This window comes from Oreochromis niloticus, linkage group LG4 (genome assembly GCF_001858045.2).
Source record: "Oreochromis niloticus isolate F11D_XX linkage group LG4, O_niloticus_UMD_NMBU, whole genome shotgun sequence".
Taxonomy (NCBI): Eukaryota; Metazoa; Chordata; class Actinopteri; order Cichliformes; family Cichlidae; genus Oreochromis; species Oreochromis niloticus.
Window position 1 is genome coordinate 34357521 of NC_031969.2, and position 110778 is coordinate 34468298.

A 110778-nucleotide genomic window follows, 5' to 3' on the forward strand; every position below is an offset into this window, starting at 1 on the left:
TTTCTATGTGGAGACAGCGTTTACACTGGAATCTGCCTTTGACAGCTTTTTTAGATCAAATATGAAATTCAGCAGTCTAACCGACACACAATACAAAACAATAACTACACAACAAACTAACTATAGACTCCAAACACGCTAAACGTCACTAATGTCTCACATATGAAAACTCTCTCTCTCTCTTTCTTTCGCTCGCCCGCTTTCCGTCGCGGGTGTCACTCCTAAAAACTTCCCCTTCTCCCTAAACAACCAAATGTCACATGTTGCCTTATCATTTTTTTGATTGGCTGACATGGTAAACTCTAACACCAATAGGGAAGGGGTGTTTTTTCTTTTTCTTTTTTCACTCGCAAGTGGAGAGCGTATGCTAGGCTGTCTGTAGAAAACGCCGTTTTTGTCTAGCATCCCTGTTGAGAATAACCTTTGCAAATAAACAACAGCTAATAATATAAGATCAAAGTATTTTATTTGATGTATTGACATAAATGACAGAAGAAAAAGGCCATGTATAGCAGGACTACTCAATTACACACTAAGGTGGGCCAGATTTTCTAACCAAAAAAAAATTTTTTCCCTGGCTCAGACATGCAAAAGTTAAACACGACCATACACTAATTGCAAATTAAACACAGTGATTTTGAATTGTGATGTGATGGTAAAATAAATATTTGTCAGTCTAAACTGGGTTAAATCTACGGGGTTAATGATGGGGAGGAGACGGAGAGAGACTGAGTACAGCTACAGAACCCACTTTCTGAAACGGACCCTGCTCACCATTCACCGACAATTCTGAGCTAACAAGTTGCATGTTATTCTTGGATGCGCGTGCAGGACCAGATTTAAAATAGCATGACAAACATATCATACCTGTTAAAGCCAAACAGTATCATCAACGTAGCCCGAAGAACATTTGCTAATAAGATGAAGTTAGCTAAGTCAGCTGTCTCATCGTAGCAAAAAAAAAAAAAAAAAAAGCACCACCTACCGTTCTTTATGCAACTTCAAATGTCGGACAAAGTTGGAAGTTGTTCCATCTCCGTCTGTGATTCTCTTCTTGCATGTTTTGCATATTGCATTTCGTTTTTTGTTGACTACTTCGTAGTTTATGTACCCGAAAGAAATTACTCTTGGAAGCATTTTTGGCTCCAGCGTTTTTGTTCTTGTTTTTTTCAAATCTGGTTAATTTGATTGGCTGTGCTACAGCCCACGCTCACATACATACGGAGTGTGGTAAGAATGAATGAATGAATGAATAAAGTGAATTAATGGTCCGCACTTTTTATATAATATGTATGTTAAATTTTAGATTTGGGTAAAATATCAAGTCTTTTCAAGTAAACAGGTTCAAGTCCAATTCAAGTCCCAAGTCACTGGTGTAAAAGTCCAAGTCAAGTCACAAGTCTTACAACCTTTTTTCAAGTCAAGTCTAAAGTCATAAAATTAATGACTCGAGTCTGACTCGAGTCCAAGTCATGTGACTCGAGTCCACACCTCTGGGTAGTAGCCCCGTTAACCAGCCTTGCCAGTCCTAAGTCACCATTCGTGTGGTCAGAGACATGTCAGTTTGCCTTTGAAGCTGCCAAGGCTCTCCTCTGCAGTGCTCCTGTACTTGCCGCCCCGGACTTTACACGTCCCTTCAAGCTCGAGGTAGATGCCAGTGCTTTGGGGGCTGGTGCAGTGCTCCTGCAGGAGGATGAACATGGCCTTGACCATCCCGTCTGTTTCTTTTCAAAAAAATTCATAAAACACCAGCTACATTACAGCACGATTGAAAAGGAGGCTTTAGCCTTGCTGCTCGCCTTGCAGCATTTCGAAGTGTACCTTGGGTCCAATCCTCTTCCAACAATGGTATTTTCTGACCACAACCCCCTTGTGTTCTTATCTCGGATGCAGAACAGCAACCAACGCCTCATGCGCTGGTCTTTACTCCTCCAAGACTTTAACATTGAAATCCGTTACAAGAAGGGCTTAGATAATGTCATGGCTGACGCGTTGTCTAGATCATGAATCAAACTTTCTGTTCAGGACGGAAAGTTTGTTCTTGGTTTGGGGGGTATGTTATGATTCAGTGTTATGGATATTTTTTGTACTGTGTTTTTTGGTCTGCCACACCAGAGGGTGGCATAGTTTGTGTCCTGTGTTATTGCTGCTATGTGAGTTCCAGGTGGAGGCTGACCATTGGTGGAGGACTGGGAGAGGCCGGCTATAAATGAGGACCCTTCTCAACTGGCACGCTGCCCTGCCTACTTCCTGTTCCCAACGAACTGTGCATGTGGCTGCGTGTGAATTTGTATTCTGGAAGCTTTTTCCGTGTTGTAAATAGTGTTGTATATAGATGTACATAGTTGTCAATATTTAATTTAACTCTTTAATTTTACTCGGTAGCTGTAGGGGTGAGAAGCCATTTTTCTTTGGGAACCTTTTCTCCTGTTTTTGGTTAGGGAGGCAGGTAAGACACCTGTAATTTTCTTTTGGGGTTTTCTGTGAAAGTAAGCCCGCTGCATTTCATTTCTAGAGTTTTTGGTTTGTTGTTTTGGCCATGCTCACCCTGACGCCCGCTACCTTTTGGGCCTTAATAAACTGACTGGCTGTTGTGAAATCCGTGGCAGTTGTTTTTTTGGTTCGTCTTCCTTGAGAGCAGGGAGTGTGGGGGCAGTTCTCCTTATTTTTATTTTCCTTATGTTGCACGCCGGGTTTCCCTGGGCTGGGGTGTAACAATCAAATCTGATGGTCTTTGTTTGAGAAAACTGTCTTTGTTCTGGCTAATGTTAGCTTCACAGTACTTAATACCCAACATAGCAGCTAGCTGGCTAATACTGTCTCTGTTTGAAGCTACATCAGCGTTAGCTTTTGTCTTCATTTTTCAGGGGTTGGGTCTGTAACCTAGTGTTTTGAGTTTATTTTGCATTTGTTTTTCTTATGTTAGATTGCATTAATGTTAAGTTCTTGTGTTATTTATTCAAGGGATTTATTCTAGTTTGTGTTTCTTCCGTGACTCGTGTTTATGAGTCTTTTCCTGTCTTCTGTGTAAGTCTGTCTTGTCCTCTATGTTAAATGTTTAGTTATGCTTTCGTCTCCCTTATCTGTCCCCACGTGTCTCTCCTTGTGTTTCTGTGTCTCCCCAGTCTGTCATGTCTGCGTGTTTCCATGTTCTACTGTCATGCTTGTATTGTCATGTCTACATTTCACAATGTTTCCTGTTTTATTTTGAACATCTTGTGTTTCCATGTTCAGCGTGTTCAGTTTTACTTCCCTTGTCGCATCAGGTTCATTTGTGTCAGCTGTGTTTCCCAGGTGTTTCCCTCATTACCCTTCTGTGTATTTAAGTCCTCTGTTTCCCTCTGTTCGGTGTCGGGTCGTTTGTTTTTCTAGCCTCGTGTACTTCAAGTCACAGGATTATTTTTGAGCTTGGGTTCAGGTTCAGATTCAGTTTTCATGGTTAATCCTGGCTTCCTCAATTTAGGTTATAATGTAGTTTGGATGTTGCCTTTTGTTTCTACGTTCCTCTATCAGCCATAATTAAAGGCTCACTTTTTGTTCAAATCCAGTTCTGTCCGTCGTGTTTACCTGCTTTTGGGTCCGCACCACAAACGCAGTTTATGTTTATGTTGTCAATTAGTGATTAGTAAACTGTATTTTATCATGAAAGGACCAAAGATTTTCAAGGCACAAAAACACATTTAATACCACAGTAAATATGTTCTGTTGCAGTGGTTTTCCATCGCTCGGGCAACGTTGCTTCCCCAGAAAGGAAGACGACTCTGCAAGGGCATAGATTTGGCATGGACGGAAGGGACATGTCCCCACCAATAATTTGATCTCTTTGAGTAAAGAAAAACAAACCCGATAGAAGGGGAAAAAAAAAAGATCTGTCAACGTCTCATTCACCCAGCGTTACAGAAAGAGTTAAATTACGTTCTCTACTGGAGTCCTACCTCATGTGATAAATATGGCCAATGTGATTGGCTGTGCCTTTCAGGGAGCTCTGTTTAGTTTTAGCAGCAGCAAGCCTGCGCTGCGAGGACCTGCAAGGAGGAGAGGAGGATGGCAGCAACAAGGAAGAACCTGATATAAGAAAGTATATTTCAAAGAAACCTGTAAGTCACTTAAAGTCAAGTTCACTCATGAAATGTGTCCGTCATAATAACGTTACAGGCTATGCTAGGCTTTGGCCCACATCAGTCTAAAATTGTATGTAACCATGAATAACGTGTTTTGGAAACTAACTGCACAACAGGCAGCACTATTAGTTCTCTCAGTCTCAGAGCAGCATTTCTAATTTTGATTGAAACTGTCAGAGAAAACGGCAGCCTCGAGCAAGCCAGGATATTAGTTTACAGAGGCTGTTAGAATTATATGTCTAACGTTAAAATGTTGGTGACACAATAATTTCATCCTAATGGTACTTATATTTTCATAGGGTTAATTTTTGAGACAATATATCATGAGGTAGTCATGATTTTGCAAATATTCCACCTTGTAGTGCAGTTTGCACAAATTGTTTTAAAAATGCACTCACCTTACAAACATTACTGATGAGTCAAGATCTGCACAAATTGACAGAAACACTGAAGCAGCTCCACATTTTATTCTTATTGTCATGTATGTCCTATTTGTCAGGTGACAGAAGAACCAACACAAAGCTCAGAGAGTAATGGTGATACAAGATCACAGTTGATGACTTGATGGTTCATGACTGTATTTGAAGCACATGCGTGACTGCATGTATTTGGAATGTCTCACTGTTATTCATCAGGTGACAGAGGCAGCTCTGCCATGTTGTAGCTCGGACAGAGGTGGAGAGGCGAGGTCACAGGTGACTGACTGATGATTTGGTGCTATAGATTAATGAGAGGAGCAGGCATGTGTTTGGCTCCTTCACATAGTGGACATTGAGGAGTTGTGTGGGGCATGTAGTCCATGTCTGTTGCTGTAACAGTAGTTCATGTTTAGAATAAACAGCTCACTGAGTTGATCGGGGCAGTAGTGCCTAAAATGTTGCATAATTTTGCTGAGAGATCTTTTACTTTGTGGTAATCTTAGATGAGTAGTTTTATGGACAAAAGCCAGCAGGTCATTCAGTGTTCCCTTAGTGCTAATGTGTCAGAGATGTTGGTGCACTATAACTGAAGTTAAGTCATTATGCAAATGTCCTGTTTATAAGATTGGAGAAACCTGCAGTCAGCTGAGACTGAAGAAGTCACTTGAATGAGTGACGAAACGTTTCTCCCACAAAACGCTACGTCCGGATGAACAGAATCAACTTTTGGAAAATTAATTACCTGGATGATTGAGCATGCATCAAGATGATATAACTGAAGTAATGTTGTTAAGTCCTTAAAGTCATATTCTTTTATTGTCATAAATGTATTTGAAGCTATTTTTATTTTTGTATGATACCTGATTTATATGGAATATGGCTGAAGTAAACTGAAGTCTAAAATACTCAGTCATTTATTTAATAGTAATTTAACATTATATAATTCACATATAAAACTATGAATTGTGATTTTAAATGGTTTAAAAGCATGTAGAATAGCATATGCAGGGAAGTATATTTCTCCTTTTTTTTATCCTGAAGCAAAGACAAAAAGGAAAAAGAGAAACAGGGCGGGGTTCGATGGTTGAATCATCCGTCCCCACCAATGCCAAAACCAAATCTACGCCCTTGCGACTCTGAAATCCTGAGTTTACTTTGTCTTTATAATCGAGATTAAAATCTGAGCGCTAAATAAATCTTAGATCATCGTTGAGATGCTGATGAAACACTGACACTGGAGTCACACTGGTTCATACCTGTTTTGATCATAATCGATTGATCATCTATTAATAGTTGAATCAGTAATAGCAATGAGGCTGAGAAGACGATAATATACAGTTGACAGATTAAAGCTGTTACCACGGGGACTATTCCATTGCAGTCCTCTCGCTTTGATCAGGAGATCATTTTTAAAAGTAACTGATTTATGGTTGCAGTGTTTAATATCCGCTGAAATAAGTCTTTGGTAAGTATGTCCACGTTTTCATTTTTACTGAGGGGCCAAAAAACAAGAATCGATTTAGCTCTGATTCAGTTAAATGAGAGCTGACAGTGGAAATATGGTCATGTTTTCCACATTATTTCAGTAATAAACGAGGGTGGGAACCTCGTTAAAGTTAACATCAGAGTTCAGTGTTGATTCTTGGAAATTCAGGTGAAAGGAGGACGTTAATCTAACATCGTTTCAGGGTGTGGGTCGAGCACTGTCTCAGGTGGGACTTTGAGTTATGTGAATTATAGTTTCAGTTCTTTTTAATATTGACACTGTTTGCTTCTTTGTTCTGACCCTCCATGCAGGTCTGGTGTTTATGACGGAGGTTTGTCTCTGTCATCACTGTGGAGGGGTTTTGGTCCACTCGTCTTTGCAGCGTTGCTTCAGCTTTGCAGCATTCGTGTACGCACAGCCTCTCAGCCAGGTTGAGGTCTGGACTCTGGACCACCGCAGCACCTCGATTCTTCTTTTTTTTTTTCAGCTGTTCTGTTGCATATTTGCTGCAGTGCATGGACTTCTGTCCTGCCCAGACCCTGACCCTGATCCAGTTTTCTCCAAGTTCTCTCAGTGACTGCAAGACGCCCAAACCCTGATCCCTCCACTGCCGTGCTGACAGCTGTTGTGAGGTGTTTGGTTTCCTCCAAACGTGGTGCTGTGCATTATGAACAAACAGCTCCACTTTGGTCTCATTTGTTCTTCCTTCAGGTGCAGCTCTGCAAAGTGAAGCCGTGCTGTGATGTTCTTTTTATTTTTTACTTTCTCCTGCAACCCATCCAAACAATCCATCCTCGTTCAGCCTTTGTCTAATTGTGCTGTCATGAACGTTAACCTGCTAACTGTAGAGTCTGGGTTTGGGGTTTTCTGCACACTTAGGAAGATTTACACACCTGAATGTTCCAGACCTTCAAAATGCCAAAAATTTCAGGTTTTACAGATGCTGATTGATTAACTGATCACTATCAGTTAATCAATGCAATTGATTAGCAGCACCTGGCTGCTGCTCACCCTCTTAATTCCTGTGGAAGCAGTAAGGATGGATGCTTTCACAGGACTGCACAGTCAGTCAGCAGGTCCCTCGGGTCAGGAGAGGTGGGGCTGGTTATTCTCAGTTACTGTTTCATTTTGCAGTTTTCTCTGATCTGAGTTTCAGCTCTGTAAATAAACGACTAGCCTGGCAGAGTCACCTCACCTGCCTGACTTCCCTTCACTGATAGCTGAGTCAGACTACATAAAGCAAGTCGCCTTTCATGGTTTTAAATTAGTACGTAACACAGTTTCACGATGAAATGCAGAAATTTCCTTCAGCGACACAGGAAATGATCAGTCAGAAACCAGAGTTCAAACAGGTTAATCTGCTTAGAAATTTAATACGAGCTCAGAAAAAACAAATAAATGTCCTGCTCAGGGTCAAATATCAGGACTTACAGAAGATTAAAACAGTTAAAAATGGCAGCCAACAGAAAAAAGCAGAAATAAAGTTTCTCCTAATCTATAGTTCTGATGCTTATCAGATAAAGACAGACTGAAAGCTTCTGTCAGCACTGTGAGGTCTGAGGGATCTTCCAGGAAGGGGGACGCTACTTTCCAGACATCTGATTGGCCAGTGGGTGTGGGTTTTGTTCCTGCAGGTCGCTAATCTCGAACATAACTGACAAACAGACCCCTAAATTCATAAATGACAGGTTGGTCCAATTTCAGCTGATCAATCATTGTCATTTATTCGTGACATACTACACAGTTACTGCAAACATGTTGAATTTGTCTTTGTTCCTGTTCTGCTGAGGAGTCTTCAGCCTCAGCAGTGAGTAACCGACAGTTTACCGCAGCCTGTGTGTGTCACACTGTCAGCAGTGTGTGTTCGGACTGTTTAACAGTCAGGACTGCTGACAGCGGCTGAAATATTCACCATTTCATTACATCTGTCATCACTGTTTGAGCTCTGTGAGCTTTAAAGTGGAGTAAACACTGTAAAATACTCCATCATGTACTTCTGTCAGTCATTCAAAGGCTAAAAAACTTTCTGCACATTTAGAAGGTTTTACTTATGCAGCTGATTCATAAAACCAATTATAACCAAAGGAAATCCACCAAATATCAGCCTGAAGCTCCAACTGCGTGAAGCTTCCCAGCAAACATGGTGGAAAAAAGCGATGTATCGTCCCAGTAAAAACTGGTCTCTGTATCACTGCGAGAACCGAAGCACAGATGGACACATGCTGACTCTGTTTCCACACTTGTTTTTGAAATGATTGTGATCAGAACCTGTTTTTATATTTAAGCCACACTTTGAGGATATTAAGCTTACCTTACATCTAAATTCTATCCTACTTGTTGCCATGGTAAACTGACCATGTCTGGACTGTCACAGGTCAAAGGTTATTTGATGTCCAGCAGATGGTGAAATTCCTTCTTTGTCATCAGCACAATTTTCATTTTGGAACTCTTTTTCAACCCAGACTAGACAGCAAGAGAAGCAGCTGTTGTTTGCTGGGTTATATCGATAACGATGAAGCTCATTTTGATTTGAAGTTTTTGTTGGTGTTCGGGTCATTTTACACCAACCTGCTGGTAAGTTTCCATGATGTGAGCTCATTCTGCTTTGGAGACGTTTGAGAGGTTTAACATCTGGATGCTACGCAGAGGAAATTGTGATTACAAACGTAACAGTAGCTGAAGATTCCCAAACAGCAAACATTTTGATGTTCAGCAACCATCAGCTGATCTTTTCTCTGTGTCTGATGTTGGTTCCAAAATGAAAACTGGGCAGATGTTTAAGATGTTACGTCCTGGACATCCTGCTTGAATGTCCACCTTGAACATAGCTTGATGTCCTTCATGAATGTTGCTATAGGTTTTTCTTGAGTGCCTTCTGGACATCCTTCTCTGCCTTCTGATTCTGATCTGATGTTTTTATTTAATGTCTGCTGAATGTCCTTCTTGGACTTTCTAACAACAGGAAATATGTGTTCAAGTTGTTGTTTTTTAATTTAAACCTTCTTGATTGAGAGAATTGAGCAGCGGGGACGACTCAAAATTCCAACCTTTGGGGGATGTTTGTCCTCCCAGTGATCTGACAGACTACACACTGCTTAGGTCATATAACTGGTTTAATATCAATGATATAGGGGACAGAGGGTGGTTCCTGTGACAGTCCAGATATGTTAAATTCACCATACAAATGAGACATTTTACTCATACATAACCATAACTGGTTTTAAAGTCTTTGCCTCTGATGATACTGATCTGTCTGTGATGGCTTTTTGTGGCCAAATTACTGATCAATCAAATTGTATTGGGTTTAAATAGACAGAAACATGCATTTTGTTTCTACATTAGAATGACCAAATCAAAAGTTTTGTTCCATCTGTGGTTTGGTGTTGGCGACCAGTTTTGAGATAACATCAATGTTTCATGCCTGCTTGGATTTTATCAAATTATTTTGTAATCCATGTACTGCTTTTTCCTCCAGTTTCAGTTACCCTGGTGGTTCTTCACATATCCCATCACGTCCTCGTAGGTAGGCGAGGGGATGTAGCGCTCGCACAGCGACCCCTCCAGGCTGGGACCGCACACAACAGACAGGCGGACCAGCACTGAGCCGTGCTTCAGCTTGAACTTCTTGTTGATGTTTCGACCCATCGTGGGGATGACAGAAACTTTCCCCAGCAGGTCATCGTCCCAGATGCTGTCCCGATCCCAGACCTCGAAAACAACGGGTCTGTGGAGGAAACACAGAAGCACTGCATCAGAGATCACCTGATTCACCTGATCATCTGATTCTACTTGTGTTTCTCTAAGCTACTGTTTAGGAAATCTTTTATTTTGGTTCTTGAACACCTCACACTCTTTTTGATTTGGACATTTTAACATGCGAATCTATGAGGACTGACTCACAGCTGGAACCTCAAGTGAACGCTAGAGAAACTGCAGGTTTTGGTTTACAACCCTTAGAGTGGCTGTAGGTCTCAGATCTTGCAGAAACTGAAATTGATTAGTAATAATCGGTGTCGCTCACTTTCGTTCTTTTAGGTTGATGCTTCCAAAAGTAAAAAGGGAGTTCCATTGGGGGAAGTTGTTGTTCCAGATCACCGGCGTCGTGCCTCCTTGCTTGTTGTAGAAGACTTTAACATATCCGTCTGTCTTGCTGAAATAGTCGCCCCACAGTGCCTCAGCTCGGACCACCGTCACGTTCATCTGAGCTACACCTGCCGCGGCAGGACAGCAATTGGAGTCAACCATTCGATGACCTTGGCACTGGCACGCACAGTTCTGCTTCCGGTGGCCAATCTTGCAGTTGGCCGGGCAGTGGAGCGACTTGGCGCTTGTGCGAATGTAGTCACTGATGGCGTCTCGCAGGCTGGCCTTTAGGATGGGATTGTCTCTTATCTAACAAAGAGAATAGAGAGCTTTTACATAATCTGGTTGAGGCTGAAAGTAACAGATTAAGAGTAAAACCAACAGACTGAATGAGGCTCAGACTGATGCTAAAAGGCAGCTAAACTGATGCAAGTTATATTTAGTAAAAAAAAAACAAACAGTTATGCTCTTAAGTTTCTACTTGATATCTTTAAACTGTACACATGTCTATATGCAGACAGAACAAATGTGACCTGAATATTGTGACATTTTTTGTAAACATTGCTTCGGCCTTTAAAATGTGAGCAGAATATAATGCTTGGGGATGTAATTGGCTATTAAAATATGTTACTAAAACTTTAACCATATTTGTATAAATTGCAGATAAAAAAAGCCCAAAATAAAAAAATACATGTAAGCATCAAACAAAAACGCCACTTTAATAAGAAAAACTCAGGAATTGGTTGGACTTTTCTTCACATGATGCATAGATATATTTTAAGTAGTTGTGAACATAACATAAGGAGGAGGTTAGGGTGGAGAGATGGGTCACCCAAACAAACTTTCATTTTTAATTCATAGTCAGCAGTCAGATTTCTTTTAACCGTGACTTTTATGACTCAAACTGCCATGGCTACCCAAACCCTAACCGAAAGAATTGCATCTGAAGACATTTAAAGGGAAATAATAACTTTATCAGCTCAGTTTGCCCCTTATTTGTTCCTCACCAATAAGTGCAGAGGGCTGATCTGGTAGGAAACCACTCCTGGGACACTCTTCAGAGAAGCAAGCCATTTCTTATACCCTTCAGACCCTTTGGGATTGAACAGGATGTCCGTTATACCCCCATCTCCGCCCAGCACCTTGGTCTTCCTGTCGGAGAAGGCCGCACTGAAGGTTGAAGCGGTTTTAAGGCTCTTGCTCTTCCGGCGGCAGAACTCACTGGAGGCGTGAACAGAGATGCCCTTAATGGTTGCGCTGGCTTCGGCGGACAGACAGGTGCTGACAGCCTGGATTGACAGTCCAGACATGGAGGTTTGGCAGGTTCGGATTGCGGTCATGGAGTGAACCCGACCCCCAAGTTGAACTCTGCGGATAAAGTGGGTCCCATAGATGGAGATGAATTGACGGAAGGCGGAGGTGTTTTTGTGATCATAGGTGGAGGGAAGGTTCATCAGGGAGCCCTCAAACTCTTTGCTCAGTGGGGGATGAGAGTGAAGACGGAAGCTGAAGGTAAAGAAAGTAAGGGTTGACTGAGGCATGCAAGAATCCAGCCACACAGGAGCACAGAGGAGGGACACCTTTTCAGGACAGACACAAACAGTCACCTGGATAGGTGACGTCAGGACGACAATATCAAACTCACGTGTAGTATTTGCATTTGAATTCGTGGCTAGTGAAGCTGAACTTATCACTCCGGCTGCGAGACTCTGCAAACGTTGATGACATGGAGTGTGATCCTCCGATGGCAAAGCCAGCAATTCCCTTAATGCCGAGGCCCACCTGAGAAGAGGCATCACCAGAAAACATGAGACATGGTACTCAAAGAGTGTTGAAATCAGCATCAACAAGAAAATTTAGCATCAGCGAGGATCGTGTTTTAACTTCCAGGCAAAAGCAAAGCGAAGAGTTTGATGTGGTCCATTTGATCTGATTTACATGTTGATTCTATGTTTTATGGCCGGAGGGCAGGAAGTTTGAGTAGCCAGGAGGTCAGGGTGGAGCAGAGGATCGACAAACATCAAACTTTAACTTGTTTTTCATTTCCTGTTTCAAATTCATAGTCCAATATTTCTGTTAACCATGGCCGCGAGTGCTGGACTGAGACCATCAGAATTTACTGAGCTCAGAGATCACGTGAGTGGTAGACTCGTTTTCTCAATGACTTGTCAGGATCATTCCGAGTATTTCATGCTGTCTCCGTCCACATGACAAAGTGAGTGTATTTTGTTCAAAAATGGACCAATATCTATTTCCTAAAGCTTGTCTTACACCATCACCCCCTCTCTACCATAGAATAGATTAAAATTAAAGCGCTAGGGTGTAAATACCCGTGATTAATTTTAAAGCTGCTGAAATAATTAAATTGAGCATTTTGTTAAGAGATTGATGCTTACATGAGTGTTTTATTGTGACATAAAAATATAATACTAATGAAAATGATATTTCATCATCCAAAGCACCCCATGGTCTCTCTCTGGCTTACTAAAAACGTTTTGCGGCTCTATCTTTATTATGGATATTAATCGCCTAGTTCAGTCAGTCAACTGGTATAGTTTCCATGTCAACCAATACAACCAATGTAAAACTAGGAAATCATTAATTATCATAATAATCTTTATTTCATTTAAAAGTTAAATGTATGCCAAAAACTAATACAAGTGTCCATGAAACACTTAAAATTAAAAAATAATGAAGTACTGCAGAAAATATGAAAGAGTGTTATTAAAAGTTTTAGGACTATATATTAATTCAATTTGGAAACTTTGAAACGTTTACAGGATTATAATTTTCTTAAAGAGGGGGAGTTAAGGATGATTGGGGCATGAAGTTGAAGCGGCATTTCATCTACTTAATGTAAATCAAATTACTTTAGGGTGGGGTAAATATTCATAGGTGTGTTATCAGCCCGTTATGTCCTGTCCACCCTGTTACCTGTGGGGGTTTTCCCCAAGGCTCAGGTTGCCCCCTGCTGGACATTTATAGAATGCAGCCTTAATGGGCTTCAGTCCATCTTTTATATGCAGTTTGTGTGTGTTATTTGCTGAAGTCAGAAGCTCCTCAACCTTCCAGCTGACTCCTAGAGATGAACTCCTCTCCTTCATCACTGACTGGCTGGATTCAAAGAGCTTGCTGCTGAGGCTGTGCTGGCACTGCACCTGAGGACAGAGAGCACGCTGGGAAATGCTGTTCACATCGATATAAACACTATGTTTACTCTCCAAAGAGGAGAAAAAGGGGTTGGCTAGAACTTTTGTAATGTGGGCCAGCTACCTACACAAGAAAAGAGCAGCAATATTATGAAGGACTCAGCTCACCCAGCTCACAGTGTTTGTTCCTTTAGCAGATAAAGTGCTAAAAAACAAACTTCTTCAAGTGAGAGAGACAAGCGATTGTAAAGTGGATACAGCTTGCAGGACAGAAACAACTGGATTATACTGCTAACACATCTGTACAGACACATGCTAACACAGAGCTAGCAAAGAAAACACAGTTAAAATAAGCATAAATGTATGCAGACCCGAGCACAGCAGCCAGAGCCTGAACGTCAACAGGTAACAAAGGCAGTGATGATGAGTCAGCCTGCAGCTTCTGTTTCTACCTGTTCATGTGTTTACAGTAGAATCACCATGGCAACCGCTTTAAAGTCTCTTTGAAGTTCATCTTTTCTTTGTGCTTTCAGCTTTGTGCTCATATGTGCTCATATATAAAAACTCAAAGAAAGCTCGTACGCGTGTCCTCATTAGCATTGGAATTTGTGTTGGTCTGTGGGGCTGTAGCTTCATCTTTATAGTGTTAACTACTAATTATGTGACAATAAATTATAAATTTTTGTCACGTGATGCCTGCTGTGACTGAGGGTTGATGTTACGATGACAAACTGATGCTGCCATACAGAAGATGCTGGTTGGCAATTGTTGATTAACTCCCACGGAGACGCAGAAGGAACCGAACAAGGTGGCCATGGATTTAGGATTCAGGTGGGCAGGAAGGATGCTTAACAGGGTCAGGACCATTCATTTACTCCATGGTGATGATGTTGAAAGATTATAAAGAGATTATAGAGATTATACAAGATTAGAAAGAACGACTTCATCAGTGATGTACTGAAATGGTTGATGACACAGGGTGGCGATGAAGATGGTGTCAGTTGTGTCATCACCTGTAATGTTTAACCTGAGGCTGGTGATGATTTTAGCACTGTGTGTCCAGTAAGAACTCCAGCAGGCAAAGCAGAAACAGCTGGAGAAAGAAAAGAAACACTCAGCAACCTGCACTTTGTAAAACCATCAACTCCATGGCCGAGGAATATCAACCACCTCCAAGGAACTTGGTAAGGCACAGGGAAGAATCAGATTTTACTCTGAGCACATCCCAAGGACATCAGCAGACAACATATGGTGAACCAAAGTTGAGACAATAGTGATTTTTTACATGAGCTTCACATCGGCTCCCTGACAAAGTTTAGTGCAGCCACAAGCCGAGGAGGAAGCATCTGAAGGCATTTTCAAAATGTTCCTATTTGAATGGCGTTCCAATGTCTGATGGGAATCTTCTGGGGCATTTGCATATGGAGTGGAGGCCAAAGCCAGCAATAGTGACTGTTTTTACTTTGTGAAGCAGCTCCTGCATATGGATCCTGAACGTGGTTATGATGTGGCAAAAGATTATTGCATTACGCTTTGGTAATGAGTGAGTTCTGCTGGTTGGACAGAAAGAGCTTTGCTGCTGTCAGTGCTGAAGATGAAGATCCCGAATTTCTGCTGAAGTTGACACCAAATGCAATAAGAGCAGAAATGTGAAAGCTGAGGAAATAAGAATCGGAATATTTAGAGACATTAACCTCAACTTTGTTTGGTTTTATTGCTTTCATTTAAACATCTATTGATTTAAAAATATGACACAACACAGATAAAGTCTGATGACGAGATGCCACTTTCTTTTTGTTGTTGTGATCTTACAGATTTCATTCTTATTTTTTTTCTATGTTAGCACATGTAGTACATTTTTAATTACTTTTTTTTAACCCTGTTGGAATTATTTTGAAATATTTAAAACATAAAGTTTAAAGAATGAAGTCAGTCATGCAAACACGTGTTGACAGTGTGAGAATGACATAAAATAGATGCGAATATTATTTTTTCTTTCAAGAAGTCAGTCTTAATAGTTCACATAAGCTGTCTGCATAAATAAAACGTGTGAATGTGCTGACCTTGATGCGCCAGTCGAGCACTGAAACGGGCAGCTTCTGGGTCTGTGGGAGGAGGACAGCATTTCTTTGTGAGTGAGCAGAAACAGCAGCAGCACGACTGAAATTGCTGAAAGAGCTTCGGGGGGGGGGGCACCTGGTTGAGGAGGCGGTTGTAGCAGACGGTGCAGTTCCCCTGAGCGCCCCCCACCATGTAGTCCTTCATGTTGATCACAAGGGCCCCGCTGGTCTGCAGCTTCACCACATCGAAACCCTCGCCGACCAGATTGTGACCTGGCACGAAGGGAACCTTCTGACACTCGGTGAACGAGCTGGTCTGACACCCCAGACAGGGAGGGAGGAAGACGAGGAGGAGGAAGGAGGACAGCATCGCAGCTGGGAGGAAGAAGAAAATCAATCACTTACATGTTTCAGATCAACAAGCACATTTCAACATTAGACAAAGATAACCCGAGTACCGGGCTGGACGGGTCATTCCTAATTCATTTTATAGAATAATTCCAAATCAATAAGAACCCGGAACAGTGCTGAACCTTCCCAGGAATGACTCCAAGACGGCACTGGCGACTCATCCAGGAGGTCACAGAACAACATTCAACGATCCGCAGGCCTCACTCAGTTAAGGTCAGAGGTCGTGATTCAACAATAAAAAAGAGAATGCCACCCCACATGAAGGGTTTGGGCTAGAAGACTGAGATGCTTCGTGTTGGAAAACCCTCCAAGAGTGGGCTAAAAATCCGCGACAGTGACGTGAAAAACTCACTGAAGGAATAACTGACTGCAGCCGTTGCTGCCGCGGGGGGAACAGCCATCAGGGTTGGGGGCAGTTTGCACACAGGGCAGGAAGGTTTGATATCTTTGTTCCCTTAATGAATGAAATCGTCCTTTAAAAACTGCATTTTGTGTTTATTTGTGTTTTCTTTGTTCAATATTACAATGAGTTTGATGATCTGAAACAATAAAGTGTGAAAAACATACGAAAAATAGGAAATCAAGATTTTCTCACGCCATCGTTTATGAATGTGTGATGAGCTACGACTACAGATGACACATGTATGTAATCATTTATACTTCAGGATTTAAAGGATTTGGTTTTGTGAGAGCAGGACATGACATCATGTAAAACACAATTCAGATACAAAATCAGAAATTTCATTGATCTCTGACATCTCTGTCGATCTATATATAAAACTGTTATGTGAATGAAATCATCATTTTATATTTCAGAATTAAAATTTATTCATGAGAAAATATTTAAAAATAACGTTTCTATTTGTTTTAAATGTAAAGTTTTAAACCACATTTAAACATTTTATTTGAATTCATTTTTGTATTTCTATTTATATCCTGTTTTCTGTCACATAAAAGCATATTTGACATTTTATAACTTTGACATATACGATGCAAATTTTAAAAAACAAGTATAAGTAATTTTGTGTTTTTTAGATATTTAAAGTTACATTAGCATTAAAAACATAAAAAATATGAAAGGTGGCTGACCTGCTGATGATGGTGATGGTGGACTCTGATCAGTGAAGTCTGTGCTGTGTGAGGAGCAGCGTTTAAACCAGACGTAGCTGCGTGATCACACCTCCACGCAGTAAAAAAACAGTGTCGCACTTCTTCAGTGTTTGACATGTTTGACAAAATATCCGTTTGCAGTTTCAGCTTTTCTGGTCTGAAGTGTTTTGTGGTGGAGGACTGATCGGACTGCCAGAACCGCCCAAAGAACCTTTGATGGGACTTTGGGAAACAGTCTAACCATCATCCCCTCCTTTATAAACTACTGCCTTTTCCACTCATTTGGGAATCTAATATTTCTGTTAAGTCTACAAGGTGTAAAGTTTTTAGTGAAACACGTGTCTGAACCATATCTGTCCGTTGCCTTTGAACCTGATCATCCCTGAATGATTTCTGCCTCACTAACCTCCTGAATGTGACGCTTCTACAGTTATTAGTTATAAAATACTTTGAAAAAAGATTTGTTAAAGTCATTAGCTGTGGAGTCTCAACCTGCAATAATCATAACATTTATATTCACTTTATTAATTCCCCTCTTACTGGATGATTAATAATTTAATTAAATGACTGAAACATTGCAACCTTTGACCTTTCTGTATTTCTCATAACTGATTATCATCAGAGTGAGCACCTCTGCAGTTTGCAGGTCTGGAGCGTTCAGGTGTGTTAAAGCCCAAAGGTCAGCTCCATCTCAGACTCCACAGGCCTCAGTCAAAGGTTAAAGGTTAAAGTTCATGACAACACAATTAGAAACAGACTGAACAACACAGCTTGTTTGTAAGGGCTCTTCACTCTGCAGAGAACACGGCAGCCTTATAGGAGTGAAGGAGACCAGAATGCTGTGTGCGTGTGTGTGTGTGTGTGTTTGTATGCATATGTGTGTGTGTGTGTGTTTGCAGAGACTCAGCAGAAAAGTTGCAGTTGTAGTCAAACTGTTGTCACGACTGTGAAACCACAAAAACAACTTCCTGAAGAAGTGATGACAGTTTCTACACAGCACCAATTCACAACGACAGTCACCTCAGTGTGTGTCAGAGAGAAACCCACCAATCAGACGATTCCACCCGAGCAGCACTCAGTGACAGTGGGGAGGAAGAACTCCCTTTTAACAGGAACAACCCCGGGATGTTAATTAATTAAATTATTTATTTGGTTTTTTCAATGTAAAGATTAATTAAAAATACTAATTAAATTAACAACATGTTTATGAAACATCCAACAGGACTTCAAAAAACTTCAGAACCAAATATGTAAAAACATTTAAAAATTTTACAATTTAAAAATGTCTCAAAAATATGAAAACACCTTTAAAAAACAAAACAAACAAAAACAAAACATGGTGAACAACATGAAAAAAGCCAAAAAGAAAACAACTAAAAGAAAAGTCAAAGAGACACTTTTAAATAAAAGAGCGAATGAAAAGTGGGATTTTCACAAGAATATTAAAGTTTTATTTTTTAAAACTTCACCATGTTTGAATTAAATCACAGCTGCTAAACATCCTCCTGTCCTGCTACGATACAGCTTTAAACATGAGGAGAAACATGAAAGGAAGAAAGAAGGGACGAGAGCTGAAATTTGGAGCTCAAATTAAAAAATGTAACTAAACAGATGGAGAAACGTGTAGAATCCTGATTTCAGAAAAAGTAAAAATACTCCAAAGATTACAGTTTAGGTCATTTGAAGACTTCCTCCTCCTAATGTCTCTCTGCTGTCTCTTCTGCCCCCTGCTGGTCTGTTGTCACATTGCAGCAGACATTCACCTTGGAGGAGGCTGAAGGGCAGTGTGCGTGCGTGTGCGTGCGTGCGTGTGTGTGTGTGTGTGTGTGTGTGTGCGTGCGTGTGTGTGTCCATGTTCTTCCATCTCTGTGAGGACTCTCTTTCACTGAAGCTAAACCTGTTCCTTGAAGTCAGGTGTGCGCCCTCCAGCAGCTTCGTATGTGAATCCTGGACTCATTCCGCTTTTATCTTTTGTTTCACGTCCACAGTTCATGTGTCTTCGTGGAAGCTTCAGACTGAAATGTCCAAGCAGCCGACATTCCCGCTCAGGATGGAGTACTGGAGCTTTAACTGAAGCAAAGCCAGAAATTTAAAAGCCAGAAATGAAACTGAGTGTGTGAGCTTTGATCTCAGAGTTGAGCTGAACTGAGTTTTCTCTCCTTATACTTCACAGAGGACACTTCAGCGCTGACAGTCTGAGAGGAGCAAACACAGCTTCACAGTTTATTAACCAGATGTGTTTTTTATGTTTTAAAATGTTTAAAGATGTTTGAACAGACTTGGAAGAAAAGGTTTTATTATTCATTTTACTCCTAAAACCATCATAACACTGTAACTTATTTTAATATTTAAATTAAGTATTAAGTTAGACTGAACAGATGTCAGCTCTTCCTCATCATTTTAACCTTTCAACATCCCAGAATCATCCAGTCGACTGGACTTATTTTGTAAATTTGGCTGTAAAATTACAAAACAATTCTCATGTTTTGGGAACAATTTAAGTTTCCTCCCTGGTGTAAACAGTAACGGAGTTACAGCCATTAAAAACGGCCGAGCACCGGGCCGATGGTAACAAAGGCTAACCTCTAAACTCGTTTGGCTTCTGCACTTCGTTTTTTTCCCCGTCTCTGAGCGTTCGTCACCTGGCAGCCGGTTTCTGCACGCTTCCTCATGGCCATGAGTCAAAATTTCGTCTTCCTCTCAGAGTTCATGGCTGATGTGGAGGCTCATGTGGAGCGGGCAAGGGGCCCCGCTCCGTTTTACGAGGCCTGCGTGCGCTCGGCTCCTATAGTTACAGGGATTTTACTGCGTGTGCCTTGGACACCGGCCCGGGAACGCTCGTCTCAAAGTCAGAAATGATCCGGAGAGAAAAGAGAGGCCCAAACAGCCCGGCTCCTCCGGGTTTCCTGCTGCGACATGCTAATGGAGACAAATAAAGGCAAGAGTTCATATGTGAACGCGGCCGGGCAGATAAAACTGGAGGAAGGAGTCTCCACGAGCCGACCCCGTCCCACCGAGTCCTCTGAGACAAGGTCACTCGTTCACTCTGACCTCGCTCACCATCAGGTTTCTATCAAGTCTCAGCTTCACTATGAATTATGGGATGGCATTATCTCCTCTCCTTTCATAAAGGATGCTTCAGTGTTACCTACCCTAAGGAGGTAATGAAGGAAGCACTGAAGCTCCTTATTCAGTAAAAAAGGAAAGAAATGTGTCATAGTCCCAAAGGTTTCCTACTTATGTCATGATTCTATTTACCTTCCTTCTTTTGCTTCCTTCTTCCTTCCATCCTTCCTTCCTCCTGCCCTTCCTTTCTCTTTTTTTCCTTTCTTGAGTCCTTCCTTCTTTAATTGTGCCTTCTGTCATTTCTTTTCTTCTTTGCTAACTTTTTTCTCTCCTTCCTTCCCTACATCTGTCCTTTCCTTCTGCTTTTCTTTCTTCCTTCCCTTTTTCCTCACTTCCTTTCTACTTTTACTTATTTCTTTCCTCCTTATTTCTTCCTTCTTTTTCTGTTTTCTAACTTCTTTCCCTTAATCCTTAATTTCTGTCCTTCCATTTTCTTATCCTCGTTTCTCTTTTTCTTCCTTCCATCCTTCTTTTCCATATTTTCCTTAACAGCTTCCATCCTTTCTTCCTTCTTTGCCCTCCTTCTGTCCTTCCCTCATTAAACTCACTCTCATTAGGCTGCAGATACTTCAGGAAGTAACTAAATTCAAAGGCAGGAAGAAGTGGGAATATTACGTGGACCGTGAAGCGTTGGTGGGCACGTTCTTTAATTCTAACTTTAATTCTCAGTTTGTTAGAAATAAATCCGACGAAGCTCCACCTAGTGAAGTCTGACGCTTGTGGCTTTAATGAAGCTTAAGTCTGACGGTCAGAGGGTTTATTTTTCCCTCTGTCTGCTGTCTGCAGGCTGAGCTGGCGTGCTTGTGCCTGCCTTCTGCACAAACACAAGCGTAACAGATAAAGCACATCTGTCACAGCTGGCGTTACGCTGACAAAGAGGAAATTGATTTTTTGTTCCCATCATACAAGAAAGCAGCAGATGGGTTTGTTTTGAGAAGGACTTATGAATTATTGGTGAGCGCCATCCTCCACCAGCAATCTGAGGAGGTTTCCGTGGTCTCGGAGAGAAGAAAAAACCAGCAGCTCAGAAACAACCTAAAGTGATGTTTATAGTTTCATAGACTAACTGTTAATTCAGACTTAAAACCCAATCAGTGGAATAAAAACGTATCATTTAAGTTTATCTCTAAACATTTTGAAATAAAAAATTCAAATTTAGGTTCATTAATTCTGACTTTAAGCCCTGCTTTGAATTCATGAGGCTAGTTTTAAAGTTAAAGTCTGTTTATGGTGCTGATGTTTTATTTCAAAACAAATTTAACATAAATTAAATTGTTTGAATTATTATTTATGTTAAGATTTAGAATGAACTATTATCAAAAACAATTTTAAGAAACAGTTTAAAAATGTTTACCTTTCACTTTATTTATCCCATAATTCTAATTTTAAAAGTTTAATTTAAAAAAAAAAATTTTCAATTTTGACTTCTCCCGTCAGTTAGACTGACGCAGCATTTTTTAACAATAGCTTGAGAATTAATTAAAAAATATACTTTTTCTTACGCTCGAAAAATCTCGTCACGAATGAGCTTCCATACTGTGGCTATGCTACGATGGGGCTCGCGACGTGTCTAAGAGCGTTTTCGTGGATCTGAGGCCGGAAGTGAGCTTCTTCCTGCTCAGATTAAACTGAAGCTCCTACATTAAAGCCGCTCGCGGCCTTTTCCTCCTTTATGTAAGTGACGCGGTAAACAACACAAATAAGGAGGAAATGATGAAACCACTTCCCGCGGCTCTCCGTCCCACCGACCGAGCCGCCGCTGCCTCTGCGGCCGGCGGAGGGGAGCCCCGCGGCGGCCTTGAGCTCCTGGAGGCCGGGTCGGTAGGACGGAGAGCCGCGGGCGGGGGACAGGTGTAGCTCGGCTTCTCACGACAACAAAGCCGCAGATGATCAACGGGAAGGCCCCGCCCGCTTCTCGAGCACCGATTTTACGTGATTGCCGTAGTAACTCGAGAAGAGGCGCACGAGACTTTAGGGGGCGTGTCGCTTCTCTGCGGCATGCGCTCAATCAGAAAGAGAGGAGGGGAAGAGGGGGGGCACCTTATGTTGTAAGTGACGTAATCCTGAATTAAAGGAGCAAAAGCAGCATCCCTGCAGGTCCCTGACACCAGAGCAGGGCCCGCCTGTGGGAGCCGGCCTCACCCAGACCTGCAGACACAGATCACATCTCCCAGCAGCCAATGACAGTTAAATACACCCATCTGCATCAGGTCGCCATGAAAGCATCTGATCCTGGTCTGTTCTGTTTCAAATCCATGTTAAGTGTAAAAGTCTGTCAGCCGTCTGAGTCAAACCAAGCCTCAGATGTGAGCGGTGAAATGAATCACTCCACCTCCTCCCAACCCTCCAACACATAAATATCCACTGCTTCTGCCTTTAACAGTGAAAATTAGCAATTTTATGGACATGGATCAGAGTCCTGGTTATCTAACACATCGATACACAACAAAGATCCTTCCATCTCTGACTGCACGTTAAAGATACCTTAGCAGCACACCTCGATCAGGCTTCAGGTGACTCCGAGTCAAAGCTTTATGAACTCTGTGAAACACGTGTTTGCACGTGGCTTCATTGGTCGACAGAAAAGAAAGATGGCTCTTCACTGAGACTGAGCGTGTCTCTGGTGGACGGGCAGCTCTGTCTACAGAGCTCAGGCGCTTACATAAGACTCGTTTTTACTGCACAAACAAAGGCTGACTCATTTCCAATGCAAACCTGCGACGCATGTGGCTTAGAAAACCGACAGAAACCAGGCGCCTGAACACCGGCTTTTATGTGAACCCCGGCATGCCCTCAGCCTGAACACAGAAACCTGCAGAGGCATCGAGCTCCTCTGATTTCACTAACTCCCAATTTAAGACCAGAGTTTCCCTGATGCATCCATCAGAGAGTGTGTGTGTCTGTGTGTGTGTGTTTGTCTTGGTGTGTCTGTGTGTGTGTGTGTTTGTCTTGGTGTTTCCTCTCAGAGGTCGATTTGAGTCTAACGAGGAAACTTTAACGGTCGTATAAAGGTGCACCACTTCACCATGGTAACGCTGCAGGTGTGAGGCTCTGTGCAGTCTCACAGAGCGTGGATCGTGGCCTGCATGAGCGGACAGTTTGCACATTAACATCATGAGCTGCTGGCTCATTGTTAGTCAGTGCTGCTGGTTTCAGTTCTGCAGCTGTGCTGTTTATAATGTGTCAGCTGACACGGAGGGACACGCTCAGAAGCAACTTCCTGTTCTGTCTCACCTGGATTACTGAGCATGTGGCGGGAAAATTCCTGTTCGTGTGCGGCACTCAGAGATGGCAGCATTTCAAAGCTAGCACTGCTCAGCAGTTTCAGTCTTCATGGTTATTATTTGTAGATGAGTACACGGTGAGACCTATCCCACCATCCCAGCTGCTGAACAGCGACAGGCGGGAATGCCCCACAGAGGTCGCCCATCTGCACCATGCTGAGAAAGGTCACAACACATCGGGTTGGAGCAGACCGCAGCTACTGCGATTGGTCTGCACAGTCGCGTCCTCAGGAGAGTTTCAGCCGCTGTTTGAATTTATCTGTGAATAAGAATCAGCAGAGAGAATCATAATCACAGCTTCAACGTGAGGAGTCACTAATACCAAAGCAACTTCAGGCAACTGTTGTTGTGATTTGGTGCTAATAAGTAATCCTGAAGTGACTTGAACAAAGAGACTAATGAAGCTGTCGGGAACTTACAAACTGGAAAACCATGAGGGACAAATATGTTTGACTGGAGAAACCAGAGAGCGAGGACCCAGGAGCAGAGGAAGTCCCATTATTTTATTTTTCCATCATCTGATATCGCTTCTAAAACAGTGAGAGATGACCACATTAGCACAGAATGCTAAGCATGAACAGAAATGCCAACAGTGATGCAAAGATTCCCCACAGAAGCTTGAATCCGCCTTTGTATAACATTGGGAGGCTAGCATTAATTAGCATGTGTCTGTGTGATGCTCCCTGTGGATCAGGAAGCTTGCACACCTAGCATACTAGCATAAGGTCAAGGTCAAGGTCAAATTTATTTATATAGCACATTTCAAACAGCCGATGCTGCACAAAGTGCTTAACAATATAAAAATGGCATTAAAAAGCAACAATGTAATACAATAATGATAATAAAAAACAATAATAGGACAATAAAAGAATTAAAACAATAACTAAAACTAATTCAAATAAGACCAAAATGCTTGGATCATAGTGTGTTAAAAGCCAGGGCATAAAAATGTGTCTTTAGTAATGATTTAAATTGCTCAAGTGTTTGTGCAGATCTAATATTTAAGGGGAGACTATTCCAGAGTCTGGGACCTGCCACAGAGAAGGATCTATCACCACGGGATTTGAGATAAGTCCGTGGGATGGACAGCATTAATTTTGAGCTAGACCTCATGGTTTTTCTTGGAGCATAGGCAGAGAGGAGCTCAGACAGGTAAGGAGGGGCTTGGGCATTAAGTGACTTAAAAACAAAAAGTAAAACTTTAAATTGGATCCTGTAGGAGACAGGAAGCCAGTGTAAAGAAGCTAAAACTGGAGTTATATGCTCTCTCCGTTTGGTACCAGTTAGCAGGCGAGCAGCTGCATTTTGAACCATCTGAAGACGATGGATGGTGGCCTGATCTAGACCATAATACAATGAATTGCAGTAGTCCAATCTGCAAGTAAGAAAAAGGTGATAACTCCACCCTCTCTTCCAAACACAGTCACTTCCGGCTCCAAGATCCAGCTCGGTGACGGAGGCGAGGCTTCAAAGGACGGAGCTCACTGGCAACAGTAGCCCGTGGCCATCTTTTATATACAGTGTGTGTGCTGCGGCTCCACTAAATGCATAAGGTCATAGAGTTTAGGATTCACATTAATTAATAATGGCGCTTTTGTGTGCTGGAACACATCTGAGAGCAGCTGCAGCAGACGCTGAGGCTGGTCCCGGGATGTTTGGGAATGACTGATGTTATTTTCTCACAGCCAAAATGGCGTGACTGACTGCAAGGGCGCGAGCGTGGGCCAAGACATGTGGGCGGGAAAATGCTGCTGCGCCTCTACTCGGGTCTTTCCGGCCTCCTCCGGAGCGGCTGAACACGCGCGGCTCACAGAGCAGCAGCAGCCGCAGCAGCAGCGCCGAAGAGCCGCTGGAGCAGCTCCGCGACCCGCCGCCGATTTTAACCCAGATTTCCGTCGGGGACTCGGGCAGGCGGTGGGCTGACGGCTCGGGTACAGAAGAATGAGAGAGCCCTCTCACCGCAGGGCGCGCAAACATGAACGGGGCCGTGTATATGTCGTTCTTCCAGGGCCAGCTGGAGTCCGTGCTCGAGCAGGTCGTTCAGCTCGCCGTTCAGGAAATAAGCAAGACGGTGGGCTCCAGCCTGAACGGCCTGCTGCTGGAGACGGCCGTGAAGGAGCAGGAAAACCGTCGGCTCCGGCTCCAGCTCCAGGCGCGGGAGAAACGGAGCCGAGCCTCTGCTTCAGACGACGGAGGAGGAGGAGGCTCCCCGGTGGGTGGTAAGAACAAAGCCGGGGAGAAGGCGGATAGCGGACGGGCGAAACCCGAGCAGCAGCCCGGGGGACAGGGCATGGGGCCCGGCGTGCCCACCGACACACGCCGCCTGGAGCAGAGAGGACGAGTCGTGGGTAGGCACCCGTTACACAACACACACACACACACACACACACACGTTTCACTTCCTATTAATCCCGTTTTCCAAAAAAACAAACAAACATGCCTGCTGGCCAGCAGGAGGCGCTGTGAGGCAGCCCTCGTCCTCCACACTGTTTCACTTTAGTTCTGACAAATTCAACGTAATTATGACGTCATCCGTGATTGACCAATCAGCAGATAGTCGCAGACTGATGGCATTTAAAAAGCGTGGCTCTGAGGAAGAAGGCCGAAAACCTCGAGCCTCCAAACGATAACACCATCCGACACGGTGTCGGTTCTCAGGTGGACGACAAACGACATCTCCGACACTACCTCGGCGTCCTTCCAGGTCAACTTACTTGGACCTCGCCTGGACTTTTTAGTTGATCCTTTTTTATCGATTGTAACAAATAAAACACGTCAGCCTTCAACAAGAAACCTTAAAACACTGTGTGGTGGGACACCTGAGCGCCCGCTGAGCCCTGATCCAGGTGAAGGAGCCTGCAGTGCTCGGTGGACACGAGTTACTCGATGATTCATGAACGATTCCACATGTTTTGGTGTTTTTTGGGGTTTTTTTTTGTGACATTGGACGTGTGGTGGAAGCTCGCTGGATTTGACATGTATTTCACGTGCTCATACTGGTTTCCATGGAAACACCACCACTGTAACCAGGCTGAGAGCAGCTGGCTGTGGCGTTTGGAGGCGGTGCTAATTGTTGTCAGGTGCAGCTGTGATGTCATCTTTTTGATGAAAAAAGGTGACGAAAACTTCCAGAAGAAAAAAAAGTTTGTGCTCTGCAGACTCTGCAGAGAAACGTGAACTCAGCGGCCTCGTTTGCGTGTAATCGCCCGTCTGAGTGTCACGTCAGAGACGATAACGCTGCAGCTTCACGAGGAGAAGTCGAGGAGCTCGAGCGTGAACTCTGCAGGGCTGAAAATAAAAAGCGAGGTGTGCAGCCTAAGGATCGTAACCCCCCCCCCCCCGGCAGGAAAGGAGGGGTGCTGGTGAGGAGGAGCGGGGAATCCAGAAGACCGCAGGAGAAAGGGAGGAAAACCTGCTCTGAAATCCTCCCCGGTCAGTGTTTCTCTGTGGATGATTCACCATGACGCTGAAGTCGGACCCGTGGATGCAGAAACTGAACCCACCCTCGCACGGTGTGTTCGCCTTACTCGCCATTACAGTCAGGTCCCCGCCGATTCTCCGGAACGGTCGCTCGGACAGACCCGCCAAAGAGCTCTGAGCTCTGCTCATGTCATGTTTGCAGGTTTTAAACTGTGAGCACTTGGATTCAATAACGTGACTTTTTATGTCAAACAAACGGCTTTTTTCCAGATGTTTACATAAATGATCCCACTGCACAGCAGATTAGAAAAATGTCTGATGAGCAAACGTCCGCTTGCTGTTCAGCAGCTGCCGTGTTTAAGGATGAGAATTTCATTTATCACACCAGTGGGAAAGACGTCAGGAGTGTGAGGGACTCCACTTTATCCTGAAGTTCCTACAAGGACTCAAGGAAAAAACAGGAAATGATTTAAATCAGTGTAACCCCACGATGAGCGCCGGCTGTCCTGAGGTCATCATGCCACACTAGAGCTGGGCGATAAAACGATAACGATATGTGTTGCGAAATAACTTTTTCTCGATAGAAAAATTAAACTATTGCGATAGGCCTCATCTCTCTTGTCCTCTTAAAAAAAAAAAAAAAAAAAGAACAGCCAATCCAAATTAAGTAGCGCAGAGCCGAACCAATCACAGCCGCAGCGTCACGTCACGTGACTTGTTACGTGCAGCACAAGCGCCAAGGCGCACATGTGTATTTGTTTTTGCAGCCGTGCAGCCCGGGTAATGAAGGAAATGAGTTTGCCGACTAGAGAAAAATCAACCGAGAGCGTGAGCGAAGGTTACCGAAGAAAAAACAGATGATGGTTCCAATGCCGGAGAGCTTGTCGAACGGAAGGGCCACAGAAGTTCCGTAGTGTGAAGGTATTTCGGCTATTTCAAGTCTGACAAAAAACAGAGTAGCGCGCACTGTAAATTGTGCCGAAAGCAAGTCTGGAAATAGAATAAAGCGGTGCATGCTCAATCTCTGACTGAAAGCGCTGATTCGTCATTCGGCTTTTGTCAGACTAAAGTAACTGTTAAAACTGTTTGAAAAGCTAAGCTATACAACAAGGAGAGATTGAGAATTTCCTTTCAGTTCTCAGTTTATTTGATATTGACAAAAGTTAGTCAATTTTGTCTGTTCTTCTGTAAAACGACCTAAGATTTATTTTTAGAATTAATATTTTGTTTCTAAGTGGAATTGACAATTTAGTCTGTTTTGTTTGTTCTATTTTGAAACTCAAACTCTTTAGCGGCTGCCTTTTGTGTAGTTTGCAATATTTGCCTTTATTTATCTGAAACTGAAGTCTCATGTTCCTTAAGTACATCTACCCTGTTGAACTTATTATGGGAAATAAATATTTAAATCAAAACAAGCTGCTGATTATTTCACATTTTACTTGTGAGCAACGGCACATTTAAATCTTACAAATATAGTTATTTGGCTTATATCGTGATATATATCGTTATCGCCTGAAATGAAAAAAACATATCGTGATATGAAAAAATCTTATATCGCCCAGCTCTATGCCACACACACACACACACACACACACACACACACACACACACACACACTCTCTCTCGCTGCACTGCAGCAGCGTCCACATGCAGGGACACGTGAGCAGGAGATAAAAGACGCTCTCTCGCATGCCTGCACACATCTGCCAACTGCAGCACGCAAACACGCTGCTGAGGCCCCCCCACCCACATGCTGAGATTACCAGGTCACCGTCATGCACCCTCAGAGTTCAGGACATCAGCGGTGGTGGCGTCAGAAAGCATCAGTTCACTTCCTAACCTCCTCATACACACCCCACAGGTCAAAGGTCACACTGCTGTGTGTGGATAGAGAGGATGACAATGCTGAAGGGAAAAGCTTTGACAGTCAGGCGATGCTTGAAAGCTGGTGAACCTGGTGAAAGGCTGAGTTTCACAGAGTGTCACTGAAGTATCCCCGACTCGTAGCGTGCTGAAAGTCCTCTGATCCGCGACGTCTGCTCGCTCACGGCTGCTAGCAGCTTTAATGAAAGTCGTTGTCACTGTGACAGAGCCATCAGCCAAAAAATCAATCGATCAATCACTAAGTTTCAGAAAATAGTTGTTTTAGTTGTGTGAATAAGCTCCGCCCTGCTGGGTGCTCTTCAGCCATTAGAGGGCCCTGCAACCTGTTTCATCATGAACTGTGATTTCACAGCCAGTCTCTCCAGTAATAAGCCCCACCCCATCTCTGTCCCACAGACCAGCTGAAGTCCGTCATGGAGCAGGTCCTGGACTTTGCTGTGCGCGAGCTAACGAAGATCGTGGAGGCGTCGTTCGACGACCTGCTGCTGGAGATCACCAAGATGGAGCGAGAGCAGCAGCTGCTGGAGAAGAGGCTGGGAAAGGGTGCCGAACGAGGAGGCGGGGACAAAGGGAAAGGTGGAGGCGGAGGAGGCAGGGGGAGGAGGGGCTCGGAGAACGACTCTGTGTCCCCGAGCGGCTCAGAGGACGCCCGCGAGGAGGTCGCTGTGGTCACTGCATCCAAAGAGACGCCGCAGACACACGGTGAGTGATCAGCTGGAAGGAACTGAGTGTCGTACTTTGACCGGGTCTGGTTGGTTGTGATTGGCTGTCAGTGAGCCTGACTGGGTGTGGCTGGTGTCCTGTTTTGTGTTTCCACAGGTGTGTCAGATCAGGTGTGTGGAGTCACTGTTATTTTAGCTGAAGCTAACCTTCTTCCTCCCCCTCTTTACTGTCCTCCCCCCCAAGTCCCGGAGCGTCCCCCCGTCCTGTCCGTCTCTCAGGACTGGGTTCCCATCCTGGACAAAGTCTTCGGTCAGAAGTGGTGCAGCGATGTCTGGGACGTCAAAGAGGTCGGCGGGGGTGGAGGAGGAGGAAGTGGGCGGGGATTAGGAGAGAGTGTGACTCATATTGTCCCCGCCCCCACCCCAGCAGTGACCCTGGAGCCCTCCCCCTCCTCTCCACAGCAGGACCCCCGCTGGACTCCTTTGGAGGACATGGAGGTGTTTTCTCCTGATGAAGATGAAGCTGCGGGCAGTCTGATAAGTGCCGCCGTCAGACCGCCGCCCGGACCTCCACCCGGACCTCCCCTCAGCCCCACATGTGAGGCACCTACAGTTTATCCTCAGTGCTTCACAACAGGAAATATGTAGTGTAACATTAACAGGTTTATGTATGAGTAAATAAGAAGGAAATATTCAGTAGTAACATTTTTAACATCTGAAAGCATGAAAGTGACGTTTACACACAGCTCCTTTTTAAATTACTCCACAAAAGCACCGTCAGTGGAAACAACTGAATAAGGATCTTAAAAAAAAGAACGACATTAATAATCATTTATATATATTAATTTTTAATATTGCATGGCTGTGTTTTAGTTTTGGGTGCGACCTGTCCAGGTGTGCCCCGCCTCTCGCCCAGTCACAGCCGTGAAAGGCTCCCCCCCCCCATGATCCTGATAAGGAGAAGTGGGAGAGACGGGATGGATGATTTTTAGTTTCATGAATGAAAAGACAGAAAACTTAGTGTTTGTAAAAAGATCTGATGATATTTTTACTGACGCTGAGAGGAATCTGAAACTGTGACCTTTGACCTCGCTCCCTCCTTCAGGTCAACGCTCCTCAGCCTCCATGCTTCATCGCCTCCTCACGCTCCCCTCCCAGCTGCTCGATGACGATGAGGAAGCCGCCGCCAAGGAGACGCTTGGGTCTCTGGCGTTTGACGGCTCCATCAGGCTGCAAGACGCCGTCGAGCCGCCCGCTCAGACTGGCAGAGAGGAGGAAGAGGAGGAAGAGGAGGAGGGAGAGGAGGAAGATGAGGAGGATAAAGGGAAGAAGGTGAGGAGCGCACAAGAGCCTGGAAAGCAGACAAATGTTGATTTTTAATGTTTAGATGGCGAGCTGACATCTCTTCCTGTCTTTCAGCGGAAGCGGCGGCGGGTTTGGTCTGAGTGTGAGGAGTGTGGCCGCAGGTTCAGCCGGATATCCCTCCTGAAGGCTCACCGCCAGACTCACAGTGCTGGAAACGCCGCCTCTTCGCCGCCTGCCGGGGCCGCCTCGCCACTCCGCTGCTCCGACTGCGGCAAAAGGTTCTCCTCAGCAACCCGTCTCCACAGCCACATCCGGACTCAGCATCACAGCGACCAATCCTGATCCGGGACCAGACGGTACGCAGGCGAGAGCGGCGGGGACATTTTATTCTGTTACAAGGACACTTTTACTCTGAAAGGCCACAGGAAGTAACTGCGAAACTGACCTCTAATCAGAGCTGCCTCGCTGTCATCGGTACCCCCGGAGCGGGATCCCGGGTTCTGAACGATCCGGCTCAGCGACAGGAAACGTTAAAACGAAAACGTCCTGCCAAAGTTCTTTTTTTTAACTTTGACGTTTGTTTCTTCAAATATTTAAAATTCCTGAAAATTTTCAGGTCTAACTTTTTTATTTCTTAACCAGAAAACCTTTAGACAGTGGAAACAAAACACGGTCGCAGTGCTGCGTCTGAAATTCGTTTGGGTTATTTTCAGATTATTTTTCTGAAATTTGAGCTCAAAACAGAAAGAAATCTGAAATTGTCACGTTTATTAAAGTTTCGTCTGGAACAAACTGCTGAAAGCTGAAGCAGTTTGATTTTAGTTTGACAGGAAGACGAGCGAGGACGGACGCAAAGAAAATAGGACATTTATTAGAAGTATTAGAAAAATTTCAAAATTAAAGCCTCAAATTCAGGAGGAAGATCAGCGTAAAACCCGTGTCTTTGGGTTTGTACGGAGGTGGATTCGCTCATTTGAGAACCTGGAAACGTTTTTTGGAGGTGACTCGGACGACAGCGTGAATCTGACCCAGCGTAGAAACTTTTTGAGGAGGAGGTGGTCAAAGGTCAGGGGTAACCGAGGGAAAACACACGCACACATCCTCCTGCAAATTGTGGGCTTGGTTTTTTGCTTCTTTGCTCGCTGCCTGCTGGTTTGTGTCTGTGCAGCGTGCACACGTTTTCTACTCGTTTGGTTTTAACGTGCCCTTTCTTTAGGTTTCTCTGGATTATTGTCGAGTGCATGTCTGTGGTTTTATCAGCGTTCCTCGATCAACTCCGAGAACCAAAACAAACAGGGACTTCCTGTCCATTGGAGATGTCTTCAGTTCCAATGTGAAGCTCAGCGGTGGGCTCCTTCCTCCTTCCATCTCACTAACACAAAATGTGTCACACTAGCAGAATTTCTTTGTTTTCTCATCTTTTGTTGTTCAGACATAATTTAAGTCCATGAAGCTACGAGTCACCTCAGCGTTAGCATTTTACCCACAGCTCAGACTGGTTAAACCAGCCGACCTCACAGCAGTCATATTATGGGGTGAGCTGGAGCTAGCAGCTACAGCCACCTGTGTCACCATCAACCTATCAGTCACAGAGGCCACGCCCCTAACATTGCAAATTTTAAACGGGTGACTTGTAAAAACATTCTGCCCCCGTACAGGTGCTACTAAGGAGGAAATGATACACAGAGACTAAACGGTTTGTGTGTCAGGCTGCCAACGTGTTTATTTTAACATGGGAGTCTATGGGGACTGGCTCACTGTTGCCTCTGCTGGGTGTCAGAGGAACTGCAGCAGTCAGTTTTTATCATTAAGGCTGGATTATGAGATCTAAACTTTGATTTATTCTTCATTAATTCAGGATTACGTAGGCTGTGAAACATTTTGATTTTATAAAGTCAAAATCTTCACTTTTCTTGCACAATTGGGCTTCCGTAGATCATCAGCTGGAAATGATTTTAAAAATTGATCTTCTTTGGTAAGTCTGCTGTGTCCCCTACGGAAGCCCATTCCTGCCAAAAAAGATAACTTTGGGTTTCACTTCGAGTAGCAATTTTTTTCCCCTTGAATTTAATTTTTTGCTGTAACATTTGCATATTTAAATTTTTCATTGTTTATTTCAAATTTGCAACGTAAACATCTGTTTTAAGTCTTTTAGTGTCCACCAAGGCAAACTTGGAAATAAGGAAATCTAATGATTTATTCTGCTTGTCATTTTCATGTTTTGGAGGAGGAAGAGGATGGAGGAAGGAAGGATCAGGTGACAGGAAGTGATTCATCCTGAGAGTTAGTTTTTATCCCTGATGTTGGCACGAACAATCACAGAATCCGTTGTTTCACGCTGTGTAAATGTGCGAACCTTTTTTAAACTCTGTTTTTACTCATTTGAACAAAACGTCTGAAGCAATACGATGGCGAGCTCTGCAGAGCTCCGCGGTTCAATTTGAAGAAGAAGCAGAAATGCACAAAATGAAACCGTCTGCGAGCCGAAGGCGTCTGATCGTTGGAGGATCCAGAACTCTGGTCTCCTCAGGGGGAAAATCAGACTTTTTTACTGTCCTTTCTTTGCTTCACTGACCGCGTCGTCTCGTTTTCGTACCTCATTTTTCAAGTGTTTCTTTGACTTCCTGTTTCCATGAGACCTCATTACCTCAGCTGAAGCACGGCGGCGAAATCTCAACAGATCAACGAGCAGAGTTTAGTTTTCTTTCCAGGCCTGGTCTGACATAAAAACCACTCGACATGAGACGTTTCTTTGTGTTTTATGTGTTTTTTCTTTGAAGGTTTGATTCGTACAGAATCCAAAATCTGATTAAAAAAAAGTTGTTTTTTTTAGTTTTTTTACATTAAGCTGAATTTAAGTAAATATTTGTTTACATTGGTGAAGAATTAAAACTCGTATGTAAACACAGTAAACCAGCTCCCCCTATCCCAGCATCCTCCTTTGCTGCAGCCTTTCCATCAACTGTGTTGGCCAATAGCAAAGTGGCAGAGCACCCTCTGGTGGACAGACTCCAACATTGGCACTCCTGACATGGCTGCGGGGCGTTTCTTTGTTCTTTACTTTAGTTTTCATGTATCAGTGGCAGTTAAAGCTGCAGACAGATGAGGAATGCCAAAAACCGGGCGGCGGATAAATCGGGACGTAAAAGCTTCTTTCAGCTGCTCCGTGAATCCTCGGGGTCTCTGTGGCTTCCCTGACAGAAGCCCAGAGCTCTCCTTTTACTTCAGATGTGTGAAGCGCTTTTAGGGTTCTGGCCCTCTAAACTGTACATATATGAATAAAGCCACAAAACTGCTTTGTTCAAATTTCTACATTTCAGTAAAAACTGATAACTTATTGGAGTTTTGAAAACCTTGTGTGGCTGCTTGTGCTGACAGAATTAACTGAACCCAGAACCTAAAGTCCAGACTGTATTTTTCCCATCGGTCGGGCCGGATCGCTCCATTCGTTACGTTTTACTTCCTGAGAGTTGAAGTGTGAAGCAGCTTCACTCAGCACAGCGGGACAGAACTCTGGAAAGCTGAGCGGAGGGGCCAGATAAGACGACCTGAATGAGAGATCACACATTTATGATGACGTCAGTCCTTTTTTTTTTTTTTTTTTATGTCACACAGCTGCCATCACAGATCATAAATAGACTGTATGTAAAAGATGGACATAAACAGTGGTCAGCACATTTAGGAAGCGTTGAACTGACTGATTTTACCGTGTCAGCTTTCAGAAAGCAGACGTGATGCAAGACGATGGATTTCTGCACTGACTTCCGTACTTCCGCCCCTCCGAGACCCTGACGGGACCAAAATCTTCCTGTTTTTTTTCAGTCAGACCTGAACCTTAAACACATCAGGACAGGGTTTACTGAGCTCAGATCAGCTGAGCAGGATGCTCATTTTCCCATTTGGACCAGAGGAGCCGCCTCCTGCTGGACACTAGAGAGAATGCAGCAGCTTTATGTCCATCTTTTATGTACAGTGAGTAGGAACAAGCTTCGTCTGTTTGAGTTTAATGCTGCCCCGAAGAGTCGCACCACTGATCATTGATAGATATCATGTGACCTGTTTAACCAATCACAACTCCTCCTGTCCTTGTTTACACAGAGGAATGCATCTGCCTAGAAACAAGCATGATATTAGAGTTAACTTTGAGGAGGAGTCACATAACACTTTGTGTTTAAAAACCCGGATATCAACATAAACGCGTGCTAATACTGTCATCATTTGTTTATATGCAGTTTGAGGCACGTGTTGGAGTTCCATGAAATCTGATCTTATCTCAACGTAAAATACTGATATTTTTTTTCCTCCAGACGACACACACAGCTGTAAAAATCAAGTGAAACACTGAAAGTCTTTTAAGTTATAATTAATGAGTAACATTTCCCTGCTGGTGGTCTTTATTCATTTATTATGTTTGTAGCTGATCAGATGCATTTCTCTTCCAGAAAAGGTCAGTGGCTGTAACGCGTCGTTGTATCATTTCTAGTACTGAAACATTTGTGCAATGTCATCTTTTTTTTCCTCTCTCTTTTTTTGTTAGCAGTGAAAAGTGGTTGTGTGGTACTCGTACTTCAGTCCTTTGTAGCTAAAACTTGCAACTAGCAAAAAACTAATAAAAATCCTTAAGTTGGCAAGGAGTTCCTCAGGGAACTCTTCGTGGTCCTCTGATTGTTGGATGGAGACGTGTGAATGAGGGGTGAACAGGTTTGTTTTCTTTTGTTGTTTTTTTTTTTTTTCATGTTAATATTTCCAGTTGGAGGTTTTCCTGTAAGTCAGGCTCTTAGTGAAGACACAGGGGAACTTGTTTCGGGGGTGGGTTTGTTTTAAACTTTAAATATGGATTTCTACTTCCTGTTTAACCTTGATGAACGCTGTATGTCAAAGAAAAGTTCATCTCATTTTTTGGATGTGATGCAATACTTTTGATAAAATGTGCCCTGTTTTTTATTTTATTTTGTTTTTTAATGGACACCAGCCAAATGGTAGACTGAATGCTTCAGGATTTGTTTAAAAACAAAACAAAAAAACTTAGACTTGATGTGACCAGTGTCAGTTCTGAGTGAGTTATCAGACTCTGATGTGTTGGCTGTTTACTTTGTGCCTGGTTTTATCAGCGCTGTGCGGGCTGTATGTCATTAAACACCAACTTACAACTGTCTGCCAGGATGATGATGATGATGAAGGCTACGGTGACTTTTTTTTTTTTTTTTAAGAAATGTATTGCCTGTTTTAGTTGAGCAGAACGGGTATTTTGTAGTGTTAAAATTCAAAGGAAACAAATAAATGTTCATAACTACCCGGCTGGGACGTTGACTGTTCTTTAATGTTATTTCACAAATGTTCAGCAACTTGACCTGGTTGCTTCAACATTTAAACAAAATGTTGTTTAAACAGATTTTAAAAGAAAACAAAACCCCCCTCAGAGACATAAAAGTGCTTTCTTGAAATATTGGTAGTCCATGTATGTATGAGGTTAGTTAAAGTGTTTCCTAATTTAGACTCAAATATGAAATGTTCATAAAGGCTAAATACCAAACTTTGATACAAAGCTTCTATATTATATTCTATATTGCTTCCCCTTGTCACAAGGGGGCGCCACAGTGGGTAGCTCCACCTGTTTGATTTTAAATCACCCTAAAGGGGATTTGGGTCTCTGGAACAAACCACACTCTTCACTTTGCCCTGAGACAAACACTTTGCCCCCCCTTCCTCAGCCAGTATTCACCTGATTGGCAGGTTTAAACAGTAGGTGGGTGGGGTCTCTTAAGATGACCATATAGGGACAGCCAATCTCTGTGACTGTGATCAACATTAACAATAAAAAACAAAACACAGTTCTGCATTAATACAGGGTGTATCAGAGTCATCTGATTTCAAAAGGCTTTGAATATATTTTACGTTTTATGTACACCTACTGGCAAATATGTGAATGTCAGCTGTTTCATACACCCTGAACTTGTTTCTGTAAAATTCTGAGCTGGTTGCACGACACATGGCGTGCTCTTATGTTTCAAATTTTTTGCTGAAAAAAAAAAAATCTTTTATTTGAAAGATTTTTTTTTAAAAATCCCCACCTGATTTTGTTCAGCTAGCTGACCCCGGTTTTAGCAGCTGATACCCGCTTTAGGGAAAAAAAAAGAAAAGACGCCCACTCCATGGACACGCTGATGTCACTCGGCTGCACTTGACTGCCGTGACCCGGCTCAGCAGGGCGCGTGCTGTTCCCCATTCATTCATATTAACACGCTGGCGCGTGCGGATGGAAGCAAGCCGAGATCAAAGGGAGTGCGAGGTGACGACGGTGTCTCTGCTGCAACAATGTAGCGAGCGCATACCCGCCTTGCGCGCGCACACATCGAGAGCTGTACCCACCTACTACCGTTGTCATAGTTACCTACATACCCGACTGAACGGGTATGTGCACGAGCGAGAAGGGAGGGAAGGAAGGAAAGGGGGGGAGAAGCGAGAGAGGAAGGAGGGAGGAAAGGAAGGTAAGAAGGAGGGAGGGAGCGGAATTAGTCAGTGATAGAGGGGAGGAGAGGAGGCGAGGCGGCGGGTGTTCTGCCGAGGTGGACGTGGCGGGTCCGGCGGAGTGAGCTACGAGTGACGGGCAGCGGAGCCGAACCGAGGTGGACAGCCAGCCGGCCATGAAGCGGACCACCCGCAGGTAACGTCCCGCCGTTATCGGCCGCCTGGTCGCCGTGCCGCTCGCCGCCGCGTCGCTCCGCTCGGTTTCCTGCCGTTTTACCGCGCCGCCGGACGCTCGATGACCGCCGTGCTGCCGCTCGGGCTCCGTAGTTTGTTGGCTCCTTTTGTGTTGCGGTGTCAGCCGCTCGCCGTAGCGCCGGAACCCCGGGGAGGGGGCCAGGCTAACTGCTGCCCCCGCTGCGGCGCCCTCTCCCGCCTCACTCTCACTTTCTCCCCCCGCTAGCAGCAGCAACAGCGCGCTAGCTTAGCAGGCTGCAGACGATAAACAAGATGGCCACGGGCTAGCTGCTAGCCGCTAGCTAGCTAGCTAGCCAGCCAGTCAGCCAGATAAACATGGCAGCCTGCCCGTCTTTGTAGAGCTGTGAGGCGGCGGCGGAGCGTGTCCTTCCGCTGGCAGCCGTGGGTTTGTGTGTGCGAACCGCAGTAAAAGTTGTGCACAGTTGGTGAAGGATGTGGAAGTGTTAGAGCGAGAGCGGAGAGGTGCAACCTCCGGGGAAAACCACCGCCAGCAGCCCGGGAGGCAGGCAGTGCGGCGGCTGCGTGGCGAGTGGAGGGGCCACCTGAGTGCTCGCGGGGTGACAGGTAATGTCCACCTGAGAGGCAGGGAGGATAGGAAGCTGCAGCATTGTGCACAGAGCGGCTGCTCTACTTTACCTGAAAACTTCTCAGAGTGCATGTGTGTGGGAGGCCGCTGCACACGCGCACACACACAGCTGCAGCAGCTGTCTGTCTCCTCTAATGACATCCTGCTCCTGCAAACAGCACACCTCTGCAGGCCGACCTGTGCCCCATTTACAGCTGCCACCACATCAGCTCTGTCTGCATGACGGCGGTGACCGGCTGACTGCAGTCTTACTGTGGTCCTGCACCAGTGCAGAAACGGAACCGCAGCAGCTGTTGATGGGGATGTTCCCAAGAGTCATCTCTAACATTGCTGCTGGTATCTGCTCCCCTGAAAGTGTAAAAATGCTTGCTGTAAAGTTATTTAGTCTGAGTTTTTCAGGCGTGCTCATGCTGCAGGTGCAGCCTCAAAAAGTCAGTCTCACCAATTGGCACACATTAGGCGTCAGGGCCAGACACTCACGGCGCCCCTGGGGGGCGGGGGGAATCCTGGTTTCAAAATATGCTTGCATACCTGGCTTTCATGCTCAGAGGCAGGGATACAGGTGCTGTAGTGTTTTGGGTTTCCTCAGATTTCATCACCAAGGACTCTGGCTTTAGTTGCTGTTGTCACGGTAATCGACTCCTCTGTCTTCTCTCTGCAGGCTCGTGATGGTCAGCCGTATCTGCTGACATCTGGCTGATCTTCCACTACGTCATTGTTTTCCAGAGGACGCTCTCAGGGACTCCCAACCCCCCAGCCCCTCCTCCTGTGAGGGCTAGCAGACTTCACCAGCAGGAGGGGAGTGGAGGAGGAGGAGGAGAAAGTGGAGGAAGAAGAAGTAGGAGGACTTTTACCAACCTCAGCGATACCTCAGGTGTTGAAACGGAGCAGGTGAGGAGGATTAGCTCCGCCCCCTCACCATGACAGACTTGGAGAGTGAGTGCCTGAGCCTGGGCCTGCCCCCCGAATGTGGCTCGCCTCCCCTGACGCTGGACTCCTCCCTGCAGGTGGACTGTGGCGCTGCGCCCGTCGGCTCAACCCCGACGCCCACTCTGGCCCTCCTCTCCTCCGATTGTCCCACGCCCACGCTCAGTTCGCTGGCGGCGGAGATCGCGGAGCCGCTGGTGATGCTGCCGTGCGTGAAGAGCGAGCCGGAGGACGGCGACCTGGAGCCCATCAGGACTGTGGACCTGTCAGAGATCCAGCCGCTGTCCACCGCCGAGCTGGGCCAGGACCAGATCAAGATGGAGATCAGCGGCCTTGACTACATCAAGTCTGAGCATCACGGTCACCACGGCAACCACCACCTGGGGGTGTTTCACCACAGTGACGTAACAGAGCTGGACTACAAGTCGCACTACGAGCCAAGCTCAGTGTTCGACTACATCTCCCAGGTAAAACATCAGAGGCTGGCAGCTGAGAGTGACGACGCTGTTATTGTGTTATTATCGTTATTATCATTCATGCTTTTTCAAAGTATCTTCATAAATTTGGTATAAATAAAGTTTTTCATATTCTGTGAATAAAAACGCCCACCAGAGTCCATTTAAAATTCTGCCGATTTAACAGAAACCCTGAGGTTGTTTATCCTGTCAGAGAGCAGCGTAAAAGACTCAGTCCAACTCAGACATCATCAACGCCAAGCTGTTTATTTAATTATTTTCTTCTGTTGTTTTGAAAGGTCAGAATATATTATATAAACACGTGGTGTGTGTGTCGTTGATGGCGGTATCTTTGTAGACGTTTTGCGATCCATCCCAGGCACGCTGTGAGTGTGTGTCCACTTCATGTTGTTAGTGTGCTGGACACTCTCACCTTTATACCTTTATGGACATCTGAGGTGATGCCGGGCGCTTCACGATTGCAGCTGCTGCCTTGTTTTCCTCATCCTTCGTGCAGTCGTTATGCTGCAGATTGTCATGTATTGTTGGGCGGTCCAATCAGTTACGCGCTTTGTGAGCGCTTCACCTTCTGCTGTGGCTTTTGGTCGCGTCCTGTTTGTTTATCTGACTTTAATCTGGTGTGCAGCGGACAGCTGTGATTGGCTCATGTAGGGAGGATGAATTATCACTATTGGTTAATCATGTTTAATTAAGTGCGGGGAGACAAAATCACGGCGGAGATTAAAATTAAGTAAATTTGCAACCCTGAGAATTTTGCCAAAGCAGGAGGAGCCCAGGGGTCAGCTCAGGGGTCAGGTGTGTGGTTGGCAGGTGACTTGTCGCACACCTGAATTTCAGAGGAGTGTGAGGAAGCCCTGTGAGTAAACCAAAGCATACGGAGGTTATTAAAAGTGGTAAAAGAGCAACACAATGAACTGAGAACTGTGACTTGAATAACTGAGTTTAATTTTGCCATATTTGAGAAGTCGTGGTGTTTTTAGACGTGCTCTCCCTTTATGAGACTCTGGACCTCATCTGATGACTGCTTGTACTAAGAGAAACTCCTGGTGATGACGTTCACAGAACTCTGGTGTTTTCTACAAACTGACAAAAGATTCATCCCCAAAGTTTAAACCAGTTAGGAGATCAGAGCATTTTGGAGATGACCTGGAGTCAGAGCTGTTTGTATATGAAGGAAAGGGGCTCAGTGCTTCCTTTATGACAGGGGTGGGGGGACTCCAGGCCTCGAGGGCCGTTGTCCTCGATCCAACACAGCTGATTTAAATCTCCTGAAGTTCTCCAGAGGCCTTGTAATGAACTAATCATGTGATTCAGGTGTGTTGACCCAGGGTGTGATCTAAAACCTGCAGGACACCGCCACACGAGGCCTGGAGTTCCCCACCCCTGCTTTATGAGCTCCTTTAGTGTAGTAAACACTGGAGGTTCCATTTATGAAAAGAGATATTTCCATCCCATAATTCACAGCAAGGCTGTGTCAGACCGACTGAAATGTTCGATAACATCAGGCTGTAAACATCACGCTGACTGAACGACTCTGAACTCAGATTGGGAAAGCACTACACAATTAATCATAATCTGGATTTATATTATCTGACTTTTTACTACAACCCTCATTTACAAACACTCTTTCCTGTACATAAGCACCTTGTCTAACATTCCCACTCTCGCACTCTGGGTTCAGTATCTTGCCCGATGGTACTTCAGTCCACCAACCTTCTGATTGGTTGACTCCCTACCAATCAGAAGGCTGTGGCTCAGGGTCAAAGTGCATATAAGGTTCTCTGCAGGTCAGTAGTGTCTGCTGTTGTGTTGCTGTCTTTCATGATTGTTGTGACTTTTCTCTTTTGTGAGTCGGGTCAGCGATGGAGGAAATTTTAGATAACCCAAAACAGTGGCTTCCCTCCGCTGGTGTCCTTCACTGTGTTCATTATGATGCTTTTTTATGTTGGAGGTTCCTTCTTCATTTAGATGGTTCCACATTTAAGCTGTTCAGTAAGAAAATGCTGTTTTCCTCGGATCAGTGAGCCGCTGCAGGTCTGCTGCTGTGGCATGGAGGGAGCTGAGGTTTACCAAACTGTGGCCTGCAACAGCCGACACGCTCACTTCCACTCACTGTGTTCAGTTACAGAGGCTTCATAGAAAGATGCTGGCGTGGAGTCTTTGGCTCAAATATTTTACTGTAATGAGCAGCAGTGATGAAGCAGCGGTGTCTCACTGTGAACGATGCTCGTGTCGTCACTGTGAGCTGATCCCATGCCTCTTTATCTCATTTAAACAGCTCAGAGGGACAAACCAAGCACTGCATCATTCTGACCCCTTATTTGAATATGAAGCAGAGCCTGAGCTTTAGCCCTGAGGCTAGCCATCAGTTTAGTAATTGAGTATTCTATTGATTAATCAAGTAATTGGATACTTTTGTCTTTGAAAATGCAGTGTTATCTATAAAAACATTTTATTGTATTTATCTGCTATATTTCTTTTAAAGAAAACATCTTAGTAAGAAACTACAAGTACAGTGATGTTAAAATAAGATACACACAGGCAGCCAAAACTAAGGTGTGTGTGTGTGTGTGTGTGTGTGAGCCTTTAAAGAAGCACATGGTGGCTGCAATGAAGAAAGTCGAGCGTGTCTGCATTCTGAGGTCTGACTGTGCAGATGTGGGTGTGTCTGCATGGTAACGATCAAGCGCCATCGAAGCAAAAAACGTTGGTTTGAATAATCAAGTTACGTGATGACTCGTGGTGAGGATGCTGCTTCATTGTCTGAGTCTCAAAGCAGATCAGGGCTGAAACTCAGTCTTTAATGGAGGTCGGAGGTCACACGAGACTCTCTCAGCGTGTTTTTATCACAGCCATGTGAAATTTGTCCTTTTAAACAGCTGAATTCACAATAAAGTCGTTCTCACACTGTGTGGGCCACGCCTCTGTGAACTCAGGTGCCTGATTGGCACAGGCATATAAAATCCAGCACCTGCAAACTGGAAGTCCACAAAGAGCGGTCCACGGAGGTACTTCAGGCCCGTCGGACCTCAGCGATGGATGATGTGAATGTCCCCCAGACACTGACGTCTCGTAGAAAGCCTTCCCAGATTTAGTGGGGGGGGTCATAAAAGCTGCAGGTCTATGTAGACAGAAAGGGTGTGATTGAATCCCCGTCCACATTAATGCTGTTTAGTACTGACAGCTAGAGCTGGGCGATATATCGAGTTTTTTTTAAAAAATATCGATATATTTTTTATACGAGATATAAGATGTGACAATATCCTTTATATCGATATAGTCTATGTTACGTTATAATTATAGTTGCGGAGCCACAAGTTTGCCTCTCTTTTGTCCACTTTTGTCTTTACGCAACGTTACTCGACCTCGCCTCTCCTTCACTGAACACAACTCCCCCTCCTCCCCCATCGCTTCACCTGCAGGCAGCGACAAGATGGACACGGCAAATCTCCGTTAACGAGTTACTGCGCATCGCCCTGTGCGTGGGGCTGGACGGCATCAACTTGTTAACGAGCTAGCCACGCTGACGCCATGCACGGCCTGAAATCCTTTCATTTTCTCAAAAGTTGACTGGTTCTGGTTGTGCTTGATGACCGCGAACCGATTTTATGTGATCCACAGCGCTCAGCAATCTGTCAAAAAATGTTTTAGTACGACTTTGCTAAGCTACGGAGCTGCACCGCTTGATGGATTGTCGGAGCATTACGGCTACCGAGGAGCCTCGCGGAGTGATACGTACTGTGCTTCAACGTAATATTACCGTATTGTGTGTGTGTATAAGGGCCATAAATGGCTCCTGTTCAGAGACATGGTTACGAAGCGGATTTCAAACTCCAGGCTGTCAGTCACGCAGTAGAAGTTGGGAACAGAGCAGCTGTGAAATCTGTCTTTGTTATTATGCTCAGCGTCTGTTAGTTTACATTTTGACTGCACAATTGTGAGCTCTTTGTTATGCACAAAACAACATAGTTTTCTTTTATTTATAGAGCATCATTATTTAATAAATGCTCATAATTTATTTTTGAGTAGTTTTTTTCATGTACATCTATGCTGTATGTTAATAAAAGTGCCTGTGTGACATCTGGGACACAGCTTTGACTAAGAACTCTCTTTTTGTTCTTACTTTATGGCTTTAAAAAAATATCGAGATATGAATTTTGGGTCATATTGCCCAGCTCTACTGACAGTGATGCTTCCTCTGCAGTCTTTTATCATGCAGTTTACTGCAGAGTCAGTTGAGCGATAGCAACAAAGAGCAGAGAAATGCAAAGATTTGTGTCTGAGAACAGAGCGCAGACACGCAGCACTGTGGAAACAGCAGAATAGCATCAAACATGAGTGCATGAACATCTGCTGGCACATTTTCTTCCTTCAGGTTTTGTCACTGAGAGCAGACCAGAAATCAGAGGCTGATTTGTTGTTCTTTATCATTTAGCCTGGAGAAATAGTTTGTTGCTTTATAAGAAATCATCACTGATTGAAGAAAATAAGAACAACCCTAGGGTTTCTCTTCAGCACTGTAGCCAGGCTGACAAACAGACAGAGCTCTGTTGAGCCAACCATCCCTTTAACGTTAACTAGTAATGACTTCATGAAATTCTTCACAAATAAAATGTTGGTCAGCAGACCTGATGTGCTCGATGCTGAGAGAAGTCTCAGCGTGAAGTGCTATCGTGCTCAGGTTGAGCAGATGTAACTGCAGCTTTTTTCTTGTTGCAGGTCACCGACACTCTGGAGTACATCAAGTCGGACCACCACGTGGACCTACAGTGTTACTACACCACCGAGCTGAGTGCGCTCAAGTCGGAGTACCCCGAGACCAACGCCATGTCCGCCCACCTGCAGCACAACGGCCTCGAGTCCATCCACATGGCCGAGCTGCGCACGGAGCTCAACAAGCTCCGCCCTGACTCCCTGCTCATGGACGGCATCGGCAAACCAGACGCTGAGTTCGGAGGGGGGGCGCTTTACGAGCTGCAGCCCGCACACGTGGGGAAGTCCTCCACGGAGGCGATGATGGCAACAGGACAGGCGGGAGGGAGTCTGGTGGTCACGACTAAAACGCAGAGCCCGACGGTGAGGAAACCTCGCAACATGCAGGGCGAAAAACCGTTCTCCTGCACGCAGTGCGGGAAAAACTTCAGCACACTGGGAAACCTGAAAACGCACCAGCGCATACACACGGGCGAGCGGCCGTACACCTGCTCGCAGTGCGGCAAGAGCTTCGGCCAGGCGGGCAACCTCAAGCGGCATCAGCTCATCCACACAGGCCAGAAGCCGTACGTCTGCGCCCACTGCCCCAAAGGCTTCACCAAAGCCGACGACCTGCGCTCACACCAGCGGCTGCACACTGGCGAGCGCCCGTTCATCTGCACCACCTGCGGCAAGAGCTTCAGCCAGTCCAAGGAGCTGAAGGCGCACCACTTGAGCCACACGGGCGAGCGGCCGTACTGCTGCCAGCACTGTGGCAAGAGCTTCACCAAGGAGACAAGCTACCGCAACCACGTCCAGATCCACACCGGCGAGAAGCCCTTCACCTGCTCGCAGTGTGGAAAGACTTTCAGCAACTCGGGCGTCTTAAAAACCCACGAGAAGATCCACACGGGCGAGCGGCCATTCGGCTGCACGCAGTGCGGGAAGAGCTTCGGCCGTCTCGGCCACCTGAAGGCGCACCAGCAGATCCACACGGGCGAGCGGCCATACGCCTGCCCTCACTGCGGGAAGACTTTCAGCCAGTCGGGCCACCTCAAAGCACATGAGCAGATCCACAAGCGAGAGCGAGTGGACACGGCGAGCACCAGCAGCGACGGCAGCAGCAGCGCCGTGGGCAGTGACAGTAGCTAACTGCAAACCCTTTAACCTCCGGAAAAACAAAGTATTATTCCTCTTTTTTATAAATACGATATATAAAGCTTTTCCTCATGAGTTTTTCTTACATTTTCATACCTTTTGTGCTCTTTTTGCATTTTATCTGTGGGCAGGGCGGACTGACGCATTTGCTCTTATGCAAGTGTCTGTGTGTGTGTGTACACGTTATATACCGTGTGTCTGGGGGACGGGTGGGTGGGGCTGTAGATAATCTTTAAACTGGACTGACTGTAGAGTATCAGGACTTATTTTTGGAGACCTTAACAAGCACAAATACTTCAGAGACCAACAGTTTGAGTACTTCATTTTTGTATTTCCTGTTTTTTACTGACTCAGACCAGCAGTTCCTGACAGACCGTGACCCCGTTTACTGAAAAACTGCACACTCGCGGCACGGACACGCCGTCTCGGTACGCTCTAAAGGAACATGAAAGGGTCCAAAATCCCAGCCTTCCATTCTACGGTGCACTAGAATCGGGCTTCGTAGTCCTGTCGCTCTGTGGTGTCGCTGATAACTGATGGAAGCTTTATCCTTTCTCTGTAACTTAAATCTATGTGATTCGAACCGGACCCGAAGTTCCAATTCATTCAGATTTCTGTGAAATATCTCACAAGTCCGCTGTGCTCTTCACCGTCTCTGCACAGAGATCAGCCTGGAGAAATAGTTTGTTGCCTTATAAGAAAGCCCTCTGCAAAGCCAGAACATCATCACTGATTGAAGAAAATAAGAACAACCCCAGGTTTCTCTTCAGCACTGTAGCCAGGCTGACAAACAGTCAGAGCTCTACTGAGCCAACCATCCCTTTAACGTTAACTAGTAATGACTTCATGAACTTCTTCACAAATAAAATTTTTATCATTAGAGAAAAAATTACCAATAATCATCCCACAGATGTAATATTATCTACAGCTACTTTTAGTACCATCGGTGCTAAGTTAGACTCTTTTTCTCCAATTGATCTTTCTGAGTTAACTTCAATAATTAATTCCTCCAAACCATCAACGTGTCTTTTAGACCCCATTCCTACAAAACTGCTCAAGGAAGTCCTGCCATTAATTAATGCTTCAATCTTAAATATGATCAACCTATCTCTAATAATCAGCTATGTACCACAGGCCTTCAAGCTGGCTGTAGTTAAACCTTTACTTAAAAAGCATCTCTAGACCCAGCTGTCTTAGCTAATTATAGGCCAATCTCCAACCTTCCTTTTATATCAAACATCCTTGAAAGAGTAGTTGTCAAACAGCTAACAGATCATCTGCAGAGGAATGGCTTATTTGAAGAGTTTCAGTCAGGTTTCAGAGCTCATCACAGCACAGAAACAGCTTTAGTGAAGGTTACAAATGATCTTCTTATGGCCTCTGACAGTGGACTCATCTCTGTGCTTGTCCTGCTAGACCTCAGTGCAGCGTTCGATACTGTTGACCATAATATCCTATTAGAGCGATTAGAACATGCTGTAGGTATTACAGGTACTGCACTGCAGTGGTTTGTATCATATCTATCTAATAGACTCCAGTTTGTACATGTAAATGGAGAGTCCTCTTCACACTCTAAGGTCAGTTATGGAGTTCCACAGGGTTCAGTGCTAGGACCAATTCTGTTTACATTATACATGCTTCCCTTAGGCAGCATCATTAGAAGACATAGCATACATTTCCACTGCTATGCAGATGACACGCAGCTCTATCTATCCATGAAGCCAGGTAACACACACCAATTAGTTAAACTGCAGGAATGTCTTAAAGACATAAAGACCTGGATGGCCGCTAACTTTCTGCTTCTTAATTCAGATCAAACTGAGGTTATTGTACTCGGCCCTGAAAATCTTAGAAATATGGTATCTAAGCAGATTCTTACTCTGGATGGCATTACCTTGGCCTCCAGTAACACTGTGAGGAACCTTGGAGTCATTTTTGACCAGGACATGTCCTTCAATGCACATATTAAACAAAATTGTAAGACTGCTTTCTTCCATTTGTGCAACATCTCTAAAATTAGAAATATAGAAGCTGATCACAAACTTAGTTACTGATCAGAGCTCAGATTAAAGAAAGAAATGTGTGTTTACGTTATTCCAGCAATCAGATTGATGATGGCCAACTGTTTTCTTAGTTTTCCCCTCCTACTTTTTACAGGAACTGTAACTTTTTACAGTGTTGCTGTTGTAGTAAAACCTACGAAGTAGCTGGAATGGTTTGGTGTACACCGGGCTTTTATTTTGAAACTCGGTGGAATCTCTGTGCGTATTCTGTCCAGGTGGGGGAATGGTTAGTTTTTTGTTTTCTTCTCTCATGCTTGTCAGCCGGCAGTGGCTTGAACGTGCGGCGTTCACTGACAGCAGAGCAATCAGCGATCCCGCTCGTGGAAAGGGGAGCTCGCTGTTCTTCCAGTGTTTTTTCCTCGTTGATTCTCGAGGGTTACCCTGCGGGAGATAAACGGATGTAGTGAGGTTGAGCCACAGCTGCAACGTGAAGCCCCTAGCAGAGCCTTCAGTATTCTCATAACTGTACGATGTTCGTGTCTGCGAGCTTGCGTGAATCTGACCTTGGACCAACTCTGTTACAGCATTGTAGGTTTTATGACGTGAAAAGAAGAAACGTCGCATTTCTCGGTGAACGGGGTCCAACCTCTTCAGGTTCATCCATTTGTGTTTTCGGCAGTCAAAGTACTTAACCTCAGGTGAGAGTACTTCCTGCCAGTTTACTAGTATTTCACTTGCAGGTGTGGGTACTCACAGGATGTGGATGTACTGTTAAAGTCTTTGATCTTTTCCACGTTTTTATTGAGCAGTATTGATTGATCGGGACACGCCAGGCGTCTTTTTGTTGCTGATGATAATCACGTGATGGTTCATTATCATCATTATTATTATTATTATTATTATTATTATTGTTATTTTAATAATTTGTTAAAGTCAGTTTTTGCGTCGTTGGGCTCCAGAGGACCAAAACTCATCATCAGCACAAAGGAGCCCCCCCCCCCTCCCCCTCCCATCTAGATCGCTCACTGTGTACAAATCTATTGATTATGTCATTCCTACAAAATAAAAGTTAGAAAAAGAGAAACAGAAGGTGGAGGCGATTGAGCATCTTGTACTGGAAGAAAGTTAATAAAGAAACTAATGACATGTGTTGGAGTTTCCGTCTGTTTCTACTGGAATGTGTCGACTTGTTTTCAGAAACAGGAAGTCTGCCGTCCTCACAGAGTCATGAAGAAGGGGGGTTATCTATAGAGACCAAACAGTTTGTATGGAAACACGTTTGTTTCTGCTGGAGAGCTTTAACATTAGAGTCTATAGCAACTCACTGCTGCCTCCACTGGACACCAGAGGAACTGCAGGTATGAGCTGCTGCTATTTGGTCTCTGACGCCCAGTCTACAGAAACATGTTGAGAACTAGTTTTTGAAACATCCTACAGGTATCCAGCTTTTCAGAGTAAGAGCTGTACAATAAAAATATGGATGATTGTGAATAATAAGCTGGAGTAGTTTGGGACCTTTTATTTTCAAAGTTTTTAGAATTCATCTTACTGTTGATCGATTTCCTTAACAGCTGGTGCAAAGATGGATCTGTTTTGAATTTCAGTTCATGAAGCAGAAAAAACAGTTGCTACGAGGTGAAAAGGATGTGAAGGTGTGTTTTAAAATATTTTTTACTGCCTTTGGTTAATATTTGAGAGTAAAGCCGTTTCGTTTGAGTAGCACAGAAGTTTGTGAGCGCAGACATTAATTTCAGACACTTTTGCGGTTTTGTTGCGTTTTATTTGTTGAAGCGGTACACAGAAGACCTGCAGGCACGGCAGTAAAGTTTCACCATCATAAGCCAAGAAAATGCTTCCCTTCACAAACCCTCCAGCTTTAGACCAGCTGTGGTTTCCTGTGAAGCAGAAAACAGGTGTGATGTGAAGGTGAGAAACGATCTTCAGGTGGAGGTGTACGCTCATCCGGCATGCAGAAAGGTGAAGAAAGGTGGAAATCCGACTCCAGCCCCGGGCAGACAGACACGTGATTGGCCTCAGATGGTTTCCTCCACAACCTTGGTGATGACTGTTTTGGTTGTGGTGGAGGTAGAGGAAGAGAGCGAAGATCTGCGTGGGAAATGAGGCAAAGCTGGTCAGAGATGCTCGTCTGAAAGGCAGAACCCGCTCACGCATGTTTACAGGTAGGGGCTGTAGTGCAATTCCCGAGTTCCCAACATCTGTTTAAAACCAAAATGAGCTGAAGCCGAAACATCTACAAACTGAAGTTAAAAATGACTACCATACCATGCTTTGGTGTAATGCCAGTTTGCACCACAAGAGGGCACAAAGAGGCAGTGCAACTTCATGTTACCAGCATGAGAGGAAGAGGAACATTAATGTGAGCAATCTGAGTCTGGACACTTTCAGGCTCCTTAGATAAACACTCTTTTTCTTCAATGCTAACGAAAAGCTTAAATTCCGCATCTTCAGGAAACTTTGTGGCAAACAGTTTACTTACATTTTACAGAGGGGAATTACACAATGTACAATTAAAGGTACATTAATCGGGACTTTCCAGATTGAACTAATGTTAGCAGCAGATGGTAACACTAAAACTCAGGATATTTCCTCTGCATATTTTAGTTTTCCAAGTAACCTCTGTAAGGAGAAAGAGGAGAGAGCAGGGGCCACAGAGAGCTGAGGCTGTCCTGGTGAGCTCCTCTTACCCGCCTCCCTCTCCGTCCAGCAGCCTCCTGTACTCGGCGATCTCCAGCTCTAGTCTGGTCTTGATGTCCAGCAGAATCTGGTACTCCTGTCCCTGCCTCTCCAGGTCTGCTCTGAGCTGCACCAGCTGCTCCTCCAGACTGCTCACCTGCACAGGTGAACCAGGTGTGAGTGTAAAAGCTGAAAGCGGCTGACGGAACATTTGGATGCGACCCCATGAAAGCAGGACTCACCCTCATCTGGAATCCTTCCATCTTCATGCCGTAGCTGCTCTGGACTTCGGCGAGCTGGGCTTCAAGGGACATTTTCTGTAAAAACACGAGCCGGTCAGAGGCAGAACCCTCTACCTGTGGATGAGGTCATGACACTGGGCTACATTTCAGCCACCTCTCTACGACTCAGGATTTTAGGAATCAGAGAAAACGAGGCCACGATATGAAGATGTAACTGAACCAGCCTGATGTTACTCCCGAGGCAGGATTTTCTAAAATCCAGAACTTAGTACTCTTGCAATTCCTGTTCTTTGACTTTGTCCTTTGACATTTTGAATGAAGTCCCATCTGTGGCCTTTTCTAACTCCCTCTGTCCAGCAGCCTCCAGCACTAAGATTAGTAAGACTAGTGGCTGCTGTATTCTCGTTTATTTTCAGGGATCAGAACTTACCCCAAGCTGGCTTTCCTCTGGTTAATGTTAGCTAACACTATGTTACCTGCTCATATGGATCAGCTCCAAGCTAGCTAACACTACAAAACCCTGTAAAGGTGTCCTTTGTCAGCCCCTCTTCTTTTGTACTTGAACATAAACTCATGAATTTTGAAGCTTTGATGAGTGTTAAAGGTGTTTGCTAACAAGCAGCTAAATCAGACAAACTTCATCATGGAAAACAAAGAAGCTTAGCGGTGGTGATGTTGAAGTCATGTGACTGTGGTGTATTTAGGTTGCTATTAGCATTTAACTTTTTGCACTTGTGTTTTAAAATCTGAAAATTAACACTGATTTACCATATTTTTAAGACCATAAGGCGCACTGGATTATAAGGTGCATTAAGCGAAATAAAACAGTCAGATAAGTCAAATTTTACTGAACTCATTCTTTTTGCATTGATTCAGTAGTGCTGAATTCTCTGGCAGCTGCTCTATTCCCATGTTGTTGCAGTATATTAATGACTAACCTCGTATTGTGGATGGATTATCTCAGTTGTTCTCCTGACTGAAGTTTGGTCCGTTTACAGCATCCTGCCATGCGATTGCATTTGTTGCAATTGCATAAGTTAGCGTTCATCGTCCAACTTAACTGTTTTTATGGTGAGTATGATAACATAGTAACATAGAGTCGCTAGTGATCACATAGCACATCATTATATACCAGCTAGCCCAACTTCAGTAACCCTACAAACTTCCTGCTAACTTCTAACTCCGTTAAATTTAATAAATCCTGTTTTCATGGATCCCTGGATGTTAAACTTAATTGTTACACCTGGTAAAGCAGCAACGTGATCATTTTATTACAGATGAAAGAATTTAGACAGTTTTTAACTCTCAGTGATGCCGCAGTGTTCGTTTGACTTTGGGACCTGAAGCGGACGGAGTTTAGGACCCAGATTACTCCGCGAGGCTCCTAGCCGTAGTGCTCCAACAATCCATCAAGCGGTGCGGCTTCGTAGCTTACCAAAGTCGTACTCAAACATTTTTGACAGATTTTTGAGCGCCGTGTACCACGTAAAATCGGTTCGAGGTCAGTAAGCACAACCAGAATTCATACATAAGGTGCACCGGATTATAAGGCACACTGTCAAGTTTTGAGAAAATTAAAGGATTTTAAGTGCCCCTTATTGTGCAGAAAATACGGTAAGTAAACCCTCAGAGGGATGGAGTTCCTCAGGGCTCGATGCTTGGACCACTGATATTCAAGCTCATCATTAACCGTTTGACATTTTTAATAAGTTGCTCTCATTAGATAAAGTTATTATTAAAAATGTATTGATGTAATTATGAGTTAAACGGTTCGTCTCACCATGCTGAGCTGAGACTGGAGCTCAATCTCCAGAGCCTGAAGCTGACTCTTCACTTCCTTCACTTCCACGGTTGATGTCTTCAGTGTCATTTCTGTGGCTGCCACCTCCTTGGTGAGGACCTCCGACTTAAAGAAGAAGAAGAGGAAGTAGTGAACAAAAACAAGCTGCTGCAGGTTTCTGTTGAAAGCTGACGTACCTTGGCCTGGAACCAGCCCTCTGCTTCTTTGAGCGCTTTGGCGGCGACAGTTTCGTAGTGCTCTCTGATCTCCTCCATGACTTTGTTGAGGTCCTGCTGAGGAGCAGCGTCCACCTCCACATTCACCTGACCGCTCATCTGAGAGCGCATGGACACCAGGTCCTAAAGGACGGGGAGGCGAAGCTAAGGATACCAGTATGGGCACTTGCATGTTTCAACATTGCGTGTGAGACGGATCTGCTTACCTCCTCGTGGTTCTTCTTCATGCTTGCCAGATCGTCCTTCAGGGCTTCGATCTGCATGTTCAGGTCAGTCTTGGCCACGTCCACCTCTCCCAACAATGCCTTCAGCCCGGCGATGTCGGCCTCGACCGACTGACGCATCCCCAGCTCGTTCTCGTACCTGTTAAGTTAAAGACACAGAAAATTATGGGTTAGTTCTGATGAATAAAATCAAAACAACAATTCTGTGAATAACTTTTATCAGCATTTGGTGTTTGTGCTGATTTCGAGACAAAAACCAGAATTCTATTCAACACTATTTTTTTTCTTTTAGTAATCTTGAGGCTCGTTTCTACGGATTAAACAGTTAAATGTTCAAATAAACTTTAATAAAGAGAAGTGAATCTTAGACTTTCTGAGAAACAGCTGCTAAAATCATCTTTAAATTCTAACAAATGAGCTCCAAAGAGTTCTCATGTTTATCTAATCTATATACCAAGTCTAATTTTTGCTCTTGCCGGATGATGTTTGGGGGATTTTTCTGGATGAGAGAAAATCAAAAAATCAGACTGAGGAGTTTGTCTGTTCTTGATGTTTTTCTACCAGCAGACAGCAGAGGGGGCTGAAGAGAGGTTTTCACTGTCAGGACATCTATTGCAGAGCACGATTATTCTGTCAGAAGAAAACAGGAAGAGAACTAAAAGGTAAATAAAAGAGAAAAAAAAAAAGGAGCCACTGACTTCAACCTGAAGTCGTCTGATGCGAGCCGGGCATTGTCGATGCTCAACATGACGGTACCTTTGGCGATGATGGCATCCTGGATCTGAAAACCAGCACAGAGCCACAAAAAAGGGAAATCAATCAATCAAGCGTAGATTATCAATAATGCTAATCAGATGATGTCATTCAGTAAAGAAGGGTTAATAAATCAAACATTACAGAGAACAACAACAAAGCCAATGAGATCTCCTCACACCGTGCCACGCCCATCAGTCGCAGCAGCTGCTTTTATGTGAAAAACCAAAGCTCGAGTTTCCTCTTGGAGCTAAACGAAGACCAAAAACAAGTGACTGGTTTACAGGTGACATCAGTCTTGAAGGGCGTGGTTGCTTCACCCAGAGCACTCTCACACAGGTGTGGTTCACCTGAGATTTCCATCCACTCACTGGGAGCCTCACACCACATTACTAACAGTACTCTTCTATTTCCAGCCTCTCGGCCCTCTTCCCTATGGAAGTCAAAAGCTGCTGCAATTACAAAGGTTTTCTATTCTTTCTTGAAGTCACCAGAAGGTTTGAGTGCTTTTTTTTAAAACTGTAAAAGTATGAATGAAACACCAGCAGTGCAGACATCTGTCTGGACTGCACTGTGAGTGGATTTGTTTAAAAAAAAAAAATCAAATGTAGGTTTTCTCCAACTTTGAATATGAGTGTTAAAGACACAACAAAACATTGTTCACTTGAGATAGTTATTGCAATCTTGGCTGTTTTGAGCTTCCATACATTTTCAAACTTTATTTTCACGTCTTTTCATAAAACATTATCTGTTTTCATAAATGTAAACTTTAAAATGTGGATAGTAGCGGAGACCCCTGAACACCATCTCTCGTGCTGCCCCGCTTCCTCACCTTGGCATGCAGCTCGGCAATGGTGGTGTAGAAGGTGCTGTAGTCCCTGGCGGCTGGGCCAGCCTTCGTCTCCACGAACTGCTTGATCTTCAGCTCCAGCTCGCCGTTTGCCTTCTCCAGCGACGCCACCTTGGTGAGATAGTTGGCGAGACGGTCGTTGAGGTTCTGCATGGTGAACTTCTCGTTGCCGATGACGCTGTCGTCCATCCCTGCTCCTCCGCCAAAGCCACCCCCAAATCCTCCACCTGCAGCAAAGCCTGCACCAAATCCTCCACCTGCACCTGCAGCAAATCCTCCACCTCCACCTGCACTGAAAGCTGCACCAGCTCCTCCGCCGAGGCCGCCGCCAGCGGCGAAGGTTCTCCCGGCCTGTGAGACCCTGATACTACCGCCTCCTCCAGCAACGCTGAACGAGCTCATGCTTCTGGATGAACGGCTGCTGCCAAAGCCTCCGCCGATGGAGCTTCGTGAGAGCATCATGGTAGCCATAGTGATGGAGCAGAAAAGAGGAGGTGCTTGTGAGTCTGTCTTCCCCGGTGGAAGAAGCAGGAGAGAAGTGAGGAGAGAGTGAGGAGGTCGCTGCTTTTAAAGCTTCTCAGGTGGGCTGAACTGCAGGTACAGGGGCAGGGTTAGGGGGGAGGGTTGGGGAGGGCAGGGTTAGAGGGGAGGGTCGGGGTCCACAATGTCCTACCTCCAGTTTGAATTCTTTTCTCCGACTTCATTCGGCACTTTTGCACACCATGACATATATTTACACACATATTTTTGTCCTTTTATACTTTTATGTATATTCATGTTTATATTTATACCTATAGCTCAATATTTATCTATTGATATCTCTGTTTCTGCACTTCATTTTATATGAATGCTTGGTATTTGTTGTATGTGTGCTGCTGTGACCGCTCAGTGTCCCTCTGGGATTAATAAAGTCTCTCTGATTCTGATTCATGAGACACAAACGGGGGAGGCATTTTCCGTGTGAGGCACGGCAGAGCTCAGAGGCTTCATGTTTCCATGTTATCTGTCTGAACATGACGGCAGCTGAGACCAAATCTTCGTCCTGACCCGGCTGCTCTGACAGATCCTCAGCTGATCTGCAGAGAGACAGAGATCACATTCCTCCATTATTAACTTCTCCTCTCGTCGTTTGAGGGGAATTTTTGCTTCTTTCTCATTACACTCGTTACATCCATCAACGCACACAGCTGCCCCACCCTAAGCCTGCAGTTCCTCTGACGTCCACTAGAAGCTCCAGCAGTGAGTCAGTCCCATAGACTCTCATTTTAAAACCTTCCAGCAGAATGAATTCATATTCATTTCATCCATTTTCTTCTGCTTCTCCGAGGTCGAGTCGCTCGGACAGGGACAAGGCGGACAAGGACAACTATATGCTTTAGCAAAAAGGAAAGTTTGAAGCCTAATCTTGAAAGTAGAGATAGTGTCTGTCTCCTGAATCCAAACTGGAAGCTGGTTCCACAGAAGAGGGGCCTGAAAACTGAAGGCTCTGCCTCCCATTCTACTTTTAAATACTCTAGGAACAACAAGTAGGCCTGCAGTGTGAGAGCGAAGTGCTCTAATAGGGTGATATGGTACTACAAGGTCATTAAGATAAGATGGGGCCTGATTATTTAAGACCTTGTATGTGAGGAGCAGGATTTTGAATTCTGGATTTAACAGGAAGCCAATGAAGGGAAGCCAAAACAGGAGAAATCTGCTCTCTCTTTCTAGTCCCTGTCAGGACTCTTGCTGCAGCATTTTGGATCAGCTGAAGACTTTTCAGGGAGTTTTTAGGACATCCTGATAATAGTGAATTACAGTCGTCCAGCCTGGAAGTAATAAATGCATGAACTAGTTTTTCAGCTTCAAAGCTGTCGTCTAGTCTTTATTGAAGTAAACACAGCTGGGTTGAAATGAGCATGTGTGGAAAAGCATTTTACGCATAAAAACATGTTTTAGAGGAAAGCATGCAGAGCGCATTAATATGTCCATGTTTTCACCACTTTACAGTCACATCTGCAGAAACACAGATTCTGTTTTTCAAAGGTATGAAGGTGTGATTGCCTCGGTGCCTCTGGCCTGCGTGCTATAACTTTATATAACATGAAGTGAATATCGTGTTCCATCACTCAGCACAAAGAGTCTTCAGTTTGATGATGGCAGCAGCTGGAATGCCCTCTGGCACCCAGTGCTCATCTATCACCTGCCAGCGTCCTATTTAAGGTGCTCACTGTGGGAAAACGCCCCCGGCTTAGTGTCTGTTTGTAGGATCGTCATGGAGAGCAGCATCTTAGTGACTCTCTTTTGTCACAAAGAAACGCTCTTTGTTGTATAAACTGTGTGAAGTTAACCTCTTCAGCCCAGCCACCACCTCACAGCAAGCAACATATACACTCAGCATTTTATCAAGTACACCTGTGCAAGTGAGTGCAATCCAACAGCTGAGCCATAAATTCAGCTTTAATGGAGTCTGTGGTTAGAGGAGATTATCACACTTCAGGTTCCAGTGCGTGTGGCAGGCAGTGGGGCTCTCAATGCACAGGTCAGCTCCAACACAGGACCATTCAGTATCCACAAATGTAATAATAATTAGTTAATTTTCTGTGCAAGTCACCAAAAGCAGTCAAAACAAACTAGAAAGAAATAAAACTTGTTTAGAACTTAAAATCAATTAAAACAGAACACGACTGAAATGCAACATGAAAGCAAGAACAAGATTCAGCGTGACTCCAACAACGTAAGAATAACATACGAATCTAAAAGTAAAACCCCCCCCAGAAATATCAAATCTGAACAATATAAATGAGGCTTTAGCAGCAATTTAAACAAAGACATTGACGAGATGAGTCGGAGTTCCTCAGGCAGGTCATCCAGCAGCAAATGCTCGATCACCTTATATTCATACCTATGAACCCGAGGATCTCGTGCTGCCTACGCTGGAGACTTGAAGCGCTTAAAAATATATGCTAGATTCTCTTATTTCCTGTAAGAAGTCTGGCTGCTGCGCTGTGAACAATCTGAAGTTTACTTAATGCTTTCTGATTGACAGCTGTTGGAAAATTGTTCCCATGTTGACGAAATAAAAGCATGAATGAAATCGGAGTGTCACTAAAACTCTGGACTGATTCAAGTGTCAGGACTGGGTGAACTGGTTTAAATGTTTCTCAAAGGTGAGGTTAGACTCAGCTATTGCAGGACTTGATGCTTGGATGCAGGTAGTCTGAACCAATTATAAAAACTTCTGTTTTATATGAGTTCAGTATCCTTTTCTTGTTATCAGTCAGACTGTCTTTAAGGTAGGAGAAGTTTGTTAAATCAGCTGGTTTTATTGGGATACAGAGCTGCGTGTCATTGGTATAGTGGTGGAAGTCACCTGTCAGTACAAGATCGTTAACTTCCAAGTTAAAAAGCTGAAGAAGACCACAAAGTTTGTCTTCATTCAATTCAGTTTTATTTATAAAACACCAAATCACAACAACAGTCGCCTCAAGGCGCTTTATATTGTAAGGTAGATCCTACAACAATAGATACAGAGAAAAACCCAACAATCATATGACCCCCTATGAGCAAGCACTTTGGCGACAGTGGGAAGGAAAAACTCCCTTTTAACAGGAAGAAACCTCCGACAGAACCAGACTCAGGGAGGGGCGGGGCCATCTGCTGCGACCGGTTGGTGAGAGAAGGAAAACAGGATAAAGACATGCTGTGGAAGAGAGACAGAGATTAATAACAGATATGATTCAGTGCAGAGAGGTTTTCATGAACACCGAAGTCAAGTTACAGAATAAAGAACTGCAACAAAATCAGCAATTTACCCGCCAAAAACAGTCCAAACCAAGACAAGCAAGTCCTGAGATTTTTACCAACAAAACTATCAGGACTCTTTTCCAGTTTATTGTCAACAAGTCTGAGCTTGAGTTTCAGATTATTCAACATGGAGAAATCCCAACTGAAAAACAAAGACAGATCTCAACCAAGAATTTTTACAGCAAATCCAAATCATGATGAGCAAGACGAAATTAAAACCTCGAAATGAAGCACACCAAGACAAAGAGCTCTCACAACACATGCAAAGACCAACCCAGAGGTGACCACCGTAAAACCGTCCTCAGGTCAGAACTCTAACCTGTGCTTCATTTTCTTTAACCACGTTAAAAAATGAATCTTGCTTTTTATCATCACAGAAAACCATAAAAAGAGCACTGTGTGAATATGTGGAAGGTGCTGGGTGTGGACGAATCACAGGCAGTGACAGAGTGCACCGCAAAGCTCACCAAAACATTACAACCTGTTAATGTGTTTCAGGCTCCACTGAGTATAATTCAGGGTTTGCAGAAACCCCAGCAGACCCTCTGTTGTCTTGTTTACAAGTCACGTAAGCTTCTAGGTCATGAAATTTGATTTAAAATATAAAGCTGAACTGACTGCAATAACTCCACCTGCTCATTACTCCTCAGGTGGAGTTATATATTTATAATATATATGTAATAATAGCAGACTGCTCCAAGTCAAAATTAAGAAGTCGTGAGACATGATGAGATCACAGAGTTTCTGCGTGTGGTCAGCTAGTCAAGAAATAATACATCATTATTATTTTTCAAATAAAATCCCAAAATAACAAAATTCCAAAGGAAATCCTGAGTCGTGATCAGCAAGTCCTGTCCAAAGGACCATTAAGCTCCAATATTCCCAAATCAAACACAATAAGTTACAGCGCCAAAACAGAACCACCGTGTCCTGAATCGAGCGCCCACACAAAGGTCGACCACAAACTCTGTAGCTTTGTCAACAGGTTGAATCTCCACGGCGACATACTTATTCCAAGTAAAGAACAAAGACAGAACCAACATGTTTCAAATAAACCTCCAAGATCAAAACCCAAGAATTTCAACAAGTGGCTGGACAACACCAACGAATCAAGTCCCCGTCAGAGCTTGGTACTGCACTGTAACCACATCGCTGATCACTTTCTTGTCTGTTTATATTTGATTTGATTTTTTCTTTTATAATGTTTCTCTCTGAATCTCTGCACTGTGCAGTCCATGTACGGGGCTCGTGTTCAGGCGTCAGTCTGGGGAACGCTTCAACTGCACGATCACTCACTGGGAGTCAAAGTGACTGACAGCAAAATGAGGTCTGATCTTTGGAATGAAAAGAAGTGGATGTGACTGGCGGTTGAAGATCTGCTGTCACATGTACCAGCCTGAGCCCTGCAGCTGAAAACGCCACGGCTGATTTACAGGCTCATATTTCTCTGCATGCAAACCTGCAGGCATGTTTGAGCCCATTTATAAACTACTATTGCTGAAAGTCAAATCTCCAGGTCTCTTTTTGTAATCTTCCACTTCAAAATGTCAACTCAGGTTTAATTTGAATTTAATTTAAAAAAAATTGTCACATACTTCTTTGTACACGGCAGCATGTTCAGGCTGCTGGAGGAATGAAGCCAACAGGCTCACAACCTTTCCTGGTAAAACACAGTACTTGTACTTTACAGACAGACCAGTCTCAGGATGAACCAAACCAAAAGCTCCAACAATGAGTTACAGGTCAGAGACAAGTCCCGTCCACAGCTCTGTGAGAACATGATGCTGTTTCAGAACAAGAGCATCAATGTCCAAGTCGACTCCCGTCAGTTCAGGTGATTCTAATTTGAAAAGTCTCATGTAGCTTAACTGGCTCGCCTTATTTTAAGGTTTTAACATATTACCAGATGACCAGCTGCCATTTCAAGATCATGTTAAGCTGCAGGCTAGACATGTGCATTAAAAAAGGCAGACAAACTTTATGTGGCAAAAACACCGTTTGGCCTTACAGTTCGTCTGTTAAAGGTCAGTCCATTGGGAAGTACCAAGGAGGTGTCACTGGTGCGCTGAAGTTGGGACATGCTGATCAAACACAATTTGAGAAACTGTGTTACCTTTTAGATGATCTCTCCAACAACAAAAGCAGACATGAGCCTAAAGCTGAGCCTAAGTGGGCTGAAGAGGTGGACTTGATGCATGTGAAGCATGTGAGTTTGCTGAGCTGGACGAGTAACTGTGAAACATCAGCACAACTGATCTCAGGCTGGTGTGAACGAGAGGAGCGAGCGCAGATAAAAATATGGAAACCAACAAAACCAAACCGATGGTTCAGCTTCACGTGGGCTCGGCTCAGCACTGCTTCAGTCTGCCTGTCAGCCACATTTGCCACTTTTAGTTCAATTCCTTGCTCAAAGGCACTTTGTGGTGATAGGCAACCCTAGCTTTCCCACCTATCGGTGTTTATCGTTGCTGCCTTCAGGTTATTCTCTGGTAATTCTGTATAATCAGCTCCAACAATGAGATTAACCACAGTGAGAGAAACAGGTGGAGAGAACATGAAACTGAACTTTCCCCGGAAAGTTTAAGCCCTATGGGAGTGTCCCCAAGAGGGTCATGGACCCCCTATTGATCCTCTACCTAATCACACGAGCCAAAACTAAAACTAAAACTTCTTGATGCATGCTCAATCATCTTTCACCATCATACAATGCTGTGATTGCAGCCATTCCCCAACTGTCTGTGAATGGCACTCATGGATATTGATCAGTGGTTGTTGATCAATCATGAGAATTTGCATAATTATGATTAAGGAACTGACCTCCCAGCCCATTGTTTCCTCAGTGGGCTGGTTTCAGTCATTATGCAAATGTACTGTTTATAAGATTGGAAACCTGCAGTCAGCTGAGACTGAAGAAGTCGCCTGGTGATGATGAAACGTTTCTCCCACTGAAAACGTGACAAAGATCAAATTTAGTCCAACAGTTTCTTTAAAACAAAAACCTGACGTTGGCATCATTGAAAATATTAACTTCTTTCATAAAATAAAAATGACCGACCAATTAAAAATGCTCCCTCTAATTTAAATGTTTGCAAAACAATGAAAGTGTTTATTTGGAAATAGAAATGTCATTAAAGATGTTTTTGTCCTGATGAGATTTGAATATGATGACAAGTTTTCACCGAGTCAACAAGAAAGAACAGTTGTGAAATATCTCACAGCTAATTTGGATCTAATTAGCAACACGCTCGGCTGCCCTGAGACGAGAGTCAGGTTTATATTGAGCACACAGTCATTTAAATTCAGGCTTGCGGCGTGGGAGTGGACGGAGGGTAATGACACTGTAACTGTCACACTGTGTTTAAGTCGTGTTAGTGCTGCACAGGTCAGCACACCGCTGCAGGCCGACTCCCATAAACTATAATTATGAGTTCACAACCATCAGATTAGAGATGTAAACGTGTTCAGTGCCAAACAGCAGCTCACTTTATCGCTATTTTTAGAGCAGTTTTATTGACGTGTGTTGATTTGGATAGATGTTTGAACCTGCCCATTAAACCTCAGCGTCATTCTGTGTCGTGCTCTTTCACATCCTCCTTTATGGGAACCGAGTTTGCAGCCAAGACTTTGAGGAAGGAACATTTTAAAATGCAGTGAGAACGGCAAAAGCAGTAGAATCACACACAGAGCCAGAGGGTTACTGAAACCAGTGTTCAAGTCACCGTATTTATGTTAAAGTCGAGTTTTTATGTATGTGAGAGAAACCAGCGTGCCAAAGCAGGAACACGGTTGGGAAAGATTTTAAGAAAGTCACGATGTGTTGGACACTTTGTGACACTGATGATCGCATAAAGTTACAACATTTGTTAAATGTAGAGGTCGTCTTTGAAAATTAAATTTCTATTTCTATCATATTTTCAGGATAATTAGAAAGACTTCCTGGATACGGAGGTGGTTTCTGATTCCTCACGCTGTTATTGTCAGGACACGTTTTGATAAACGTGTCCTGACCCAGTTTCATGGAAATTGGGTGAGAACACCTTTGTTTGTGTAGCGTCTTTTAAATAGTGACACACACAACGGGACTGTGGACGGGAAGAACCGGGAAATGAACTTTTCCAAACTAAAGACTCGTCGTTTTTCCCTCGCAGAGCTGTGTGAGGGCTAATATTTGGATTCAGGCTTATGTTTAGAACTAGTTTTAGGTTCAAGTTGGTTTGGGGTTTTAAGTCCTGGTTATCAGGACCGGGAGGGTCCTCATAAGTACCGTAAATGAGTGTGAGTGTGTGTGATCCATCGACACTGACTGCTGCAGTCATGAGGACTGTGTTCAGGACTTTGCGATTTTGTGTTTCTACTTTTACTTATTTTATGAAAAACTTGTGTTGAAACACAAAAACATGATGACACAGTCCAAACCTGCTCATCCTTCCACTCTCATGGGTTTTAAAACAAGTAAATGGTAAAATGGTAAATGGCCTGTATTTATATAGTGCTTTACTAGTCCCTAAGGACCCCAAAGCGCTTTACACATCCAGTCATCCACCCATTCACACACTGGTGATGGCAAGCTACGTTGTAGCTACAGCCACCCTGGGGCGCACTGACAGAGTCTGATTAAATGTTTAAAAATGATGACTTCCTATGGTAAATGGACTGGTTCTTATGTAGTGCTTTTCTACTCTTCTGAGCACTCAAAGCGCTTTGCACAACTTGTGCATTCACCCATTCACTCCCATTTGCACCAGCACATTTTCTAAGTGCTTTCTAACTAACATTCACACACATTCATCCTCCGATGGATGCATCGGAGTATGGAGAGCAATTTGGGGTTAGCATCTTGCCTAAGGATATTTGGCTTGCAGACTAGTGGAAGCCAGGAATCGAACCACCAACCTTCCAATCAGTAGATGACCTGCTCTACCGCCTGAGCTACAGCCATAAAGTGCTTTGCTTTACAAAGTGTGGACATCGAGCCAGCGTTGGCTTCAGTAATCCTCGTGATGGTGACAGGTACAGCTGTGCTGAGACCTCACTAACAAATATAGAAACTTCTTAAAAAAGCATAAAAAACATGTCAAACTAATGATTTTTGATTTGTGCATTTTTTTATACAATCATATTTTTGCTGCCTGACGCTCTGATTTATATAAGAGCCACTAAACTCAACCTGAGCAATGACGCCCTGAGGCATGATGGGAGGAAACTAAGGCTGCAGCGGTGCAGGGCATGAAGCAGCCTGCAGAGTCGCTGCAGCTGCTGCCAAAACCCTCTGAGGGGTTTGAATAAAGTTCGAATGAAGGGCGAGAACAATGACGCCAATATGACTGTGCAGGCCCAGCAGGGGGCAGCACCGTCCTTCAGACTGACACCTGCTGGGCTCACCTGACTCTGAGTTCAGGTTTTTCTGCCATTTTGTACCCCGAATGTTTTACATATAAAAAATGACCTTATTAAAAAATGTATTTGACCCAGAAGGAAAAACATAATCAGTTGTCCCACACTTTACCCAGAATGCACTGCAGGTACGCTGCAGGTTACTCTGATGCTTCTGACTCCCTGATTGGAGGAAAACTGAGTGCTCTTCTTCTCTGAGCTTAAAGGCGTGGAGGTCAGCTGTGCTGGCGCTGAAATAAAGACACACTCTGAGTTTTTATGTGGACTCTCGGTTTATTGTCAGCACTCTGAGAAGATACGCTGATGCTGATCTGCAGTGGCTCAGCTGGTCAGGACAGAGGAGGTCGTGGAGGAAGAGGAGGACACCACCTTCCCGTCAACCACCTCCTGGACCACCGTCACCACCCGCTTGGTCGTGGTGCTTGAGGAGGACTTGGTGGTGACACTGTGGACCAATCAGAACAGAGCACAGGTTAGCATCTGCATCGCCCATTAGCTTCAGCTCCACTCATCGAAGCGCGAGTCTCACCTGCTGGTGGCTTCTCCGTCCAGCAGCCTCCTGTACTCGGCGATCTCCATCTCCAGCCGAGTCTTGATGTCCAGCAGCATCTGGTACTCCTGGGACTGCCGCTCCAGGTCTGCCCTCAGCTGCGACAGCTGCTCTTCCAGTGACGTCACCTGCAGGACAACAGAGTCACAGGTGAGACCGAAGAGCAGCACGCTCAGGTACGACCCGCGAGCTCAGGATGAACGGCGGCTCACCTGCATCTGGTACCCGGAGAGCTGCATGGAGTAGCGGTTCTGCGTCTCAGCCAGAGAGGCCTCCAGCGACGCTTTCTGCAGAGGAACGCAGCGTTTGTGAGGTCAGCTGATCAAAACCTACACCTGCAGTCAGACCCTTACTCTGATTTGACTCATCTCAGCTGTTCCTATCCTAAAACTTTGGTTTTTACTGATCTTCCTCTCTGCTTTCGGTTTCAGTCTAAGTCAAACCTCGTGACCCGTCAGTGTTCAGACAGAAAATTATAAACACCCTGAAGTTCATCTGACGTTTTTCACCCGCCTCAGTTCACAGCTCGCCCCTCTCTCTTTTACAGTGAATATACTGAAGCTTCATCATTTGGGCTGCTTCGACTTCATCCTCCAGCTGCAGAATGGAGGTCATGTGACACTCACCATTCCCAACATGGACTGCAGCTCGATCTCCAGAGACTGCAGCGTGCGCTTCACCTCTGTGACCTCTGACCTGGACGTCTGCAGCGAGGTGGTTTGAGTGATGACCTCTTTGTTCAGAGTCTCAGTCTGTGCAGGAAACACACACACAGGTTAATACACAGGAGACATCTGCGGTCACAGGAAGTGATGTCATGGCGGTAGGTACCTTGGTCTGGAACCAGGACTCGAGCTCTCTCTGGTTTTTGGCGGTGACGGCCTCGTAGTGCTCTCTGATCTCAGCCATGACCTTTGTGAGGTCCTGCTGTGGACCGGCATCCACCTCCACGTGCACCTGACCACTCATCTGATTCCGCATGGCGAGCAGCTCCTACACACACACACACACATAGACACACACATTCAGTGGAGTCACTGATTAACGGTTTACCATTTTTAACCATTTTCTCTCAAATATTCAGCGTTTGAAAGTTACAAACCAGCATCACCAGATTCAGACACTCAAGTTCAGCTAAAAACAAGTTTTCTTACAGTAAACGAACAAAGTCTGTGTTTAAACATCTGACCCCACACTCCACTGACAAAAACCATGATTTGACTTCATCTGCTTTCTGTTCCTCTACGTGTTTGGTGATGCCCCTGTGACTCAAACCTCAGAGATCTGAATCTAAATCCTTTTCAGAAGCACTCACCTCCTCATGGTTCTTCTTCAGGAAGATCAGCTCCTCCTTCAGGCCCTCGATCTGCATCTCCAGGTCGCTTTTAGCCAGCGTCAGGTCATCCAGGACTTTCTTGAGCCCGCTGATGTCAGCCTCCACCGACTGACGCATGGCCAGCTCGTTCTCGTACCTGCAGGAGGAGGAGGGATCACAGGTGAGGCTCAGTGGGGATTAAATCTGAGCTGCTGTGGCGCCACCTGCTGTTCAAACTTCCTAATATCATTGGACCTTTTCCCCCACAGTAACAGGAGTATTAACAATGACACTCATGTCAGAGGAGATCCTGCTCCTGTGCATGCTTTGTTTCAAATGTTCACCATGACACGCCGCTCTGATCTGCTGCTGCTGATGGAGACTCGTCATCTGAAGCTAGGGTTGCCAATTTTTTAACCATCAAATAAGGAACACAACCAACTGGGCACAGTGTAAATATGCACTGTGTGTGACATTGCAGGTAGAATAAGGGATGAACCAGATTTGCTCATTATATGGAATTTCCCAGTTGGCAACTCTATCAGAACCTCGCCGATGCTCCATCGATGTCTCCACCTGAAGCCTCATTTTGTCTCGAGAACCCAAAACATCTCATATTAGCACCACGTGGCGACAGTGGGGAGGAAGAAGTCCTTTTTAACCGACGACTGCTGTTGCCGCCATGTTGGATTTGTTGGAATGCTAAGTTATGTGCTAACATTAGGTAGCCTGGTTAGCTTTGATCTCAGACTTGTATCAGACATGTGGACTGATGGCTGCAGCAGCCTCTGCTGGGCGTCAGAGGAACTGCAACCCATTCTGCCAGTTCCTGCAGACTCACTTTGTCCTGAAGTCGTCAGCAGCCAGCCGGGCGTTGTCGATGCTCAGGTGAATGGCTCCGTTTTTCTTGGTGGCTTCCTGAATCTGGATACAAAAAACATCGTAATGGATGAAGATCAAACTTTATTGATCCACAGCTATTTATAAAGAGCAAAATAATTCCACATTCAGTCAAATAGAGCACATTAAGGCACTTTTATTTTGTAATTAAAGATGCAGTGCAGGTCTTTTACTTTGAAGAGTACAGGAAATATAAGGTCATGATTCCAAAATAAGATAACTCTCGGCTATCATTGAAAGTCAGCAGGGCGCAGGGCCACAGGATTACTGATTACTTCCCCGCCCCTCTGCCAGTTCTACCAATCAGACAGAGCTGTGATACTTTCCCATTTTCCATTTTTATTTACTTTTCATTTTCCAGGTATTTCAGAACTTTTAATTAACCAAAGTTCATTCTAATTAAAACAGACTTTATTCATCTTTGTAGGGAAAACCCAGATTGTCAGAGATGACTGAGGTTCAGATCAGAAAAGTAAAACCTCCTCAGACTGTGTGCTGCTTCACCCAGTTGGAGACTTCCTGCGTGATTAGATTTGACAGTTGTATAAATGCATTGTTTTACTTTTAGCTTGTATTAACTGAGCTACACCGTGTTAATCTCAGGTTTGAACTCAAGGTTTATGTTCTCTTTTCTAATTTTAGATCAGGCATCCTTTAGTCTCTGGTTTCTGAAGGCACCTCTCCGGTTAAACGGGAGATTTGCTGCCTTTGTCTGCGGCCCTCTCTGGGTTTTGTTCAGATGCGGGGTGAGGTGCAGCGCTGCTGAATGAAGCCTTTTGTAGTCATGAACTAAAAGCAGCTTCCTGCAAGCATAATCCTCAGATTTAAAAAGATGTGACCGTGGGGGCTGATGACTTCATTAAAGGGCAGGTTAGCAGAAAGTTAAAGATCTAAGCTGGAAAGAAGGCTTCATTCAAAACAACTTTATTGCTCTCACCGAGGTCAGTGAGTGCTGATGAAAAACATTAACAAAATGTTTCTGTGAGAAACAAACTGAAGATGAGTGAGAAGTAAAACCTGGCCTGTGGTGTGGAATATGGCCTGTAGAGGGCGCTCTGTGTCACAGCTTGTAGAGAGTGTAGAAAACTAAAATTCTGCAGAGGAACAGATCCTGAAGATCATGATGAACGACGTTCAAAGGAAGAGGATGAAGCTCGCAGTGACATCATCATTCAAAATAACGTAAACATGAAATAAACAGAGGGTTAAACATGGAGCGCAGCCAGGTGAGGAACACCTGTGGGATCAGCTGTCAGAGGGAGGATGAAGAGGCTTTACCTTTGCAGTGATGTCGCTGATGGTGACGAAGAAGGCGGTGTAGTCCCGGGTGGAGGGGCCGACCTTGTTCTCCACGAACTGCCTGATCTTCAGCTCCAGCTCGGCGTTGGCCTTCTCCAGCTTGCGCACCTTCTCCAGGTAGGAGGCCAGGCGGTCGTTCAGGTTCTGCATGGTGAACTTCTCGTTGCCGATCAGGCTGTCGTCCATGCCAGAAACTTTGTAGCTGATGGTGGACGAGTAGCCTCCGCCGAGGCCTCCGCCGAGGCTGCTATTGAGCCCTCCACCCACAGAGGAGGAGGAGATGCGGACTTCGGAGCCTCCAGCTCCACCGTACACACTGCTGGTCCTCATGGAGCCGCTGCTGCCCACGGAGGACCTGACGGAGCGGGAGTATGAGCGGGTGAAGGAGGCCATGGTCGATGCTGCGTTCCTGCTGTAGCTGAAGGCGACAGAGAGCAGAGTGAGGAGCTGCAGAGCTCACCTCCTTTTTATAACTCCTGCAGCCTAAGAGCTGTCACTCAAACAGAAGGTGAGGCTGGGCGAGGCAAGGCGGGGGGAGGGAGGGGGGGTCAGGGAAAAATGTAACCTGTAACACACTAATGCTTTTATCAACCCTGCTTCACCTGCAGGCTCAGCACGACCTTTGCATCCTGAAAGGAGGGAGATTAATGAGCAGACGACGCTTCAGCAAAAGCCTCAGTAAACATCAGCAACTCCTGAGGAATGACGGGTGGGGAGGGGGTGGTAACACCTCGAGGAACAGCCCGACAGCAACAGCAGGCTGTGATCAGGCTCTCTGCTGCATGCACGGGCCAAAGCTAGAATAAGGAGGCACCCTGCAGAGGAGCGATGACAGTGAAGCAGTTTAACACAAACACAGCACAAAAACATGAATCTACAAAGTTACAATCAGTGCAAATCATCAAATATTCATCAAATAACCAGTGAAACGTTCAGAGCTCAGATGTTTTTAATGAAAGCTGTAAAAATGTGACAGTCTGCTCTAAAGTGCAGGACATGGCTCGGTGGGCTGAGATCACAGAGGCAGAGCCAGATCCTCGAACTGGAGGTCGGAGAGCGTTTCTGGACCTGAAAGCTGGTCCGCCTGTGAGCCCAACCTCATGTTCAGGAATGAAAACACTAAACCAGCTCTGTATCCTCTCCAGGATACTTCAGGACCTACCTGCAGGACAGATTGTACCATTTTCATCATGTGAGACTCTGAAGGTGTCAGAACAAACACGAGTTTAACCTTTAAAGGTTAAAGCTCTTAATCTGAACACACCCTAAGATCGTTTATTCAGTCACATCAAATCTCTGCAGGGATTTAGGAAAGGTTAGTCCAAATCCACCTGGGACCTTCTCCAAGTCGCTCCTGCAGACTCTGACATCACCTCTGTATGTGTTAACATATTTTTATGTTTATCTTTACTCAGCGGCAGTAATCAGAGTACTCACACAGAGCTGTACTGAGAACTCGGGGATATTAACACAGGTACGTTTTGCAGTGAGCAGAGTGGCTGATTCATTCACAGAACTTCTGGGGAATAGCTGATCACAGAGTGTTTTATGAGGCAGTTGAGGATTGAGAAATCCAAACACGGCTGGCATGTCGATGAGCTCTGGGAGAAATGATCCGAGGTTATCAGGTACGAACACACCCGTGGAGTCCGAGCAGGTCGAGGGTCGCTGCCGTCGGAGTAGAAGGAGGGCAAAACGCACGTGGGCGTTCAGGAACGCCGTTCACTCAGAAACACACCAATAATTTCTAATTAAAGCCAAAAGAACATGTTTTAATTTATGCTGCTTCAACATAAAGCTGCTCTGTGAGTATCGTTCATGTAACCCTCTGTTTTCAGGCCGTTACATAAGAAGACTCTATGGGGAGGACTTGGCCGTCCCAACTGAGGAGCCTCCCTGCTGCTGTAGAGCCTGGGGTGGTCTGCTTGTCTCCACCCTGGGGGAAAGGGCAACATCTCCTGGGTCTAGAGGCAGTTTCCCCCTCTGGGGGCGAGGGTACCTGGACCTGGGGTATAGAGTATGTTTGGGGGGTATGATTGTGTGTACAGGGTCCATTTGTCTTTGTCTCCATGTTGGGTGAGTGCTGAGTATTTGCATATGTGTGCATGAGGGTGGGAATGCGCGTTTGTGTCTGTGTGCGCCTGTTTGTCTATATGTCAGGTGGGGTCTCAGACTCCACCTCTCTGGGAACATCTCAGGCCCTCCAAAGTATGGAGGCCTATCTCCCCCCACCACACTCCCTGCTGGTGGCTGATGCCCTCAGGCGTCGGTGCGTTGGTGGTTCTTGGTGTCCGGGGCTGGGCGCTCAGGTATGTACCGGCTCATGGTGGCTCCATGGTGGGCCTCTTCCAGGGGGTGGGGGGGGCCCTCAGGCCTCTGGGCCTGCGGCTTAGTTGACTCTAGCTTCTGCTCCGTCGGTGCTGGGTGACCCCTCAACACCTGTGTGGACACAGGTATACAGACAGGTGTTCACTGTTCACAGCCACAAACCACACCTTTCTTGGCTGCTACCTCAAAGCAGTCGGTCATGCGTGCTGCACAACAGCATTCAATATTTTGTATTTACTGTTATTTACACTTAGCTAGAGTACTGTGATGGTGTTGTGCTTATTATGTTGCTCTCTTTTTTTTGCATGTTTTTTCTTTTTTTTTTCCTTTTTTTTCTCTCAACAGGTGATCTGGGAGATGTTTTTTTCTTTCTAAGTGTCCTCTCTCACTGTCCCTCTTCCCTTCTGTTTTTCTTTTCCTTCCTCTTTCTCTCTCCCTCTCCTCTCCCCCAGCCATATCTGTCCCGTCTGTAACAACTGAAAATAAAATAAAATAAATAATAACAACAAAGGTCGATCAAATGGACCAATGTGGCAAGGCCGTGATGATCCATTTGGTAAAGTAACTCCGTTCCTCAGAGGAGACTTTCTCTGCTCTCACACAATCGCCTGTGTTTGCCAGCTGAATGTCATCACTTTTCTTTGGAAACCTCCTGAGCTGGAATACTTTAATCCCCCGCCCTTTGCACCTGTTCATTACTCTGACTGTCACTGTGTTTATGACCACCCCTCCCCATTCCTTTGTGAAACCCCACGCCCAGCTCGTAGCGTCCCATCTTTCATCGCCGGGGCTTGGAGCCGATCACGCCCTCCTCAGGACTGTAAACCTGCCTGTTTCACACAGCGAGAGGAGGGCATTAAAATCACAGTGAAACTGCCCTCTCGGTTCGCTGCCATCAGTGAATGTCGCCTAACCTGCTTCTACACCCTAAGCTGACCTCTGACCCTTCCTGTCTTTCTCCCAGCGTGATGCTTGACTTTCACTGTATGACACGATGACAGCCATCACTCACCGAGACGTCTCTGACGCGCCCCGCAGGAGAAGCCGAGCCGGTCTCTGCTGATCGCTCTGGAACAAAGCTGAGGTTCCAAAACTCGACGTGTGCGCGACTGTTAACAGTCTTATTGCTAATGATACATTTCTGACATGGAAGGAAAGTTAAGTTGGCAACAATCATCAAAATGTTCTTAATTTATGTTTCTTAAAAAACACATGACACAATAAAAACAGAAGAGAGTGATTTTCAAATCTCCTAAACTCGTGTTTTATTAACAAAAGAACAGAAAACATGTCAAATGTTTAAACTAAGAAACATTTTAAGAATTTTTCAATTTGATTACATAAACATGTCTCTAAAAGGTTTAGATGGAAGCAAAAAGTCTGGAAAAGTCAGCGGTGCTAAAGCATGTTCTAATCGCTCTAATAGGATATTATGGTCAACAGTATCGAACGCAGCACTGAGGTCTAGCAGGACAAGCACAGAGATGAGTCCACTGTCAGAGGCCATAAGAAGATCATTTGTAACCTTCACTAAAGCTGTTTCTGTGCTGTGATGAGCTCTGAAACCTGACTGAAACTCTTCAAATAAGCCATTCCTCTGCAGATGATCTGTTAGCTGTTTGACAACTACTCTTTCAAGGATTTTTGATATGAAAGGAAGGTTGGAGATTGGCCTATAATTAGCTAAGACAGCTGGGTCTAGAGATGCTTTTTGAGTAAAGGTTTAACTACAGCCAGCTTGAAGGCCTGTGGTACATAGCCGATTATTAGAGATAGGTTGATCATATTTAAGATTGAAGCATTAATTAATGGCAGGACTTCTTTGAGCAGTTTTGTAGGAATGGGGTCTAAAAGACACGTTGATGGTTTGGAGGAATTAATTATTGACTCATGTTCCTCACTGTGAACATCTCATCATCTACACAACACGACATCATCAGCATGCTCAGAGACCCTGGAGGAACCTCTGTGCGCAGGGATGAGGCTGATAACCGTGACCTTTAAACACCACTCTGTGATAAATCAGGAATGCTTCCAGAAACCGGCATCTATGAGCAGCTCAGCGTGCCGTCCACACTTGCAGGTTACAGCTCCATCGTGCAGAAATGAAGCCACACGTCACCACGATGGAGAAACAGCGCTGTTGAGTGTAAACGTCCTGAAAGGCATAAGCAGGTGTTAGAGCAACATCTACTCCAACATCTGCTCGTGCAGGTGTGTGTCTCAGGAAAGGCTTCATGTTTGAGCTGCACAGCCGCTGAACCGGCCTGCCTGCAGTCCAGACCCCTGAACAGCTGCTGTGTTTTTATTTAACTGAAGAACTCATTTCCAGCTAAGCTTACCTGAAAAAAACAGCAATTTGTCAGGAGAGACAGGTGTGCAGGGCATTACACTTTCAGTAACCAGGTGACAGTGTTTCCTGAGAAGGAATGCACATACCATCCCCAGCCTGTCACTGGGGAAAGTTCCACAGTTGTGGAAGACCTCCTGTGTGGTACCGGTACCAAAGACCTGCCATCCCAAGGACCTCAGCAGCTACAGGCCGGTAGCCCTGACATCACATCTGATGAAGACCCTCGAGAGGTTGGTTCTAAACCATCTGCGCCCCCTGGTGGGGTCTTCATTGGATCCGCTGCAGTTTGCTTACCAGCCTGGCATCGGGGTGGAGGACACCATCATCTACCTCCTGCACCGAGCTCTGACTCACCTGGAGAAGCCTGGAAGCACTGTGAGGATCATGTTCTTTGATTTCTCCAGTGCTTTCAACACCATCCAGTCACGACTTCTGAGAGACAAGCTGGAGCTATTGGGAGTGGACCACCACATGTCCCAGTGGATACTGGACTACCTCACAGAACGTCCACAGTATGTGAGGACACAGGGCTGTGTCTCTGATACGCTGGTCTGCAGTACGGGGGCCCCACAGGGAACTGTGCTGGCACCGTTCCTCTTCACCCTCTACACTGCAGACTTCTCCATCAACTCCCCACGCTGCCACCTACAGAAGTTCTCTGACGACTCTGCCATAGTCGGCCTCATCACAGGTGAGGATGACTCAGAGTACAGACAGTGGACTCTGGACTTTGTTGACTGGTGTCAGCAGAACCACCTGCTGATCAACGCCGGGAAAACCAAGGAGTTGGTGGTGGACTTCCGGAGACGCAGACCCACCACACGGACACCGGTGAACATCCAGGGAGTGGACATTGAGATAGTGGACTCTTATAGGTACCTGGGTGTTCACCTGAATAATAAACTGGACTGGAGCCACAACACTGATGCTCTTTACAGGAAGGGTCAGAGCAGACTCTACCTGCTGAGGCGGCTGAGGTCATTTGGAGTACAGGGAGCGCTTTTAAAGACCTTCTATGACTCTGTGGTGGCATCTGTCATTTTTTACAGTGTTGTATGTTGGAGCAGCAGTTTATCGACAGCTGAGAGGAAGAGGTTGGATAAACTCATCAGGAAGGCCAGCTCTGTTCTGGGATGCACCCTGGACCCAGTGCAGGTGGTGGGAGACAGAAGGACTCTGGCCAAAATAACATCTCTGATGGACAGAGTCTCCCACCCCATGCATGGAAATGTTGCTGAACTGCAGAGCTCCTTCAGTGACAGACTGCTGCATCCTAGATGCATGAAGGAGCGTTTCCGCAGGTCCTTCCTCCCTGCAGCTGTCAGACTGTACAATCAGAACTGCTCCCAACAAACATAGATGTTTACATCTGCACTTTAACTTGCACATTATTTTTCTCAGTTTATATTTTTTTAAAAACCCTATACTTTAATAACTGTACAGTACTCTGTTTTTGTAACTATTGTCCATGATGTAAATATTTTTTCTGTAAAAATTGTTTGTGTCTCTGTTCTGTTTGTATATGTGCTTTTATTCTGCTGCTGTTACAACCAAATTTCCCCTTGTGGGACAATTAAAGGATTATTCTGTTCTATTCTACCAGAGCTTAAACCACAGTGTGGCTTCACTGAAGGTTTCCAGAAACAAGCAGCTGTGGTACTGAGAATGTTTCGTTTCCATGTGAGCAAACAGTTTAACAACTGGATACTAGTGATGTGCGATGATGCATATTTTGGTATCGATCTGATACCAAATAAATATGGGCCAGTATCGCTGTCAGGAGTTTTCCTGTATTGCAACCCAGGTTGGAATAAAAAGGCTCAGACAGGTTTACGTGTACACGGTCGAGACTCACGGAGACTCGCACCCTGCAATAGTTGTCAGCCTTTTATTCATAGCATTCTCAGAGACGTACAGGAAGAGATAAAATAGAACTGTGCTGCAGGCTTCCTGTTGAGTCTGCACAGAGTGTAACTTCCCCATTTAAGCTGAATACTGAAAGAGCAAACACATCTAGGTAATGAAATGTACTTTTAAGCATAACATAATAAAAATCCTAAAATCCTAAGAAATCCCTTAACATTCCCTCCTGTTGTTTGATCTTTCCTCCTATATATGTACATAGCAACCACTAACAGTGCATCAGTCTACGGCCACTTGTAAACATTTTTAGCCAAGACATCATAAAATAGTGGGTTCTGTGAGTATGTTATATCCAAGTGTCTATCTCATTATCATCTTCATCATTCTGTGATAGGGTGATGTAAGCATGAATTGAAGCAGTTACCATTCTTGATACCATGTTCTTCAAACAAGGTATGACACATGAAGTGAAAAGACACAATAACAGTATTATAACACCAACAAAACAAGTCCTTTAATCAGCAGGGATTAAGAGCCATGTAAGCCAGTCTTCTGTGTTTGTGGCATAGTCTCGTTGTTGTGTGTCCTGAAGTGGTCTCAGTGTTTTCAGAGCATCAGTCATGTGCGGTGAGTGCACATTATTTGGAATGTATGTGCAACATGTGTTGCTAAAGAGAATGTATGAATGAGTGTAAGCTGCTTTCTTCATTGCAAGTGTTTATTGCCATAAGGTTTAATTCATGCGTCATATCACTGAGTTCTAAGTTCAAATTATCTCTTCTACTGACCCTTTCCAAAAATGATTTCACATATAACAATTTGAGTATGTGTTGTCTATTCATTCTATTCATAGAGTCTATTCATAGAGTTCTGTTTCTCTCTGTGGGCTGTCTTGACACACCACAGGCACACATATATATTTATATACATATTTCCTGTTTCTGCAGACTAATCGAACTCTTTTGTTTCTCTTTGTATTCATAGTCTATAAACCCTCTTTAATTCTGCTAAATCTTGATCTAAAAACAATACACCTTTATTTCACACACACTTTTAAATTGAGCTCTTTCAGACATCAGGAATCATCACACACACTGCCTTTTCTCTCAAACACTCAAACTTCCTTTGTAGTGTTATACATTCTTTTTCCTTTATTATTTTTGTGCAGATCACACCCAGTCACTCAAAACCTACTACTCACAGCATTTACACAGTTAAAATCACTCAAAATATGCTTTCATACGAGTATTTCAGACATGCTTTTCAAGATATATAGAGGTCACTCACTGTACATCCACAGTACTGAATTCAAACTCTATTTATACAATTGTAGTGAGCAAAACCAGCATCTCCATGCGCGTCACCGCTCCTCATTAGCTTGGTAGTGTCCACATATTTATTTATTGGACAGGTCCGATACCGATACTTTTCAATAAATAAGGTGGATGCGTCATTGAATTGCTAAATATTGATTAATATTCATGATCTTAAGTGTTTTTTGTGTTTGTTTCCTTTTTATTTTAATTAGTTAAAACCCAGGACATAATTAGGACAAAGTTTATAATTAAATGGAAAATGAATATTATCAATTTTTTTTTAGAAAAATCTTAAATAAAAAGTGCACGCAAACCAAATCACAATAAAAATTCTCAACAATAAAAACAACAACTGCTGAAAATATAAATAACAGGCTCTTGCAGTGCCACTTCCCCTCAACAGGCTTCCTCTAGGAGCCCTAAATAAATTAATTAGCCGCTCTGAAGTCTTCGGGTCCTTGATATTCCAGACCTGAACGATATGGAAACCGCTTTCTTTCAGTCTCGAACAACATTACTCCAACAGACCAAATCACCAGTTAAAGTAAAAAGCAACTCTGGAAATGCCCTTGAGCAAAGCAAATATCCGAGCATATAAGCAGCAGACGTCTTACCACACAGCAAAGCTAAATGCTGTCACATGACGCCTCTACACGAGGATCCCAATGTGCTACACCGAACACACCAAAGTCACATGTGACCTGCACACAGAAGCACAACAACTAGACAATTATAACGCAAATCAAAAGTAGCAACAAACAATCTCAACCCAGTGATCTTTGTCTCCACCCCACAGACAGTCGTGTACCATGTGGTCCTACACCATCAACGCACGCCTACAACTACGCACTCTACACCAACTCAACCAAAGGCCCACCTGCTTCAGGACCATAACTAATGAATGATCTCAACCTGCTCCCAGTTTCCTGCAGAGGTCAGTCCCACTGGTTTATTTTGAGCAACTCCCAATCTGATACACAATACCAACAACAGTAACCTCACTTTACCTGCCGAGTGTTCAGAGGCGCACGGGGCTCAAGGAAACTAAACGCAAACTCGAGAGCGAGCTACCGAACTCCTCAGTGTACCCCACCCAAGATAACCAAACAATTTAATTTATACAGCGACAAATCACAACAAGCCTCAAGGTGCTTTATCTTGTAAGGTAGACCCCACAATAATACATAGTGAATGCACATACTTCGATGGAAGGGCAGCACAGCCACCCAGCTGAAACACACTTAGTAAAAAGAGTTTACTCAATCACAGTGAACACATGAACCATCAGTCACCGAGTACAAAAACTCAAAAATATCCAACATCCAAGTATCCCGTGTGAGGCCCCGTGGAGGTGAAGACGATTTGCTCTTCCTCAGCCTCCCTTGATGATTCACCATAAACTGAACATCTGAATAAAAATATTGTTAAAATATTAAAACATCCAACTCGAGTTAGAACATCATATTTAAGATTTAATTTACTGAGCAGTTCGTACCTTGATGGATGATTGAGCATCCATCAAGACACGTCTGAAAACAATCATCTTCCTCTCCTTCCTCTCGTTGTTTCTCCAGCTGTCTGGGTGGAGGTGCCACATGTCCGGCGAACTCCCGCCTCTGTACGTCTGCTCGCCACGATCCAAAGTTCACAGAAACTGTTTGTTTGCTGAGCTGATTGAACTAAACTGGGACTAAATGCCACTCTAAACTCAGATACAGTTTATGAACTTCCACAGCCTGACTGATGTCTGCAGCATGAACGAACGGTGGTGATGAGGAGGTGAAGACGACGTGTAGGGGTGTAAGCGATCCTGGGACGAGATTATGCTCTGATTTGTTGAGCAGTATCTCCATCTGCAGCACCTAAAAAGGCAACTTGATTTATATTTTGAGGCAGCAAACTGCCTTCAGATTGAACTCATCGTTGACTGAAAGTGTTTGAAAGATGCTCCAGTCCAGCCCACTTTTCTTTATTCTTTAAAATATTAATTTGTTTCTATTCCGTATTCACTCATGTTCATGTTCATGCTGCAGACATCAGTGAAGTCGTGGTTGTGGCTCCAGCTTAGCTTATTTCAGAGAAAGTTTGGAGTAAGAACTATGGAGGACGCAGAGCTGAAGCAAAGTTCAGCAGACAGAAAAACAAGCACTTTGGATGGATTTGTAACAGGGAACTACAAATATGGCTCCCATCGAGCAGCAACAACATGGGTTCATGATAGAAACTGATATCAGCTACTGGAGCTGACACTGGTTCAGCAGACTGACACTAAAACCTGCTGTTCCTTATTTCCTGCCAGGCATGATGTGGTTTATCCCTGCAGAGCAGCAGTATGAAACACAGACGAGTATTTACCAGCTGAAATCACTCTGCTGAATATTTTTACTATGACCTCTGAGTTCACTCTTCCTGGAACTCATGGAGTCTCACTGGTATCAAAAAGGCTCAAATACCTCACTGATAATAACCGACACAAAGCCTTCCAGCCAGTTTCTAAGCCTCAGGACTGTTGGACTCACTCCAGCATCAAATGGCACAACCAGCTATTATACAAACACAAGTGAGACAGAAACGAGGCTGAAAATAGGCAGACAGACGGGTTATTTACTGACCTCAGCCCCAGGTGTGAGCACACTGCTCTTACTCTTTAACTGCTGCTGTTTATTAGAAGGATTTCAGTCTTTTCCATTAGTTCAGTTTAAGGAGCAAATGGAGACGTCGCAACTCTTTACATGAGTCCTGCTTTGACTGTGCAGGCTGTCACACAGGTGTGCTCACTCACCTGATTCAACAACACAAAGCATGCACAATCATTCAGCCACTGATACAGAAGCAACCACGGCAGCTTTCAGAGCACTGAAACAGAAACATCTTTGTTGGAGTTTCAGAAAGAAGCTTCTGAACCGGTGAAGATGCAGAAAGTGTAAAACCGAGTGAACAAGAAGCAGAGTTTGCGTCTGTGACTAAAAATCCCTCAGAGCTGTCTATGCGTTAACGAAGGCACCGTTACTGTGCACGTGTGTGCATCGCTCCTGTTTCAGTGCTTATTAAAGACCGACACGCCAATACAGTCACATTAAAACTGCAGTTTAGCACACGTTCAAACAAACGACCTGTAAATCGCTCAGTGTGTGCACTGCTGAGAGAAGATCACTTCAGGATCAAACGTCTCTGCATCTGCACAGAAATGAGACTGAAAACCTGAAACTCGGTTTCAGTAAAATCCAGGTTTTCCCATCCAAGTAGTAACCGGGCCCGACCCGGCTTAGATCAGCCGAGCTCGGGCGTGCTCAGGTGGTGTGGGCCGTATGCCATGGTTTATTATCGAGGACTCGGCTGTGAACGTGCAGGGTGAGGACTGAGTCAGAGTTCAGTCACAGCCATCCACCCGACACAGTTACACCCCCCGTTTGTGCAGTGTTGGTGAACCTGTGGACTCAGTTATTACTGCAGACGACCTCATTAGATATGAATTTCAGAGCTGTGGGAGAGTCATAATACAACAACCATGCAGGGAATCAAAGTGAGTGATAAATTCACCAAACCGTGAATCTCACAGTGATTAATACTTTAACAAACACCTGACGCTGAAACTGCCTCAGAGCCTGATGTGGACGTGAGGGACACCCTCTGCTACTCAAACAGAGACACCTGTATGTACACCACAGCGCTCACGTTCACCTGTTCCCTTAAAAATATGGAAAACTGAATCAACTATAGAGCTAATAACCAATAATAATATTGATATTTATCAATATTTATTCTGCAAACGTCTCTTTGACCTGAACCATGAACAGGATCTCCACACACCGAGTGGAGGTCTGATGGTGGATGGTGGCTCTGACATGTACTCAAAGTAAGAAAATAAAAGTAGCTCTTTGGAGGATGTTTCTATTTTTGTGCAAAGCTAACTGAACCCTGTGCCTTATGTAATAACAAAATAATATCAGTAGATGGAAAAAGAAACTTTATTTCAGTCTAAATTTTCATTCTAATAAATGTGCTCAGCTTGAGTCAGTTACATAGAACATGAGCTTTTCCTGTTGCCTGTAGAGGGTGACTTTGACTCTAAACAGGAAAATGTGAACAGTCAGAGGTTAAAGTGGATTCAGCAGGTGGGGGAACCTAAAATCAGCTGTAATGTCTCAGTGTGGGAAAATAATCATAACTCACAGTCATTTCTACTGAGAGCTCCAGTGGAGCTAAGTTTTCTTACTGTGCAGGCTGTACACACAGCAGGTGTGCTCGCACCTGAATTCAACCAGATGTGAGCAGATGTTTCATGAGTTGTCCTGGCTGATTTCATCCTCCACACTGACAGTACACTGTGTATGCTGTCTTTATATTAGACAGTCACTCACTGATCTTTACTTTAAACCATCACAGGGCAGCAAACTCACCTGTTCATCCTGCACTAACCTGCAGCCTTTAAATAACACAGTCAGTCTGCCTCAGTTTGTTTAGCAGCAGCTTTATGAACAAACATCATGTGACACGTACAGATTTAACAACATGAGGACTTCCATGTGAGCTTTAAATGAGCATCCTTCCTTTGACTCTAAGCTCTCTGCTTCCTCTCCCGTCCTTCTTTCTTATCTTTCTCCATCTCTGAGTGAACTTAGCTCTCTGTCTTTCCTCTCACTGTCAAATAAGCAGCTGGACCTTTAGCTGTAGCACACTGTGAGACAAACTGCACACACACAGTTTGTGTGTTTGCTGATGTTTGTTGAGCTCATAGAAATGCTGCACTGCTAATGACCTGACACTTGAAAACGTTACTCCCTTTGTGCTCACTCCTTTCTGTACCAGTAGCTAGATGCCGAAGTCGCTTTGATGATTGAAGGCTCACAGTGACGAAATAATAACTCGACTCAAATGTGTTAAAGCAAAAGTAACAAGTCTGTTTTAAAAGTGTGAGGAGTAGAAATTACAGATATTTGTTTAAAAATGTAGGGAGTAGGCGTGGGGAGGGGGAGAAAAGGGTTTGGGGTAACGTTCTGGGGAAACTCAACATGTTGTATGTTTGCTGTGTGCTGTATAAGACAGTTTCCATTTGTTCTAAAAACAAATAAACATTGCATTACAAAAAAAATGCAGGAAATAAAATTAAAAAGTTGTCACAGAAAAACTACTCAGCTAAAGTACAGATACCTGAAAATTCTACAAATACTTGAAGTATTTGTACTTAGTTACTTCCCACCTCTGGATAGATTCCTGTGTCAGTGCTGTTGCAGCTCTGAGAGGCTGAAGCTGGAGGCTGTGTTTCCTCCTGTGAGCAGCAGAGGGCAGCGTTTCACTGAACAGCCCAGCTTCACAGCTTCACCTCTGAGACTCTGCTGTGAGTAGAAACATGTTCAGTTTGTTTCTGCTGGGATGTTTTACTGTCTTCATGCTGAATGGAGCTCCTGGTTCACTCTGTGAGTCACAGTTTGGTCCCTGAGGCTGGTGACCACATCAGAGGGTGACGAGCTCATCAGGGCCCAACATTTGTGTGTTTTCTCTTCTTCTTCATCATGTCTTTTTCTGCTGTGATGCCTGTTCTGCTCTGTTACAGTTTTACTCCTTATGCATGTAAAATGGATGCAATTAAAACACACTGATTTGATCTGAAGTGAAACTAAAGCTAAGAAGCTCTGCAGAAGGCTAAAGTTACCTGACAGCGCCCTCTAGTGGGAGCTTGGTCAAATCATTTGACACAAATTATCAATAAATTATAACAAAAGAAAACAAAGTTAAAATACTGATGAGTAATGTTTAAATTAAGGGAATGAAGATGGATTTTTGTTTGTGATAAATTCTGTTGACGGACTTCATCTAAACTAATGCTAATAATCTGTTTTTTATGCAGCAGAAAAATGTTTGAAAATCAGAAAAATGTGAAACGGAAGAGATTATCATTATTTATATATCTATAATTTATTGTATTTTTGTTTTGGTGAAATCTGATTATAAACGTGTTGCTGGGATATAAAAGTCAGTATGTAAATCAAGCCTTTTCACTCAGTTAATGAGAGTTTGTGTTCCTTCCATTTAATTCAATTATTTGTTGTCATTTATTTATTTTTGGGGACATTTTGTTTGTTTTGTTTGTTGTTGTTTTTTGTAAAAAAACAAAACAAAACAAAAACACCCCAAACAAACCAAAAAACCCCAAATCATTGAAAGACTAACTGTAATAACAGCAGACTCCCCACTAGGGGTCAGTGTTTTACCACATGCAGGCTGAGGCTGAGGTCGGGTGGTACAGAGGTTGCAGGTCCTGCTTTCAGACCTCAGTAATTACATTTACAATACATTTATTGATCATTTTTAAATTTATACATTTAAAATCATATTTTTTTTACCTGCTGTCGCAAATTTCTCACATCTGGGATTAAACAAAAAACATCATATGTGAATCTCCAAAAAGTTGATTCTGTTCATCTGGACATTTTCAGTGGGAGAAACGTTTCATCATCATCCAAGTGACTTCTTCAGTCTCAGCTGACTGCAGGTTTCCCCAATCTTATAAACAGGACATTTGCATAATGACTGAAACCAGCCCACTGAAGGAACAATGGGCTGTGAGGTCAGTTCCTTAATCATAATTATGCAAATTCTCATGACCATTGATCAACAATCACTGACCAAAACCCACTGATCAAAGAACACTGATCAATGGCCATGAGTCCCATTCACAGAGAGTTGGGGAATGGCTGCAATCACAGCATTGTAAGATGGTGACAGATGTACCCTTAGGCCCCCTCCTCGATTCAGAGATGGTCTTTCCCTCTTCACGTAAATGGCCTCCTTGACTCCGCCCTCAAACCAGCGTTCCTCCCTGTCCAGGATGTGTACATTCTCATCATTGAAAGAGTGTCCACTGGCCTGTAGGTGTAAATAGACTGCAGAGTCCTGGCCTGACGAGGTAGCTCTTCTGTGTTGTAGCCAGAGGTTGTTTGGTTTCCCCGATGTATACATCCTGGCAATCCTCCTGGCACTGAACAGCGTACACTATGTTACTCTGTTTGTGTCGGGGAACCCGATCCTTGGGGTGGACCAGTTTTTGGCGCATCATGTTTTGGGGTTTAAAAGCCACAGAGACCAGGTGTTTAGAAAAAATGCGTCTCAGCTGTTCCGATACTCCTGACACATATGGGATCACTACAGGTTTTCGCCTGGGCAGCGGTTGTCCTTCTCTCCTGGATCGGCTGGAGCTTTCTTTAGGTGCCTTCCCAGCTTTGACAAAAGTCCAGCTGGGATAACCACATTTACTCAGGGCCTTCTTGATGTGCTGTTCTTCTGCTTCACTGTTCCAGATGAACAGAATCAACATTTGGAGATTTACTTATCTGGATGAATGAGCATGCATCAAGACATCATATGTGAACATGATGTCATTAATTTAAGATGTTAGATTTATGATTTGAGTATATGATATGTAATATGTCATATATGTACACATAATATGTTATAAATTTTGGGATTCTCTGTGTTTAACTTTAAATAAACAAGCTTTTAGCAGTTGGAGGAAAAGTTAATGTGTTAAACTCGATCACTCGCTCAGTCATTTGGTTTAAAGGACAAGTTAAAGCAGGAGGTTCTGCAGTATCTGGTCCCGAACCAGCAGACTGAGAGACAGCTTTTTCCATCAGGCCATCAGACTGCTGAACACTTCATAGACACCTCACCTTCACTTACCGGAACTTCAACATTATGCGCTCCATACTGCACATATATGCCATTTGTTTTGCACAATATCCAACTGCTGACCTCTGTATATATTTTTTTAAATTTTATTTTATGTATATATATATATATATACATATATATATATATATATATATGTATATGTATATATATATACACACACACAAGCACAGACAGGTATATATACATATTCAGTAAAGCGCATACATTTGTATATTTGTATGTATATTTATTCTTATAATTCCCAGATTCCCATTCTGATATTTTGCTTTGTTCAGATGGTTTTTGTAGTTTGCACGCCTCTGTTGTTGCTTGTGAATTTCACTCACATGTGACGTGACGTCAACAATGATTTGATTTGGTTTAAAACACTTAATTTCTGCTTCAACAGTGACGGCGCTCATCATGATGTCCACGCAGAGATGGATTCAGAGCCGTGCAGGTGTTTACATCATCAGGAACACCTGACACCTTTCCCAGCACGCACACCTCAGCAGACCGGTTTGCTGTTTGCTTTGCAAACACTCGTCATCCTGTTTGCATCTCAAACATTTCCTGCAAACACGTTCAGAGCACATCGTGGAGTCAAACCGATTGTCACATCAGCAGGTAGTTTTCACAGGAGTTACCCCACAAACACGTAGATGGTAGTTTTACCGCTCAGCCATCACCGGGGTGGGGGTGGGGGGTGGGGGTGTGGCGTTGACACCTAAGCTTTCTAATACAACAACTAGAATTTTAAAATTGATACCCATTCATACCGTGGCTCTGCGAGCCGCCCGGGGGGTCGGACTCTTAAAACCTAAAGAATAAAAAAACATTTTGATGGACTCACATTAACGATTTCTGTTTTTCCCGTAGAATCGATTCATTTTTTCTGAACATACTGTTTGGGCTTAAAATTACTTTGGATGAACTGGCTAATGTGTGATTGGTGGAACCAACACCAGAGCGAATATTGTAGGTTCTTCAGCTAATCATGAACCCGAGCTTCATAAACTGAGCTGAGCACGTTCAGGGCTGCCAGGGAGGCTGAATTGGACTCGCCTGGCTCTGCAGCTCTCTGGTGAAGGCTATCCAAAAGCTTCCTGATCTTCTGCTCCTGCTCAGCGAGGGCCTCCTGGAGCTCGAGGATCTTCTCCAGGTAAGAGTCCAGGTGGTTGTTCAGGCCATCATTGGTGAGCCTCGTGTTGTCAGAGATGTTGAGGACATCCGGTGGTTTAAAGCCTCCTGCAGAGGCAAAGCCTGCATCATGACTGAAGACTTTGCTTGTTGCAGACAGATGAGTGAGCTGCTTTTCTTTGACTTTATTAAATATCTTCATCATCAGGAGCAGAAGAAAATACTCATATTAAAGCAGCCCAGCACTGCCTGAGGGTCACATTTATCCAGAAACTATTAGCTCAACCACACAGTCACCGTTTATTTATGAATGAAAACTGTTTCTGTTATATAAACACCGCCGTTCTCCTTCAGCGACCTCTCTTCAGTCACACCTGTCGTGCTGTTTCCGGACTAAATCGTGTTATTTACGCCAGCATCTTTCCTGACTCATCATCGTGTACTTCTCTTGGCACTTTGTTGATCATCAGTATAAATGACAGAACTCTGCATTATATTTGATGCTTTGTGGGAATTTGAGCTGTCTGGTCCATAAATTAAAGCAAGTTTAATGCCACACATATAAGATCACCAAACGTTCCTTCGACTCCATGAATGCTTGGGTCAGAGCATTACAGTTCACACACATCTTAAGGAAAGGATCTCTAACTGTCAAACTGATGACATCGAGCCACACCTGAACCAGAGACAACGTCAGGAGAACCTTACCTGGGCGAGGACAAAATGACTTGAGACATCAGAGGAAGTCAAGAGAGGCACATTAGGATTTGGGGTCATGTGCTGGTGGTTGGTTCGTTGTGTTTGAATCCAAAGTCAATGAAACATCTGTCAGGAGATCTTCGAGCACTTCATGCTTGCATCCACTGATGAGCTTTCTGGAGTTGCTGACTTCCTTGTTCAGCAGGACCTATGAGCTGCTCATACCGTCAGACCTGCGGTCAGATGTTCTTACTGTGTTTGATATTCCAGCAACTCTCCTGAAGCCCACAGAGAGTCTGTGAGACACTCAGGCAACATCCAGGTGAGCTGATAGCCTCCATGCTACGCTTCATATTAAAGGAACCCCAACCAAACACCAAGAGCACTAATATACTTTTCAGAAATGTTTTTGATCCATCTTGTAATAATTTGAGATGCTGGATTTCTATTTTTCACAACCTTGAAGCCATAATCAATAAAGATTTTTTTTTTTTTTTAAAGGTTTCAGATATTTCACCTTATGTGTAATGAGTACAGACACACAAAGACCTGATTAAAAAAATACTTTAAACCTTCATTTTTGTATTCCTGTAAATGCTGCGGCAGCTCTGAACAAACATGTCTGAATGTGTTCGGTGGATCTTATCAGTGTTATCGGTCCTGTGCTGGTCTGTTAGTCACACTGAAGGAAGTCTGACCAGTTCTGTTAATGTTGAAGTGCATCGCAGAGCGGTGACTCCATCCTGTTACACATCAGTGACTCACTGAGCTGCTGAACAAAGACCTTCACTCTGCACTCATCACGTCAACATGCAGGTAAGAAAAAACACCTGAGCAAACGAGCTCGGCGGACTCTTTATGACGGTCCTGCATGCATGACTGTCATAAAGCTGAGGACGACTGCTACAAACCTCCCTCAACACACACACTGAGACTGTCTGCAAATACTGATGCTGCAAGAGGCTCAGACACTCAGATAAATGTCAAATCAACCAATCAGATCACACGAGAGCCGCTCCGTGTCAGGATCTGCATCCCACAATTCAATTCAATTCACAGCTGGAGTGAAACACAGAAACTCAAAGTTGAATTCATGTTCCATCAGTTGCACCGAGTCATCCTGAAGCAGACCATCGCACCACCGCGTCCGCCTGCTGCTCTGATGGTCCCGTTATGAAATGCCGTTAGTCTGACGCTGATGTAGCGGGACTCTAACCTTCCACATAATTCAGCTTCTGTCTCATCAGTCCACTGAATATTTCCCCAGACGTCTCGGGGATCATCCAGATATTCGTTGGCAGTGGTTTTCCCCTTGTAGCTCTCCAATGGAAAGCCTTAGAAATGTCTCTGTAAGCCTTTCAGACTGACGGACCTCAGTGACTTTGTTGTTCGCTCTGAGCTTCCTGACCTGCTGTCTGTCTACACTATGTGGTGCAAGACCAACATCAGGAAGATCCTGATGGACCTCTCCCATCCCAACAATGGACTCTTCTCACTGCACTTCCGCTCCCTCAAGACCAAAACAGAGAGAATGAGGAGCTTCTTCCCTCAGGCTGGACTCTCTCTCTCATTACTATACATCAGCAACTGTTTATTCCAATCTGTTTATTTGCACTTAATAATTTCCTAAATTTGTTTATCTGCACTTTGTATTTATGTTATATTATCTATAATTTGTCCTCAAATGTGCGTAATCTGTAATGTACGTAATTTTTGCTGCATTTATGGGGACAGATTCAATGCTGTTGCCTCTGCTGGATGTTAGAGGAACTGCAGCTTTTGGTTTTCAGCTCTGAATGTTGATGTTCATTCAATTAAATGTATCTAGACATTGTAAAAATGTAATATCACTGTTCAGAAGGAAAGAGAACTGAAACACACACATTAATCAGTTCATCAGGAGACTTTTATTTGTGCACTTCTGAGAACGTTTAAGAACGTGTTGACGGATGTTTGTCGTCTCATTTCATCTCCTGAGTTTCAGTGGTCACCTCTCCGTCCTCAGTGGTCTCTCTGGTGACGATCACCACTTTGCGAGTGGTGGTTTTGGAGGAAGACGAGCTGTGGGGAAACACCGAGACACAAATCCAGTTAACGTATCATTCTTTAAGCAAAAGCTAACTGCTGTTATTCAACATAACAGTTGGTGCATCTGCTAACTTTCGTATTAGTATTTTTAATCAGAGATCAGTAGCAAAGTGTTTGAAACCAAATCAGAGGGGGGAAAAGCGTGACAGTAGCTGGTTCCTGATGATCGATGTATACCAGCTCACCTGTCCAGTTCTCCATCCAGCAGCCTTCTGTACTCTGCAATCTCCATCTCCAGCCTGGTTTTGATGTCAAGCAGCATCTGGTAATCTTGTCGCTGACGCTCCAGGTCGGCCCTCAGCTGCATCAACTGTTCTTCAAGAGACGTCACCTGTCCCTGGTAACCTGCCAGCATGCTGGCGTACCTGCCCTGGGTTTCGGCTAGAGTGTGCTCCAGAGACTTTTTCTGGAGATGAGAAGAAAGAGTCTCAGAAGATTTGCAGAATCGAACACTGAGGAAAAGTCAGCAGTAAAAGGTTAAAACTCACCATACTGAGCTGTGCTTGGAGCTCGATCTCCAGACTTTGCAGGGTGCGTTTGAGCTCTGTGATCTCAGAGCGAGATGACTGAAGAACCTCTGTGCTCTCAGCGACCGTCTTATTCAGCTCATCAGACTGAAAACACACAAACTCTAAATTTTACTGGAAAAAACCCTTATTTTTCAGCCTTTGCTGTCATAAAGAGAGCTTCTTTTTCAGCTGTGTTTGTCTAAACAGATCGTATCTCAGACGAATTCATGCCTGTTTTACGGTTAAGTCTCACCTTGGTCTGGAACCAGGCCTCCAGTTCTCTGCGGTTCTTGGTAGCAACGTTCTCATAGTGATCTCTGATTTGGGCCATAACTGCAGTCAGATCCTCCTGAGGAGCAGCATCCACCTCCACATTCACCTGACCGCTCATCTGGGAGCGCAGAGTGAGCAAGTCCTGCAGAAAGGAGAAAGTATCGCCCGTAATGCAGAGATGGAGCTTTAATAACTAATAATTCATGCAATAAGTTTTACTTTGGGTCTTGAATTTCAGTCTTCTCTCTAAAAACATCAACCTGTTCTAAGTGCAATAGTTTATAAATGTGTAATCATAGTTATTTCATCCATTTAATCATTATTTTCTTCATAGTTAGTCTCTGGTTTTACTCCCACCTCCTCGTGGTTCTTCTTGAGATGGATGAGTTCCTCCTTCAGCGACTCGATCTGCATCTCCAGGTCGGATCTCGTCATCGTCAGCTCATCGAGAACCTTCCTCAGCCCAGCGATGTCAGCCTCCACACTCTGACGCATGCTCAGCTCGTTCTCGTACCTGTACAGCAACGAGCAGCATCGTTTGAGTCATCCAAACCGTGGGAGCTGTGGGAGCTGGACCTACTTTACGTCTCAGTGAGAAGCCTGGTTTGGATGGTGGGTGTTTTTTTTGCATGTGGTCACATGAGAGGTTTTTATGGTTACTTGCAAATGTTTCTGGAGATGCTCAGTCCCAAACATCAGAACTCTGTGACTGATCTGGGGATCTTTTCATTTAAAAATGGAATTCAGAATCCATCCTTTAGTGTTTCTTTGCTTAGTGGTGGATGCAGCTTAAATACTGGAAGCAGTGCATTAGATGTGCAGCTAACCCTGCGATGTATTTGTGTCTGATATGCTATTTAAACTAAAAACCAGAAAATTGAAAGTGTTCAGGGACTCACTTCATTTTGAAGTCATCAGCAGCCAGCTTGGCGTTATCAATCGTCAGGTAAAGGGATCCATTTGTGTGGGTGGCGTCGAGGATCTGAAAACAGAAGGAGGAACTATTCAGGCTTTAAATGTGGAGTGTTGTTGGGAAGAGGATATCATGTGACAGGCGTGGCTCGCCTCCCCGGCCTCACTGCCAGTTCACCACCTGCTGCAGAAATGATTAACCAACAATAAGAATATGCAAAGTGCAAACAAATTCCCCCTCATGGTTTCATGTAAAACCAGAGAGGTGACCTCGTGTGTCTCGGGTGTGGCCGCACCTGCAGGAAGTCACAGATCCTGCTGCAGGGCGCGTTGGAGAGGGGGGTCGGTTTCATGCACCTCCCGTGTTTCACATGACCTCACAGCTCTATTCTCTCTTTTGTGTCTCATCTTAGTGACATCTCACTAAGACATTTCACTGAGAACAAACTCGAGCCGAGGCAGCAGCCAAAAACGTCAGCACGTATAAAAGTACAACATGTTTGACATGAAGTACAAAAACCATCAAGCAACAGCCGAGCTCTGGCAGGACAAGCCGCCGCACGCCCTCTTCAGATCCTCATGATACGCTTTGGTATTTTCACCATGTTTACAGATGAGAAAGAACCTGCTCTCACCTTTTCCTGCAGGTCACTTATGGTGGCGTAGTAGGCAGAGTAGTCGTTCCCCTGTACTTTGGTCTTCTTCTCAAGGAACTCCTTGATCTTCAGCTCCAGCTCGGCATTGGCCGCCTCTAGCTTGCGCACCTTCTCCAGGTAGGAGGCCAGGCGGTCGTTCAGGTTCTGCATGGCCATCTTCTTGTTGTCTGAGATATCAATGGCGTCGGCCAGGTCGAAGCCACCAGACCCGAGACCTGCTGCAGCAGATGAGGAGAAGTTCCTGGGAGCGCTTGTGCTGGAGATGCGGACGCCGAACCCCCGGCGCCGCCGCACACGCTGCCGGCCCTCATGGAGCCGGGGCGAGATCCTGAGACACGGTAGGACAGGCTGGACATGCTGGAGACTTTTTTCTGCTGTGGACAGAGGCGAGGAGAGAATGAACCGGAGACCAGCTCAAGCTGCTTTTATGCAAGTGAGGGAGGGATTCAGATACGGCCCCCGCCCCAGTGCAGCACTCCACCCATACCCCCACCCCCACCATGCCTCGGGGCAGGCTGAAAGGAATTTTTTATGTGCCTTTCGAAATCTACGTCCATACCTGAGTCTCTGAGGTGAGTGGGTGTCCCCCCCTCTTCAGATCGGATTTAGCTCATCGTTTCAAACCGAAGCGTCCTCTCTCCCACGTCCAACGGATTCCTGCCATCGTGTCGCAGCCTGTCTGTTGTTTCTGTGTGTTGTGTTGTTTTTGTGCCCTGCAGGTCTGCAGCCGCTCCTCCTCCTGCTTATTGTGCAACCAAACAATGAAACACTTTGTTCCCGGCCTGCATTCTGCCTCCACCTGCTGTCAGCAAACACGGAGGGACAGTGCTCCACACCAGCATCAGGATAAGAACAACACGGAAAAACACGGAAACACAAATATCTTCTGTAAGATATTCGTGTGACCGAGGCTGTGATTGGAGTGTTTTTCACGCTACAAATTAGGAACTGCTGTTTGAGTAAATAAATGAAATCAAAATCTGACTTCAAACAGTAAAGTATACGTCTGTACACGGTCATGCTCAAAGTTCTTAATGTAGTTGTTTCAGTTTAAACGTTTTATAAGGTTTATATTAGCCTAGAGTACCCTGTAGTGCAAATATGGTCCCCGAAGGGTTTGACTCACCTCAAGGTCAAAGGTCAAACCTTCCCATACTCTTCATTTTACTTAATGGTGACCTTCTTGTGTCATTAAATAAAAAACAAAAAATAAGAGCCAGTGAAAGAACCAAACAAGTGACTTGTTGCCTGAGGATGAGTGTTGTTTATGAATGATTATGTTCCCGAGGTGACAAACCACACTCGAAAAAATGCTGCGTTATTTTCATAACTCAACTGCTGGGTAAAAGCCGTAGGTTTATAAGTTGGGTTATTGTGACTCAGGAGTCGGGTTGGTATTGTGCCGGGTTCTTCAATTCACTCCACAGCTTGACTAATTCTGCTGGGTCATAGGTCGGGCAGCTTTGATCAAATATTGGGTCAAAATTTCAATTGTTTGGGTTGAAGATAAGCCTCAGAAGAAGCCACATCATTCTTCACAAACTGCCTTTTTCAACCAGACTGTGACCTGATCAGATATCACTGGACTTCTCCACTACTATGAAATAAAACATGATAAGTAACAAGTGAATTCTAACAGTTTAAAAATCAAAGGGTTGATAATGCAATTTATTGGTTTAATCTAGAACTTTACCTACTCATTAAAGATCTTTTAACAGATAACACCAGCTAGCTTGTGATGAAGAAAGTTATTTCTACTTAAAAATGCTTCATATCATCGTTTAAAGTTATTCTTTGAAATGAGGCTGAGGTTGCTCTGTGTGACAAACTATTTAGAGATCGCTGTTTACAGAACAAAGACAGTATGAGTTTGGCTGTTGCATTTGTGGGAAAAAGGTAAAAAAAAAGAAAAAGACTACGATGACCTGGATGACTGATAACCTTCACAGATGTTTGTATTCAGCCTTATGGTTCTTAGTCAACACACAGGCTAAGTTGTTAAAGGGTTAACCTGTCGGGGCTGAGAGTGTCAGCTGCATTCAGACCCTGCTCAGCATACAGCTGATCTGCTCTTCACTTAGACGGAGGCAGTGCGAGCTGCTCTGTGACACTGGGTGAAAGCAGCCTGTCATTACTTCACAGACAAAAGCCACCGACTTAGTTGTCCGAATGATCGGTCCCAGGTACACACGCTGTGCAATCACACTTGCTTATACTTTTTAAACTTATATCTATGTACGTTCACTTGAATGAAAATTAAAAATAAGAAATGTTATCCTTGCTAACTTTTGAGTATTGTGATGGACCAAGCAGTGAAAGAACGTCAGGCACAGGTTACAGTACAAAATAAGTTTTTTTTTTTATTTAATGATAATAATAATAATGCATTGGATTTATATAGCGCTTTTCAAGGCACCCAAAGCGCTTTACAATGACATTATTCATTCACGCTCACATTCACACACTGGTGGAGGCAGCTACAGTTGTAACCACAGCTGCCCTGGGGCAGACTGACAGAAGCGAGGCTGCCATATCTCGCCATCGGCCCCTCTGGCCAACACCAGTAGGCGGGAGGGTAAAGTGTCTTGCCCAAGGACACAACGACCAGGACAGAGAGGCCCTTCCCAACCCCCTGAGCTTGGTTAAATCAAACAGAGAATTTCAAATCTTGGGCTCATAAAAGAGGTCAAAGTAACAGACCTCTTCTCGAAAGCTGGCAACAAACAATACTAACTCAAACAAACTAACCTACCTGAACGAGACAAAGGGGAAACTCAAACACAGAAAGGCGTAGAACACACAAAACCCAACTAAAACTAACATAACAAATTTCATTTCCCCCCATGATCCAGAGTAGTGGTATGACCCAATTTGCAGATCTCTGCATAGGCTTGCTCCGCCCCTCTTCCACCTCTTTGCTCATCAACCAATGGACTGGGAGCAACTGCCACTGAGCTAACTCAGGAAACAAAGAAAGATTAAATCATACATACATAACAGTGTAAACTAAAATGTGCGCACTTATTTTAGAATACAGTCTTATGTGATTGTATGAGTAAATTAATTCTAAACCAAACCAATTCTTTATTACCCTGTAAATTCAATCCTATATTTAACCTCCGAGGACCTGTGATGTCCAATAATAACCCAAAATGTGATGTCCATATGTGGACATCACATTTTGGGTTATTTAGACCAAAATACTACATTTTGCTCTACAAGGGCCTGATATCCACTTACGAGGACGTTATACTGCCACTGTTCTATTGAAATTTTAAATGAATATCCTCGTGTGTGGCTCTCATTTTTCTTAAAAACAAAAATCAGGTAACAAAAAAAAAAAAAAAAAAAAAAAAGGTAATTCTTTGTTTTTACATTCATCAGGTCCCAATCAGCCCAAATATGAAAGACAAATTAAAAATGTATGCCGTGGAAGAGCTCGGGTCTTAGGAGGTTAAAGAAAGAAAAATGTAAGTGTAGTGTTATGGTTAAGCCTCTGTTGTAACACTGATGTTTGGTAGATATTACCACTGCGTGACTGTAACCGCAGCCATCACAAGTATATTCAGTTATTCTAAAATGAACAATAAAAATATTTTAACTTTAATTAACTTTGAACATCCGTGAGGTTCACCTGAGGGGGTGAACCACACATCCATACATGAAGGGTGGAGCATCCGGATACTTATGTTACACTTAATGGAGCGCTACGGAGAACAGTGAGTATTTCTTGTGCATAAACTAAATCAGATATAAGTTTTTGTTGTTGTTGGTATTTCTGTGTGTGTGTGTGTGTGTGTGTGTGTGTGTGTGTGTGTGTGTGTGTGTGTGTGTGTGTGTGTGTGTGTGTGTGTCCTGTGATTGGGTGGGGGCAGAGAAATAACCTGGATTCCTCTCTTAGGTTCACTTCAGTGCGGTTATAAAACATCAACAGATAAATGAAGAGATTCTCATCAGTCAGCAAATTATTTAAACATTAATTCTTAACACATACACACACACACACACTATACTCTGTACACACCTATAATCTTTTGTTTTTGGATGTTGATTCCATCAGTGGTTTCTGACTGTTGGATAAAATCTGAGTTATAAATAAGTCATTGTGTAACACACTGTCATATCTGAGCTGCTTCCTCACTGAGTCAGCTGCTCGTCACCTTGCAGTAAAACCCGTCTGCAGGCAAATGTTTCCTGGGCGTCAGCACACTGGGTGCCTTTAGTCCTGACATATCACCAAGCATATAGGGACGTAGATCGACTGGTAAATTGAGAGCTTCACTTTACCGGTCGCTGCTCGTGTGGTCGTGCTGCCTAGCCTGACCTGTCTCCCCAATGTTATGTTTGTGTATTGTATGTGCGGTTGGCAAGGTATCATCTATCTTAATTGCCCCTTGGAGATAAATAAAGTTTTTTTGACTTTGACTTGACTTTACATTCAGCTCTGTCTTCACCACGACAGACCGGTACAGCGTCTGCATCACTGTAGCTGCAGCACCAACCCGTCTGTCGATCTCCTGCTCCCTTCTCCTGTCACTTGTGAACAAGACCCCAAGATACTTAAACTCAGCACCTCTAAATCTGAGGCCATGGTTCTCAGCCGGAAAAGGGTGGAGTGCCCACTCCGGGTCAGGGACGAGTTCCTGCCCCAAGTGGAGGAGTATAAGTATCTTGGGCTCTACCTGAAATCAGATTTTCAAAAGTAACTCTAATTTATATTAATAATATATTAATGTAAGTTGGAGTAAGTGATGCATTAAATAATTGTGATGTTGTATTTTAAAGACAACCCCTACATAGGGATGGGTATCGAAAACCGGTTCTTGTTGAGAACCGGTTCCCACTGTTTCAATTCCTTGGAATCGTTTGCCATTTTTGCAAACGATTCCCTTATCGATTCCAGTCGCCCCGAATGACGTCACCACGTTGCGGAGCGTCGGAGCGTACCTGGCAGGAAACACGGCGCCTAAGCAGCTCAAACGCTTAAAAGTTTGTTTATACTTTACGAGAACGGATTGTCATCTGTTCAGGGCAACTTGCAATACTTGCAAAGTAGATATTTCATTTAAAGGAGGAAACACTACGAATATGCAAAAGCATTTGCTCACAAAACACACGATAACCTTAAATGAATGTCGTGTTTTTAATTCCGCTCTGGACTCGTGAATCTCAACCCAGCAGCAGCGGTAACGTTTGCACGTCATCTCCCGTTAATGCGGCAGGTAAATAATCAGCTAACAGTGCATATTATGTTAGCGCGATCTGCTTTATTACAAAACCTGCCATTGTGCATTTAGGTGACCATGATGAGACAGACAGAGTCTGGCTGGCAGTTCTCGCTGCAGTCTACCGGTAGCGTCTCTTTTCAGGCCCGCATGTCACCGAGCAGTGACTAGTTTGTTGTCAAAACCCATCCCTACCCCTACAGCACAGCGTTGCCCCTCGACAACATGTGAGGAGCAGGACTTTGAATTCTGGATTTAACAGGGAGTCAATGAAGGGAAGCCAAAACAGGAGAAATCTGCTCTCTCTTTCTAGTCCCTGTCAGGACTCTTGCTGCAGCATTTTGGATTAACTGAAGGCTTTTCAGCGAGTTTTTAGGACATCCTGATAGTAATGAATTACAGTAGTCCAGCCTGGAAGTGATGAATGCATGAGTGCTTCTGTATCTCTGATAGACATTTGTCCTTTGACTGCATCTTGCAGCTTCACCGTCACCAACTTTGCAGCTTTAACCAGCTTTTGCGTGAATCGTCCAATTACACCACAGTTTCTGAAAACTAGGAACCTGAAATTACTGTAACTCAACAGCTAACACAGTATATTTGTTCACTTCCTTGACCTGATTAATTTAACTGAACTTAATTTGAATTTCAGCCCAAACAAAAGACACAAAACACATTTTTATTCTGAAGCTCCTCAGCAGACTTTTATTAGCATGTTTATTTCTGTGAGAGCGCCCTCTGCTGGAACTCACAGAGTGACCTCTTCTTTGTGGGAGCTCACCACCTTCCCGTCCACGACCTCCTCTACGATGACGATTTGTTTTTTGGTGGTGACGCTGGTGGGCCCAGAGGAGGTGGTGGAGGAGGTGGAGGAGGAGGTTTTGGAGGTGGTGGAGGTGGTGGTTTTGCTGCAGGAGGAGACAAACAGGACAGTCTGGATTTAATCACTGAATATAAATATTTCAGAAACATTTGTTTGCTGTCACTAAACTATTTTTCATATTTGTCTGTCCTAAATGTTTTTAAGGTAAAGACTCTGACCTGCCGGTGCCCTCTCCTTCGAGCAGCCTCCTGTACTCGGCGATCTCCATCTCCAGCCTGGTCTTGATGTCCAGCAGCATCTGGTACTCCTGGGACTGCCGCTCCAGGTCTGCCCTCAGCTGCGACAGCTGCTCCTCCAGCATCAGTACCTGGTTCTGGTAACCCGACAGCTGCATGGCGTACCGACTCTGAGTCTCAGCCAGCGTGCCCTCCAACCCAGCTTTCTGCAGGAGGCACAGAGAAGGATGCTCAGTGCGTTTTCTGAAAAGCTATGAAAACCTTCATGTGCTGTGATGTGATACTGACCATGCTGAGCTGTGACTGCAGCTCGATCTCCAGGCTCTGCAGCAACCGTTTGAGATCTGTGAGCTCTGATTTGGATGTCTGGATGGTTTCTGTGCTGGTGACGACTTCTTTGTTCAGCGCTTCTGACTGAAAGGACCAAAAACAATGTTGTGATGTTTATTTAGATCAATATTAATTCATTCACCCCTCATCCATCCAGGCACCAGGTATGATGCACCCATCATGCTCGGTGTCTACAAAACAAGCCATTAGTATTATTGTGGAGTCTTTACAACAGCTGTGGTTGTGATTTCTTCTGTATGAATAAAACTGAATTGAAAATCCAGAAACATCCTGGTGATGCTAGAGAAGAGGTCAAGAGGCTCATCTTCTGGGAACATTTATCTCTTGAGTTAAAAATCCTGCCTCACCTTCGCCTGGAACCAGGCGTCCAGTTCTTTGCGTTGCTTGGCAGCGAGACCCTCGTAGTGCTCTCTGATCTCCTCCATGACCTTGTTGAGGTCCTCCTGAGGAGCAGCGTCCACTTCCACGTTTACCTGACCGCTCATCTGAGTCCGCATGGCCAGCAGCTCCTACAAATACAACCAAGAGACACATTAATGGACATTTATTAATAGCTGGGATATTATTTATCCCAAAACACAGAGCGAGAGCTCACTCACCTCCTCGTGGTTCTTCTTGAGGAAGATCAGCTCCTCCTTCAGGCCCTCGATCTGCATCTCTAGATCGGTCCTGGACAGAGTCAGCTCATCCAGGAGTCTCCTGAGCCCGGCGATGTCGGCCTCCACAGACTGACGCATGGCCAGCTCGTTCTCGTACCTGCAGAAGAACACGAAGCATTCAGAATTTTCCCAAACAAACAGAAAAACCTCATTTGGTTGCATCTAAGCCATCGAACTATCTGCAAACACTCACCAACGACTCTCTGAGCAGCAGTCAAACTGAAACTGAAGTGAAACTGGAAATGAAGAACGTTTCAAACAGCAGAGTAAAAGCTCTGCTGTTTGAAATGTTTTGGCTTCAGCAGGAAGGCGTTGCTTTTACTTTGAAGGCCAGTGTTCGTTGCTTCCTGTTTTACTGCCGCTCTGCGAGAAGTTAGGAGTGTTTGCAGACGAGCTGCTCTCCTCTATGTAAACTTGAGTTTAGCACTGGACTAGCAACCACAGTGGTGGTTCTCTCTCGCCCAGCGACAGGGGAATGCACATTTCAGTGCTGGTTAGGTTAACATCACATGGTTAGTGGTCATGTGACTGCAAAGCCTGAATAGTGCTAATATACAGCAAGAGCTACCTTAAGGAAATAAGAGTGACAGTGAGTGAAAAGTGGGTGTGGTTTAGGAGAGAGTGTCACACACACAGGATCTGAAAGAGTGTTATTTAATTATGATGTCATGCTGTGGTTTGCAGGCGTGATAAAGTCATAAATTAAAAAGCTAGCTGCACACAGCTACGGAGTTACCGTTACATTTTTTCTTTATTTTCTTGTTGCGTATTAAAATCTTTTAAAAACTCAGACTGAGGTCTTAAGCTTAATGTGTGCTTCCCCTAAACACGAGCCACTACGAGTCACCCTGATTCATATTTGACTGGAAAAATAAACCCTGAAATATTTTTTTCATTCACATTCAGCATGTCACAACAGATAAATGAACTGTTGGCTTCATTAACAAACTCGTTCACTCACTTGAGCCTGAAGTCTTCAGCGGCCAGCTTGGCGTTGTCGATGGAGAGGTAGATGCCTCCGTTGATTTTGGTAGCATCCTGGATCTGAAGGTGAAAACAGGGCAGTTTAAGAATATCGTATTTTACAGGTGAAGACAAACTTACAGAGCACCGAGTTCAGCTTTATGTGATGATGTCATCATAAATATAAATGATACATTTCTCCAGTGAGGTTTTTAATCTGCTCATTTCTTTTATCTTCACACTGCACAAACAGATTTTCTTAGTTTCTGTGAAAAGTGATGAAACTGTGAGGCTGTGATGTCACACCTTCATCTTTCTCGGATGCTTCCTTCTGTTCTGACTCTTATTTACCTTCACATCCTCCTTTGTGTTTTACTCTCTGACTGCACTGCTTTGCTTTTTTCTGCTTCAGGAAACAGACGGTGGAGCTGAAGATGAAGCTGATGCAGGGCTGAGCGATGCTGTGTGCGCACCTCGGTCATGTGACTAAACAAAGGTGAGCCTACCTTTCCGTGCAGCTCTGCGATGGTTTTGTAGTACTGGCTATAGTCTTTGGCAGAGGGGGAGGTCTTCTTCTCCAGGAACTCTCTGATCTTCTTCTCCAGCTCGGCATTGGCCGCCTCCAGCTTGCGCACCTTGTCCAGGTAGGAGGCCAGACGGTCGTTCAGGTTCTGCATGGTGGCTTTCTCATTGGCAGAGAGCCCAACGCTGTCACCAGCACCACCTCCAAACCCGAAACCACTGCCACCTGCTCCACCGCCACCACCTGCTCCACCAACGAAGCCGAAGCTGTAGGCAGATCCACTTCCACCACCGCCACCACCACCACCACCACCACCACCAAACAGAGACATGGCAGATGAAGCAGTAGACATTCTGACTCCTCCCATGGCGCCGGAAAGGGACCTGCTGCTGCCCCGGTACATTCCCCCACTAGTAGATCTGAAGGACGTCATCTCGTGTGATGATGAGGATGAAGGATGCTGTCTTTCTGCTTCAGCTGAAGAGGAGAAAGTGGAGCGCTCAGACAGCGCAGGATTTTTTATACTCTCAGATGAGCGAGTGAGGAGGAGGAGGGATGATGGTGAGCTGGCGCCGAGCCTGGGAGGAGACACCTGTGATTGTTTCGGTCACGAACAGCAGAAATCTTAATGGTTTAGGGTGTGCCTGAGAATGTGGAATCCACTTACAGTCAACACAGTGAATAACAGACATCACGCCAAGTTTCATTTCACATCAGAGGGGCTGACAGGTTCGAGGAAACCAGTTCAGACACAGATGATATTTAGTTAGAGCCTCCGATCAAAACAAATCATGTCTCAGCTGCACAGGAGTGACCCTCCTGATGTGTTGCGTTGCTTTCATGCTCGTTTAGCAGTTTAATCTTCAGTAAACTGAGGAGCGGCTGAAACTCGAGGTCCAAAGTTCAACCAAACACTTCTGAAAAGACGCAGAGCTCAAGAGATTATCCTGCATTAACCCATCGATTCTGGCCCCGAGAGAAGATGAATCACAGCCCTGCAGTTTTACATGCATTTTTCATCCATGCCTGTCCAGAGCCATAAAGCATAAAACACGTCTATTCGAATCATCAGGGATATTTCACTGTCATACTTTAAAGTGTTCCTCACTTTACTCATATTTTGAGTGTTAAAGTGTCCTAGTTGTTGACATAGTTATAGTGTCATTTTAAACAAAAACGGACAAAACAAAGCCAAAGGCTCATCACGTCTGACTCCACGCAGACGTGATGAGAAGCATTTCTCTTTTTACACAAAGAGTCGTTAAAGATGCAAACAAATTAAATCAAATCTCCATTAAATTTGTGTTGCAAATAAAAACAATTTTGCTGTTGTTTAAATTGAAATTATCTCACTTCCAGTAAATAATATGCCCAGTGCTCTGTGGTCAACAACTCCCTGCCTCCCGCTCTGTCCTGACCCTGTCCAGGTCTGGTGCCCAGCTTTTCTCGGTCCTCCCTGTTCTCCGTTTCCTTGCAGGCTCCAGGTCGGGCCACGGCTCTGTTGGCCTTCAGACTGAGATGACTTGATGCAATTACTGGACTTGTGCAGCTTTTCCATGCTCCACACAGCAGCACTGACCTGAGCCAATGTAGTCTGGAGTCTCAAGAAGTCCTTTTTTCAAGGGGCGTTTGTGGCCTAGGAGGTAGAGCGGGTCATCCAATTCTCGGGTCTCTGAGCTACACACTGAAGTATCCTGAAGCAAGAACCCAACGTCAGAGTTGCCCCTGTTGAAGTGTTTAAAAGTCAAAATAGTAAAGCAGAAAACTGATGGGATGGGGTTAGAGTAGGGGTCAGGGGTCATTAGTGTTCAGTGTGATCTTACCTGTGGACGAGCAGGAACGCTCAGTCTGTGTGAAAACTGTGACCTTCCTCAGGCTGCAACAAACCGTTCTGCTATCATGTGTCCATGCGAATAAAAACATTTATTGTTCTGATTGTGTACATTTTACAAGGACAGAAAAGGACAGATGAGCTCCCCCGATGGCCTGATGTGACCTGATGGTGCGATTCTGCGCTCCACCTTGTAGGGGAAAAACGCTCCTGCAAGACTCTGAGTGCACACAAGTCCTGACATGTCAGCGTATAATGGGAGTAATCACAGCTTTAATGATTTGTAAAGTGTTTTTGTGGTGCGGGTGTAGCTGGGTGCGTTCATGCTGCAGGTGTTCTCCCGACCGCTGCTCCCAGGCTGCAGGGCTAAACACTCGCTAAAGTCTGATTGAGGTGATAATGACGAATAAATGAATAAAACTTCTGTGTAACGAAGCAAAAGCAGAGCGCTTCAGACTGCAGTGTGTGCAGATGGTGTTTGTGGATGTGGACTAGGACTCGGTCCGCACGCGTGAAGTGATGATTTTAAGGATTTAAAGATTATTTAACATCTTTTATTTTTGAGGAGCTCAGCGTGAAACCTGGAAAACTGTTGGCTAGATAAGGTCTGTGAAGGCGCTCAGTCATCCCGGTCATCATAAGGAGCTTTGAAGGAACCGATAAACTGTGGCCTCTGTTTGCAGCAGGTGCTCGTGCCAAACCGGCCAGATAAACAAATTTCACAGCAGCTAATTACGTGCAGGTAACCGCTAAACTGTGCTTGGCTGTTCCACTGCTAGGCCACTGTTAGCAGGATGACATCATCCATCTGCTTTAACAACCATCCCACCGCCATCATAGTTGTTATAGTTTACATTTGTTGTTTTAGTTTCAGTCCGAGTTTTATTTTTTCCTTCTTCAGTTTCAGTCATGTAAAAATCGGTTCCTCGCTCACTGACCCGAGAAACAAAATCAAGGCTGATTTCTTTTTATTGCAATGTTGAACTGATCATTACTTAATATTCAGACTTCACTGGGCTGATTTTGATTTCACGTGATTTTTTATATTAAGATATTTCTTTGGTATTAATCCCAAAGGAGGAGCTCTTTGCTAATAAAAACTCTGGTTGCAGATTGTGTGTGTGCTCGGCTCCACTTGATCATAAGCATCAAACATAATGCACAACAACTCAAACAGACAGACTCTAGAGTCTGGAGCAGTTTTAGGAGGCAGACCTTCCTGATAATGAGAAATCATTTCAACAGTACGTTCCCGGGTTTCCAGATCAGCTCAGCTCCTCGAGCTTTAAACTCAATGACGGGAAAAAAATCTGTAAAATCCCCAAAACACGCAGGCATGTCTCCTGTGGGTCTGATGAAGATAAAACAGGAACTTTCTCGTTATTTCACTGAATGCAAACTGTAAAAAAGATGCCGTTCCTGGGATTTAAAGTCTTTCCTCCTCGTGTGTCAGTAGGACAAAGGTGAAATCAGCTGTTTAAACTTTGGCCTGATCCCTGCTGAATGACAAAAACAGTCAAAGACCAAAATGTGAGTCCTGCTCAGGAGTGCACGCATGCAGACTCTTGTCTCTGTTATCAGGCATCCCACATAGCAGACAGGTCTGGCCCGGATCTGGTATCAAGCCGGCACTGCTGGCTGACTTCTGGCATGATAAGACGTATGTCATCCAGATATGGGCCAGGCCTGGCATAGATGGTACTGTCTACTTGGTGGTATGTCACATCTGGCTCGATTGTGGTTTGGGTTATGTGGCCCAGGCCCATAGAAAACAGGTCTGGCCCGGATCTGGCATCAAGCTGCCACTTCTGACTGACTGGTGTCACGGCAGGGTGTATATCAACCAGATGTGAGCCAGGTCTGCAATGATGGCACTGTTTATGTTCCTATTTTCCTATTTTAGTTAGACCCAAATGCCATGTTGCAATACTATACTGCTATGGTAGCCAACGTTTCAAATGCAGGTTTGACAGGTTTGTGAGTGTAGACTTTATCCAAAACCTAGTGAGGGTTTACTTGTCTTTGCTAGTAGGTGGCTGTAGCTCAGGTGGTAGAGCAGGTCACGTACTGATTGGAAGGTTAGTGGTTCGATCCCTGGCTCCTCCAGTCTGCAAGAGTATGAATGTAATTAGGAAGCACTTAGTTTAGAAGATGAGTGTGGTGTGTTGTATAGAGCACTTTGAGTAATCCGGGACAGTAGAAAAGCGCTATATAAGAATCAGTCCATTCACTGTCTGAACAGAGTTTTGTCATGTTACTTTTGCACTATTATGTTCCAGCACATGTTGTTATTTCATGGCTTGATTGAGGTACACACTAGGCTGACATCTGGGCCAGCACAGGGCCAGCAGTGTGTCTGCAGCTGGCCCATGTGTGGGCCACCTCTGGCAAACCTGATCTGGGCCACCAAAGGGCCGTCATTCTTTGCAGTATGTGGGCCATGTGTAAGCATATTGTGAGGGCCAGATCCGGGCCATACCAATTTTGCTATTTGGGCATGAGACCTTTTTAACAGAGAGCCTCTGCAGCAGGTTAAATCCTCTGTTGGTTTCATTTGATAAAGTTGGTTTTTCTTTAAGCTGACATTATTTTTCCTCCCAGTGTGGCCAATTGGGACCAGAGGGGAGCCACTGGGACAGAGAACTCCATGTTGGACAGCCGAATTTGGCCTCCATGTCTCTGTTTGCCTCCCAAGAGCATTAAATAACAGTTTCCAGGATCAGATTCAGCCTTTGTTGGCCAACAATGGACTTCCTCTCAGTGAGCCTTTCATTCAGTGCAAAATATAAAAAGTGAAGTTATGAGGACCTCACAGACTGTCAGAGCATTAACGAGGATTAGTGAGTCAGCTCTGTGGTTTCCTGGAGAAACCGCCACAGTTATGGGATTAAGTCCGTCCTGCAGCTGCTTTTAAACAGACCTGCTCTCACATTTAATTCTTTCATGGATTTGTTTTAACACTGAGCTGTGTTTCTGTCATCCTGCTCCCAGGAGAAGCTCTGGTTCTGAGGTCAGATTAACGTGTTAGCTGTGTTGAGGTTAAAGTCACAGCTGTCCGTGTTTCTGCCTGTTAAATCACCATGGTAACAGATGCTGAACACATCACCTGGTCATGAGCAGGTAACGTTGAGAGGTTTGGTTCAAAATCCGCTGGGCTGCTCCATGTTACCAAAAACCACTGAATGCTGTGTCACTGAACATGATCATGTGATCATGGGATCATGTGATCATACGCCAATGCAGAAAACCCCTAAATGCTGCTGTGCTGCTGCAAACACAGAACACACACCTGATCAACCAATCACATCCATTCACTGTGATGTCATTTCCTTCATCAGGCTGTGGAACGGGAAGCGTTCATGTTTCCATGGATCCAGCCGTCACCGTAGAAATAAATGGCGGCACTGAGCACGCTCAAACAAAATCATCTTGATTTTCCTGATCGGAGCAGGTGGCGCGTACAGGGATCATTTTGTGTGGAAGAAGGGTCACATGACCTGTGAAACGCCTGTTTTTTGTGAGCGTGCTCAGAGTTTGAAGCAGAGAACCCGGCTTAAAGAAAAAGTTAATAACCACTGTGGTGATACCTGTTATCTGACTGGGTTTTAGGTTTGGTCAAGCCAGCTAACAGAGAATCCTGGTTTTATTGAACCTCTGTAATGTCTCCATTTTACTGAATACTTTTTTATTCTTTTGATTCGTTTATTCATTGGGTGAGTGAAGGGGCAGGGTTAAAGATGGCAGTGAGATCTGCTCTGACAGTTTGGAGACGAGTCATGGAGGCTGAGACGGTCTGAGCATGCGCAGAGGAGGAGGGTAGAGGATGAAGATGGAGCTGTCAGGCAGGAGGAGAAGAGGAAGACCTCAGAGGAGGTTCATGGATGTAGCGAAGGAGGACATGCAAAGGATGTGACGGAGGAGGATGCTGAGACAGGAGCAGGTGGAGGTAGCTGAAAAAAGAGAATTTCCACAAATCAGATGTCTGTGATCACCATTTTCGTGTTTTTCAGAGACAAAAGGAAGAACTTTATTTTTATAGCACCTTTCTTTGCTAAAGTTAAAAACAGAAATCAAACAGAAAATCCTTGAAGTGAATTCCAGCTGTTACCCAGTGCTGCTCACAGGGATCACTTTGGGATCATCGCTGACACCGTGCGACCTTCACGGTGCATTACTGTGAACAGATCTTCGCCTTTAACCTCAGTTCATTTCTGTGGAAGCTGAGGCGAGTAAAGGAGGAGCAGTTCTGTTTTAAGGTGCAGATCTGAGTCCTGCAGAGACTTGCCCCCCTGGACCCGGTAACCTGAGCCGCCCACCTGAGGCACCAGCTTTACCTAACAGATCACTACAGAGGGGCGGGGCTTACTCAGACTGGAGCCCACAGGTGTGTCTGTGTGACAAAGTGTCGCTGTGTTTCTGGATCTTTGATCTGACTCAAATTAAAAACTGTTTTCTTTTCATCAGCTTTGGTTTAATTTATAAAGCAGTGACTTACACCAGCGAACCCACACACACACACACACACACACACACACACTGTGCAGTAGATAAAGTGGAACTCTCTGAACATTTGCTTGGAAAGCAAAGTCAGACCCTCCTGAATCACGTCTGGGATACATGAGGCTCAGCAGGCCTGCAGCTCGAGTGCTGCGGTCATTAAAGGACGACAAAGAAACCTGCTGATAATCTGACTGCAGGACATTTTCTTTAGATTCCGAAATACAGCAAAGTAAAGAGGTGTTAGGATGTGTGCACCGTGGAATTAAAGGCTTGTTACTCTAAGACTGAAAAGGAGTGAAAGCAGACAAACGGCTGAAATGCTTCCAGACCTGCACTGCAGCAATGAACAGAGGGAGGGTTAAACAGCCTGAAACATGTCTGTGCAGGTCGAGTCAGCAGGCTTCATGCAGCCTGGTCTTCAGCAGCTCCTCTTCATCATCATCCTCCTCCTCAGGCTGCGACAACGCCTGGATTCTTTGGAAGTTTTTCTCTGATTGTCTCTGGGCTTCACTCCTCTTCATAAATCTTTCTGCTCTTATCGTCACCCATTCACTCGGCTGTCAGACCTGATCTCACGCTCTCGTTTTCACTCACTCATTTTTTGGCACACTGACAGAAATCCCGTCTGAATGTTGGAACGCCCCATCCTCAAACATCCTCTGAAGAAACGAGAGTGACCTTCATCTAAAGGATGCTAAAAGGAGAGCCTGTACATGCCGTGTACACACTGTCACAGGGGAAATACTGCACTGCAAAGGTTACTGCAGTCACAGTATGTGAGTAACGTGTACTTTGTGTACTTGAAGTTAAACAGTCACTAAAGCAACAACCAGTTATTGTTTAGAGATAACTCAACCTCCAACAATGAGAACGGGATTACTGGTTTATTATTTCAAACAACCATCATTATCATAACCACAGCCACATAAAACAGACTGGGATTCAACCAGGAGACAAAATCTTCATTATAGAACAACAACAGATTAAAAAGCTCAAAGAAAATGTTTAAAAGTTGCTGCCAGTTCAATTCAATGTTATTTATACAGCGCCAAATCACAACAACAGTCTCCTCAAGGCGCTTTATATTGTAAGGTCGACCCTACAATAATACATACAGAGAAAAACCCAACAATCATATGACCCCCTGTGAGCAAGCACTTTGGCAACAGTGGGAAGGAAAAACTCCCTTTTAACAGGAAGAAACCTCCGGCAGAACCAGGCTCAGGGAGGGGCGGCCATCTGCTGCGACCGGTTGGGGTGAGAGAAGGAAGACAGGATAAAAGGTTGATCTCAGAATCCAGATTTGTTCTGATTCAGACGCTCGGCCCTGAGCTCTCTGAGGTCAGATATTCTCACAGCTCTTCTGTTAAAAGCTCTGTGAGCTTTTAACACCTGCAGCCTGCTGCTCGCTGAGACCCAGAGGTTACAAGGTCAAAGTTTTTATGACTGAGGTTGTGCAGAAGCTGCAGACGTTCAGCTGCTTTCACCAGAACAGTGTGCAGATTTGTTTCTGTCATTAGAGGCGGGTAATGAGAGGGTCTTCCTCCTGCTCGCTTCCTGTCCATCCTCTCCTGTTTCGCCTCCTGCCGCTCTGAGTTTTTTTCCATATAAGGACATGTCACGCTGCTTCCTGCCTGTAACTGCATCTCTTTGGCCTCGAGCGAGCTGGTTGGATGAGAGAGCAGACTTAGAGCCTGAATGAGCTCAGAGCTGAAGACGTTTTCAGGAAGTCTGTTTTTACTGACATCACCTCCATCCTCAGGAGGTTCAGGCCTAGCAGGCAGTAAATCCCATGTCCACCCACTTCAGATCTCATCATTACATTAAGTGATGTCAGTCTCACTGATGTTCTCACCTCATGTAGAATTACTGCTTTGAGAATATTCCTGCTTGCACCGGCTGGTCTTAGTCAATCTCTGTATACAAACGATGGCCACAGCCACCTTGACCTCACCTTGCTGTTGATGACAGTTACAGAGTGTCTTCATCACTGTTTTTTCATTAGATATTTTGAATAAGGAGGAACTTATCAATCAGCGTGTAGCCCCACCCCGAATCCCTCGCTGCTTCCTGTTCCTGTCTGACTCTGCAGGGACCAAAATCTCCAAAATAAACTTTCTGGTTTATAGGATCAGACCTGAAACCCACGGGGACAGAGATCACTGAGGTCAGAGGTCATCTGAGCAGGAGGCTCATTTTCTCATAGACATGTTTCTAATGTCTGCCCCCTGCTGGACATTAGAAAGAATGCAGGTTTTAGATGGTCCACAGTTAAAACAAGCCTTCAGAAAGCTGCATGTTCATGTGCGGTTGTAACGAGCAGACAGATTAAACCAACTAATCTGATGGATGGTCACAACTCTATATCTGTTAGCAAATCTCACCCATTAAATCTCATAAACACACATTTTATTCACAATTAAATGTAGAAAACATAAAAAGCAGCAGCTCATGGTTTGTTTTAGGAGAATGTATGTTCAGGACAGTGACTCATAATGCTGAGTCAGCGTCCTGCCTGAATGATTCCTGTCGCTGTTTGGACGCCAGCAGCAGAGATTTAACACGCTGATATTTGAGACGCTGGCTCCTTTCTGTTTTTGAAAGATAAGTGACGATAAGACTCCACATGGCTTGGTAGCAGCTGCCAGGGGATGTGTAGTTCCTGTATCTGTTTACATCTGATGACGACCATTTAATGTACCGATCACATCTGAACAGCAAATCAGCATTTGTGAGGAAATGGAGGAGAATCTGCTGAACACTGTGCAAGAGAATAGAGAGTAATGAAGTGATGAGAGCAGCTGAGAGTGTGTCAGGTGTGCTCTAAGCCGGGTTTACCTTGACCTGATCGCATCCACCTGATCACATCCACCTGATCACATAGACCTGATCGCAATGACCTGATCACATGGACCTGATCACATAGACCTGATCGCATTGACCTGATCGCATTGAGCTGATCACATGGACCTGATCACATGGACCCGATCGCATTGACCTGATCGCATGGTCCTGATCGCATCGACCTGATCACACGGTCCTGATCACATGGACCTGATCACATAGACCTGATCGCATTGACCTGATCGCAATGACCTGATCACATGGACCTGATCACATGGACCCGATCGCATTGACCTGATCGCATGGTCCTGATTGCATGAACCTGATCACACGCTGTCAGCGGTGCCATGAGAGGCAGCCGGCTCTGCATGCCTGTCCATGAAGTACAGATACTATAACATCGATGACTCTCAGCAGCCTCTGTATGAAACAGATTAGTGGAAGTTCTTCATATATCAGAAGGAGGACGACTGCAGAGCCTCACCTGCCTGCCTCACCTGTCACCCTCTGTCAGAGAACAGGAGGACCTGCGAGCCACTCTGTTTCTCCTCTCACTGTCAGTAAACTGTGATGCTGCATGATGAGAACAATATGAGGGAGAACCTGTCACATTCGTCCACCTGGTGGGTTTATTCGCTCACCTTTCACATCGATGGTGCGGTAGAAAGATTAAAATCTTATCATTTATCAAGCTTTATATGATGAGTAAAATCCAGCCCAGAGGCAACAGATGCTAAAACCTGACCTCAGAATAACGAATAATAGTTTCTAAATGGTGTTGCACAATAAAGACTGACAGCAGATCAGTTTCTATTCATGTGCTGCCAAGTTTCAGACATTTGTGCCAACACACTCCGGTTCTTCCAGCGCTGCTTGTGCACAAAAGCCAACACGCCATCAGCAATGAAGTGACGGACGATTCCTGCACGCTGCTCACACAGAGGCGTGAAAGATGACACAAATATGTTCAAACACACTTTGGTTGTGTCCAAATTCATGGGCTGCATCCTCCTGAGGACCCGGCCTTCGCGGTCTACGTGGGCCGGGTCCTCAGAAGGTCGGGTAGGCCGGATGTAAACAGCCGTGGACTTGGACGGTCTAGCCTTCTGATTAGCGTCATCGCTGTGTGGGTGGAGTTTAATAAACTCGGCCGTCTGCTCCTTGCTCTCTAAAATATAACAGGACACTGGCGTAAATTCTCAACCATCTCACACTTCTGTTTAATCAGTTTTCTGTTTGACATTTATTCAGCTGTGTGAAAACCACCCGGGGGATTAATAAAGTTTTATTTTATCTAATCTAATCTAATAATTTTAATCTCAGCCAAAACGATTTACTCACGAACAAATAAAACACTGAAAAAAGCCAAACAATAGCATTTTTAGGTTGTCTAAGTGACTTATATATTACGTTTAACCTGAGTAGCGAAAGTCCGCGGTGATCTGAAAATGATGTGCCGGGAGTTGTGACGTTCTCGGCGGCTTCAGTGACCCTCGAGCTCTCAGTTAGCTATCAAGCTGGTGGGTAACAGACGTCTCCGAAAACGTCGAAGCACTTTTGCAAATATGCGATACCTTGATAAACCGAGCAGATATTTGAAGTTTACACAGCTACATTCTCGCCTGAAAATATGTTAAAAGTTTATTTTGTGACCGAGAAAGAGTAATAAAAGTAATTTTAAAACTTAGTAGCGGCCGCCATTGCCGGAAACTGGAGTTTGGCTGGGCCGTGCTCTGAATTCTGGGATATGGTGGGCCACGAAGGACACACCCGACCCATCCTTCAAATTCGGGGAAAAGGAGGACGCATTTGTCAGCTGCATTCGGAGGAGTCCACGAATCTGGACAGCCTTCGGCACGTCGCTGTGACGTAATCGGTCTACAAATGCGTCCTCAGGAGGATGCAGCCCATGAATTTGGACACAACCATTGTTTCACACGCTGACAGCTGCCTGCCTAGTAGTGTCCCATGTACACTACAAGGCTCACACCCCTCTATCACCACGAACAGGTGATAGACACATGAGTACTGACCTAAACTCACAGCCTCTGCATGTCCTGCTAACACCAGGACTTCACGTCTGTCTTACTAATTTCATTTGCTCTTGGAGATGAATCCATTGTGTGATCTGATTTGAATCTGGTGCATTTGTGAGGGGGTTTTGTGGGAGGGGCCTTGGAGTTGATGTCTGTCCAGGTGTTGAAGGTCCCTCGTGTTGTTGGGGCGTCACTGCTGGAATAAGCCAGTCTCTCTAAAGGTGGAAGCGAGACTTAGGCTACGTTCACACTGCAGGTCTTAATGCTCAATTCCGATTTTTTGATCAAATCCGATTTTTTTGTCTGCTTGTTCACACTACAAATAAAATGCGACAGCAAACGCGCTCTAGTGTGAACGCTCAAAGCGGCCCGCATGCGCAAAAGAAGACGTCACACACAACGCGCTCTGTTTAGACCCAGAGCAAACAATATTGTTTGACTGATGGCCCTTAATATAAAGACTTCAGACTTTACGTTTCCCAATTTTTTGCTTTAAGTTATTTTGTTATTTACATAATAATGTAAATAACCTAATAATGATCCTTATTGCTGTTTTAGAGGAGCAGTGCTTCAAAGGATAGTTGCAGATTTCTGTCAGAATCTGCAGATTATACAGTACAAATAAAATGTTCACGTTGTCTTCCCAACAGTTTCACTGACATCTACACTGGATGGCCAGGAAGTGCGACATGACCGTTCAAACAGCAGTCGCTTTCTAAAACATTGGATATTTATCGGATTCAGTACCACATATGAAAGTGACCCAGATCGGATTTTAAAATATCGGATTTGTGCCGTTCACGCTGTCATACCATGATCGGATATGGGTCGCATAGGGTCAAAAAAGTCGGATTTGATGCACTTTCGCCTGCAGTGTGAACGTAGCCAAAGATGCAGTTTGTTTATACTCTGTTTCATCCGTGTTCTGAAACATCAGCATGTTTTAAATGTTATTTGATGAGAAAGCGTGTCCTCAGCGTGTTTGAAGTTTTAAACTCCATCTGGTTTTGGCAAAACCTCACAAACATTTGGGGCCTCCTTGCTGCTACAGGATCAGCTCAGTGTTTCTTTAACTTATTAAGTAAAAGTAAAATTTTATTTATACAGCACCTTTCAAGACAAACATCACAAAGTGCTTCACAGTGAAATACCAAGGCATTTAAAACAAAACAGGCAAAAATTTAACCAAATGTCATTCAAAAAATATGAGTTTTATGTTGTTTTTTTTAAAGAGATGACTGAGTCCACAGATCTTAAGCTCAGAGGAAAGGAGTTCCACAGTCTGTGGGCCACAGTGGCAAAAGCTCTGTGTCCCTCAGTTCTCAGTCTTTTATGATTTCACAAATGTTGCAAGGGGACCAAGAGCATTAATTATCTTAGATACATACAAGGACTTCAGTCTTTGCTTCATTAAGTTGGAGAAAGTCATCAGCCATCAACCTTCATGGATTCTAAGCACTCATTCAGAATCTGCAGGTTAGAAACATCTTGGGGTTTAAATATATGACTGGAACCAGGTTCGCACTACAACCTGGTTTGCCTCTTATCTGTAGTTATTTATATTTAATGTAATAACTGTACAGTACTCTGTTTATAGTAACCATTGTCCTTAATGTAAATATGTAAGAAAAAATTGTGTATGTTTCTGTTCTGTGTCCTGTGTACTGTTTGTTTGTATATGTGTCTTTCTGGCTGCTGTTACAACCAAATTTCCCCTTGTGGGACAATTAAAGGATTATTCTATTCTATTCTATTCTATGTCATCTGCATAGCAGTGATAGCAAATGTCCTCAAAGGTGCTCAAAATATGCCAAAGAGGAATTAGATCTCTTAGAAAAAATAAGGGCCCCAATACAGAACCTTGTGGTACA

General features: G+C 44.4%; 7 protein-coding genes and 1 long non-coding RNA gene across 10 annotated transcripts; 3 read left to right on the forward strand and 5 right to left on the reverse strand.

The window, feature by feature from the left end:
* Nucleotides 1-7379: 7379 nt before the first annotated feature.
* prf1.3 (perforin 1.3) lies at nt 7380-20135 on the reverse strand. Of its 2 annotated transcripts, none has more exons than XM_005469160.2 (8): nt 20098-20135; nt 15455-15693; nt 15322-15363; nt 13175-13267; nt 11755-11891; nt 11117-11615; nt 10048-10418; nt 7380-9750 (listed from the first exon to the last, which is right to left on the reverse strand). In XM_005469160.2, exons 1-8 carry the CDS (start codon nt 20126-20128, stop codon nt 9504-9506), a joined length of 1659 nt encoding a protein of 552 aa, XP_005469217.2. In that variant the 5' UTR covers nt 20129-20135; the 3' UTR covers nt 7380-9503. The 2 variants fall into 2 exon arrangements, with proteins under 2 accessions (XP_005469217.2, XP_005469215.1); XM_005469158.4 differs by lacking the exon at nt 20098-20135 and adding an exon at nt 16819-16915.
* A 4641-nt stretch (nt 20136-24776) lies between these two features.
* Nucleotides 24777-35824, forward strand: si:dkeyp-113d7.10 (uncharacterized). The gene is made up of 5 exons (XM_005469161.4): nt 24777-25597; nt 28950-29255; nt 29460-29813; nt 30321-30547; nt 30635-35824. Exons 1-5 carry the CDS (start codon nt 25225-25227, stop codon nt 30860-30862), a joined length of 1488 nt encoding a protein of 495 aa, XP_005469218.1. The 5' UTR covers nt 24777-25224; the 3' UTR covers nt 30863-35824.
* An 870-nt stretch (nt 35825-36694) lies between these two features.
* Nucleotides 36695-45746, forward strand: si:dkeyp-113d7.1 (zinc finger protein 773). Of its 2 annotated transcripts, none has more exons than XM_005469162.3 (3): nt 36695-37184; nt 38491-39223; nt 43952-45746. In XM_005469162.3, exons 2-3 carry the CDS (start codon nt 38750-38752, stop codon nt 45074-45076), a joined length of 1599 nt encoding a protein of 532 aa, XP_005469219.1. In that variant the 5' UTR covers nt 36695-37184; nt 38491-38749; the 3' UTR covers nt 45077-45746. The 2 variants fall into 2 exon arrangements, with proteins under 2 accessions (XP_005469219.1, XP_005469220.1); XM_005469163.4 differs by lacking the exon at nt 36695-37184 and adding an exon at nt 37241-38391.
* A 3097-nt stretch (nt 45747-48843) lies between these two features.
* On the reverse strand, nt 48844-54413 carry LOC100698206 (keratin, type I cytoskeletal 50 kDa). Its single transcript, XM_003442554.5, has 8 exons — nt 53847-54413; nt 52960-53042; nt 52244-52400; nt 51999-52160; nt 51802-51927; nt 50022-50096; nt 49791-49936; nt 48844-49191 (listed from the first exon to the last, which is right to left on the reverse strand). The coding sequence occupies exons 1-8, from the start codon at nt 54333-54335 to the stop codon at nt 49119-49121; spliced, it is 1311 nt and encodes a 436-aa protein (XP_003442602.1). The 5' UTR covers nt 54336-54413; the 3' UTR covers nt 48844-49118.
* Nucleotides 54414-56324: 1911 nt separating this feature from the next.
* Nucleotides 56325-59169, forward strand: LOC106098038 (uncharacterized). Its single transcript, XR_001224131.3, has 3 exons — nt 56325-56385; nt 58636-58780; nt 58883-59169. It is a non-coding gene; the product is annotated as an uncharacterized LOC106098038 (long non-coding RNA).
* Nucleotides 59170-63297: 4128 nt separating this feature from the next.
* LOC100697934 (keratin, type I cytoskeletal 13) lies at nt 63298-67563 on the reverse strand. Its single transcript, XM_003442553.4, has 8 exons — nt 67088-67563; nt 65751-65833; nt 64910-65066; nt 64426-64587; nt 64221-64346; nt 63807-63881; nt 63574-63722; nt 63298-63489 (listed from the first exon to the last, which is right to left on the reverse strand). The coding sequence occupies exons 1-8, from the start codon at nt 67499-67501 to the stop codon at nt 63366-63368; spliced, it is 1290 nt and encodes a 429-aa protein (XP_003442601.1). The 5' UTR covers nt 67502-67563; the 3' UTR covers nt 63298-63365.
* Nucleotides 67564-86366: 18803 nt separating this feature from the next.
* cyt1l (type I cytokeratin, enveloping layer, like) lies at nt 86367-89325 on the reverse strand. The gene is given in 8 exon segments (XM_003442552.5): nt 86367-86539; nt 86752-86972; nt 87055-87180; nt 87329-87490; nt 87706-87862; nt 88248-88330; nt 88896-89191; nt 89194-89325. Coding segments are annotated over 8 exon segments (1224 nt in total). The 5' UTR covers nt 89273-89325; the 3' UTR covers nt 86367-86439.
* Nucleotides 89326-94817: 5492 nt separating this feature from the next.
* LOC100711368 (keratin, type I cytoskeletal 13) lies at nt 94818-98194 on the reverse strand. The gene is made up of 7 exons (XM_005469168.4): nt 97680-98194; nt 97172-97254; nt 96151-96307; nt 95899-96060; nt 95489-95614; nt 95183-95406; nt 94818-95049 (listed from the first exon to the last, which is right to left on the reverse strand). The coding sequence occupies exons 1-7, from the start codon at nt 98127-98129 to the stop codon at nt 94890-94892; spliced, it is 1362 nt and encodes a 453-aa protein (XP_005469225.3). The 5' UTR covers nt 98130-98194; the 3' UTR covers nt 94818-94889.
* Between the last annotated feature and the right edge of the window lie 12584 nt (nt 98195-110778).

What these genes read in the sequence shown, in the direction of transcription:
- prf1.3 (XM_005469160.2), bottom strand. Translation starts at nt 20,128, where the DNA reads ATGGAAGGAAGAAGGAAGCAAAAGAAGGAAG. An exon ending in TGCTCGACTGGCGCATCAAG is followed by an intron (nt 13,268 to 15,321) that starts GTCAGCACATTC and finishes CTCTGTCCTCAG; the next exon opens with GTGCAGTGCCAGCACAGCCT. An exon ending in TCAGCCCTCTGCACTTATTG is followed by an intron (nt 10,419 to 11,116) that starts GTGAGGAACAAA and finishes TCTCTTTGTTAG; the next exon opens with ATAAGAGACAATCCCATCCT.
- si:dkeyp-113d7.10 (XM_005469161.4), top strand. Translation starts at nt 25,225, where the DNA reads ATGAACGGGGCCGTGTATATGTCGTTCTTCCAGGGCCAGCTGGAGTCC. An exon ending in AGAGACGCCGCAGACACACG is followed by an intron (nt 29,256 to 29,459) that starts GTGAGTGATCAG and finishes CTCCCCCCCAAG; the next exon opens with TCCCGGAGCGTCCCCCCGTC. An exon ending in AGGAGGATAAAGGGAAGAAG is followed by an intron (nt 30,548 to 30,634) that starts GTGAGGAGCGCA and finishes CCTGTCTTTCAG; the next exon opens with CGGAAGCGGCGGCGGGTTTG.
- si:dkeyp-113d7.1 (XM_005469162.3), top strand. Translation starts at nt 38,750, where the DNA reads ATGACAGACTTGGAGAGTGAGTGCCTGAGCCTGGGCCTGCCCCCCGAA. An exon ending in TGTTCGACTACATCTCCCAG is followed by an intron (nt 39,224 to 43,951) that starts GTAAAACATCAG and finishes TTCTTGTTGCAG; the next exon opens with GTCACCGACACTCTGGAGTA.
- LOC100698206 (XM_003442554.5), bottom strand. Translation starts at nt 54,335, where the DNA reads ATGGCTACCATGATGCTCTCACGAAGCTCCATCGGCGGAGGCTTTGGC. An exon ending in AGGGCTGGTTCCAGGCCAAG is followed by an intron (nt 51,928 to 51,998) that starts GTACGTCAGCTT and finishes TTCTTCTTTAAG; the next exon opens with TCGGAGGTCCTCACCAAGGA. An exon ending in CTGGACGGAGAGGGAGGCGG is followed by an intron (nt 49,192 to 49,790) that starts GTAAGAGGAGCT and finishes TTTCCCACGCAG; the next exon opens with ATCTTCGCTCTCTTCCTCTA.
- LOC100697934 (XM_003442553.4), bottom strand. Translation starts at nt 67,501, where the DNA reads ATGGCCTCCTTCACCCGCTCATACTCCCGCTCCGTCAGGTCCTCCGTG. An exon ending in TGAAGAAGAACCATGAGGAG is followed by an intron (nt 64,588 to 64,909) that starts GTGAGTGCTTCT and finishes GTGTGTGTGTAG; the next exon opens with GAGCTGCTCGCCATGCGGAA. An exon ending in TGCAGTCCATGTTGGGAATG is followed by an intron (nt 63,882 to 64,220) that starts GTGAGTGTCACA and finishes GTTCCTCTGCAG; the next exon opens with AAAGCGTCGCTGGAGGCCTC.
- LOC100711368 (XM_005469168.4), bottom strand. Translation starts at nt 98,129, where the DNA reads ATGACGTCCTTCAGATCTACTAGTGGGGGAATGTACCGGGGCAGCAGC. An exon ending in TCGCAGAGCTGCACGGAAAG is followed by an intron (nt 97,255 to 97,679) that starts GTAGGCTCACCT and finishes TTTCACCTTCAG; the next exon opens with ATCCAGGATGCTACCAAAAT. An exon ending in GAAGGAGAGGGCACCGGCAG is followed by an intron (nt 95,050 to 95,182) that starts GTCAGAGTCTTT and finishes CTCCTCCTGCAG; the next exon opens with CAAAACCACCACCTCCACCA.